This window comes from Archocentrus centrarchus, chromosome 13 (genome assembly GCF_007364275.1).
Source record: "Archocentrus centrarchus isolate MPI-CPG fArcCen1 chromosome 13, fArcCen1, whole genome shotgun sequence".
NCBI lineage: Eukaryota > Metazoa > Chordata > Actinopteri > Cichliformes > Cichlidae > Archocentrus > Archocentrus centrarchus.
Genome location: NC_044358.1, coordinates 39,555,165 through 39,695,349, shown reverse-complemented (window position 1 = coordinate 39,695,349; position 140,185 = coordinate 39,555,165). Strand labels below are relative to the sequence as shown.

At 42.5% G+C, this 140,185-nt stretch overlaps 12 protein-coding genes and 1 long non-coding RNA gene across 18 annotated transcripts in view; 6 read left to right on the top strand and 7 right to left on the bottom strand.

The window, feature by feature from the left end:
- The window catches only part of gjd1b (gap junction protein delta 1b), a 29,607-nt gene extending 21,495 nt beyond the window's left edge, over positions 1-8,112 (bottom strand). Inside the window, exon 1 of the mRNA XM_030744853.1 lies at positions 7,109-8,112. Coding sequence (XP_030600713.1) covers positions 7,109-7,179 — 71 coding nt within the window. The 5' untranslated portion in view covers positions 7,180-8,112. The remainder of the gene's footprint in view (positions 1-7,108) is intronic.
- A 4,463-nt stretch (positions 8,113-12,575) lies between these two features.
- On the bottom strand, positions 12,576-23,429 carry nop53 (NOP53 ribosome biogenesis factor). Its single transcript, XM_030743670.1, has 12 exons — positions 23,094-23,429; positions 22,701-22,777; positions 22,451-22,556; positions 19,749-19,951; positions 18,928-18,983; positions 18,097-18,192; positions 17,777-17,878; positions 17,489-17,662; positions 16,082-16,257; positions 14,009-14,075; positions 13,555-13,631; positions 12,576-13,445 (listed from the first exon to the last, which is right to left on the bottom strand). The coding sequence occupies exons 1-12, from the start codon at positions 23,297-23,299 to the stop codon at positions 13,385-13,387; spliced, it is 1,401 nt and encodes a 466-aa protein (XP_030599530.1). The 5' UTR covers positions 23,300-23,429; the 3' UTR covers positions 12,576-13,384.
- Positions 23,430-23,862: 433 nt separating this feature from the next.
- LOC115790026 (histone H3.3) lies at positions 23,863-26,500 on the top strand. The gene is made up of 4 exons (XM_030743673.1): positions 23,863-24,013; positions 25,028-25,171; positions 25,307-25,460; positions 25,554-26,500. The coding sequence occupies exons 2-4, from the start codon at positions 25,044-25,046 to the stop codon at positions 25,680-25,682; spliced, it is 411 nt and encodes a 136-aa protein (XP_030599533.1). The 5' UTR covers positions 23,863-24,013; positions 25,028-25,043; the 3' UTR covers positions 25,683-26,500.
- A 1,248-nt stretch (positions 26,501-27,748) lies between these two features.
- LOC115790025 (histone H3.3) lies at positions 27,749-31,634 on the top strand. Its single transcript, XM_030743671.1, has 4 exons — positions 27,749-27,901; positions 28,823-28,966; positions 29,300-29,453; positions 30,129-31,634. The coding sequence occupies exons 2-4, from the start codon at positions 28,839-28,841 to the stop codon at positions 30,255-30,257; spliced, it is 411 nt and encodes a 136-aa protein (XP_030599531.1). The 5' UTR covers positions 27,749-27,901; positions 28,823-28,838; the 3' UTR covers positions 30,258-31,634.
- A 27,996-nt stretch (positions 31,635-59,630) lies between these two features.
- On the bottom strand, positions 59,631-64,384 carry LOC115790034 (homeobox protein otx5-like). The gene is made up of 3 exons (XM_030743682.1): positions 63,545-64,384; positions 62,284-62,435; positions 59,631-62,032 (listed from the first exon to the last, which is right to left on the bottom strand). Exons 1-3 carry the CDS (start codon positions 63,642-63,644, stop codon positions 61,394-61,396), a joined length of 891 nt encoding a protein of 296 aa, XP_030599542.1. The 5' UTR covers positions 63,645-64,384; the 3' UTR covers positions 59,631-61,393.
- Positions 64,385-65,750: 1,366 nt separating this feature from the next.
- LOC115790768 (uncharacterized) lies at positions 65,751-77,708 on the top strand. 3 transcript variants are annotated; one of them, XR_004020811.1, is made up of 3 exons: positions 65,751-65,999; positions 74,726-76,969; positions 77,204-77,541. It is a non-coding gene; the product is annotated as an uncharacterized LOC115790768 (long non-coding RNA). The 3 variants fall into 3 exon arrangements; XR_004020810.1 differs by lacking the exons at positions 65,751-65,999; positions 77,204-77,541 and adding exons at positions 68,064-68,188; positions 77,548-77,708; XR_004020809.1 differs by lacking the exon at positions 65,751-65,999 and adding an exon at positions 68,064-68,188.
- On the bottom strand, positions 76,466-85,017 carry LOC115790766 (proteasome subunit alpha type-6-like). Its single transcript, XM_030744706.1, has 7 exons — positions 84,705-85,017; positions 84,113-84,207; positions 81,761-81,842; positions 81,449-81,604; positions 80,272-80,450; positions 77,286-77,380; positions 76,466-77,000 (listed from the first exon to the last, which is right to left on the bottom strand). Exons 1-7 carry the CDS (start codon positions 84,778-84,780, stop codon positions 76,943-76,945), a joined length of 741 nt encoding a protein of 246 aa, XP_030600566.1. The 5' UTR covers positions 84,781-85,017; the 3' UTR covers positions 76,466-76,942.
- A 40-nt stretch (positions 85,018-85,057) lies between these two features.
- On the top strand, positions 85,058-89,913 carry LOC115790765 (inositol-tetrakisphosphate 1-kinase-like). Its single transcript, XM_030744705.1, has 10 exons — positions 85,058-85,317; positions 85,658-85,682; positions 87,501-87,623; positions 87,784-87,901; positions 87,984-88,085; positions 88,266-88,306; positions 88,419-88,584; positions 88,822-88,889; positions 88,977-89,139; positions 89,214-89,913. Exons 1-10 carry the CDS (start codon positions 85,163-85,165, stop codon positions 89,300-89,302), a joined length of 1,050 nt encoding a protein of 349 aa, XP_030600565.1. The 5' UTR covers positions 85,058-85,162; the 3' UTR covers positions 89,303-89,913.
- On the bottom strand, positions 89,505-95,711 carry LOC115790764 (vicilin-like seed storage protein At2g18540). The gene is made up of 6 exons (XM_030744704.1): positions 95,543-95,711; positions 93,074-93,114; positions 92,906-92,975; positions 92,727-92,792; positions 91,600-92,627; positions 89,505-91,253 (listed from the first exon to the last, which is right to left on the bottom strand). The coding sequence occupies exons 1-6, from the start codon at positions 95,586-95,588 to the stop codon at positions 91,185-91,187; spliced, it is 1,320 nt and encodes a 439-aa protein (XP_030600564.1). The 5' UTR covers positions 95,589-95,711; the 3' UTR covers positions 89,505-91,184.
- Positions 95,712-96,191: 480 nt separating this feature from the next.
- sars2 (seryl-tRNA synthetase 2, mitochondrial) lies at positions 96,192-105,608 on the bottom strand. The gene is made up of 16 exons (XM_030744793.1): positions 105,333-105,608; positions 103,726-103,821; positions 103,502-103,531; positions 103,223-103,363; positions 103,080-103,134; positions 102,919-102,982; positions 102,698-102,803; positions 102,544-102,591; positions 101,797-101,905; positions 101,384-101,429; positions 101,205-101,292; positions 100,941-101,053; positions 99,564-99,657; positions 99,295-99,387; positions 99,131-99,196; positions 96,192-96,563 (listed from the first exon to the last, which is right to left on the bottom strand). The coding sequence occupies exons 1-16, from the start codon at positions 105,606-105,608 to the stop codon at positions 96,423-96,425; spliced, it is 1,566 nt and encodes a 521-aa protein (XP_030600653.1). The 3' UTR covers positions 96,192-96,422.
- Positions 105,609-105,900: 292 nt separating this feature from the next.
- On the top strand, positions 105,901-114,545 carry LOC115789938 (kelch-like protein 12). The gene is made up of 5 exons (XM_030743532.1): positions 105,901-106,510; positions 106,848-107,001; positions 107,104-107,182; positions 110,570-110,797; positions 111,043-114,545. The coding sequence occupies exons 2-5, from the start codon at positions 106,848-106,850 to the stop codon at positions 112,538-112,540; spliced, it is 1,959 nt and encodes a 652-aa protein (XP_030599392.1). The 5' UTR covers positions 105,901-106,510; the 3' UTR covers positions 112,541-114,545.
- A 3,895-nt stretch (positions 114,546-118,440) lies between these two features.
- On the top strand, positions 118,441-127,378 carry slc5a2 (solute carrier family 5 member 2). 3 transcript variants are annotated; one of them, XM_030744059.1, is made up of 15 exons: positions 118,441-118,527; positions 118,598-118,669; positions 120,672-120,776; positions 120,903-120,962; positions 121,048-121,152; positions 121,243-121,348; positions 123,332-123,412; positions 124,001-124,230; positions 125,157-125,292; positions 125,518-125,625; positions 125,721-125,871; positions 126,305-126,473; positions 126,561-126,776; positions 126,875-127,010; positions 127,093-127,378. In XM_030744059.1, the coding sequence occupies exons 1-15, from the start codon at positions 118,441-118,443 to the stop codon at positions 127,305-127,307; spliced, it is 1,977 nt and encodes a 658-aa protein (XP_030599919.1). In that variant the 3' UTR covers positions 127,308-127,378. The 3 variants fall into 3 exon arrangements, with proteins under 3 accessions (XP_030599919.1, XP_030599921.1, XP_030599920.1); XM_030744061.1 differs by having other exon boundaries at positions 118,448-118,527; positions 126,875-126,970; positions 127,101-127,378; XM_030744060.1 differs by having other exon boundaries at positions 118,448-118,527; positions 126,875-126,992; positions 127,111-127,378.
- A 663-nt stretch (positions 127,379-128,041) lies between these two features.
- fbxo46 (F-box protein 46) lies at positions 128,042-138,089 on the bottom strand. Of its 2 annotated transcripts, none has more exons than XM_030744850.1 (3): positions 137,602-138,089; positions 131,868-132,476; positions 128,042-131,766 (listed from the first exon to the last, which is right to left on the bottom strand). In XM_030744850.1, the coding sequence occupies exons 2-3, from the start codon at positions 132,336-132,338 to the stop codon at positions 129,928-129,930; spliced, it is 2,310 nt and encodes a 769-aa protein (XP_030600710.1). In that variant the 5' UTR covers positions 132,339-132,476; positions 137,602-138,089; the 3' UTR covers positions 128,042-129,927. The 2 variants fall into 2 exon arrangements, with proteins under 2 accessions (XP_030600710.1, XP_030600711.1); XM_030744851.1 differs by having other exon boundaries at positions 137,607-138,089.
- Positions 138,090-140,185: the final 2,096 nt, after the last annotated feature.

Below are 140,185 nucleotides of genomic sequence, written 5' to 3'. Positions count from 1 at the left end.
CAGGTGCAACCAATCGAAGGATACAAAACAAAGGAAGTAAAACTAAAAGCAAGACACAAGGGACAAAAGATTACCAAAATAAAACAGGAACACAATCACACAAAATAGAGACTTAACAAGAAACACAAGGGAGGCAGCAACAAACTGAAACTCAGGGAATGCAACATAAACAAAACCGTACTCAGGAACTAAGAGCTTGAGTCTAAATACACTGAGGAAAATACACAAGGAAACTAAAAATCAACAGATATTTAAGTAAAGAAAAATCTGAACATGTACAAATTCAAAAACTCTGGGTCTGAAACCCTGGACCATGACAGTAAATGCCACGTCAACCCTGACCTAAGCATATGTGGAGCGTGAGATTGAAGCAAGGAAGAATAAGCAGCTGGAGTACAGAGCGAGGATGGGGGAGGAAGTAGATATGAGGTGTAAGCAAAAAGAAATGAGAACACAAGCTGTGCAATTATATGCAGTTGCTCTCTGTTTCTCCCCCAGCTACAACTCTGCTTCTGTAGTAATCCCTATGGAGGCTGGTTGTAGCATTCCAGCCATGAAAGGCTGTGAGCTGCTCCGAGGGCTCATTTCCAGGATCTTTGTGTCTCTAGTAGCATAGCCGTAGTAGATCATCTTGAACAATGGTGCATACTTGTGAGGCACCTTCAATAATAAACTTATTTTTGACATTTCAATTCCAGACGCTGCACATAATTTATTTTTTAACAGTGGCTGTGTAGGAGTTCAGAAATGGCTAACGCAGCAGGAATGGCATGAATCTTCCTCCCATCAGTAATTCATAATCTGGCTATTTAACACGTGAGGTCATTTTAATACATGTTGTGTGGCAGCACTGTGAAGACACTGGCCTTACAGCCGGCAGCATCTCAGGGGTCATTACATATAAATGGAAGGAAGTGTAAAGGCAAGAGACAGGGAGGGATGGAGGGAATAGATCCTGGCGGTCTCACTTGGCTCTCTGTTAGTGTCTTTTTAACAGTCTCGCAGGGGAATCTGCCTCAAGCGACATGATATCACAGCGTCGCTCTCTCTTTTTTTTTTTTTTCCTGCAATATAGCACACATTTGTGAGCTAAATCTAATTATGTGCAAACAAAATCAAGCGTAGCCTCCATGGGGTTCCACAGGGATTTGCTAAATAAAAGCACAATGATCTAAAGGTCATGTGACGACAGAGATGTAACTTGCCACCAAACACAGATGCATCGAGTTGCATGTCAACACAGGTCACTAATAAATATTGGTTTTGGCTCAATGCGCGCACTGTGCTGTGCTGGAGAGTGGCATGCACACATGCGTGCACACATATATATGGATGAGATCTCTGAGTGAACACTCATGGGATTCACAAGAGCCGTGCTGAGGAGTCACGCTGCGAGAGCAAGCCTTTGTTGAGAATGAGGTGGAGAGCTTCTCTGGGAATGTACAGTCTTGATAACCACCTGCTGATGTGCACAGGCATGTTGCGATCAACGATCTTTTCTCCTTTAGAGTTTCAGCTATTTGCACCTAACGAACTAAAGCTGCAAGGCCTACTTTAAATGCACATCAGTGGCTGCTAAGCAGTTTGAAGGCTTCAAAATGCTTCAGATAAAGTGCCTGTCAGATCACGTAATGGTGTCTGAAAACCTTTGGATGCATTTGGACAGGCTTACAGTAAAGGCTTCAGATTTTTGTAAGTAGAAACTGTGAAAGCTAAACTAACTACCGTTAAACAGGCCAGGACGAAAGGAACATACAAAAGACTTATTACCCCGTCGTCAAGTGTGACCATTCACAGCCAGTGTAAATGCTGTTGCCTTAGATAGCAGTGTTGGCCACCCAAATATTCAAAAGACATTTGAGAATATGACATTTAAGCATTTACTTTGAGTATTTCTGCACACTAGCTTCTTCAGGGTGTTGTGTTATCCATTAATTTGCTACGCTAAAGAATCTACTGAACTCAAAGAAGTAAATTCCTCACGTCCAATGTATCTCATTAGGTCTTTACTCCATAAATACACTAAGGATCAGATCCTCTGACAGGCAGTTAAGCAGTGTCACCTAAAGAGGCTCAAAAAGAAGCCTGAAAATCAGCCAGAAGAACTTATCCTGATGGCTCGAGAGAGTGAGTGTATGTGATCGAAAGACATGCAACATAGGTGTGATTTAGGCTCTGCTTTTTCTTATTTTTTTTTAGAAAACTGAAAGATGAGGAGTATCATATCTTTGAACTAATAGTACAATAGAGAAGCTTCCTCATCTGGACTTATTCACAAGTGTTTTGTGTCCCCAAGAAGTCTTTTTGCTTTTATTCTGGATCTGTTGAGGTCCATGTTTCTCTCTTATAATGCCTGTAGTCAGACTTATTAGGACTGATAATGGACCAGTTTAACACTGCAGCTCATAAATGGTGATGCTGATTGTGAAGAGTCACTTGAGCTTTTATTTCACAGCACTATCCTTGGGGTGTTTAGCCTCTGGCTCATTGAGAAAGCCATTGTGAGAATAAATATTTGGCCTGTTAATTAATATCAAGGTTTAGGGTAATGGGCAAAAAGTCAATGAAGTACTTAGAGCTTTAATCGCTCACTTAACATTTCAGTTAGTGAAACCCATGAGTCCATTCATATTGGAAATGGACAGGCCTGAAAGACTGTTTCATTAAGTGGCCTGGCTTCTATCAAGCTCCACTTTCAATTCCATTATTGGAGATCAATATCAGGTGGTGGGAGGCTGGACTTGCATGTTTAGCAGTCCTGCACTGGCCAATGGCAGCTGACAAATGAGACTTTAGCATATGGAAGGAGGACCATTTAGACAGAATAAGTGATGTGTTGACAGTAGTTAAGCAGAGAGTGCTGTATCACAGTTTGTGTGTACCAAAAGGCGGTGCCACAGTCCATCAGATGGTCCCAGAGAAGTCGATTTACACCTAGGCCGCTGCTCGTAATGGGAAGAATAAATCACTGCTAGCAGGTGAATACACAAGATCACACACTCACGGGGGAGGAGTGAAGCAAACGCACATGATATGCTCACAAAGCACACCAGAGCTCACGTTTTACACACAACCTGAGTGTTTCTGCACATGCACACACACACACACACACACAAACCCCGACTGCAGAAGGGGCTCTCTAGAGTCATGTGTATCCTTACACGAATGAGTGTTGTATTACCGCTAATGTGTGTGTGACTCATGTATGACAAATCGACTCAGGCACACAGGCTGTCGTCATGGTGAGAGCACACGCTGGCATGGCCTTAGGGACAGCAACCTGTCCAGTGCTTCCTTTTGCGGGACGGCACCTTCAGTGACCAATGAGATGAGGGGAAATCGCAGGGGAGAGGCGAATGGGCTTAGGACTGAGGGAGTATTAGCGTGCTTTTATAAAAATTCATGTCAGCTGTGATGGCCCAGATTAGAGGGCTTGGAGCTGTAGAAAAGGCAGAAACGGGGAACGTGCAGAAGCTAAAGCTAAAAATGGTTGACAGGCTCTTTTAATAGTTCAAGTAATTATACAAACTGATGAAAACTGCATGAAAACACAAACATTTTATAAATAAATAAATGCTGTGAATAATATTCTCCCCTTGTTCATCCATTTTTTTTTTCATTGAACAAGTTGCTAGTTTCGGTATGACTGAAATAAACAGCGGTGTGCTTGAGATTTCCAGCAAACACTTTACAGATCTTTATTTTCTCAAATAAAGATCTGATTCATTCACATTGGAAAACACAAAAATAAGTGGTAGAGATGAAAAGACTGCCTGAGAAAGGCAAAGCTTTTACTCAGTCAACTGTTCATTACACAGTCAGTCAATGGGTCAAACTGTGAAAGTGGATGACAAAGCAGTTCCAAAAACAGTTCTGCATTAAACGTAAACTGGAAACACTGGGTGACATTAAACTTTAAATGGCCTCTTTATATTCACATTAATGCCATCATAGACAGTATAAAGTATGGAAATAGATTCCAAATTAAGCATGCAAGTGCCTGAAACCTGCCACCAGATGGCGATAGCTGTGGTTGCGGAAAGACTTCCAGTACTATAGAAGTCTATGGGCAAAACGCCTTTCTGCCTTGGCCTCTGTAAACACTTTGCTGCTGAGTATCTGAGGTCACTCACTCACACTGAGTCATACTGAATAAAGAATTAAGTCTGTTTTGTAAATCTTGGTCATCCTACACTTTAAAAATGAGGATTATCCATGGTACTACTAGTGATTGATAAGTTGTTAGCCAATGGGCGAGTGGTTTCACAGTCAGGCCCGCCCCTCTTCACCACATGTGTATTTTTTAAACCAAGGTGGTGACTGTGGAAATACTCAACTTGAAGTTTTAACATGAGACCCATTGGGTGGTGTCAAGTTTGCTATATCCACCTGTTATACTGTCTGTGAGTGCCATATAGGATCACTCAAGCTCTGTTAGCAGCTCCATGAACCAGAACTCAGTGCTTTAGCTAATACCATCAGGCTATCCTGGCAGACATGATAATGCTAGCGTGCTTAATGTTTAGCAGGATTTTCCATGTTCGGTTGCAGCTATGCAATAGTTGTTACTAACACATTTCCATCAAAACCCAAAATTTTAGCCTCATGGTGAAACTCAAGGAAAAGCCAAAGAATGAGCAAAGGCAGCAGGAGTGAGAGTATCAAGGTTTTTCCACTCAGTAGTTACACTATATATTTAACAGTTATTTCTGCTTAAAGTGGTCATCATCACCTCATTTGAAAATGTATCCCTTTGCTATTGTTGTTTTGACATTTGGTGACATTCAAATGCTAATATCAGAGCGACCTGTAGTCTATTCCTAACCTGTGCTCAATCAAAAGGCATCAAATACTGCTGTTCTGTCAAAGTCGCCGGGGTCGTGCACATATGCACAAGCTGTGCTTTGATGTCAGTGCCATTATGTAACAACCACTGCAATATTAGACACCAACAGCTAATGCTCCTGATTGAAAGAGCAGCAAAGTGTATTGAAGGAGATAGGTGGTAGTGACACTGGCGGTGACACTGGAGTTCATGTTGTGAGTGGGAGCTTTCTTTTCACTTGCTGTGCAGTTTTGCTTTTGTTAGGTTCAGGCACCAAAGCTATGCGGATTGGGTTTAGGTAAAGATCACGATTAGGTCCATTCCCAAATAGAGGTAAAGTAAACTTAGTGCATTAAAACATGACACTAAAGGGTCTTGCCCAAGCATCCATGTATGGATTCCTCTTGGCGTGCTGTGAGCGAGACCAGGCTCACCGCAATGGGAAGAAGGATCCTTCAGGAAACCAAATAGTTCGGTCATACTTAGAGCTACTGATGATATATTCATGTTAAAAACCTATTGATCGGTTTTAAAAAAAAACCCTGTTTTCTCAGAAAGATACTGTATGCGCTCTTGTTGCTTGCAGACATTTGGGAACATTTCAGATGCTATAATTTGCAGGCTTGCTGTAAATACTGCTGTGAGCGTTTCTAGAGAGAGGGCATTCAATGAGGCTAAGCAAATGCAACTTAAGTTAGAAAGGGCTGCTGGTAAGCTTATGTGCCTGTATTGCTATTTTTAAAAAAATGGGCTCCTCCTGTCTTCTGAACATTTCAGCTGCCTGTACAATAGATATAATCAGTGCAAAGATGATCTGAGCCCCTGGGTGTCCTGCTTGCCCTGCTTAGGTCATGACATGCAGCACCATCTCGTGACGAGACTCCTCTTGGCTTCTTACCAACGCCCTGCAGACTGAGGCCATGTGTCTGCTCGCTTGTCTGTGAATAAGCGCTTCCCGCTGCCTTCGCCTTCACTCAGTTTTTGTTTTTTTACTCTTTCTCCGTCATCTGCTTCGTGTCTCCCACATCTCGCACTCCAATTGTTGGTTCCGCTCGTCACCCTTTCTACTTTGTAACGTTTTTCCTTTTCCTCATTCTCGTTTTGTGAGTTTCTCCTTAGCTACCCTCTCTTTCTGTCTCTTCTCTTTCTCGCTCTTCGGTGAGACCCCGCAGCCAGTATGACTAGCCCAGTTGATGAGGGACAGTGTGCTCCCTGGGTCTCATGAATGAGGGAAAGCAAATGCTGACAAACCATGTATCATATCACCAAAGGAAACGACTCCAACCACTCTGACTCTCAAAATCAAGTTTCAGAAGTCCACACGACAAACTTCACACTCAGAGTTTTGTAAGCAGAAAAAGACTCATTCTCATCCAAAAGAAAAAAAAAAAAAAAAAGGTCCACGCATCATTTACTTTATAAACTGCACAACATTCATTCACTCAATAATTCAAGAGTACCACTAGCCAGAGTGAGTCAGTAGCTGGAGGGAATTGGTTTAAACTGTAAATTCAGACAGTTTCTGATGAACTCATGTTGAACTTGTGGTTTCACACACACACATCCTGAGAAAGCCTTCACACTCAGGAATATGTCCTTTACTAGATGTTAAACCATGCTTAATAATGTTTGCAGAGTCGACGTGCCCCTGTGGCTAAAATGCTCATGAATAATTGCTCATTGTGCAGCCGCTGAGAATGAGTTACTCAAACTAATATACAAGATATCTCGGCATATTGGAGAATACATAAATCATAACTGCCGTGATCTGCTGTGGCTCGGGGGGGTGGGGGGGGCTGTAAAAAAGATGACCTCATACTTGACAGAGAAAGACGAGAGGCGAAGGAAACTGTGGTAAATTGTGAACTGAGTCATGCTTGTGTAGCGTGCTGGCTTCTGAAGCCAACTGGATGTTGAAGTTTTTGGGGGGGGGGGGGGGGGGGGGGGCATGGAGAGGCACATGGCAAAACTGGGAATGAAGGAAGATGCTTCAGTTAATATGTCCTCACACTGCTCTGGATCCTCTCATGTCCAAAACCCCTGTGTGGACTAATAGTAGCCCCCATGGCTGCCTAACCCTCCCATCATGTCACTCAGATTAAAGAAGCTAAAGCTCCCCTCAACCTGCAGTCAGGCACACTCGACCAGGAACCCCTGAATGATAACACAGGAGGATTCATAATCAGCATGCACACACTTTTTAAATCATATGAAGATGCACTGTTAAGGACACGTGCAGAGAATTTCATTTCAAAGACAAGATTTACATCTTCAAAACCTCACCTTCCAATCATAGTAGAGTGCTGCTGCACGGCGGCCTCCAGGAGGCGCTCTAGGATGGTCCATTCTCCCATTGTTGGAGTCAGGATGCATCCACTGGGCACAGAAAGTCCGGACTGACCCCACTTCAGGCGGGCTTCCCTGACACCTGGGGTTCAAGTCCTTTTCTCTCAGTGTTCAAGTCCACTTGTTGGGTTGAGATGAGGTAGGGAGTAGCTTCAGGTGGCTGGGTTGGTGTAAAAGAGGAGTCAGGAACCCCAGAGAAGCTCAGTGACACCTCATTGTAAACTCCCTGCCTTCTATTAAAGGTGCTGTCCGCACACTTCCTCACACCGCTAACTGCACTTCTGAGCTGTCTGACTCCGTGTGCGATTCTCCTTCCATGCACTTCTTCACGTGAGCGTGTCTTCCCTCTTCCCTCCTCTGGGTGCCCCTGACTCTGTTTACCTCCTAAACAGCTGGTCTGTCATATGTTCTCACGCCGACACTCACACGCACCTGCTCACACAGAGACACAAGCTCTCATCTACTTCTGCTGAGTTTCGTGGAGCAACTGTAGTTTGTGCAAACAGACATCCATCACTCGCACACTAACACTCCGCCCTCGCACGCTCGTTCTTTGACAGCATCTTGTAGTAACTCCGGCCGGGCTCAGGTCCATACACTCATGTGAGCCTGAGCACCCAGGGATCTCTGCACGTTCTCCTCTCCTCCATCCTCTTTCGCCGTCCACTCTTCAGGATATTTTTCAGGGGACTCCTTCTCTTCCTCTTCCTCTCTGTTGCTCCTTCCTTCTCTCCTGCTTTGGTTCAGGCGGAGCAGCACTGTAGGATCGGACTCTTCCTCCTCCTTCCCTCTGCTAGAAACAGCGCCGGAGTCGCTGGATTACTGAGTCCTCCCTGCCCCTCGCTCTCCCTCTCTCTTTTGTTTCTCTCAGCGTGCTTTACGAGAGGCAGCTCCCCTTGCCTTTCTTCCCTTCATCTTGTTTTTTTTCCTTCCCACTTGGTTTCTCTGTTTGTGCCCTCCACCTGCCTCCGTCTCTCTCCCTCTCTCTCTCTCTCTCTGAGCCAGTAGGCAGCCAGACCGAGCGTGTGTCTAGAGGATTAGAGAGAGGAATCATCTCTCTGCTCCTCCCCCCTCTGGCTCCCTCTCACTCACTCTCCATCACCGCGTTTATCCCCCCCCCCCCCCCCCCCCCCCCATCTCCCCATCATACCACACAAACAGTTTTCCAATCTTCTATCACACATGATTTTCTCTAGCTGTATGTTTCTGTCATCCATTGTGTTCTTGTCTTTGTGCACTGATACCTACTGTAGACCACAGACATTTGAGGCAGTGTCACACGGAGGCTATGCAAGGATACTGAGCCAACACAGGGGAAGTGTGTGACAGAGCGAGGACACGATGGAAGCGGTGTGTGTGTGTGTGTGAGTTGCTTGCTCTCACTCAAACACACCATCAGTAATCATGCGAAAAATCATGCATGACCAAACATCTCGGTGTTTTCATTATCAATGATTCTATTTTTTAATGACTGTATTAATCATCCATTAAACCTAACATTGTTGGGAAAATCCCCCTCAGAGCAGATGTTGCAGATAGTCATTGGATTGGTGTGCTTCATGAGCTACAATGATGTTTAATTCAGAGATTATATTGCTTTTAAATACTACTTGGACAATTGTCTACAACAAATATATCCTTCCGGTCATTTTCTTTCACTTCTTACGGGAGGAGGGTATTGGCAAATATCTGCTGATATGGCTGATTATTTATTTCTTGTGTTACATACATTTTCCATTGGATTATTGTTAAAAATTGTGATTAAGTTGTTAAATAGGACAGAAAGGTAGGGCAACCCTACTCTACCTCTAGCACAAATTATAGGATTCCTCCAGTGGCCACTTGAGGCGATAAAAGGGATTCAATCCCCACAGATTCATGTGTTAAAATGTCAAACTTTGCAGGATTATAAAGTATTTTTTACAAAAAAGCAGTTTGGGCAGGTATGGCTAGTTCCCCCCTTCATAATAACTAGGGCTGCGTGAGCTTTTTTTGTATCTCATCCACCTAGATCCACCTGTGGCAACAGGACTGAAAACAGCTGGATTCAAAAATTAAGAGGTCTGCCCCAAGTGACTGACAAGCATCCTGACACACACATTTGTGTCAGGTGTAGCATTTTTGTGTAAGATGGTGGGGTCCAAAGCTAAAGCAAAAAAATCAGAATCTTCAAAATTATGATGATAATCGGTGGGTTTGTAATAATTATCTTTCATAATCTTTCCTTCATGATTTCAGCACTGCTTCTACGTCTGAATTGCGTTTTGTTTTGGGGTCATTCTGGGATCTTTGTGACCTCCCTTATTCTGCATCACAAAGCTCAGTGTGTCCACGTGCCTCTGCGTGTGCTGTGTGTGGGGTGGGGGGGGTGCAAGGTGAGACAGGCAGGAGGACAGTGGGCCACTAAAAAAAAAAAAAACAGGAGAGAGGAAAAAATGGCTGTCACTTTGCAGTAAACAAGCTTGGGATCACTTGACAACATCCACTCACAAACGCACTCACACACACACACACAGGCATCTCGATGCAGTGCTGCTGAGTATTTTAGAGGCTTCCACTGTTACTCGCTGGCTCCACGGAGCAGAGGAGTAGTAATCTATTCTGAAGGAGGTAATGACTGCACACACACGTAATCCCTCCTACCCCTCATGCCAACACAATCTGGCAGCACCATGTCTCACACGTGAAGAGAGGAGGGCAAATGGGGGGGGGGGGGCTCCTACAAACAACTTGGCTGCAATCTGTCTCTGGCAGGAGTGCAGAAGACACCAATGTCCTTGTATGGTGATGCACACTGTTGTTTGCCTACAATTTAAAGCTTGAAATAGTGTGGAGACAAATTAAAGGAATCGACGTTAAGCATCTTAGCGGGGATGTAGATATTCCCTCGTGGTGTTTTGATAATGATAATCAGTGACTGTAAAGGACATATCATGTGATTCACCTAATTTTAATACCTGTCAAACCATTCAGTGGCCTCGCAGGCACAGTCATCCTGGAAGAGTCCACTTTAATCGCAGGATAAAGGTGATCACTCAGATCAACTCTACACTGATTTGCAGGTACACTTCCTTCAAGGGGAAAATTTAACCCAAACCATCTCAGAAAATGGCCCCCACAGCACAACAGACCTCAGAGTATGCAGGCTCAGGTTTTTCCATTAATTTGTCACCTGTTAAAACTTCGGCTAAGGATGCTTCAGAATGAAAGACCTCTTCTAACCCCACCAGAAGGTCAAGTTTTGTGGTTTTGAGCTCAACATTGTAACTAGTCTCTGGAGCTTGAAAAAGGCGACTGGACTTCTTTTTGTTTCTTGAAGACGTTTCACCTCTCATCCGAAAGGCTTCTTCAGTTCTCAACCAAATGGTGGAGAGACCCAGGTATTTAAACCCCTGTGGGCGTAGTCCCCTGGAGGTGGTTATGACCCTCTATTGATCATGTGCTTGAACACATGTGCCCAGGTGTGAAGGGGGCGTGGGTCATATTTAATCAGTGGTTTCAGTTGAAACCAATTTAGGACTCCGCTCCATTGTTTCCTGTGGCCTATTGAGGTCACTGGAACAAAGGTGTGAATGGGGGTTGAGACGTCTGGGAAGGGAGCTCAGGACAGCACTGTAAGCGGGGGAAAGTTGGTGACGTAATCCACCTCCTCTGTTCAATGATGGTTGTTCACAGTGGACATAGATGGCTTCTTTCACTCCTCTTTCAAACCATCTGTTTTCCCTGTCCAAAATGTGAACATTGGCATCCTCAAAAGAGTGCCCTTTTTCCTTCAGATGCAGATGTACTGCTGAATCTTGTCCTGTCGAGGTGGCTCTTCTATGTTGTGCCATTCGTTTGTGAAGAGGCTGTTTGGTTTCACCAATGTAGAGGTCCGAGCACTCTTCACTGCACTGAACAGCATACACTACATCGCTGATCTTGTGTTTGGCGGGTTTGTCCTTGGGATGAACCAGTTTTTGTCTTAGGGTGTGACTTGGTTTGAAGTATACTGAGATGTCATGCTTGGAGAAAATTCTTCTGAGTTTCTCTGACAAGCCTGACACATATGGGATGACAATGTCGTTCCTCTTGTCCTTCCCATTCTCTGTAGTTTGTGTTTGGCCTTCATTCCTGTGCATCTTAGCTGATTTGATGAAGGCCCAGTTGGGGTAACCGCATGTTTTGAGGGCTTTCTCAACCCCCATTCACACCCCCGTCTCAACCCCCATTCACACCTTTGTTCCAGTGACCTCAATAGGCCACAGGAAACAATGGAGCGGAGTCCTAAATTGGTTTCAACTGAAACCACTGATTAAATATGACCCACGCCCCCTTCACACCTGGGCACATGTGTTCAAGCACATGATCAATAGAGGGTCATAACCACCTCCAGGGGACTACGCCCACAGGGGTTTAAATACCTGGGTCTCTCCACCATTTGGTTGAGAACTGAAGAAGCCTTTCGGATGAGAGGTGAAACGTCTTCAAGAAACAAAAAGAAGTCCAGTCGCCTTTTTCAAGCTCCAGAGACTACTATGACCTGGATAACTGAGAATCTACACAGACAACATTGTAACTACTACTCGACAGATTGTGATAAAAATTAGATAAATGGATAAATTACAGCCCTGGTTTAGAGGCAATTATTTGAAATCTGCTCATTTCACTGTGTTTAATGCCAATTAGTCTTTGTTTATAGCACTGTAACTGACAGTACGTTTACGTGCTGCTGTTAGTGCTACAGAGCTGCCGGCACGACCATCAGTCTATTTTATCCTATCTCAGCTCTCCAGACCAGTCATCCTCCATGCAGTCCCACAGATTTGGTGTTGCATGTTAAAGTGTCTCATAATTTTGCACTTTATAAAAAAAAAAAAAAAAAAAAAAAAAAAAGCAACATCCAGAAAAGTCTTTACACATAAAATGAAAAATGATTCAATGCGATTAATTCTATTGCTTCAGTGAAACAGCATTGTTGCTGTTATACGGTTCATGTTGGCATGTATCTTAGTGTGTTCTCTGGTAAATTCTTTAAATATAGAATGAGGTTCAGTGGGGACAGGCTGTGGCTTTATGAGTCAGCAGTTTAATTCATCAGCAGGTAATCTGGCATCACGATCATTAATAAAACCCTCAAATGAACGTAGTCCAGGGTCAAGTACACACTTTATCTTGAGAGATCAACTGACTGGCATCTATGTGGGTGGGGGCCCTTTTGTGGACTCTGAAGGTAAAGATTACAATTTCACACTGATTAACAGATAAGAAGCTTTGGAGCCGCTCCAGGGACCATAGAGCTCTGTGTGTGCGCACGCGCATGTCCTTGTTCACGCCAGCGGGACACCGAAGGCAATTATGGTTTTAAGCCAGCGGGGTGGAATCAATTATCACATGCCAACTTCCTCAAGCCCATCTGTTTGAGTTTTTTTTTTTTTTTTTTTTTTAAAACAAAAAAAACAATATTTCTATAAAAAACAAAAAAACATTAATCTCCTATTAAAAACTCAGCTTATTCAACTAATGTAACTGTTAAGATCTTAAAAAGGCATACTTTGTTTCTATTGTGCATTCTCTTAACTTTGTATGCTGCATGGTGCTTTATTAATGTGGGCATCCTAGCATCTAAAGCAGAGGGTGTAGAAACAGACTGGATGATGGGATCAGCTGCTGCAGCTTTGTTTGAGCAGCCTCTGTGAAAAAGGACTTGTGTATGCAACTGCAAGTTTAGCATATACTAAAACGTCTAGGTGTGTGAACATGCCATAATCTTGAGAAACTGAGCTGACACAAACCCTGCAGTGGTAATGGTAGGAACACTTTAACAGACTATCTGACTGCACTCATGTATGAGCAGCGTAGTGACACACTGATAGCTGGGCTCAGCTGTGTGCTATAAACTCTTTGATGATGTTGTTCTAATAGGGCTGATCTTATGTGATACACACAATAATACCACTATTGGTATTTAAATGAAATAAATTATAGAAAGACTGCATAGCAGATGCACTAGAGGAAATAATCAATACTCATAACCAGCATTCTTGGTCAGAGTTTATATATCAATATATCACTGCTGCAGGTGACAACGATTTGCAGTTGTGAATGTCTGAAAGGACCGAGCAGGCCCTCGGCAGTCATTATGTCGTATATACACAGTTCCATTATGTTGCACTTGTGGTTTTAAATGTCGCCCAGCTTCTTGTGTTCAGTCCTGTGGTCTGTGGGTCAGCATCAAGTGATCTCCCTGAAAGCCCTCTTCTCCACATATTTCACCTTCAGTCTTCTCTTGAACCTAAGCGTGGGGTGGGGGTGGAAAAACATTTTACTCAGTATACACCTTATGAATTTATACTGTGTGCCGTTGACGAGATGTTACGTAAGAGCGAAGCAGAGGTCCTTACTTGGCTCTTTCTCTGGGTTCAATAAGGTTCCTCTTCTGCAGACTCTTGAAGCGGTCTGTGAGCACGCTGCCCTCTGGCTGCAGAGTCGCAACATTGCAGGGGAAACAAGTCACAACAAAGCCATGTGAGACAAATGTCACGCTGCTCTCACTGGATATGCAATTCCCACTCGAATCATAAAATCCTATTTTCATCACAAAGACTGATTTAAGTATTATTGAAAGACATAATTGGGGGAGATAAGAGGGAAGAACTGGGAATTTTCCACCAGCAATTACATCAAATGAAACTATAATGATCCCTGTGGGGAAAGCCAGTCAGCACAGTATTAGAGAATAGGATAAAGCTTTGAATAATACAGAGTGCTGAAGATAATACAGAAGCCAAATGAACCAAAACTCATTACAGATAAACTGTGTCCTCACTGGCAGAAGTCAGGGTGCTATTAAAGTACCTTGAGTTGTCGCAGGGATCCAGCCAGCTCGTCACTCAGCTGAACCTCCATGTGCTGAGGCTGAAACCTGTGAAAAATTATTATAAGCAAACATTAAAAGTGTGGCTAGAAAGGGCTATTTATAGCCAAACTAACCCCCACTGAGACTGCACCAGGAGATATTACACAATGTTGGCCACTACCAACAGAAAACTGAACTGGGATGAGGTGGTTTGAAAATGTGTGGACAACTACCAGGAAGGGGGGGGGGGGGTTAGTCAGTCCTAGCAAAACAGCTAAAACATAGAAATGACTGACAGATCTGATGTTTTTACAGTTTAACACAAAGGCTACAACAACAACACTGAAATAAGTCAAAAGAATTGAGGTTTTGCAGACATGTGACTGCTAACCATGTGGCATCAATTTGTCAACTGAACATGTGACAATGAGGACGAATGAATGAATCCCCAGTCACACCTCTGACCTTTAGGTCAAGGTCACCAAGATTGAAACTCATCTGAGATTTTTAGTAGATGCATCTACGGTGCGAACTTGAACATCCTAGGTCACACGGTTCTCGCGTTATTGCGTTCACAATGTTGAAAATTGACCACCTGCCTGGCGGGATGACAACATGCAATCACTAGGAAGATTTTGGTGCAGCGTCTTCTTTGCAACCGATTTCAACCAGAAAGAGCAAGCAACCACTGGCAACCAGTTGGGGAATAAATATCTTTCCCTAGAGACTGGTGGCTGGACAACATCCAGTACAGCAGACAACTCTTCAGCAATGTGTGCGTTACATCACGCGAGAATCCTCAATACCTGTACTGAAAACACGAAAACCTCAAGCCTGTCTGTCCTGTTGCACCAAATATGTTTGTTAATAGCACAGCTGGGTAGAATACTTTGAGATCACAACGCGCTATGGGTTGAACATAGTTCTCCGTCAGCAGCCTGCTATGGACAGCCTAGAGGCAGTGTTTAAAGTATATGGTACAACCAGCTGGTCCATGCCAACCATGGAGGAGAACCAAGTCATAAAATACAAAGAGCTGAGCTGAGTGTTAAAAACACTGGAAAGCATCCACTGCATCTGCTGTTCGTACTTTTCATACTGTATTTTTGTTTATCTTTGATATTGTTTCGCACTTCTTGTTCCTGGTGAAAACCCTCCTCCTCAGGCAAACACTTACACAAACACAACTGCTGTAGTATAAAACAAACGCTGCTGTGCCATCTCCTCCCATTACCAACTTCCTCTCCAGTTACATTTACTCTTGAATTTACTCTGTTTTTAGTGTTAACTTTGCTGGTCATACAGTTACTGTTGAAAGATGAACCCAACTGTCAGATATGCTTGCATAACTTGGCATCATGCTAGTTTTGTTTAGTTTAAAAAACAAAAACTACAGAATTTGATTTCATAGCTAGCAGGAACACACCAATAGCAGCTATTATTGGACAGTGCACTGAAATTGTAACTGAACAACAACTTCAGTGCAGTCTCCAACAGGGACAGTCGCAGATAAGAAACTGAATGAGGTTCACACCAGTGGCATTTACAGCAGAGGATTGCAATTCTCTCCCCATCAGCAGCTGTGACTGTTTAGGGGGAACAGCCACACAATGATTCTTTATTGCTCATTTGAGGAAAAGTATTCCAACTTTCTGCTTCATCACTTGGTATTTTTCAATGTCTGCAGTTAATAAGAACAAACTCAGTCAGGCTGTAAATGTGTCAACAATACACTACGATACTTCTGGGAGTGGAGGGGAGAGATGTGCAGTCCTCAGTGATATATCACACCCTCTCTATGGTGAAAATGAGTTACTGCTTTCAGGACACCTCATTCATACCTTCTAGCAGGACTCTGTTAAACCAATCAGGATGAACTGTATGTGTACTGGTTATTTTTAGATGATAGTTGCCAACGAAACAAAGAGGAACAATAAACCTAAAAAAAAAACTACAAGTGTCATCACACTTAACTCATTTTGCACCTCCGACTATATGAGAGTTCCTAAATTACTGGATCATAAACAGGAGTGTTTGTTAAAAAAAAAAAAAAAGAAGGGTTAGGGCTGTACTTGAGCTTGCCGAGGCGCCTGGGCTGAGCCTTCTGGGCCTCCTCCTTGGCTTTGCGTCGTTTCTGTCTGATCTTGGTCTTCTCTTCCTGCTGTTTGATGGAGGTCTTTATGGAGCGAAGCTGGAAGAGCTGCTGCTGCTGTTCAGTCTGCCGCCTCTCTGCCAGACGCTGCTTCTCCTAAATTGGAGTTCAAAAAAAAAAAAAAAAAAAAGAAAACAATCAGTGGATTGGACTACGTGCACACATTTTTATTTCCTTCAGATTTGAGGTTAACATTTACAAGAGCTCTTATACAGTCTGAAGTTATCAGTTTGAGCCCGTTTGTTCTGACTCTTTCCTTCAGGAGTCACCACAGCAGATCATCTGCCTTCATCTCACCCTATCCCAGCATCCTCCTCTGTCACACCAACCCTCTGCATGTCCTCCTTCACTACATCCATAAACCTCCTCTGTGGGCTTTTCCTCCTGCCTAGCAGCTCCATCTTCAATATCCTTTGTCCAGTATATCCACTATCCCTCCTCTGCACATGTCCAAACCATCTCAGCGGTTCAACCTGAACTGTCCCGTCCCTCTGATGTACTCATTTCTGACCCATTTGTTGATGTTTACATCAAGTACTGTTGGGCCTTTAAACAAATGATTCATTTGGGGTCTTAGGCAGTGAGAAACTATTTTTTTTTTTATATTATGAGGTGAGTGTGAGTTTTTTTTCCTACTCTTGGTCCTATATGATTTTAATGGCACAGAGTTCCCACACACCTACTGTACAAACCTTCTGTTTACAAGGGGCAGCCAATCAGAAGAAAGATGGCTTGTTTCAGACAGTGGCTGAACTGGGCAGCTGAGAATCAAGTAACAATACTCTAACAGAGATCAAGAATAAAAATACAGAGCTAATACATAACCTTTGCTTAAAGATGCTTCAGTCATCATGAAACATGCAGAAAATCTTCTCATTTGAGATGCTAGAAATGTTGACTATTCAACAATATTTAAACCAGGGGTGGTTCTAATTCTAAAGTTCTCTCACATCACACAATTAGCACTGTGACATCCTCCATTTAATCCTGAGTAAATTCAAATGCAAATGATGAGTTCTCTGTGGATTTAATAGGTGGACCTTTTTAGCTTTTGACTCTAGGCACACATTCACCAGCCTAACAGTGGCTCGGTTCCATTAAGTGCTCCTAGTAAGCTTTGACAGTGAACCAGCAGGGGGGACCCCCACCCACCCAAGTGAAGGAGGTCATTAACACTCCTGTGCTTTCCCAACAGTGACAAGACAAAATGCACGCTGTGAAAACACTACTGCTCTCTGGGTTCAGTGCAAACTTTTTGAAAACTTAACTTGTCCAAATCACTGAAATAATTAATTTGGGATGTTTTTAAAGATTTTTGTAATTGTACCTTCATTTTTTCGGCCTTCTCTTTCTTTCTCTGTCTTTCAGTCTTCTTGTCTGCCACCGCGATGGCTCCCGCTGCCACTTCTTCCCCATCATCCTTAGGAGTTTCTTCCTTTTCTTCTTCTTCTTCACTCTCCTCCTCTACCAAGCCTTCTACCTGCTCACGGAGGATCGTCTCCTGAAAACCACGAAAAAAAAAAAAAAATTATAAAAAATCAAATCAAAGATACATTCATCAGCAGCACCAAAGACAAAGTGACAGATGAAGATGAGGTGGAATCATCAGCTGTACCTCTGTAGCTCTGTCGTCTTTGTTGTAAGCCAGCTGTTTCTCTATTTTGTCTTCTTCCTTTTTTTTTTTGACCTCCACCTCGTGGGCTTCCTGAAGCAGCGCCTGGGATCAGGAGAGATGAACATCAGTCACTTTGTCTGCAATTAGCATCTTCAACTTTATAATAGTCCACATCAGTGGTTGTTAAACAGTGGCCAGAGTTTCGAGGTTAACTTGCTTTTTTTTTTTTTTTTTTTTTTTTTTTTTTTTAAACATGTGTTTCAGACTTCTGAAGCTGTAGTTTTTTTTGTTTTTTTTGGGGGGGGGGGGTGTTTTTTTACCTGGTGGGAAAAGAAGTCTGGGTTGTAGGATCCTCCAGCAGCGATCACCTCTACAGCCGGGAGCACAGACGGTTTCTCGTTCAGCTTCTCTGGACGCTGAAATATTAAAACAACACACTGGTTTAACAAAAATCAAAACACAACATGTATCTCAATGTCTATAGTCTGATTTGAATCAATTAAAGCAACTCAATTGCAACATTTCGGCCTTCCCCTATTCTGTAATCTGCTATATAGCTTTTAGCGCATGGAACAGGTCTGAAAAGTTAAAGCCCATGCCAAACCGAGTTATTTTCGCTCAGAGAAGACACTGCTGCCAACCCACCTGACACCGCTGTAGTCAAGGCCTTTATTCTGTTATTTATCTACATCACTATGTAACACACTGGCATAATGCCCACCTAGCACCCTCAAAGAATGAGCACCTTCCTCTGCTACAACCTTAATGCAGCCAGCTACCTCCCAGTCTGCTTTATTTCTTTAAAATCGACACACTTCTGGTAACCCGAACTGTAAAATGTCTCCACTATGAGCAAAGCACACCATATGAATTGTTCAAGTTTGAAAGAGTGAAAACAAGAGTGCTCATGCACATCTATGTAAACTAACTGTGCTGATGGCAGTGTCCCCACGACAGTATGACTAAAGGTTACCAGCAGGTGCCTCAGGTTTCTGACAGAGCAAACTCTTTGTACATCCCATTTGAGAAAAATGTTTTATTTACATTAAAATAAGTAAACATATTCTAGTAAACCCCCCAAACCTAAATATCCTATAAATGAGCATGATAGGGACAATTCAGATACTATGATTAGTCTTAGCTTTTCTCACCTTGACAAGCTTCTTGCCCGTCTGCTGAAGGTACCAGGGATCACCTGATTCTTTGGCTATAATTGAAAGGAGGAAAAAAAGTGTTTTGGTCATGTCATTTCAATAAACCATGTCAAAAACAGGCAGCAGACATTACAAAATCAAACCAGATCCCTGTGGCAGTCTTTCAAGTTGTCAATACAGCTGCAGGGAAAACAGCTGTGAAAACGCAGACCAGCATGTCAAAGCATTCCTCCACCTCAGCTGGTACATTTGCTTTGGCAAAAGGGTGCAGTAAAACTTGCATATTGCAACCAGCTCTCTAAATAGGTCAGCACTCACCAGTTCATTAAATTAAATAGAAAACAGCTTCCTCTCTTGGATTCCTCTGATCACATCAGCTGGCATAGACACAATTCTTTAAATAAGCACTCTCACTGTGCCCGTATGTCAGGCACTGATGGCTGCCTGCTCTACAGATATGCAGCTGAACTTTAGTCAATACCTACACCCAAAGTTTAGAAATGCACATAAATACATTTTATGTTAATGTACAAATGGTATAAACAGGTGATCCTCCACATATTAATTGCCAGAGTGTAACAAGACACAAATATGCACAGTTCTGTATGAACCCAGGCTCCACTGCTGCGACTAAATCTGAGCATCAACAATATAAACACTTTCTGATGTGTAAGACATGTCCTCAGGACCCAAACGACACAGCAATCGTCTGAGCTCCACGTTAGTCTTCACATTCCCATGAATACTGGCACTGCAAGGATGGGATCATCACTGGATGTACATAAATGACCACACACACACACACACACACTACTCACGCTCTTGTTCCCAGATGTCGTAAAAGTCTCTCTCTGGGTTGTTGTTGGCCTGTGTTTCTGCCTTCTTGACCTTCCTGTCGACAGGCTGGCTGTTCAGCAGCCGTTTCTGGCTCCGTGGGACCACACCTTTGGCTGCCAGCTGCTCCACCCTCTGGGCAGCGCGACGAAGTTTCTTGGCATTCGGTTTCTGGTGAGCGAGCACACTGGTGGGGGGAGGAAGCAGAAGAGATGATTTGATTACGTGAGGAAGGAGGACGCAAAAGAAATGGAGCTGTGTTGAAGCAGAATCAGGACTACACTGTTGGTGTGTTTATATATCCTCAGATCCCAGGACACTGTTCACATAACAGTCTCCCGAGCTCCTGTGCTGTCTTCACATTCCCATGAAGGAAATACTGGGAGCGCAAGGATGAGATCATCACAGGACACACACAGTCCTCCTCCACATTAGGGTAAATAAGTATTATTCTGATTTTTATGTTTTACAAATCATCAGCTTTGACAGTCATCTCTTAAATTTCTCCTGATACACTACAAACGGAGAAACAAATTAACATATCCACATATACAGACCCATTCCAAAAAATTAGAATATCACGGAAAAGTTGATTGATTTCCATAATGCCATTCAAAAAGTTAAACTTCATAGATTATAGATTCAGGGACCACAATTTAAACAATTTCAAGTATTTGTTTATTTTTACAGAAATTGGGCTTCCAGCTCATAAAACCCACAAAAACAGGATTTCAAAAAAATTTGAATACAGTGGAGAAATCAGCCCAAAGTACTTCTCAGTTTTTGCAGAAAAAAAGAAATTAGGATCACATCAAATCAATCAAAATATGGTACGTTCAAAACGATATGACAATCTTCAATACTTGGTTGGGAATCCCTTTGCTTTAATCACTGCCTCGATGCAACGTGGCATTGAGGCAATCAGCCTGTGGCATTGCCTGGGAATTATGCAAGCCCAGATTTCCTTGATGCTTCCTGTCAGCTCTTCTTTGTTGTTGGGTCTGGTGGCCCTCATTTTCCTCTTGAGAATACCCCATAGATTCTCAATGGGGTTTAGGTCGAATTGGCTGGCCAGTCAAGCACTGTGATGGCATGGGCATCAAACCAGGCTTTGGTGCTTCTGGTGGCAAGGGCAGGGGCCAGGTCCTGCTGGAAGATGAAATCTGCATCTCCATACAGATCCTCAGCAGAAGGAATCATGAAGTCCTCTAAAACATTCTGGTAGACTGACTGACTGGACATTTCACACTGGACCTCAAGCAGTTTGGGCTCTGTTCCTCACCCGTCTTCCTCCAAACCCTTGCATCTTGATTCCCGAATGAAAGGCTCACTTTACTTTCATCGGAAAAGAGGACCCTGGACCACTGGCCAACGGTCCAGCCCTTCTTCTCCTTGGCCCAGTTGAGACACTTCCTACATTCGCTCAGGTTCAGAAGCGGCTTGACCCGAGGGACCCGACAGTTGTAGCCCATCTCCCGGATGCGTCTGAATGTGGTGGTTTTTGAAGCTGTGACTCCTGCCTCATTCCACTCTTTCTGGATCTCTGCCAGATTCTTGAATCTTCTCTTTTTGATAATCCACTCAAGCCCACGGTCATCTCTTTTGCTGGTGCATCTTCTCCTGCCACATTTTGTCCTTCCACTAGACTTTCCATTGATATGCTTGGACACAGCACTCTGAACAGCCAGCCTCCTTAGCTATGAAGTTTTGTGGCTTACCCATCCTATGGAGGGTATCAATGATGGTCTTCTGGCCAGTTGTTAGGTCTGCAGTCTTCCCCATATTGAACCGAACTGAGACATTTGAACCAAACTGAAGCAATTTAATGACACCTGGGGAAACCTGTGCAGGTGCTTTGAGTTTAGTAGATGATTAGTGCGTCACACTCAGTTTAAAACAGTCATGCCCTGCAAAATTTGGGCTGATTTCTCCACAGTATTCTAATTTTTTGAAATCCTGTTTTCGTGGGTTTTATGAGCTGGAAGCCTAAATTATGTAAAAATAAATAAATACTTGAAACTGTTTAAATTGTGGACCCTGAATCTATAATCTATGAAAGTTTAACTTTTTGAATGGAATTATGGGAATTAATCAACTTTTCCATGATATTCTAATTTTTTTGGAAAGGGTCTGTATTATTATATATTATTTGTCATTAATATTGACATTAATATTGACTTTTGACTGACATAATAGCTGAGTATATTTTTAGTAACTTGGACATAAAATTTCCATTTAATAATACACTAAATGTTGTCAAACCTATTCCCAGCATCATAATAAATATAACTGGAGACTTGAGAGTTTGCCACCATTCCCTCAAACTAAACTAACAGACTAGCAATTTGACACATAATGCATAACATACTGTACTGAATCCACCCAGGGAGACAAAAAACATTCATTGTGCATTAGCGTCTGCAACCCCCTTAGAGTTAACTCTGACCATAGAACAGATTCAAGCCAGATTCGAGCTAGTTTAGCTCACAGGTTAAGGCCAAATGCAGCAGCCTGGGTTCGCCTCAAACCCAAGGCCTCCCGCTGCATGTTTTCCCCCCACTCCTGTCTATTCTTCACTACTATGCTATCTAATAAAGGCAAAAAAGTCCAGAAAAATAATGGGGAGGAAAAAAAAAAAAAAAAAAAAGAACAGATTCAACGACCAGGAGTCATGATGAATACTGACTCTTTAGGCGGTGCAACGAGGGAGTCCTGCTGGAGGATCAGGTCTATCCTCAGAGGACGCGAGGACCTCCCTTTCCTCTTCTTTCTCTCGACTGGTTCTGCAGCTTCTTCACAGACGAAATGGATCAGTGTGATTAACCAACATGCTCAAACATACAGTTTTTACAAAAGCATACAAATAAAAAGGACAGGATAGAAGGGGACATATAGGCTATAAACGCTTTTAGATGGCAGGAAAAAAATTTATTTACCTTTCGGTTCAGGTTTCTTCGGCTGTCCAGCATCCAAAAAGAACAAACTGTCGTCTGATTTCTCAGACAGCAGTCCCCTGAAATCCAAAAAGATGCCATCATATCATAATTATCATTACAAAGGTAAGCCCATCACAGGTTGAAAGGCCAAATGTTTGCCTTTAGATTGCTGGGTTTTTTTACCCTCAAATTTAAGAGTTAATACTAATAGTTAGTTAATGCTCTCCCCACAACAGATTTGAATCGCTGCCCACAAGCAGTGAACTGAAGCGCGCGCGGTGGGGCTGGATGTCGGGTGAGCATAAATAGTATCACAGATAAAGACAGACAATTTCCATTTTTAACAGTAAACTACTTTTTTTTCCAAACACGTCCCACTGACTGCTAGCTCACCCCGTGGTCCTCTCCTGATGTCTGACGTCTTCTAAAAACTCCTCTACGTCCTGCACATCGCTGTATTTGTTCCAGTTCTTCTTCTTATTCTTATTGACGCGTTTTCTCCGCCTGCTGACCAAGTCTGCCGGAGCTACTTTGGGATTTAAAGTTAAAAACCCCGGCTGCGATACCGCCACGCGTTTCAACCTCCTGGGAGGCGCCATGTTGGAGGACTAGAAGCGTATTTCTTCTTCGTTTAAGTGCTGGAGCGATGGTAGTGGCGCCACCTACAGGACTGACAGAGTAAACGCTAATACATTTGTTTTATAAATAACTTAATAGAAAATAGTTTTGTTTTTCACTTCATGGTTTGCAAGATTACGATAAGATTTTTTACGCACCACAAACAGCATATTGTAGGACTGAATGTAAAGTAAAATTACATTTATATATATATATATAGAGAGAGAGAGAGAGAGAAAGAGACAGAATTATTATGTTGCTTTTATAGTTTTAATTTTCAAAAACATAAATTAAATTATAAATACTGTTCTAAACTGCTTAAAGACTGAATACCACTTCTTCTGTATTGCCTTGTGAATGCTGAGTTTTCAGCCTCCCTCTTTGCCCTGTAAGGGGTATTTGGTTTTAACTCTCCAATAATTACTTTTAACTTAGAAAAAGCTCAATAATCAGGTGTGAGGTAAACTTGTTGCCGGTGGTTGCAGTGAGGGTTGATGATACAGTTGTTTATCATGTTACAGCATGTGTGGAGCATGTTTGTCCCAGGTGCATCATGGGAAACGTGTCTCCTCTTGCTTTCATATGTTCTTTTTCCTTTTTTTCTCCTCCCTTCGTTTTATTGCGAGAACAACGCTTAAGAGACTCAACAACACATCCCCAGTTTTAGGCGGCAATCTGTGACCAAGTTTTCAAAGGTGAGTATCACTGCTTGAATAAAACTCCCTGCTATATTTTAATGTCAAGTTAGTTTGGAAATTATGTGTTTTTCCCGTTTATTTTCGACGAAAAAGAAACCGCAGGGCAGTCGAGCTATTATGTCCCTGCTCGGGGAGTGAGGGACCTAAAAAGCACTTGTGATCCGGTCGGATTTGACTCGGAAATGCGCCTAAAGTGAGGGGTCATCTGACTAAATATTGTTCATCAATCGATCCCCTGACTTGTCTAGTATCGTCCTCGAAACGTACATTCCATTTTCATGTCGCGGTTTTTATATTCTTCCGTCGTTTTTATCATCACCCTCTTCGTTTGCTACAGCAATTTTTTCCTTCCCGTTTACGTTCTTCGAGCTAAAGCAGCCAGCCATCATCTTAGGTGCGCTAGTTTGCCATCGCGGGGCCGCCGGGGTGGGCGGGGTCGTCTGGTTTTCCTTTAAAATAGCTCATTTTGAATGAAAAACGCGTGACGCGTGAGCAAGCGGAGAGCCCACTGTGAAGAAACGAACGAACCCACGTTCGGTGCGCAAGGGGCGAGGTTTGTCCGGGAAACCCCGCGTTGTGAATGGTTGGCAGATTGACTATGTCCCGCCCCGAGGCCCAAATCCAGAATGTGACTGGATTACCTGATAAAGAGCTCAGTTATGATTGGATACCCATGCTGTCTTTTTTTCCCTACAGCCATTGCATAAGCCACCTCGGGTATTAAAAAAAAAAAGCTCCCGTGGAAGAGTGGAAGCTGTCATGTTAATGTAAACTTTCATCATTGTAAATACAGCCAGATAATTAATTACTATTCGCAGCCTGTACACATATTCTGCATTCTGAGCCAAACGTTGCACATGTAAAATAAATCTTGTCTTTTAATTAATACCACATGCAATAGCTGTTTATAATACCTTTAGTATTGCTGTAACAAAAGAATATCCCAGATTCGGGCTAAATAAAGTACTAATTATTATTATTAATACACCCTTTTCCCTTACTCTTCTTTAGGTGATCTGTAGTAGCCATGGCCCGTACCAAGCAGACTGCCCGTAAGTCCACTGGAGGTAAAGCTCCACGTAAGCAGCTGGCCACCAAGGCTGCTCGCAAGAGCGCCCCTTCCACTGGTGGTGTCAAGAAGCCCCATCGCTACAGGTGAGAGTGTGCGGTTAAAGAAATAAGAGCAGGCATCTGTCATCAGCTAGGGGGCAGCTGTTGTGTTGTTGCAGGTGCTCACTGTGAGACAAAGCTGACTTGCGGTTCAGTTTAATTTATGCCTCTCCTCTCCAGGCCGGGCACTGTGGCTCTGCGTGAGATCCGTCGTTATCAGAAGTCCACTGAGCTGCTGATCCGCAAGCTGCCCTTCCAGCGCCTGGTGAGGGAAATCGCCCAGGACTTCAAGACTGACCTGCGTTTCCAGAGTGCAGCCATCGGAGCTCTGCAGGTCAGTGTTGCTCCCTTGTAGAACTTTTTTTTTTTTTTTTGTAATTTTTTTTATCAAAATGCTACTCATGTTTTATTTTTGTGCCACCTGCAGGAGGCCAGCGAGGCCTATCTGGTGGGTCTGTTTGAGGACACCAATCTGTGCGCCATCCACGCCAAGCGTGTCACCATCATGCCCAAAGACATCCAGCTGGCACGTCGCATCCGCGGAGAGCGCGCTTAAAATGCTTTGATTTATTACACGCTATCCTGTCCTGTCACCGCTCATTTCTCCTTTTCCTTCCTCCTATACTTAGTAGTTTGGTTTGAGGTTCTCTATATATATCATGATTGTGATAACCGTAAATGTGTGATCATGTCTTCTTTGGTGCTACCAGTAGCAGATTTTCCTTAGAGGTATCTTCATGTACTTTGAATCACACTCATCTGTTCTAATTAGTGAGCCGCAGGAATACCTTATGACCTCTATGAATAAGATGTTTTTGCAAACCAAGAATAGTGTATGATCAGAAATGGGAATAGGAATTAGCATTAAGATTGAGACATTTTCATCTTCAGGTGGACACATACATTGATATAATGGGTCTTCTGAGTTTTCTTTAAAAATAAAATTAGAAATTTGTTGTAAAAGTAGTAAGTTTTCTTTTGCTTTTTTTTTTTTTTTTTTTTTTTTTTTTTTTTTTACAATAATGGTGTATTTCTACTGTTGCTGTTTGATGTATCAAGATTAAAAAATCGATTCTGGTTGTCAATTGGAGACGTCATTGCGCTGTGATGACACTGCATGGTTGGACGGACTATGAGCGGCGTATATGTAGCAGACCTTTGTTGATCATATTTTACTTTTCAGCCACGTTTATCATGTCCAGGTAATGTTATGACTTTTTGTTCCTATCTCAGGTTGATATGGTAACCTTTTTTTTTTTTGTTTGTTTGTTTTTCTACTGTGTTCTTGATTTATGTTTCAGTCATTTTTAAGAGCAAAATATTTGTACTCCAGAATTCACATACAAACATAATAAACAGAATCTTGTGGTTAAATAAGCTGTTTAAGTGATTGTATTTGCAAGCAAGTAAAAGGCATCCAGTTATTTTGCATATATTTGTAAAGGTTCTACATACCTGAAGGAAAATGTTTGGTGAAATATACACAAACACACACACACATATATATATATATATATATATATATATATATATATATATATATATATATATATATATATATATATATATATATGTATATGTATATATATATGTATATGTATATATATATATATGTATATATATATATATATGTATATGTATATATATATATATGTATATATATATATATATGTATATATATATATATATATATATGTATATATATATATATATATATGTATATATATATATATATACACACACACACACAGTATGTATAAAATTCCAGTGTATGATCCAACATCCAGTGCATGTTTACATGCTTTTTTATTATAAATTCAAACAACTGCAGTGATTAGTATAAATTACCCTTAAAAAATGTCTCAGAATTCAATTCAAAAACCACTGTGTGGTTCAGAAGCTGCATAGCCTCTGAACAGAAAACCCTGCAGCATATAGTGAAGGTAGCTGAAAAGATCATCTGCTCCCCACTCCCCTTCCTCCAGGACATCCACAACACCTGCCTTGCCCTCAGAGCAGCCAGCATTGTGGGCGACCCCAGCCACCCATCCCTAGCACAGCCACTTCAGTCTCCTGAAATGAGGGAGGAGGTTTAGGAGGAGCCAGCAAGCCTCTTCCACCAGACTGAACAACAGCTTCATCCACCGGGCTGTCAGGAAGCTGAACTCTCCCTTCTGCAATCTTCTGCTGCACATATATATATATATATTGTGTGTATTGTGTATATTTTGCGTATATTGTGCGTATATTGTGTATATTGCATATATTTGCACGCCGTGGGTCATGGTTAACATAGTGTCAGTTCTCCATCTGTGACAATAAAAGTTGAGTTGAGTTGAAAAACGATAGAGGACACTTCTTTGTACTTTTTAAGTCACTCCTTTTAAAAATAAATAAATTATATTTCTAATATGGGACATTTTGGCCTGTCACAGGTAGGAAACCCCGATCCTGATAGCACAGCTCGGTTTCATTTGTTGCTCCTGCGTTTTTCCGACGGCACTCAAACGCAACGTGAGCACTTGCGTATTCTCCATTTAGTTTTAGTTTTAGTTTTAAATCCCCAACTTTGTTCAATAAAAACGGACGATCCGTGGTCGGTTTCGAGCAGCACCTGTCACACCGGCGGTAAGCGCAGGAGTGCTGTTAACGCCGTTGCATTGTGGGACACATGATTGACGCGGCGGCCATTTTCCCGCTGGACGCTGCTTCCCATTGTGGATACGAAGAAGAAAATACAGCCAAGCGACACATTTCTCTCCACTTCCCCTCTAGGTAAGCATTCTGAAATATAGCCCCTGGTTTGTACCTGAACATTGTAATTTTTTTTTGTTTTATAATTTAGAATTTACAGTTAGATTTAACAGAAGGAAAAAAGCTGTTTTCGTCGTGTGAGAAAATAACACACACGGCTGTCGGAGCGGCGGTGAGTGCAGGCTCCTCCGCCGCCGCTCACAGGAGGAGAAATCCTGTTTCAAATTATGCGCCGGTTCAGCTCGGTTCTACGCAGCCGTTAGGGGCCGTTCGGCATTCCTGTGTTCACCTATGAGTTCCTTAACATGTACTCTCTCTTGTTTTTTCGTTTTCCGATTCGCTGGAGCGGCGGTTAGATGTAAAATTCAAGTTGTTTATGTGCTACTCGTTTGCTCTTCTGCCCTGAGTCTTTATCCCGTTTGCGCATCAAACCGCCGCCATCATCAGAGCGAGGTGGGCGGACCTTAGCAACAGTGGAAGGTAGCTGAAGAGCCCGCCCACTTTTTAGCTTCTGTCTACTGGTTGGCTAATTGGTTGTATTTTTAGGTACGTCAGCCAATAGTATCGTCTATCAACTTTGATTGACGTTTGTCTGGCTGATCGCGAACGGGTACTGTTGTTTATTTACTGGAAAAGTTGACTTTAATCCAAGTTGCCTGTTCAAACTTAAATACTGTGAATGCTGTGATAAATAACTGCCTAATATTATTTTAAATTAGCATTATTGAGCAGACTTTCTCCACGGCAATAGGAGTACATCAACAAAATGCAGTAATAACAGTTTTCTGGTTACTGTATTTGCATTATTGGAGCCATTTAAGAATTTAGTGCATTTTTATATCTTAACAAGAAAAGGACAGCACAAGAAAAAATGAGATGCCATCAATGAAATGTCTTTTACTAATTCAACCAAAGTATTCACCCTTTTCCCTTACTCTTCAGGTGATCTGTAGTAGCCATGGCCCGTACCAAGCAGACTGCCCGTAAGTCCACTGGAGGTAAAGCTCCACGTAAGCAGCTGGCCACCAAGGCTGCTCGCAAGAGCGCCCCTTCCACTGGTGGTGTCAAGAAGCCCCATCGCTACAGGTGAGGCAGGCAAAAATGGCCAAGAAGACATTCTAAACCATAAGTTATCTATTTTATAATTATAGGGACACGTATATCCTTAATTTGTCCAGTTAAAAATCTAATTGAGATTAAAAACCTCATTTTAAAGTGAGACCTGGCCATGCATATGAAGAAAAGCTGAAACCAAATCATAAAATTTTTTCAAACTACTGTATGGGTCTTTGTGTCTTTGTGTTGTTTTTTTCCAGCCTATCCCTGAAGTCTGCAGTTGCCAAAATGTATTTACTGTTGCAAATGCTCACTGTAAGTCAAAGCTGGCTCCCCTGTTTAATTTGTACCTCTCCTCTCCAGGCCGGGTACTGTGGCTCTGCGTGAGATCCGTCGTTATCAGAAGTCCACTGAGCTGCTGATCCGCAAGCTGCCCTTCCAGCGCCTGGTGAGGGAAATCGCCCAGGACTTCAAGACTGACCTGCGTTTCCAGAGTGCAGCCATTGGAGCTCTGCAGGTCAGTATGAAGTGTGGCTTTCAGGAGGAGTATCCTTCTGAAAATTTTGTCAAGTAGCTTTAAAGATTTCTGCACACACACACAACATTGGATAAGGTGTTCCTACATATTTTCTTCTGTAAACCAAAGTATTACCAGGATTGTCTAACAAGACCAGGCCTCTGTCTAAATAAATGCATCCCCTACCGGACCATTGGTTATAGCATGCTAGCAGGGTTATCTTTTAAAGCTTGCCAGACACTCTGTCAGTTTGAATAAATGTGTGTAATGTGTTAACTCACACAATATTGACATTTAATCAGCTGTGCAGTCACAATCTGAACCTTTTCTGCCACCATGCGAAGTTCAGTTGAAGCTGTGTGATCAGTGTTGACAAAACAAGAGAGAGGCAGTGTTACTTTATGCAGTTTTTAAAGAAAGTACAGAAAGTACACTACTGTCTTATTGGGCTTTTTTTTTTTTTCTTTTCTGTGCTGAAAATGGGACTAAAACCAAAATTGCTAGAGTAAATTTTGCAGTTAGATGTGCACACACATAGTTGTCTAGTACCTAGTTTTATGTGTCAAAATTAATGATCTGTAATAAAAGTGTAATAAAAATACCAAAGCCAGAAGTGGTCAGTCAACTGATTGTTTCAGCTCTTCTGACAACTGTTGCATTTCCTCTTCTCTGCAGGAGGCCAGCGAGGCCTATCTGGTGGGTCTGTTTGAGGACACCAATCTGTGCGCCATCCATGCCAAGCGTGTCACCATCATGCCCAAAGACATCCAGCTGGCACGTCGCATCCGCGGAGAGCGCGCTTAAGTGCTCTCTCTCTCCCCCTCTCCCTCTTGATCTTTCTCCTTTCCACCACTTTCTGTCCTTCCTTCACCTTTCTGCCTCTCCGTCCCTCTGCCCCTCACCTGCCCTCCTTCCCCGTGTTAGTAGTGTGTAGAGGAAAACTGATTATATTATAATTAAAGTGTATAGTCGTGTTTTTCTTAGTGCTCTCAGCAGCAAACTTCTAGGGTACTCTCTTTTTGTGCATGTACCGACTCTTTGGTGATGAGATCTCCTCAAGCACACATTTCCTAGTTTGCACTGTTTCTAAAAGACTCTGTGAGGGAGTGGGTAACTTGTGGATAAAGTGAGGAGAAACACGGGTAGAGCAATGCAAATGTGGGAAGGACAAGCAGGAGGAAAGGATGGCTATTTTTTTCTGCTGGGGGGACTCTGGTCTCCTTTCTGCAGGGTGCTAGAAGAACTTGCCTCTTCCTTTTGTCCTGCTTCCTGTCCTGCCAGCCTCCGCTCAGATATGGTTCGATTCTGCTCCGGAGCGCCAAACCTGGATTTTCTGTCCTTGTATGTGTCTGCATGAGTGTTGGCTCTGATCACCACAGCAAATTGTATACAGTCTATCAGCATCTTGGGGAAGTAGTTTTATGATCACCATACAGATCATTGCTGTTATTCATCGTGTTGGGTTTTGTCTTTCCAAATAAGTCTCACACTTGGGATTTTTTTTGTTTTGTTTTATTTTATTTTTCAAACTATTTGACACAGAGTTGGGGGGGATGAAACAGATTAAAACAGAACAAAAATAAAAAGCAGATTAAAAAAAAAAATTTTCTACTGAAATGTGACGCTACTGACTGACACCAAAGTTTGATCATCTTGTAGACACTCTTGTAGAGTTTAACCTCACCTGTCTGTCTGTCGTGTTCAAATTGGGTTCTTCAAATTATTTAAAGCCAAAGCTTAAGAGCTCAAATGGTGTCAGATACTTTTTTTAGCAGTGGCAAGTTTTTTAATACTAAGACCTTTTTATAGCAAAGGCTCAACATGGTTTGTACTTTAAAACCAAGAGTTCTCAAAGTGTAAAAATTATTTTTCAAATAAAATGACTGATTAAAATGTGAAGGATATTCTAAATCAGCAATGAATGACTAATAATAGTCATGTTTCCTGTATACGTCCCCCCTGTGCTTATATTTTTTTCACTCTGGATCAATTGATCATCCTTACACCGTTTCTCAGGTTGACTTATCACCCCTATGAACTTAATTTTTGTTTTTTTTGTTTTTTTTTTTGTTTTGCTTTGAGCTTCTTTTTTTAAATGTTGAGGATAATGTTTCAATTAAACAATGTTTGTAATTTCCAGATTTGTCATATAAGGTGGTAATAAATGGATGTTACACACACTCCCCTGTGTCTGTGGTACATAAATACATACAATTTATTAATGTCGATTTTTTTTTTTTTTATACATGTTCATCGAAAGAGGGCCGCTGTTTACTTACCCATAACCTTCTACAACAGTTTAGCTGCATTGCAGAAAAGAGATCAATAATATATTAAGAGACTGCATTTGGGCTCACAGTCTACATGTAAACTGGTTGCTGGTCTTGTTTAAAAGAGCAGCCTGTCTGTGCTGTTGGCAAGTTTTAAATATTCAAAGAAATACTTGAAGACTATTCATTTTCACACAATGATAAACTGCCCCCAAGATGTGATCCCAACCTTAAAGGTATGTCTTTGAAATGAGCTGTATGAAGGTTCAGAGTATCTGGAATTCAAGTTCCTTATATTACTCTAATGGCAGTGGCACCACTAGATGGCACTACAACACAGTGTTTGTAAACTTACACCAAGTTTGTTCCGAAACTACAATGAGCATATATATGAAATTACATGTATATTTTTTGCATCTGTCTTATACTACTATGATTACCCAAACTTAGAATAACATTGACCTAAAGTTCAATTATATCATCAGGTTTCACTTTTTTGTCCACTAATCTTTGCCTTTGAATATTTTTATGGGCCTCTCCCTAACACACACACATAAAACACACATGCAGGGACGCACACACACACAAAGATGCGAGACTCCCTTCCTGGGTTGACATCACTCCCCTCATCAGTGTTTCATTTCATCCTTCTACTCCCTTGATTAAAAGGGATAAAGCCATGCCCTCAGCCATGTTCATCACAATAAAATAGGCACACATCGCCCATGTCGCTGCATGTCACTGTGACCTCAGCTATACTGATTACAAAGAGACGCGCACAGACAAACAAACATCTAATCAAACACCAGCTTTTAATCCTGTTGTTTTGACCAACTACTGTACATTGGTGCAGACTTACAAACATGTAACAATGCGCACCCACAAACCCACAGACGAGCGATCGCTTTTGGTCACCACGTCTGTCTGGTGTCACTTCTAATCAACAGTTCACATGTTTTTAATGAGCAAATACTGTTTCAATAACTTTCATACAAGACACAGTGATTTATTCCTTTTTTTCCATGAGATTTGCATTCTCACAAAAACTACTCCATCTGACAGGATTTAGTTTTTAGTTCAGTCCAGTGGAGTCAGACTAAATATAACAGGCTGTTTATTCATTAATATTAAAATTAACAAATTCATATTATTCTCCACCTTATGCTGTATTCACTATCTTTCAGTGTTAAAGCACATTCCAGTTGGAAAACCTGGAGTGGGATATCATGACTAGTTTTCACAGTTTTCTTTTATCCTTTATAATTTCTTCAGTGTCCATCCATCCATCCATCCATCCATCCATCCATCCATCCATCCATCCATCCATCCATCCATCCATCCATCTTCCTTCCACTTATCCAAGGCCAGGTTGCAGGGGTAGGAAACAAAGAAGCATTCCCTGGCCAGTTGAGTTAAATGATCTCTCCAGCATGTCCTGGGTCTACCGCGGAGCCTGCTTCTTGTAGGATATACCTGGAACACCTTGCCCAGGAAACACCCAGGAAGCTTCCCAGTCAAATGCCTAAACCATATCAACTTGCTCCTTTCAGTGTAGAGGCGTAGTGGACTAGTCACCCTTTGGAGGACTCTCATTTCCGCCACTTGTATCCATGATCTTATTCTTGCAGTCACTATCCGGAGCCTGTCAACATAAGTGAGATTTCCCTTTTCCGGCTAAAAATTGTGGCCTCTGACTTGGAGGTGCTAATTCTCATACCTGCTGCTTTACACTCAGCAGTGAACCACTCCAGTGTGAGCTGGAGGCCACCACCTGATGAAGCCAACAGAATCACATTATCTGCAAAAAGCAGAGACAAGATCCTGAGAGCACCAGATTTTAGGAACAGAATCAATGACAAGGGGCAGCCCTGGTGAAGTTCAGCACCCACCAGGAATTAATCCGACTGACTTTACGGACCAAGCTCTCATCGCAGTTGTACAGGGACTGATAGGCTGGTAGCAATGGGCCAGACACCGCATACTCCCAATGTACCATAACAGCATACTCCTAAAAAAACGGCCAAATGCCTTCTTCATGTCCATGAAAAACATGTAGACTGGTTGTGTAAACTTTCACATACTGTTGAATATGCTCAAGAGTATAAAGAGCCAGTCCAGTGTTCACCAACCAGGATGAAAACCACATTGTTCCTCCTAAATTTGAGGTTTGATTGACGGCATCTCTTCCCCAATAGTCTGGCACAGACCTTCCCAAGAAGGCTGAGTAGTGTGATCCTCCTGTAATTGGAGCACACCCTCTGGTCCCCCATCTTAAAGATGGGAACCACCAACCCAGTCTGCCAATCCAGAGTCACCATCTCCATGCAGCATTGCAGAGGCGTGTTAACCAAGACAGCCCCACAACATCTTCAGGAATTCAGGTAGAATCTCATCCACCCCAGGGGAGTTGTTTAACTACTTCAGTGATCTCACCACTAGTGATGGGCGAGTCGTCCCCTTTGTCCCCAGACTCTGCTTTTTCTGCAGAAGGTTTGTCAGTGGAATTGGCAATATCCTCAAAGTATTCCTTCCACTGTCCGACTATATCCACAGTTGAAGTTAGCAGAACCCTATATACACAGTTTGAGTAGCGCACTGCTTTCCCCTCCTGAGTCACCTGATGGTTTGCCAAAATCGCTTCAATATTGCTGTCTTGTTCCATGGCCTCACTAAACTCTTCCCTCACCCATATTTTTGCTTCAGCTTCTGCCAAAGCTGCACTCTACTTGGCCTGTTGGTACCTGTCAGCTGCCTCTGGAGTCCAGCTCATTAGGGCTCCTTCTTCAGCTTGACAGCTCCCTTCCATTCACCATCTGGTTCAGGGATTACTACCTAAAGAGGCACCAATCACCTGGTGACTGCAGCTCCTTGCAGTATGGTCTATTTGGACTCGATGTCCTCAACCTTCCTTGGAATGCTGTCGAAGTTCTACTAGAGGTGGGAGTTGAAGATCTCACAGACCAGGGCCTCTGCCAGGCACTCCCAGCACACCCTCACTGCACGTTTAGGTGCACCAGGACTGTCTAGCATCCTCCCATGTCACCTGATCCAACTCACCACCAAGTGATGATCGGTTAACAGCTCAGTTCCTCTCTGCATCTGACTGTCCAAGACATATGGCTGCAGATCCGATGAAACAACTTGCGACCTAGGATGTTCTGGTGCCACGTGCTCTTATATACAACCTTATGCTCAAACACAGTGTTCATTATGGAGAAAGTGTAATTAGCACAGAAGTTCAGTAACGGAACACCACTCGAGATCAGGCAGACTGTTCCTCCCAGTCACACCCCTCCAGGTGTCACTGTTGTTGCCCATGACAGTGTTGAAGTCTTGTGGCACCCTGAGTACCCTGCCCAATGGCTCCAAGGAGGCTGGGTTCTCTGAAACAGCAAACAGCAGTATGGTCCCATTCCCCGACCTGAACACACAGGAAGTGACCCTCTCGTTCACCGGGGAAAACCCCAACGTACAGGCAGTGAATGGGGTAAAGAATACCCTCCCCTGTCAACTGCCTCTCACTGAGGGCAACTCCATATTGGAAAAGAGTCCAACCACTCTCAAGGAGGCAGGTTCCAGAGTCCAAGCCATGCTTTGAGGTGAGGGCAGCTGTATCTGTCTGTTATCTCTCAACCTCACACAGTAGTTCAGGCTCCTTCCCCACCTCAGAGGCGACATTCCATTTCCCAGTGCTAGGTCCAACAGCCAGGGATTGGACCTCAGGGACTGGACCACCAGGGTCTCCATCTTGACTGCTGCCCAACACCCCTGCGTTCTTATTTAAATTCCACCCTCAATATAGCAACTGACATTAGGTGAGTGGTGATTGTTTTGATGTAAATATCAGCTGATCAATAGCTTTGACAAGCTTTCTGCTGGAAAGGTAACCACAAGTTAACTTTATATGTAGCTTTGTCTCTGTTTATGTATTTATATTGAAAAAATGACAATCACCGGATGCATTTGTATTGGATTATTTGAAGTATTCATACCAGTATCAGACTCAAACATCCCATGTTAGTGGCACAATATCCAAGTATGTCCCAAATTGCCGCACATTTTTCCCAGATTACACAGTTACCCAGCTAATTATACATGAAATAATTTATTCTGAATGAAAGGAGAAAAAAAAAAACAACAGCTAAAGCCTTGCTAATTGTTAGCTGTAGGATTTCATGGCGGCATATCAAAAGAATTGTTTCTTTCAGGATTTGGACCTGAATGTTGGCATGGTGGCAGCAGGAGAACCAGGACTTTATTGCTCTAAGCCACAATAATGATGAATTATTGTGTGGATTATTTGTATATGTTTTTTGCCACTGATTGCAATGTCAGCCTCTCTTGTTTTTCTTTGTTCATCAGAAACATTCAGCACTAAAAGTGAAGAAGCATCGTGTGAAACCACTACTGCCCTAATAGCTGAGCATGTAATGGACTCTGCACACATTTAAGAGGTATAGCCATAGTTATTCTTCTTCTCATTTTATGCTTTTGTCCATGTGTGTGCTTCAGCGTGTGTGCGTGTTTATGTGTGTGTATTTGTACACAACTGTGCATTCACCTTCCCCAAGGTCTGTGTAGTGGTGCTCCATCTGTGGCACTCAGGGGATTACAGCCAAGCTGTCTGTCTGCTGCTCAAAGTGCTGACCGTCAGACCAGCACCAGATTAACACAGTGCTGGGATTGGGAGGAGTGTGTGTGTGTGTGTGTGTGGGGGGGGGGGGGGGGGGGGGGGGGGGGCAGAGAGATGGGGAGTGGGCAAATGAGAGAAGTGGGTAGATGGTGAGGAAGAGAGGGAGATGTGTGTGTGTGTGTGTGTGTGTGTGTGTGTGTGTGTGTGTGTGTGTGTGTGTGTGTGTGTGTTTGTGTGTGTTGGGGGGTAGGGGAGGTAGGGGGCAAGTTGAGGGGTCGACCCCAGATTAGAACAGAACTGGTACAGTGCATGTGTGTGTTAGTGTGTCTTAGCTGGGGGGAGGAGGAAGTGTGTACATAGGACAGAAGGAGAATAAGGAAGAGGGACAGATGAATATGGTGGGTGAATGGGTGGGGGCCCAAACCTGACATAAAACTCAGTGCAATCAGGAATTTCTTCAGCAGTTTGCATGCTTTAAACAGACTGATTCTCTGCTGCTGAAAGCAAGAAAATTTGTCAGACACAAGGTTAGAGGTGAAAAGCATAATATTCTCCAGTATGATTTCTATTGGATTATGTTACTGCATGTCCAATTTACATATTTATGCTTCAGTTCTAAAATCGGGGTTACAAGTTTGGGTTCGTATTCATAACATATACATCCCGTCTCCATCAGTGATCTTCATTATGCAGAAATTTTTATTAGTTTTGCTCTTTAGTACCCTGATATAGAATATAAACTGGTAATGAGTTCCACCCTATCATAGCTCTGTAAATGACTGTTTTCTCTATTTATCACTTGTTAGAACTTTTGGCAATATAAACTTATTTTCTGTTGCAAATTGTGTTATGTAAAAGAGAATTTAAGTTCATAGCTTTAGTTGGCTTCTTTAAAAACATCAAAGGTGTCGCAGTCGAGTAGGGAAAAAAGAATTTGAGAAGAAATTTTAAATTCTGCCATCAGAAATGAGATTTTTAGACACTTTCAGGCAAAGTGCTTTAGATGGCATAGTTTTAAATTTGAACTATAAAAATGAACTAAGTTAAACTGCACCGGGCGGGCCATAAGAATCTAGGTGAACTGCTGTGAACCTACTCTGTGAACAAACAGGGAAAGTCGAGATAGTTAAGGTGCTGGTGGGAACCATGCCAACCTCTGGCTTGGGATTCAGCATTAGTGTTTGACCATATTTGGATGAGAGTGTAGTATGCTAAGTTAGGGGTGGGGTGGGCAATTAATTTTCCTAAGAGGCCACATGAAACTGGGACTGCTGTGGAGGGTTGCACCAGTAAGGTGAACTCAGTTCTGCTCATTATACTTTTATCTCTTTACAAGCTTATTAGTGCTGCCCCCCACAGCAGTCTCATGTGGCACCTTGGGAAAATTAATTGAGCACCCCTGAAAGGCCAGCCAGCTTAGTTAGCAAGCTGCATTTATAAATTGCAAAGATGCCAGGCACATACATGCGACTAACTGACAGACTAACAAAAAAAATTGAATTTCATTGACCAAAACTGGAGCATAAACATCTTGGATGTGCTGTGTCTCAAAGCAAGACATATTATTTTTCAGATGATTCCACTGAAAATGGTGTTCAGGGTCCAGCTGAGTGAAATTAACAGAGGTGAGGCCTAGCAGACAGCTGCCAGCTATAGCAGCCTGTACCGGCATCCACCCATTGGTAATGCCAGCCATACCCCTAACTTCAATCCATAAAATAGTGTAAACACCTGTACATTTGTTATGATGAAGGCAAACATCTGCCAGCTACCAGACAGTACTTTCCAAATGAACTGCCTCTTCATTCATTCAATAAATGCTTTTTTATTACAACTTCACAACAAGTAGATGACATCAAATTGAGGCTAGATTGGCTTTAACCTCACTTGTCCTTGTGAAGTCCAGCTGGGATGTCTGGGAGCGGACGGAAAAGACATTGGGATTTTGTGTGTGTGTGCCTTGGAGGTTAGTTATGGTGAGAGGACAGTGAGTAGATTAAGACTAAATGAGTGGACCGCTGAGATTACTGTAGTGTACTAGTGCACCACAAAGAGACTGATGAGTGGGGAGCTGAGGAATTGGAGGAGTGGGGGTTGTGGGGGTGGATGTGGTTGGGAAATGCTCCCAGGGATTAACTGTGGTCTCCCATTAACACAAGCTGGTAGTCAGCTAGCAACACAGCAGGGTTCAGTGCAGACACACACACACACACACACACACACACACACACACACACACACACACACACACACACACACACACACACACACACACACAGAGCTGACAGGAAACAAAGACTTTGACGTGACAAGGAACAGAGAAGAACTGAGGGTTTAAATACACACAATTAGGGGAGAGACAGCAGGGAAGAACAGGTGAACCAAATTAGACGAATGACACAAGGGAAGCAAAACTGGACACAAAGCACACGGGACAAGGGACAGTCAAAAAAAACAAAACAAAAAAAAAACAGTAGGAGACCAACCAAGACACACTCACACACTTGACAAAACATGGAGAAGCACACACACACAATGGGATACAAACAAACAGCCACTCAGACGGGACATGAAAGGGAGCACGAGGCAGGTAAGGAAAACTAAACTCCACATAATAAGAACAGAGGAACATAATACAGAAATACAAAGGTGAAAACAAAACGATAATGAGGAAAAAACTCAAAAGTCCAAAATACAAAATGATGGGTCAAACCCCAGAATTATGACAGTCACCAGCAAAGCACCCCCATACCATCACACTCCCTCCTCCATACTTCACAGTGGGAACTACACATGTAGGAACCATCTACTCAACTTTTCTGTGTCTTACAAAGACATGGCTTCTCTGCAGCAATTTGACCATAAAGTCCAGATTCACACAGTCTTCTCTGAATAGTTGATGTTGAGATGTGTGTGCTGCTTGAACTCTGTGAAGCATTTGGCTGGGCTCTTATCTGGGGTGCTGTTAACTTGCGGTTTCTCGCTGGTAACTCTGATGAACTCATCCTGTGGATCAGAGGGAACTCTTGGTCTTCCTTTCCTGGGGCGGTCCTGAGGAGAGACAGTTGTATCATAACGTTTGATGGTCTTTGTGACTGCACTCGAGGATACTTTCAAAGTTCTTGAAATTTTTCAGATTGACTGACCTTCAGTTTTTAAAGTAATGATGGACTGACATTTTTCTTTACTTAGTTCAGTAGTTCTTGTCATAATATGGATCAGAACATTACTCAAATAGGGCTGTTCACTGTACACTAACTCTACCACTTCACAACACAACCGATGGTCTCAAACACATTAAGAGGGCAAGAAATTAACTCTTGACAAGGCACAGCTGTTAACTGAAAGCCAGTCCAGGTGACTGCCTCATAAAGCTGACTGAGAAAATGCCAAGCTGTGTAAAGCAAACAGGGCTGATCCAGCCCCCCCCTCTACATCAACGGCGAGGGTCCACACCTTCAGGTTTCTTGGTGTCCTCATCTCTGCTGATCTCTCTTGGTCAGATAACATCACAGCTGTTATCAAGAAGGCTCAGCAGCGACTCCACTTCCTGAGGGTCCTCAGGAAGAACAACTTGGACTCAAACCTGCTGCTGACCTTCTAACACTCATCCATTGAGAGTCTGCTGATGTACTGTATCACAGTACGGTACAGCAGCTGCACTGAGGCAGACAGGGTGAGGCTTCAGAGGGTAGTCAAGACAGCACAAAGAATTGTTGGCTGCCCTCTCCCCTCCCTGATGGACATCTACACCTCCCGCTGCCCCAGCAGAGCCAGAAACATTATCAAGGACAGCTCACACCCTGGCTTTGAACTGTTTGACCTGCTGCCCTCTGGCAGGAACTACAGGTGCATCAAAGCCAGAACAAACAGACTCCATAACAGTTTCTTCACCAGAGCAATCACCACCCTGAACTCATACACTCACCCACTGTAACAAGACCCACATCTCTGTGCATTATTATATTATTCATACTGAACAATATCTATCACTCCTATATTGTGTAATATCCAGTATTCATTCACCAAGTGCAATACTCAGCATCTTCATTATTATATGTATACACTTATTTTATTTTTCACAATTATATATTTTCAAACATTTTATTTTTTGTATATTTTTAGAAGTTCTAATTTATATTTTAGAAAGTTTGACTTTCTATTGCATGGCACTGAAAAGGAGTGGCCCTCCAATCTCATTATACATCCTGTATAATGACAATAAAGGCATTCTATTCTATTCTATTCTATTCTATTCTATTCTATTCTATTCTATTCTAGCTGTCCTCTTAGAAAGAGGACAGTACTTTGAAGAATCTAAAATATAAAACATATTCTGGTTTGTTTAAATAATTTTTTGGATGACTTTAGTTTTAATCTACAATGCAGAAGGCAGCACCAAACCACCTTCATACAACAGAGCAAAGGTCACACATTTCAGTGAAATACAAAAAGCACTGGGCTTTAAAACACTTATCCATTTACATCCTTGTTCATAGCTCCCAGTTAAGTTGCTGTGCAACACCAGTGTGTCATTGTGTATGTGTGTTTGTGCTGGCTTGCATCGCTTAGGCCATGTGCTCCTCTAGTCACACTGCTACCAGCAGCAGGAGGGGAGGGAGAGGAGAGCATACAGCCTGCAGACACATGGGAATGCTTGGTAGCCTCTCTACAGCTCCCTCCAATGACCAGTTACGATCTGCAGTTTCCCCAGTGTGAATCTGACCAAAGACTCTCTCTCTCTCTCTCACTTTATATTTCCTGTCCATAGTTTCAGGTTGTTCACAAAGTGTTTGTTTTTCCAAATTAAATGCAACATCAGCTTTTAGTACATGGTCAGTTATCCCAGCAGAGAAGGCCATGAAACAGAAAAATTAAAGCAGCGTCAAAAGCAGCCAAGAAAAGTGAAAAATATTAGAACAAAGACAATAAATGTTACTCAAGGAGGGCGCTTGACTTTAATCTTAATGTCATGTCCTGGGCCGGTGGCCCAGTGTTTTATGTTTTCTTGGTATGGTTTCCGTTTTCTCAGGTTGTTTTGTTATCTGTTAGAGTTGCCCTCAGTTATTTCTAGTCCCTCGTGTCTCTCTGTATTCTGTGCCAGGTTTGCGTCTCTGTTCCCTTGTCATACTTCCTGTTTTATTTTGATATTCGTCCAGCCCCTGTCTGTTGTATTCAGTTTTGCTTCCCTCTGGTCTCGTCTTAGTTATCTGTGTCACCTGTGTTCCCACCTGTTTCCTCTTCCCTCATCAGCCCTTCTGTGTATTTAAGTCCTGCGTTTTCGATGCCTGTTGTCGCGTCGTTGATGATTTGTGCCCGCATGTTCCTGTGTTCCCTGTGCCTGCCCTCCGTCTCCCTTCCAAGGTTTTTGTATTTATTTTCCCACCTACCTAAATAAATACCGCTTTAAGTTATGATTAATTCTGGAGTCCTTCATGTTTGCCCTTCCTCGCGCGTTTCCTTCCCGGCCATGACACTTAATTTCCTTTATTTAAAAACAAAACAAAACATAAGCCAATTCCCCCAAGACTGTAGTAACTTCATCCATCTCTTTATTTGCTACTTAAGAACAAAATAAGTCATTATTGTGACAGAACAAAGATAAAAATGCATTGATTCTTTTAATGTAGAGAAAGTGGCTGTGGCATGTTTTACTTTTAATAGTGTCTATAAAGACAAACAGCCATGTAGTGTTAAAAGTGCTCTTTTAAGCCTCTGTGTCCTTGTACAGCATAGACTGTAGGCCCAATGCCCATGGTTTGGCACTGAATAGATGCCGTTTCTTCATGAATTCTTCATATCTTCACACTGACACACAGTAAATATTTGCATGAGTGTGAGGCTGCCCGCTGTTCACAAATAGACGAGCTGTTGATGTGTTTCTGGCAGACAAACTGGCAAGTAAATAACCACTGAGTCACAGAGATGGAACAAACATGTTGACTTGTTGTTTCCAGAAGGAGTGTGTGTGTGTGTGTGTGTGTGTGTGTGTGTGTGTGTGTGTGTGTGTGTGTGTGTGTGTGTGTGTGTGTGTGTGTGTGTGCGTGTGTGTGAGACTGATATTTTGTAACTTAATGGAGGCACCCCTGACCCCCACCCCTCCCGCTCCCACCACCCCGTCAGTTTGTGATTGGTCTGCAGCTCCAGCATTGGGGATTAGGCCATGTTTCCCCACTTTACGTCCCCTGTTCCTCTCTCGCTCTCCTCTTTTCTATTTCTCTCTCCCTTTCTCCTGGCGTCACATGATCCATTACATCACGGGATTGAGGTCAGAGCTGGATTAGGGCGAGCTACGTGAGCAAGTGAACGAGAAAGGCAACGCTGGAATTACTGAAAGTGAAGGAGGAGAAATGGGTAGGTGGTGGTGGTGGTGGTTGATGTTGGGGGGATTGATGAGATGGCCTACGGAGGAAGAGAGAAAGAGGGAGAGAAAGAAGAAACAGGTCTGGTGAGAGGATGAGACAAAGAGAGAGGAGGAAGCACGGGAAGGCAAAGGGGATAAAGATAAGGACTGGGGTTTTAGACTAAGAGCAGGACTGGACAATTCAAAGGTCCAGTGGTGTCATGTGAGATGCTCTAATGCAGCTCCATTCAATTCAATTCAATTCAGTTTTACTTATATCGCACCAAATCACAGCAGTCACTTAAAGGTGCTTTATATTGTAAGGTTAAGACCCTACAATAATACAAAGAAAACCCCAACAATGAAACAACCCCCTATGAGCAAGCATTTGGCGACAGTGGGAAGGAAAAACTCCCTTTGAACAGGAAGAAACCTCCAGCAGAACCAGGCTCAGGGAGGGGCAGTCATCTGCCACGACTTGGTTAGGGGTGAGGGGAGAGAGACAGGACAAATGACATGCTGTGGAAGAGAGCCAGAGATTAATAATAACTAATGATTAAATGCAGAGTGGTGTATAAACAGAGAGTGAAAAGAGGTGAGTGAATAAAAACACTACATAAGTGTATCATGGGAACCCCCCAGCAGCCTAGGCCCATTGCAGTGTAAGTAAGGGAGGGCCATGAGAATAAAACATTGGTAAAATATTCCAGGAGATGAAAGATGTGTTCACATTGCAGCAAGAATAACAGCAAGGAGCATAAATGTAAGAGCAAAGGTCAGTGGCTCACAGACTGCACTACTGATGAGGGAGTCTTAGTGTATCAAAGTAGAAGCAGTCTTGTGTAATTGCCACAAAAAAAAAGAGGCTTGGCTGTTCAGCTGGGAACAATTGTAAAACATTTATAATCTAGGTATTCAACCACGTGTAAAGGCCAGGCAGGTTGGTAAGTAAGTGAACACTGAGTATATATTTTATTATGAAGAGTTTGATTACAGTTTAGCTGTTTACGTACTGAGATTTAATGCAATTATTTTGTTATAACTTGCAAGAGGTAGATGCAGTTTTTAGAACGATTTTATAAAAACAGTAATAAAATTACAGTTACCAAAAAATACACCACTGACTTTACATTTTCCAGTATTCCTTTAATCTACATGTAATTACATTATTATATACACTGATCAAAAATAGCATTATGACCACCTGCCTAATATTGCAAGTGCTCAAAAAACAGCCCTGACCCATCGAGGCATGGACTCCACTAGACACCTGAAGGTATGCTGTGATATCTGCACCAAGATGTTAGCAACAGGTCCTTTAAGTCCTGTAAGCTGCAAGGTGGGGCCTCCATGAATCGGACTTGTTTGTCAGACGCTCAGTCAGATTGAGATCTGGGAAATTTAGAGGCCAACACCTGAAACTTGCTGTTGTGTTCCTCAAACCACTCCTGAACCATTTTTGCTTTTTTAGCAGGGTGCATTATCCTGCTGAAAGAGGCCACAGCCATCAGGGAATACCATTTCCATGAAAGGATATACATGGTCTGCAGCAATGCTTAGGTAGGTGGTATTTGTCAAAGTAACATCCACATGGAAGCCAGGACCCAAGGTTTCATAGTAAAACATTGCCCAAAGCATCACAGTGCCTACGCCGGCTTGGCTTCCTCTCGTAGTGCATCCTGGTGCCAGGTGGTCCCCAGGTAAGCAACACACACGCACCAGCATCGACTTTTTTGGTAATTTGAGCTACAGTAGCTCATCTGCTGGACTGCCCATTTTTCCTGCTTCCACCACATCAACTTTGAGGACAAAGTGTTCACTTGCTCCCTAATATATCCCACCTACTAACAGGTGCCACGATGAAGCGATAATCGTTGTTATCCACTTCACCAGTCAGTGGTCATAATGTTATGCCTGATCAGTGTGTAACCATAACCAAACTTTTAAATTAAAGCTAATTCGGAGAGCAAAAGAAACTTTTTTTTAACCAACAAAGTGGTTTAACAAAGTATTGTATTACATTTTAGGAAATACATTTTTATACACCTTCCCCATTAATACCCCCCCCCCCCCCCCCCCCCAATTTAATAGAACAAACTAATAGAATTTTTAAAAAGAGGATTGTTTTTACTACTTTGCAGTCAGTGACTCACTGAAGTCTAGAATCCATGGACATTGCCAAATGCTGTGTTTCCTGCCTTGAGATGCTGTGCTAGGCCTTCAGTTCCACTGCAGCCACCTTCATTTGCTGCTTGTTTGTGGGTCTCTGCCTTCACCTTTTTCTTCAGGGACTGAAAAGCATGCTCTGTTGGCTTGAGATCAGCTGACTGATCATCATTGTTCTGAATCTGAGCAGAAAGTATAGTCCTGTACACTTCAGAATCCATTCTGCTACTTTTATCAGCAGTCGCATTATCAATAATGGGAGCTTGTCTGCAAAATTTTTGTTAAACAACTCAAGTTAAAGTTAAAAGTCTGCATTTCAATCACATCTTAAATGTCTAATTTAAAACCCACTGTACAAAGGCAACGCTGCAATGAAAATTGTATCTTTGCCCAAAAACTTATGGCCCAAACTGTATGTACACAAACTTATCTAAGTACAAATCCATATATTGCAGTGGGCACAATACATAATTGTGCACTGCGTGAATTCCGACAGAGTCACACACAAATCAAACACTGCAACTTGTGAACAGAAATGATGATCATAACAGTCTTGTGCTAGCTGTGTCTTTATGTGAATATTTTCAGAGGTGCAACAGGGCCACGCCCCAAAATAACTCCCAAATCAATTTGTACTGTAACTCCATTAGATTAGTGTCTCTCTCTGGACAGGCTGTGATCAGCTGACCTGTGCTGCTGTGGGTCCGCTGTTTGTTTTCTTTGGATTTAGCTAATTTCCTTGTACAGTTTATCTGTGCGTGTTACATGAGCCATCACAGCTGCTTTCCAAACCTCTGCCAGCATAAAGCGAGTCTAAAAGGTGGAATTTGTTAAGTGAGACTAAGGAGCATCTACAGCTTGAACTGAAATAAATGACTTCTGCTTTTGAACTAATCTAACAGCGATCACATCACATCGACAGCACAACGTGCCTCACAGCACTCCAGCACTGTACACTGTTTTAAACAGTACCACAATACCGCAAACTAAGCAGTCCAGTATTCTCACAAAACCTTCGATTAATAGGAAATTATCAGTTTGTTTTCAAAGACAATTTAGGATCAAATAACTTAAAAACAGGCCCACTGTTAAAATAAGACTTCTATAAATGATAACATTTCATGTAAACTTTAAATTTAGATATGAATACATTTCAATGAGCTGAAATTTTGTGACTATTGAGTATCTTCCTCTCCTGCCCTCTCATTCGCACTTGTCTCTTACAGGTGCAACACATAGACACACATGCCTAATTAAGTAACAGACTAATAAAACTGTAGATTTTCACTCTGAACAACTGAACAACAGACTTCTTAAACAGTACATACCAGATAGCAAGGTATATGTACAGTTCAAATATTTTTATGGTAACTCTTTGTGACGTCTCACCCTCCATCAGAGGTTCTCAAACCAGAGCACATTTCTGGAGAAAGAATAAGGGTTCTGACCAAATTTAGTGCTATCACAGTGTTTGTCCTCATAAACAGGACCTGAGCTGACCCTGCAGTTACACGGCAGAGATCAGGGTGAACCTGTGAGAACCAGACTGCGGATTAGACTACTGGCACAAAACTGGATCTGGGGTTTCTCCAGCATCCTGTCCAACAGATTTCAGTCACTCAGGTAAGAAACATGGTTACACTAGTGCTGCTTGTAGTGGAATGTTTGTGAGCAGTAACTTGTGAGATCATTATTCACTGTGGGAGTAAAAAACAGAAAGAAACCCTGGTCAGCAGCAGCCATATTTATACTCTGCTTTCCTTGTAATATCTTCTACTTTGACATGATGTTTGATGGACTTCATCTGCGTTATGTCATGTTTATTTTTTTTTTTCTTTTTGCAAGAGGTCAAAGTTTAATTAACGATACTTAATGTTCCATGATGCACTGGGCCTGCAACAGCATCTGTCACCGGGGGGGAACATTGGAACCAATTTGTCATCTGGAGAGGGAGAAGGTTTTAATCCTGCCGATGAAAAGCAAAATGTCCACAGAAAGATGGACATAGAGATGATGAAGAGAGAGTGCTGGCGTGGATGGAGAGGAAGAGGCGGACGAGGAGGAGGAAGAGGAGGAGGAAGAGGGAGACGGTAATCCCATCTAATTCACTTAGTGTTGCGCTGAGGGAGCAGGACACTAAGAGGATTTGGGACATTCTCTAAATTAGATCAGCAAGAATAACAAACTGCAAGGAGAGGTAGAGTGTAGGGAATGAGGGGGCACACTGGGAGAGGTGGCGGGGAGGAAGGGTCAGACGAGGGGAGGTGGCGTGAAGGAGGGAACATGTGAGAAGAAGGGAGGAAGAGAAGGGTGCAGAGGGAGAAGAGGTAGGTTACATGCATCAGGAAAGAAGTCTAACGAAACCTCTGATGGGAGGTGAGACAGCAGAAAGATCGGCACAGGCACCAGAGAGGTACTGAAATGGGTCCAGAAGTGATGATGAGTAATGCACAGACCATAAACTACTGCTACCTGTCGCCTCAGGTTCAGGGATTTTGATACATACTTTCACCAGCTCCAAATGCCAATTGCTCCCATAATCCAGACAACTGTTTCAGTGAAGCATATCATTAATCTGCAGCTCTAAAGTCTGACTTTTACTATTAGTGATATTAACTAGGTGTTAAGTTGTAATCTGCAGTAAAGCCCTAAGCAGAAGTGTATGCTGAGGCTGACAGTAGCTGGTTGATCCATTCATAGTGTAATACTGATCCTGTTACCACTGTTAGCTGCAGATCACTCACTACTTACACTGCAGTACTATGTGATTTGGTAGCATTACTGCGCCTTTACAAATCTTATTAAATTATTAATTCAAAGTATTATTTTTTCATGTTTTATGTATGAGCAAATTTTAAAATGGGTCTGATATTGACTTAACTACTATGATGTGTTCATTGTTGAGGGATGATTAATAATATCTGATGCTAATAATAATGGGGCAACATGGTGGTGTGGTGGTTAGCACTGCTGCCTCACAGGAAGAAGGTCCAGAGTTTGAATCCACCGTGGCCTTTCTGTGTGGAGTTTGCATGTTCTCCCTGTTTCTGCTTGGGTTTTCTCCAAGTACTCCAGTTTTTTCCCATGGACTTAGTGGGGGTAGGTTAATTGGTGTTTCTTAATTGTCCATAGGTGTGAATGTGAGTGGGGGATTCAAATATGTTCTCATATTGTTCCCCTGCCACTGATAGTATACCTTGGATGGTTCAGTGGAGAACATCTGGTTTATTCTACTGGCTTCTATGTTTCTAGTTTACCTCCTCAAGTGGTTAACCAAGGCTGTGAGTCTTTGCTTGGCAGTTCCTAAGGCCTCAGGTATGGACACCCCTTTCCTCATCACACCTTTCTGCATATATGTGCCTTCAAAGTAAAAGTCATGCCTCAGCACTCCAGCCAGTGTGTTTCCAAAGGTGCAGTTTTTACTTTGAAGGAAAACATTTCCCTGTTTGTGTCTCACTTTCCAAAGTTTCAGTACAGCTCAGAAAGTTGCTTGACAGTGTTTGTAGATAAGTCCATCACTTCCATTCAAACTACAGCCACGTCAGTATGCTAGCAACCAAAGCAGTTTGGTCATTACAAGGAAGGTTTTTGCCAACCAGTTGGGGAATAAATGTTTTGGGGGTCTTAGGACTGCATAACTGGGTCCAGTTTTTTAAAATGGGTCTGATATTGGGTCCCAGGCACTGCCATCAAACTCCAGCAACCAGTCAGGGAATGTTCATTCTTCCCTCATGACCAGTGCTTGCCAGATGGTTGTGGACCAATAGATAAATAAAATGATTTTATTTTAATATTTCAAGATCACAATAATGTTCCAATTTAAAACTACAACAAAAACCAAACTGATAAAAAATAAAATGCACTTCAATTGGATACTTATAATTTACTTCCGCGAGCCGCACAGAGCCGCAGATTAAGCCTGGATGAGCCACATGTGGCTCTGGAGCCACGGGTTTGCCGAACCCTGCCCTATACGCTATGGGAATATTATAATGGTATATACCTGGAGATAGCTGTCTGCTAGGCCTTACCTCTGCTAACTATTACTGAGCTGGACTTATCTCTGCTACGTTTCTGCTGTTGGTACCTTTTGGACCATTTTAATGGAATTATCAAATGGCATGCTGCACAATATGCAGTGTTGGGTTGTAGTGTGTTCCAACATAGCGCAGTAACACATTACTGTACTAAATTCAATAATCACATTAGAGTTTATGCCATTATATACATTACAAAGTTTCAATTTCAATAATTTCAGTTATCTACTCAATGGGCAAATTGTACGAAAAGAAGACAACAAAAGTCATTCCTGAGCACTTGTGCGCTACAGCCAGCAGGTTTCAGTTCATGTACGGAGAGGAAAATGGTAGAGCATCTACAACTTCTGAAAAGTGGAAATATTATTATTTTATTATTATTATTATTATTATTATTTATTATTATTATGGAAATATTATTTTTAACGCATGAAAGGACAAGAGGGTGATGGTAAAGTGCAAACTGCATCCAAGACAGAAACAACTGCACAGACAACATGCTAACACAAAGCTAGCAAACCCAGAGTGAAGTTAAAGCTGAGTGCATGCTGACTCCAGCCCAGCAGTTGACCCTGAGGTTCAACAGTTAACATAAGCTGTGATGAGCAGTCAGGCTGGTACCACTGTAGCCTCCATTTTTAATGGTACACATTTATACAGTAGACTCACTGTAGTGATCACTTTGCAGTCTCTTTGGGCTGGATTTCAACTTTGCTTTGTGTTGTCAGTTTTGTGTTCATCCATAAACACTAAAACCCTATCATTAGGACAGGGTTATGTGTTGGCCTGTGGGACTGTAGCCTCAGGTTTATATTGTATATTGTAGACAATTATATTGGAAGGCTGCTCTCACAGAACTGCTCAACGGACAGATTCAAGAAATCTGAGCCACCAGACTCCTTAATGCTTCACTTGGGGGACGATAACATACAATCATCATTACCACTTTACTACTGTTTATTACTGCACTGCATTGTTTGCACATCTGCCTCTGCACTTATGTATATGTATATGTATATAGATAGATCTATCTATCTGTGACAATGCATTTCAGGTCACATTAAACCTACAATGTTGAATGTGTCATCGGGGACACAACGTACTTCAAATGTCCCGCTGTTCGCCGACTTCCAGCAATAATTACCGTAATAACACGATGAAGCGCAATTTCTCAGCTTTCAGACTCAGCTGGGATACCCTCGTGTTAACCAGCTGTTCATGACAGGTAAGGGCAGGTCACAGGTGTATTGGTGGTGATTGCCTGGTGTTAAAGGGTTAAGGAGTAAAATAACTAGTAAAATAATGAGTAGTGTAATGAATAACAAGTTACTTAACCCGCTGAGTTATTAAGTAACATACTGCATTATTTTAAGAAAAGTAATGAGTGATGTGTAATACAGTACATTACCCAATACTGGAGATATGTTTTTGTTTGAGTTTCAGTTTGGTTAACAAAATTCTTGTACTTTATTAGTCTGATACTACACACTAATTAGCTAATATGTATGTCTGTGCATGGTATCTGTTCAGTTTATCACTGCACATTGAGTAGTATGCTCACTAATTTTAGCTCATAGCATAGAACTTCACCCTCTTGTCCAAGTTTGGTCACTTCTGACACCAGAAAACCAGCGTGGCAGCAGCCAAAACACTAATGTTGAACTTTCAAGACACATAGTCCAAAACCAACGACTACATCTATCTTTTATTGTGCCTGTAGCTGTAGCCCAATAATGTAAATTTTGTAGCATAAAATTTTTCCTTCCGGCAATTTTTATATTTTTAATGCAGGGGTTTGAGACAGTAGGTTTCAATTGTAGTAAACTATCTTTGTGTGAGTCACAGGGATATCATAACACCATGCTCTACTTTACAGCATCTGTCATTTTGATTTCAGCAATGATGCGAGCAGCACCAGAGAATTTCTAGCAGCAGTTTCCTGATAGCTGCTTCCTCATCAGCTTTAACCACCTTCATAAGCTTCTGGTACCCTCGAGAGGCTGGTCCTCAACCATCTACGCCTCATGGTGTCGTCTTCGTTGGACCCGCTGCAGTTCGCCTACCGGCCTGGCATCGGGGTGGATGACGCCATCATCTACCTCCTGCACCGAGCTCTGACCCACCTGGAGAAGCCTGGAAGCACTGTGAGGATCATGTTCTTTGATTTCTCCAGTGCTTTTAACACCATCCAGCCAGGACTTCTGAGAGACAAGCTGGAACTGTCAGGAGTGGACCACCACATCTCCGAGTGGATACTGGACTACCTCACTGACCGCCCACAGTACGTGAGGACACAGGGCTGTGTCTCTGACAGGCTGGTCTGCAGTACGGGGGCCCCACAGGGAACTGTGCTGGCACCGTTCCTCTTCACCCTCTACACTGCAGACTTCTCCATCAACTCCCCACGCTGCCATCTGCAGAAGTTCTCTGACGACTCTGCCATAGTTGGCCTCATCACAGGTGAGGATGACTCAGAGTACAGACAGTGGACTCAGGACTTTGTGGACTGGTGCCAGCGGAACCACCTCCTGATCAACGCCGCTAAAACCAAGGAGCTGGTGGTGGATTTCCGCAGGCGCAGACCCACCACACGGACACCGGTGAACATCCAGGGAGTGGACATTGAGATAGTGGACTCTTATAAGTACCTGGGTGTTCACCTAAACAATAAACTGGACTGGACTCATAACACTGATGCGCTCTACAGGAAGGGTCAGAGCAGACTCTACCTGCTGAGAAGGCTGAGGTCTTTTGGAGTGCAGGGGACACTCCTGAAGACCTTCCATGACTCTGTGGTGGCATCAGCCATCTTCTATGCAGCAGTATGTTGGAGCAGCAGCTTGTCTACAGCTGAGAGGAAGAGGATAGACAAGCTCATCAGGAAAGCCAGCTCTGTCCTAGGATGTCCTCTCGACTCAGTGCAGGTGGTGGGAGACAGAAGGACTCTAACCAAAATAACATCACTGATGGACAAGGTCTCCCATCCCATGCATGAAACTGTTGCTGAGCTGGAGAGCTCCTTCAGTGACAGACTGCTGCATCCTAAATGCACAAAGGAGCGTTACCGCAGATCCTTCCTCCCAGCAGCTGTAAGACTTTATAACCATCACTGCTCCCAACAAAAACCACAATAACCTACACAATGTAGGATAATATATAATATACTGTATATAGTCCGGCCTGTTAAGGTTCAACACACAGGCACATCATGTACATTGTATATAGTGTTATTATTAGTAGTAGTATTAAGGTTAATATTGTTTGTTGATTTTATATATATTCTTTTCTTAATAGTGTGAATTATTATATCTTTATTTATATTTATAATAACTGCGGCTGCTGTTACACCCAAATTTCCCCTCTGTGGGACAATAAAGGCTGTTTCTTCTTCTTCTTCTTCTTCTTCTTCTTCTTCTTCTTCTTCTTATATATTAATGTAAGTCTCTGTTGTGGTTTAAATATGCTTCCAACATGTAGTTAGTGCCTGGAAATGAGTGCTATTAAAATGTGTGCCCTATTGTAAATTCTTAGTCCACAATAAGCATGAATTAGCAAAATGCTAGTGGTAGCATTTAGGAAAACTAAAAAAAAAAAATTATTTTAGCCATTTATGCCTACTCACTGGGGACTATCTTCTGCTGTGCCCCAAACTGGATTGCAGAAAATCTCTGTATAAAGTGCATCTCTTAGATTGTCTGGCCAATATGTCAACCATTAAAGTGTTCCACACTTGACTTTTAACTTGAACATTTTATCTGTTTTGAGTGGCTGCACTACATCTGGGGACACATAGAGCGCTTCATGAAGCAGTGAAGACACTTATGCAGTCCCTCCTCAAAAAAGCAAGAGTAAGCATGGAAATACATGATGTACCACTGCCTCTAAAAGTTTGTGTGTTTGCATCTCTGATTGGTAAAGATGTTCATTCATTTTCATGTGATGTATGTACACGTGCAAGAGTCTGCATTCACCAATGTATGTTTTGATGATGCAAATGTACCCGTGTCAGTACAAATTAATTGTTTGTATATATGCGTGTGTCCGGGCATGTGCTTGACGCATGTGTTATGGCGGCACTGGGATTAGGAATCGATTAAGAGGAAACCGGACTGCAGTTGGACAGGAGGGAGGGAGGAAGAAGGGAGGGAAGGAGGGATGGTGGGCAGGCCGCTCAACTCTGGCAGCAGCAGCCTGTGGCATGATTACAGTGTGCCTCCAGAGCAGGCCAGCCACCAGCTTGTTTGTAGGGGATTAGAGAGAGGAAAGAAATGAATCATATTTCTAAGTCCTGAGTGTATCCCTGTCTGTGTCTCTGTGCTTCAGTCCATATGCTGCCACTGGGGATTACAGGAGCACACTGCCTGCAAAGTACAGGACATCTATCTATCTATCTATCTATCTATCTATCTATCTATCTATCTATCTATCTATCTATCTATCTATCTATCTATCTATCTATCTATCTATCTATCTATCTATCTATCTATCTATCTATCTATCTATCTATCTATCTATCTATCTATCTATCTATCTATCTATCTATCTATCTGTTGAATTCACTGTAAAAAAATCAGTCACAGAATGAAGACTTTTGCACATCACAGCGTAGCATTTTAATTTCAAGTGTAACTGGGTAAATGAACATCCACTGAACTCTGTCAGTGACTGTAGTCTCATGCCTTTTGTTAATGAGCTTTTTGGGTTAGCCAGTGTTATGCTGTGTCACCATGGGGCTGAACCCAGCTCTGTGTTCTCAGGCTAAATCCCAGCCAGACGTCTTACTGTTACTGGGCAGCCTGAGGAATGAAGTCCAACCTCAACCACCCCCTATTGTGTGGTAGATATTATTTTTGCCATCACTATGTTCCAAGACATTATCTGGTACCTTCTCTGCTAACCTTGAGATACCATGTCAGACATGAAGTTGGTGTAGTTTGAAACACATGGTGAAATCTTCTCTTAAAGTTCAGTGCACCCTTTGCGGCAACATTTCCACCATCAAGTATGCATAATTCCCTTTCTTTTAAAGGTATTCCAATGCAGTAATGGCCACTGGCTAGTTTGGCACATTTTAAAACTAAATCTAAGAACCACTGCCTTTTTCTTGAAGGTTCTGGATCATCCCTCATGTTCTCGGGACAGTCAGTTCTTAATTACTGCTCAGTTTTAAAACTGATGCCCTGTTAATACGTCTTCCTGATCATGATAACTATTTACTCCTAAAGGTCCATTAAACAAGTATGGTTTTGTCCATTATCCACACTCCAGCAAACTCCAGCATCAATAGTAGACCAACTTTATTATTGGACCCTGATGTAGGTCACTACCTGAAACAGGCTGGTCAGGCAATAAAGTTGTCATATACTCCAAGTGTTGTGCCAGAAACCTCTACTCTACAGCCTTATCCTCAAAGCTTACACGCCTGGGAAATAACAAAAATGGCTGTTGCTCACTTTAGCAATCTAAGCCTAAAATTACTCCTGTTTCAGTGTCCTTTGACCCATAGATTTGAATAGAGCAGTTGATATTCTTCCCTAATGATAACGCTTATTCATTATACACCATGTGCAAAGTGATGCAAGTTTAACTTTAAGAAATACATAGGTATGCTCTGTTGGATCGCTCTTCCTGACCCTAACTGATACTACACTATTGTGAGTATGAAGTTATCCCCATCAGCTCTAGTAAGACCACTTGCCTGGAGCCCACAGCACTGTCTTCAGTGGCCTTCTTTGATGGATATGCACCATTCTAGGATGCTTACAATTACATATGTTACAGCTATTGCCATCTTTGCTGTGCCCTCTTTACAAATGTGAACACAGCCTAAACCTCCAGACAGCAACAACTCTTCACAGTGAGCAATTTTTTTCTTTAGTTCTTCTAATTTTTCTAATCCACAATTGTCAGAGTTGTGGCAGAGGAACTTTCTACAAATTTTGGACCTCTTTACCTCTGTGCTCACTGTAGGGTATCTTTGATCTATCCAAATACTTGATGTGCTTTGAGCTTCACTTGCCCTCCAAGAAAATTCAGAATATCCTTAAAGGTAGCATCCTTTGTGCAATAGGGGAACTTCTCTGACTAGCATGTTAACAGGCTTGTCAAGCTCACACATGTAGTTCGACAGCATTATAACATCCTTTTAGAAAGAGGGCATATGCTTACAGAGCTTGTCATGCTCAGTTTTACTGATGACCATTAAGGAGCCTTCCCCATATAAGCTGTGGAAATTTTATGCTCATTCCCAAAATGATCCTTTGGCAAAGACCAAGCCTTTCTGAATCCTCTGTCCAAGGCTCTTAAAGTTCCCATGGTCATCCTCTTGTGTACTGTCCAGAATAATAGAAACAACCTCCAGGGTTTCTCTTCTTGCTCTCACTACTATGTTCAATGGATTTAATGGCTGTTTGGTGCTGAAGTCAGTCACCATCAAAAAAAATGTAATCTCCTTTTTCTTCTGTGGGGAAGAGGGACAGTATTGTTGGAATAACACACTTATTTCATTTTACTTTTCCATGGATGAGAAGATAATGCTCTTTTCACCATTGCTTGAAGCAGGTAATGTAGCGAGGTCACAGATGGTGTCAAAGGGAGCTGTGGTGAGAGACTGGATTTAACTGTGGTTGGTATTATTGGTTTGGACTGGTAACACAATACTCTGGGAAGATTTGTCCTTTAGTATGCACAACCTGTAACTGTGGTACAAAAGGATCTGCATTAATCTCCTATCTCCTGCAATCCTATTATAAAATACAGTATGACTCCATATTTACAGGTTCTTTAGATAAGTTAACAAACTCAAAAAAAAGTCACTAAAATCTGGGTGCAGGACCAGAAGACAACAATAGAAGATTTTATTATAAGTCTGCACACCAGAAATAGCTCCTGAACAGCTTTTACGGAGATGCCCGAAATGTCGTGTGTGGTGATCTACATTAAAGCTGTTCATGAGTGGACTTATCTTAAATTTTCTTTGGATAGGTTACTCTAAACACACTTTTACTGAGGTTCCTGAACTCTCAGAAATAAAGGTACAGTAAAAGTCCATTTCTGTCCCTTCAGTCAGCGACGTGGTGACCATGGACCATAAAAAGTCAATAACTTTTGACTGTGGGTGATAGAAATGCTGGTGACATTAAGTGGGTGTGTCCCAACTTCAAGGCAAGCAACTGAAGTGACTGCCTATGAGAACGCAAGATACCAGTGATTGACATATGACAGTGTAGTAAACGCGTTATAGGGTTATTTAGGCAACTGGAACGTGGAATGTCTGCTGGCAACCAAACATCAGCTGCACACTGCTGACTCACTCCCTGTGTTAATGCCTTTTAAGGTTAATTACTGGCTTTTGTTTTTCCATGGCCCTGATGGATGTTCTCTGTGTACTTTGTTCTCTTCCTACATTACAAAGCCATGCATATTAGGTTAATCTGAATTGGCTGTTTAGTGCAAACTGAGAAAGATAAAGCTTTGAGTGGTCAGTAAGACTATAAAATTGCTACATAAATGCCAGTTCATTTCCAGGTATATGAATGAACAATAATCATAATAAAATAAATCAAATGATATCCCTGCACCTTATTTTTCACCTTTTCCCAAAAGTCAAGTTAAATTAAGGCACAGAATTGTTACTAGAGGGGAAAATTTTCTTTATAAGGTGCAAACCAAAAGGGACCAAATATTCTATTTGGATTAGATTCTAGTTATTGTGTGTTTTAAGCTGCTGGATGCCCTAATTTCCTTTGGGATCAATAAAGTCCATCCGTCCGTCCGTCCGTCCCTCCGTCCATCCATCCATCCATCCATCCATCCATCCATCCATCCATCCATCCATCTATCTATCTATCTATCTATCTATCTATCTATCTATCTATCTATCTATCTATCTATCCATTTATTGACCGCCTGTTAACGGTACAACAGTAGTACTTTAGAGGCCACTGCTCCACTGATAAGCTGCTGCATCACTAAAGATGAGAAATGAGGTACTTCATTTTCTGAGAATGCAGTACCCTACCTTAATTTTGGCCATACTAGCAGCAACACTGATTTCTAGCTTCATATTCTTCTTTGCACTCCTAAGTGTTTGTCATACCTCAGCCTCAGCGTTTGCAGATGTAGTTCTTGAAACTGGTGACCTTCTTCTCCTCTTCTGCTTCCAATGTTTCACACCCCTGTGGTATTTCCTGTGTGTTGCGGTATATGTTGTTGCCATATTGTTTGACTGGGAGGAAGGAACGTCATGTTGAACACTGGTGAGCAATTTTTTTGGTTTTACTTCAGCGGGTGCCTTATTAGTTGAAACTGGAGAAAAAGTCTAAATTTGCCGGCAGATGTAGTAGATGTTGATATGCTTTCAAGCTCCAAAAAGCCATAGAACCTAATAGAGCTTGGTAATGTGTTTAAAACCAGTCTCTCTGGGTTTCCTTTTCCTCTTTGGGACTTTGTACAATAACTGATTCATGTGCTTCTTTGTGTTTTAATACAGCTGAATCAATTTCCCCAGTTTGCTGCAATCTTCCCTTGCATTTTCATCTTTTTTCGTAAGCTCTTTAATTTCATGTGTGGGGCCCTTTTGATTTTTTCCACATTTGATTTATATTCTGTCTGAAGAGTTGCAATATTTCAAGTCAGTGCCCTTATTTCAAGCTTGATTGTCCTCTTTTCCTCTATTTCCTCATGCACTTCACTTGCCTCACTCATTTTGTTAGATAAACTGTATTCCCAGCAGCTCAAAGCTTAACTTTGTCAGCAACACAAATTTTCAACCCAAAGAAGCACATCAGCCACACTGTAACAGCCCCCCCCCCCCCCCCCCCCAAAAAAAATCCCACAACTTCAGCAAACCAAGAAGGCGGACAAAACATTTCCCAAATGAACAAACAGCAGCATTTAGAAACTGTGTTCAAACAAAGAAGGAATCAATACAAATGCCCACTTCTTTATATGGCTGTGATATGCTGTTGTCAACAAAGTGAGTTTCCTCTGTGGCTGCATCATAGACTGTATATTATCTTTCAGACAATCCAATGAAAAATGATCCAAAAAACACAAAAACAACAAAACACAGAGACGTGGTCCAGGTCAGTGAGTCAAATTAGCGGGCAGTCAAACAGCCACTAACCCAACATTCAGCCTTAACAGTATCCAAAGGGTGGTTTTAAAGCCAAAAATTGGAAAATAGTTCGACTATTTCACAAATTCTGACATCCAAGCAGGTGCATGCAGTCAGTCAGTGCAATGTCCTCTGTGTGAAGTTGTGCCATTAATGTGCCTGTTTTCACTGGGCTGGAACATAGTGACTGCAAATCCACGAAACAGGCAACTTAGACGCTAATTTGGCTTCAAATAGTAAAAAGGTCCAGATGAGATCCAGATGCATTTCAATCTGCTTAAATGAGAGACTGACAAGCAATATTTGTACTATTGAAGAAATAAGTCACATTGTTTGCCTGTTTTCATGCATAAACTGCTGACAGTGTCAGTGAAATCATTTTGAGACGCTCACTTCCCCACCTCTTTATGAAATGAATGCGGTGCACGTTGGTCCTGCAAGCATCAACACTGATGTTTAGTCAGACCCCCACAGAGAGGGGTTTTAACCACTACAAATGTGCTCCTGTGCAGTTCTCCAAAATCCCAACTGGCCTGGACCTGACCTGGAGGAGGCTGTGCGTCAGCCGAATGATGATTGGTTGACAAGTGTCCCAGACTAGGGAAGGAGGCAACAGCAGAGTTCACCAGAAATGACAGAAGCACAAAAAAAAAAAAAAAATACAGCATGAAAAGTACAGACAGTGGCTGCAGTGTACAGTTTTCATTGTTTTTAACACTTTGTCACTTCGGCTCTTTGTATGTCAGAATTTCACTCTTCTCTGTGGCTGGATGACGGACCAACAACAGCCCAAGGAAGAGGAGCCCACGGACCGGTTGTACTGCATATTTTTGACACTGCCCCCATCTGACAACAGACTCTTTCTGCAAGGTAGCCCAAAGCTGCCAGTGGACTGCCAATATGGCTACAACCGCTGAACTACAACTACTAATTTCCCCATTAGATAAGCAAGCTGCCTGGGTGAAGCCTACAGCAGGCAGGACGCAGGAAGACCACTGACTCACAGTGAATTTAATGGCTGTTACCTGCACTAGTTTCACATCAGCACAAACTGGCATCAAAACTCCACACTGTGGAAGCCAGATTGTTTAATGTCCTATCCAACTGCATGTGAAAATTCTCACATGCATCTTGAAAGTAAGTAAAAACAGGTAAAACAATATAATGTAAAACAACACCCTGTGCAACAATAAACCGCATAGGTTAAAGACACATTTTGGTTCCTGCAAACACGCCTAAAACCTTGCATCACTTCCCGCAACCCTCATAAAGCTGACCCTGTGGCCTATCGGTGGCAAGAACACACAAACATTCATCAATCCAAAATAATCTGCCTATCTCTCATATTTCAGTTTGGGCCTGGTGTGGTGGTGAGACTCTGTATTATGGTTAGTTCTAATCTGTTTTCTGTCCCCTCTGCCCTGCACCCTCTCAGTTCAGCCTTACACCCACTGAACCTCTTGTATGGATTAGTGGAAGACTCCCAGAAACTGGTTCCCAGTGTCCCCGCTGTAAAAGCCCCAACGTTCCCTTTTCTGTCTCTCGTAGCCCAGAATCTCAGAGAAATAGAAGGATTGCATCAACATTTACAGAACACAATGACCCCGGAGTTTTAATGAAGTCGTTTAATGTCTCAGAAACATCATAGCTATCTGGCATGGTAGTGGTGAGACCGGTCAAACACAGGAGACAAATGAAATATACAAAATAATTCATGTCAGAAAAATAAGCAGAGAAGATTATAAAGCAAAAAATATATATATAAGTACAATAAATGATTAAGAAGCATACTGCTACTCCTATTGGATAAACCCCTGAGTTTGAAAAAAAAAATAAGAAGAAGCAGAAACCAGAAGTATATAAACAGAAAAAAAAATTAAAAGTTGGCAGTTTTCTAGAAATTAAGAAAGAGAGTGAGACAGTCTGTTGGGTCTGCATAACAACACCAAGCTGATACCAGACATGATTACATGTTCAAGTTTTAATATTTACAAAACAACAACGAAAAAGTATGTTAGCAAAGTCCATGTCAGCAGAAGACATAATATTAATGATGACAGTTATAATACTGGTAGTAATATGAACTTAAAAACAAATTACCACAAATTTTACTCAAACAAATTCACAATTTTTAAAAGAAAATGAATGTTGTTTTAAATCTAATACAAAAAAAAAAAAATCAAACAAAACATCAAACACATAAAGTGGTAGCTATCACATCTTTACAGGTTGGAGCTGAGAGAGGCACCAAACTGTCTGTGCAAAGGAGGAGGAGGGGGGGGGGGGGCTCCATGCAGGCCCAGTCCCTTCCCTTTCTCCGGTGCAGTCTCCTCTCCCATCAGATACCTCACTGGAGCAGTTTAATGGCAGTCTGCTTTCATCGTGCCGCTGTGGGATGAAGAGGGGTTCCTCGGCCTCAGCTAACAACAATGTGACCATTGTTCCCCAAAATGTGTGGAAGTGATCCTATTACACTAACAATGCACTAGCCATTCTGCTAATGATTACAACCATGCTCAAAGGCAACAGGTTCGTACTGCAGTCACCGGAGCGGCCTACTCCGCCCCCTCGGCTCGTATCCCACACAGGCTGCGGGGGCGGGGGGGTCAGCGTCATGCAAGGCTACTAGGAACCATCAGCTTGTGTCTGCTGTACAGTTTTTCTTGATTTAGAGAACACCCTGTAGGACGCCTGCTTTAGGTGTCACATCAAGTTGGCTGAGTTGTTTTCATTTCTCAAGGGTTTTTTTTTTTTTAGTCAGCTCACTGATTTAAAAAAAACAAAAACAGCTTTAAAAAAAAAAAAACATCACAGAAAAGATGAGATTAGAAGTCTGGAAGGAAGAAATATGAATTCTCATCTGTGTGAAAGGTCCATTTTAGAAACAACGTAGGTTGCAAATGTTGTTGTGCCGTGGCAATTTCAGAAATAAGTCCTGCTTCAACTTTGGCCGAAGTCAAGGCCAGTTAAACGGTTTCTAAGCTCAGCTTCATCACTCAAATCAAAAGAAAAACTTGTGCTCTTTCTCACTAATCTGATCTTATTGTGCATTCATCTCTCTCTTTTTCCTTACATGTGGCCATTCCTTGATTTCAAGGCTGATTTCTATGTTTGCTTAAACACTACTGTCATCTCTTTGTTACAATCACCAAGCCAAGCATCAACAGACCACTTCCACTGATATTTTTTCTAAAACAACACAAACTCCTCAGCTGATGTGATTAGAGAGATTTCTGTGTCCCAAGTTTTCCTCCTCCTTCTAAAACAAATAAAAAGCAATCTTGGGCTTTACAACCTACTTTGATCGTTAATTTTTTGATTTCTTACCACTTCCCCCCACCTCCCTCCCTCCCCATGGCCCACCTCCTGTTATTTACAAGACCTGGAACTTCCAGGAGTTCTGGTCTTTGTAGTCCAGACAGTCAGCGGCATTGAAATTGAGCTTCCAGGCAGTTTGGTCTTTGTAGTCTAGACAGTCGACAGCTCCAAAGCCCAGTGAAGCAGCTGTGTAGCCCTGGGAGGACAGTGAGGCCGGAGACTGGCTGAGGGGCCCACCCATTGAGGAGGCTGTGATGGGGCTGAGGGCCCCTCCAGTACCTGACAGCTGCGGGTGCATTGGAGACAGGTAGGAGCTACAGTCCAGGCCAGTGAAGTAAGAGGAGGAGCCTGCGTAGCTCTGGCTATAGGCTGGGGCTTGGGTGTAGGTCATGGGGTAGGTGGTGGTGCGCTGCATGCAGGGGGTGGTGGAAGCAGACAGGGGGTCTGGCAGCGGAGAGATAGAGGCTGGGCTCCAGATGGACACTGTGGCACTAGCAGCGCTGGAGCTGGGGGTGATGGCTGTACCTGGGGGAGGGGGAGGAGGGCTGTAGGGTCCGTTGGTGGGGTTGGCACTGGCCTCGGTGTTGGCCTCACGAGCAGGCGATGCCTTCTTTTTAGGTGGCCGTGGCTTGGACTGGCCTGTGCTCTGTTGCTGCTGCTGGCGGCACTTGGCACGACGGTTTTTGAACCAGACCTTTGGGCAAAGGAGCATCAGAGAGGAAGAGGTTAAATATCACAATTTCACAATCAGAGCAGCGGATACAAACTGTTAAATATGCAAAAGCTGCTCTTATAATTGCCCCACAAACCCTCACTCTCTCTCTCTCTCTCTCTCTCACACACACACACACACACACACACAGAAAGACAGAGAGATGGAAAATTCTGTTTTGGCCTGCCAATATAGTAAGTATAATGAGTATAATTTTCACCATAATGTGTTACCTGGACTCTAGATTCGGGCAGGTTGATCTTGAGTGCCACTTCCTCCCTCATGAAGATGTCTGGGTACCGAGTTTTGGCAAAAAGAGCCTCCAGGATGTCCAGCTGCGCACGCGTAAAGGTCGTGCGCTCCCGACGCTGTTTACGCGGTGTGCCTAAAAAAAAAAAAAATATTATTATTATTATTATTATTATTATTATTGCCCTGTTAAAATCAGACTGGACTGAAGAATTCCGCAGCAAATTACCAAAACCGGGCTATCGGTATGAAGGTCATTTATCAGAGTGGGTAAAAGATTTAACACATAAAAAGACTGGTTTTTAAAATTTAACAGGTTGATAAATTGAAATTAGTATAAAATTCAAATCTATACGTAAACTACTTCAATAAAAATGCATAAAATAAATAAATAAATTTCGTATTTTCTCTTGAATTCGTAGCATACACATTGAATATGGGCGCACAGTTACGCCTTCATTTCATATTTTAGGTCGATTTTTGTAGACCTACGAAACGTATGTCAGCATCTTGTGATTTGGCGCTATATAAATAAAATATAACTGAATTGATTTGAAAAGCAATGTGCCCGCGATCGAGGCATTTTTATTGGATCGAATATATATATATATATATATATATATATCCGACTGCTACGAATCAAAAAAATAAAAAGAGTGAAACGAAATCACTTCACATCGGGAATTATGACGTTTCAAACTTTTGTTAACACGCTGTTTTGCTTCTTTTAAACTCTCCTCTCGACGGTGGCAAATGCTGATCACAACACAACGGCCTGTATAAACAATATAAATGTTCATTCACTGAGAAAAACACACATTATGCCACAATAAGAATTACAATGACTGTCCTTTTGTAAATAGGTTACATGTGAAAAGCAACAGATTGGAGTTAGTTCTAATTCTGTGTGAGAACAGGCGGCCTTTCTATTCTCACACATTTTCATTGTTTTTTTTTTTACTCTATAATCCGCTGAATTTATAGGTCAAGTGAACACATGTTCTGAAAGACGGAGCAACAGACAACTGAATAAAACCTTATGATAAAATTTAAAACGTGTAATTCAAGTGAAGTCTCTTTTTTTTACCGTATTTCCCGCGCATATAGGCGGTGTATAACGAATATTTCTGTGAAATCATTTTTCGTATTTCGTTTTTATTTATTTACTTAAAATAAGAGATTAAAGAATCGACAGGTTTAAACAGATTAAAAACGCACAGTTAGAAATCAAGGGCCAGTACTTACTGGGATATCCAACGGCGGCGGTGTGGAGCAGATCCATGCCCGGGCCGGACAGCGTTAACCCGTTCACGGCGTAATGGGGTTGCTTAATGTAGGACATCATGCCTCCTGCCGGCTTTAAAACACTCCCTCACTCCCTCACTCTCTCTCTCCTTCTCTCAGACCGGGGGCCGGGTCTCCTAACTAGTCTCCAGGGGGTGTATCTCTCCCTCTCTCTCTCTCTCTCTGTCTCTCTCTCTCTTCCTCTCCCCCTCGCTCTCTCTCTATTTTTTCCTCTAAATCGCTCACTATGTTTTTTCCTTTTCCTGGGATGTTTGACCCAAGGTTGTTTTGTAAAAAATTTCCAGTGGCTTCCTTTTCCTCAGCTATCTTCACAGGATACTCTGACTTAGTGCCTTCGAGCCTTTGGTTCTCGCCTAACTGCAGAAGTAACCGCCTTTGCACCTGTTTCCACCTGACGCGTAGCCACGGCACTTTAAAGGACTTGGTGTATATTAAATGCTTCTTCTATTCAAAAAAGAAAGACAACAGCAACTAAACTTGGCCCAATGCTATGAGTCAAGACACCACATTAAAAGCAGTACAGCTCACTAATCGAGACCGGTCTGAATCTCCATCAAAGTCATGCGTAATTGTGGTGCGCACCTGTAATGTGGTCAGGAGAAAGACGCCAAAAAAAAGTATATAGCAGCAGCGGTACCTCCACAGCAGTTTACTGCCTGCAATCTGACGGGTGGTAGAAAAAAAAAAAAAGAAATTGTAGAGGGGGGGCCTTTGTGGTCCCTGGTCGTCCCTGAGAAGAAGAGGATGCTGATCTGCAGGGTGGACAAGTGAGGCGAGCGAGAAGAGACTGGCTAATTAGAAGAAACTTCTTATCCAAGTAGACACCCAGAGCCCTCCCTCCTCTCTCTCTCTCTCTCTCTCTCTCTTTCTCTGTGTGTGTGTGTGTGTGTGCGTGTATGTGTGTATTTGTGTGTGAGTGTCGCCCACACGCATCTACATATTGTTCAGTTGGATGATGATAATTAAACAGCTCCATGTTTATTTTATCTAAACGTCGCAGCGTTTAAGCAATAATCCAGTGTCACTGCAGCAGAAATAGACACTTGTTGATATGAAGATAGATACTGAAAAATTACTGCAAATCACACACACACGCCAAGTGACTATAAAACCGAGAAAAGTTAAACTGTTCTCGGTTTTATAGTCACTTGGCAAGTTCAGCCTTGCGGAGCATTTTCAAGATATAATTTTTTTTAAGTTTTTTTTTTTTTTTTTTTTTTATTGTTCCAAACCATTTTGGAAATTGGCCTCCCTAAAATAATAGGGCGACTCTGCCTGAGTGTGGAGGCAGAGGTAAAGTGACTGAGGCGGAGAAGGGGGTACAGGCCGGATTAAAAGCAGCACAAAGACCGCGTTGTTCTACTATTAAATCCCCTTCTGATCCCCAACATGCTGCCTCCGGACCAATTATCCATTCATTCACTTCAGTCAATAATAATAATAATAATAATAATAATAATAATCGTTTGAACCTAGTTTTATTATTTGATTTACATATGGTCGATTCCTCCTGTAGTCCTACATTATAAATATTTCATATATAGCTGATAAAGTATTCTGAGGTGGTTAAATGCTAAATCAACAAATGCTTGTGAAATGCAGCAGGCAGCAGATGTGCCAGCAGAGCTCTGAAACAGAAGGAAAGGCCTGCAGTTTCAGGCTTTTCTGTTTCTCGCTCTGTGTTCATGTTTTCTTGCCAAGTCCAAAGTTATTTCGTTATCTTAAATTTCTACACAGGATTCTTGTAGCTTACTATTAACCCCACCCCCCCCCCCCCCCCCCCTTTGTCTTTGTTTATCTGTTTATTTTTGTCAGATCCGGTGTGTGTGTGTATTTTTTATCGCTGAGCTGTGTGTGTCATATTTTCATTCATGCATGGCTTTATATACACTACTTTATAAAAGACTGTGTGTGTGTGTGTGTGTGTGTGTGTGTGTGTGTGTGTGTGTGTGTGTGTGTGTGTGTGTGTGTGTGTGTGTGTGTGTGTGTCTCCTCCCGGGGCTAGTTTGGCCTGTGCCATCCTCTGCAGCGAGACAATTTCACAGTGTCCAAAGCCGATTCTCTGCGCTTGTTAATTGAATCGGATTTCTTATAGTTTAAAATCCACTCACTCACACACACATGCACACACAGACCCGTGTAGCTACAGCCCAAACTGTATAAGGGGTTTATCTAGCTCTGTAAAGCCAAAGCAGGAGATATAAAGACACACACAGAGCCACAGAGAGTATTTTACCGGCGTGTTTGAACGTTTCCAAATCTCAGAATAAAATGTCTTCACCTGCTCAGGTGTGTGTGGCTGCTTCAGTGTGGCAGGCCTTCCTGCGTGTGTGCGCTCTTCACAGTTTGGACGCGGTGTGTCTTCAGTGGACGCTTCAACTGCTCCCACATCCAGGTACGCCTTGTTTGTTTGTTTGTTTGTTTGTTTGCTGCTATGACAGTTTGAAGTGAGCTAACTGCTAGCAGGACAGCTGAGGAAGCTCACTGTGGGGAGTCTGGGGACCTCCAACTGACAGGAAAAAGAAACAAACGGCGGGAATGGCGAGACCTCAGATACGCGTCAGAGCGCGAGCGCAGCAGCGCCGTGCACGCGCAGACTCCTCGCACCTGCTTCTCTCAGACGTTTCAGTAGGTTTTTTTTTTTTTTTTTTTTTTTTTTTTTTTTACTGAAGCTTACATAAAATTCGATGTTTTCAAACTTCTATATGTAAAAAAAAATCTCTTTTAAGCAGCAGCAACATTTTTACATTTGATAAGATAATAATCGGAGGAATAAAGTGAATTGAATCTGTAGCTTATTGAGCGAAAATATTCGAGGACGTTAAAAAAAAAAGCGTAATTATAAATTACGCGTTTATATTTGGGACTGTATTTGGCCATTAAAGCATAGTTGTAAAGTCTTTTTCGTTACAATAAAAATTATTATATATTTTTTAAAATGGAAATGCTATTGTAAATGACACTATTAAGTTCCTAATAATCTAGAAATTACAATGAGCAGTCAGCAGTTTGCTTATTGGGTTATAAACGCAAAGAAAAAGATGCAAAGAAAAAAAATGAAAAAGGTTCCAACAATGCGCCATCCAGATTTTTTTAATAAGGAAAACATTAGCAAACTTTACCAATTTATTCAGATTTATTTTATCCAGTCATTATTTGTCTCCTCCAAGACATTTGGTTTTTGAATTTTAAAAATTGTGCTCTTGAATGTGCATAAATAGATAAGCCCTCCCTAAGATCCAGGCCTAGGTACTAGTCTGTATATTAATGCTCTTATACAAAGCAGTGTATTTTACTGTTGCATGACAAGTGGTGTTTTCGGTGTTGTTTGTTTTGGAAATTGTTCCGGGATGCTGGTGTTTTGGACGCGCTAGGACCCAGAGCTGAAGCAAATTAAGGGCAACTTCACATAAGAGGCTTAGTGCATCTAATCTATACTCACACACACACACACACACACACACACACACACACACACACACACACACACACACACACACACACACACACACACACACACACACAGCTGGGACAAGGCATTTCATAAACATCCCATTTTGAAACAAGCACGCATACATGTCCCACAGGCAAACACCGCCATTGTATTTTCATTTAGTTTTCATTTTCTCCAAACTCTTTTATTCCCCTTGTTGACCTTAACTTCCATCCCACTTTGTTAGAGAACATTTGCCCATATGCTCCACTATTTCTCTCATCCTTTTTCATTAGCAAACGTCCTTCACTAAACTGAGAAGCCGAGAGCAAACTCATTCATTCTACCCAGCTATAGTTTAAAAAAAAAAAAGAAAAATACTCAGACATGAAATCCTCCTCATCTGCTGGCTCAGTGCTCAGATGCAGTGCATGTCTGTGTGATGCTGAGTGCTTCAATAACTCCAAAGGGTCAAAAAGAAAAAAAAGATGGAACTGAAATGACGTTTCATTCAGTCATTGCTTTGAACAATCACACTGATGAAATTTTCCCGAGGCTTTTTACTGACAGAAAAGGACATTTCTTTTGCAGCTAGTCCTTTCCCTGAACCTTGCCCCGCTGACACCAACCCTTTGCTTGTTTGTTTTTGTGTGTGTGTGTCTGTATGTGTGTGTGAGAGAGAGATGCAGATGAAAAGCTGTTTTTGAGCCATTTGCAGCATTACACAGACCAAAAACCATCACATCCAAAAAGGCCTAAAACACACACACACACACACATGCAAAAGCATGATTTACATGCCCAAACCCTCCACACACACATTCCCCCAGCTGTTAAATACTCTGACATCATATTGTTTGATACACGGTGCATTTTTGTATGTCTGTGTGCACTCTGTGTGCTTATAGTGTGTGTGTGTGTGTATGTGTGTGACAGTCACACACATACACACGCACGCACAGAGTTCAGCCGATTTATCATAATATGCTTTATCTGAAAAGTAAGTATCTTACCTCGGGATAAAGGGAGGAAAGAGGGGTTTGTGGCCAGATTGACAGAGGAAGGGTGGATGGAGAGAACTGAGCGCTCACTACACTGGAACGCAGAGCTGGACCTTTAGTTCTGTGGCTGGATTGATCAGTATTGATAAGGTAACTGGACATTATTGGGTAGGAAGGAGTGGTGTTGAGAGAGAGCGGGCGTTTGTGTGTGCGCGAGTGTGTGAGAGCGAGAGCGGCCAGGCTGACTTAAAGGCAGCTACAAATGAGAAGGAAAGAATGCGGGCTTACTGTGAGGAACTGGTGGAGATCAACACTATAACTGGAGGAAACTGGGCGGAAGGTTAGGGCAGATGGGGTGGGGAAGAAGGAAGAGCAGACTAGAGTGATGATAAAACAGGGCAGAAAAAAGTGGAAGAAGAAAGAGAGAGAGAGAGAGAGAGAGAGAGGCAGATGGAGGGGGCACATGGGAGGGGCGTTGGGACAGTCCTGGTCTGAGCTTTCTCAGGGTCCTGCTGTCAGTGTTCTGGTGGCGCTCATGTTTTTAGATTTAAAAGTTGGGCTATTCATATAGAACCTTATTCACAGATGACGTGTTCATACTGCATCTGTTTTATGAGTTTGTATCTAGCTATGAATACTGCTGTTGGAGTGTATTGAGGTCAGTGTATGTGAGGATTACTCTGCGTGAGTCCAGGTCAGAGCATGTGTCTCTCTCTGACAGTGTGTACATTTCATACATGCACAGCTGTGTATAGGTTACACTGAATGGTCCTGCTGTTACAGTGCTTTCACACTATAGTGTATATGTATGCATATGCATGGGCTTGTTCGTGCGCGTCCTTTTGGAGGGATTTGGGTTGTCAGCAGTCTGTCATGGGTCTAGGCTAAAGATAAACTCTGTGAACGGTTATATAATGAACTGCATATTTACAAGAGTGTATAACACATACACTCAGCCAACACAGACCAGGGCTGTCTGTGTAGTTTACGTGCACCTACTGTATGTGACTAAGTATATATGGATACATATAAGCTGCTTTAAAGATTCTTAGCTGCAACTCTACCAAATTCGATGCAACAAAAACGAATCTTGCATCCATTTTAGACGTATTTATATTGGCAGCCTGCTCGGTGAGCGTGGCATGTTTGGCAACCTCTGAAAAATGGCTCCAGATGAAGTTTTTATGGGAAATACAGCCTGGAAGAAACTAATGCGTTATTATTGGTATATAAAAATACAAACATATTCCCCTGATTTTAAAATGCCTGATCAGCTGTGAATAAAGACACGAGGTCCATCAGGCTGTTCCAGAGTTCAAAGTTAAGTTTGTTTTATTACTGCACAATTAAGCTGGGCAGTCATTTTACAGATGAGATTAGTGTAATTATACATAAAATACAACATGCTTGAAGTCTGCAGTTATTTCTCAGGCTGAGCGATGCTGATGTATTGAAATTCATTTCAGCAGGATGCAGTTCTGTTTAGATTTATTTATTATTCATCTGTGTGCCGTGCTCCAGCCTCCTTAGAGTCCTGTGTAGAGGCGCAAAGTGTGTGTGACAGAAGCAGAGGATCAGTCTGGCCATGAGTTCATCTCTAAATAATGTCTGGCCAGCATCTTGATCAATTTCACAGACTGCAGACCCCCTGATGCGTGCATGTGTGTGTCCTGCTGTCTTCTCTGGTAGACAGATCTCTAATCAACTGCAGAAAGCAGCAGGTGGTGTGTGTGTGTGCATGTCTGTGTGTGTGTGTGTGTGTGTGTGTGTGTGTGTGTGTGTGTGTGTGTGTGTGTGTGTGTGTGTGTGTGTGTGTGAGATAACAGCCATCATTTAGCCGCCTCCTGACCACTGTCTGAGGTTTTAGCCCATTAACACCTGTTCACGCCGTCATACTCATACACTTGTAGTAGTAGAAGCGGAGAAAATGCAGATGCAGTTTCATATCAAAATGTTGTGTTTTATTTTAATACTTGAAGTGAATACAAATTTTGGTAAATGTGAAAAATGTTGCATCACGAATAAAAAGCAGCTCATGATCATTTAAATAGAATAGAATAGAATAGAATAGAATGCCTTTATTGTCATTATACAGGATGTACAATGAGATTGGAGTTGGATTACACTTTGTTGTATTAATATAAATCATATATGGAAGAAACATTGTACATATTATTTATTTTACTTATTTATTTACTTTACTTTTAATTTGCTAAAAGTTACTGATTGTAAGTCATAAAAAACTGTGAATATTGCCAAACTGTAAGAACAGTGAAAACACTGCTAGTTTAAAAACACATACAGTGTTTAATTAACATTTTACAGCAGCCTATGCACTTCAGTTCAGTTCAATTTATTTTTAATTACATAGCACCAATTCACAACATCAGCCCTGTCATAATGTTTATAATGTAAGGCAAAGACCTTACAAACATTTTGTGCAATTTGTGCGCAGGACTAAGATTTAAATCCCGCTGACTGTGCAGACAATTGATGCGAGAAAAAAAAAGGGTGGGGGGCTTTGTCTCACACATACAGTCATGTTGCCATTACCTTAGAGGACTGGAGGATATCGTGTCCCATAGCTCTTCCCACTCCTCGCCTATTCCTAACTTAGCCACAGCTTACACCAAGTCTTAACCCTGAAAGTTTAGGATTCACACTATATGGACATGCTTTTTGTCCCCAAAGGGAGGTTGTGTCCCCCAAATGTAACACACACACACACACAGACACAGCCTTCAACTAGCTAAAACAAAGCTCATATGTTCATTCATGCATGGCTTTATATGCACTGCTTTATAGAAGACTGTGGGTGTGTATGTGTATGTGTGTGTGTTTTTGGGAGAATGTGTGTGTTCTCCCCTAATGCAGAATGGGGGACATTATTACAGCGGGTGTACGAAGGTGGGGTGAGTTGAGTGCGTGTGCGTGTGTGTGTGTGTGGTACAGTAGCTTGAACCCCCCCCCCCCCCCCCCCCCCCCCACCTGCACCACCACCAGCCCATATGGCTGTAGACAGCAGTAGTAATCATGGAAGTGGAGCAACAGGCCCTGAGCCTCGTTAATCCTCAGCCACACTCCGACACGTGCCACACTGATGCATACACCCACCCTATGTGCACACGCGCACACACACACACACACACACACACACACACACACACACTTCATGCATCACACTAATGCATTGACTAATGAACAGAATAGAATAAAATGGAATATGTATCTATATTAAGGTAAGGTGGAGCTGCCACTGTTGCCTCAATAGGTCCTGGTTAAGAACACTGCCAAAACACACATGTTGTGACTTACAGAACATCTCTCTCTCTATCCACTGCACTGGTTTTAAGCTGCACACAGTTTTTGTTTAATCTCAGTTATGAAGCCATCGATTTCATGTTAATAGTGCAATACATCAATGCAGGAACACAAAGAGTCCTTTTTGATCAGCAGAAAAGCACCTCGGTTTTGTGCACGTCCAAAAATACATGCACTCGCGCACACAAACAGTCGCATGCACGCACTCCCTCGCCCACATACACACACACACACAGAACATTTTAGCTGTGACGCACAAGGAGACAGGGCCACAATGGCTCTCTTATTGTTAATTGGCCGTTTAATCCCAAGGAATGCGTGTGATTAGTACCCACCGGTGGGTCAGGATCTTGCTCAACACTCTTGTTCACAATGGACAGGCTGTAACAGAGATCTGGGAGTAAGGGCGTACACACACACACACACTCACACAGAAGGACAAAGGTGTGCACATAGTGATCCATGGGTATCACAAAAAAAAGACATGCACACACAATCGAGCATCGATACACATTGAGTGCAGATTGAGGGGGCCACGGTGGGACCGCATCCCCCACACATAGTGACCACACATACACATACACACACACATACATAGCAATTTGCTCAGCATGCAACTCAACTGCAAAGAAGAAGTGTAATTATAATTTCAAATGCCTAGTACCTTTCATGCAAGGGAGATACACTTTGCAGGAAACACAGTATGATGTTGGAAGGGTTTTTCAGTAGATTCAGTTCACCTTGAACACTGCGACATGTAGCTACACATTTGCATGTGCATGCTGCATGTTTTATCAGTCGCGTGTTTGATCAAGACCAGAAAGCCACTCCAGGAGAGCCAGAGGTTACAAGGGACTGCCTACGTGCTGTGGCATTTTCTCTTTTGCATCCCTTTGCCAGCAAAGTAAAGTGTCTTTTTAATGGCATAACATACAACAGAAGTGTAACTAAAAATTCACCTATTGGTGCAAATGTACTGGCAAGTCAGGCAAGCCACTGGTTGCACTGAAATTAACTGAATTCTGCATAAAAGATCTCTGTCACAGATCCTGGTGTGACTGAAGCTCACTGTTTTAGGGTCAAGATACAGAGGACGCTTAGTGCATGCTACAGTGGCCCGCACACATCATGGAGTCCACTGCTCTGCTGCCTAGCCTGGACTTAGAGATGCTGTTGTAGAAAGACATGCAAATTCACCAGTAAATTGTGGAGAGAAATGATGGACTGAGAGAAAGGGTTAATGGGACAGTCAGGACTGGTTACAGGTGGTTTGTTAGGTCCTGTGTGTGTGTGTGTTCTGTAGGAGGTCCAGGCAGACTGCATCACTGCTGACACACTGCTGCTGGTAAATCCAGCTTAGTGTGTCTAAAACAGGCCTATGAAATCTGCCACAGGGCACCTAATGCTAGGGCCGCTGTCACCCTCAATCACTCACACACACCTAATCCCCACGCTATGACCCAACACACACACACCCACAGCCAATGTTCTGGGCCCATTTAGCTTGGCAGGCACTCCCAGTACCAGGAGACACCAGCCACAGGGTCAACTTTTCATATGGTGGGGGGATGATGGGGGAAAGGAAGGAGAAATGCAATGCAGACGAGTATGAGCTGCAGGAGTTCAGGCAAGGAGGTGAGAAACAGGTGATGTTAGTAATTGTGATATGGCCATATCTCAATCATAGCAGAACGTCTGTGAGGTGAAGGTGGCTGAGGAAGGGGAGGCTTCGGGATTTGGGGAAGGATAACGTGGCTGGGAGAGGAGAAGTGCTCTGTATGTAGGGGTGAGAGGAAAGTGTAGGTGAGGAGGGAATTGAAGGGTGTACGATGGGAAAAGGAAATGGGCAAAAATACCTTGTATCTGAATATAAATCAATTCAAAAATACAAAAGGGAACACTTTGTTAAATACATCACTGTATAAGACATGTAAGTCTTATAGTACAGTACTGTACAGTATGGTAGCAGTGGGCAGGAGTAAAGGCTTTAAGGCTTTAAGAGAAAGAAAAACTGTTTATGAAAACACACACACACACACACACACACACACACACATATATATATATATACATATATATATATATATATATATATATATATATATATATATATATATATATATATATATATATATATATATATATATATATAGTCTTATATAGTCTTATAAAGTGTGCAGTGTTTAATAACTTTAAAACTGCTTAAAATAAGACCTCCCCCTTTCTCTGTCCTACTGTGTGGTAATCCTTAAGTATTTGTAGGTGTAGATTGGTCTTTTTCATTAAAGACATTTTGTCACTGCAGTTAGAAAATCAAAGTCTTATTATTAATAACGGCTATGTTTAATTGAGCTGGCCAGTATCAGGGATCAGGTCTCACTGTTGCATGCGCTGTCTCTCTGTCATACACTTTAACAGTAGAGGGAATTCATGTTGTTGTTATATAACACCTGTGGTTTTTCTGCTAGAGTTATAGACTGTATATAAAAGATGGGCAGTGCTTCTGAGACTGAAAAGTAAAGTTGTAAACCTGCATTCTTCTAATGTCCGGGGATGGGCTTGAGTTCAGTGGCATTTCCTAGGGGAAAACAACCCTTCAGTTCCCTTACTGTTTGACTTCAGTGTACACTTTTCTAATGAGTTTATTATCACAATTGCTAGTTACAAGTCTTATGTCATACAAGCGTGATGTTAAGTCTGCAAATTACAGTGCCTGGGTGGCTCAGTGGTGGAGCAAGCAACCACATATATCTGCCACCTTGCAGTGTGGGTGGCACGGGTCCGAGTCCTGGCCTGTCGCTGATTTTCCCGTGTATCTTTCCCCTGTTTCCTGTCTGTCTACACTGCAAATAAAGTTGCTGTGGCCCAAAAAAATATCTGCAAATTACAGACTCCATTAAAGTTAAAAAAGAGGATAAAGCAGGATATACTTTACTGTGTGATTTACAAGTTGTACACTAATGATCGCACAGTGTACTTTGGTTCCTCAGTCCACTTGAGGCTTCCCAACAGGAGTTCACTAACCAGTGGGTGGCTGTGTCCATCTTTTATATACAGTCTCTAACTATAATAGTCAATGGTTCTGCTGGCAGCTGGATTTTAACATCCAAAATCCAGCTGCTGAAACATGTAAAGCTTCTAGTACTCCAACTACTTTCCGGGGTGGATCCTTTCACTAAGTACAGCTAGTATATTGACAACTTCATGCAAATTTGATGTCCCTGACAACATGGTGGCAAAACACTGTGGCTGACATGATCAGAGATTTTGACATCTTTCTTCCTTTCTCATGCTTTTTTGCATCTATATAAACCAAAGACCTGCTGGTGTTGACAGAGTTCTCCCTTGTGTTCTGTGTTTTTCCAGGTTCCTGTGCATGCAGTGCCACTCATGAGGACGAAGACTTACCAGTTTAAATACTAAACTTCTCTTTTATGAAAACAATCTGTGTGTGTGTGTGTGTAGTCAAAAGTTTGGATTGATATGACTGGATAAGTGTGTGGCTTTATGCCACACTGTAGCACTGCCTCCAAGATACCTGTTGGTTTGGGGTCAAAACAGGCCAGAGGACTTTATGAGCCAACCCTTGTATCTTTATATGCAATCTTTTGTTATCTAAAAAGTCCATAAAGTATTTGGAGGCGAGACATTTAAAGCCTATCAATGCAACTTAGGACTGTGTTGCACGAGGAGCTTTAACAAGACTAGCAGGGCTTTTTGATGCGCTCAGTTTAAATCCTTAATGTGTCCGCAAACAAAATGAGAATTCACTCTTTAAATATTTCAGTCCAGGTCAGCTTTGAAATGAACTTAAATTATGAGTCTAGTATTTTAAAATTATTATTGGTTGATCATTGGTACCTGAAACCTTCCTTACAGATCGTTTTTTGGGGTTTTTTCTTTTTTTTTTTTTACAGTAGATAGCACCAGTTCACAACAACAGTTATCTCCAGAAGCTTTACATTGTAAGGACGCTGAAATATTAGAGGTAGATTCCAATGACTGAAACAACCCCGATGTGTAAGCACTTGGCAGCTGTGGGAAGGAAGAGCTGCTGTTTAACAGGAAGAGACCACAACAGGTTCCAGGCCAATTGGGGGGCAGTAGGGAAGGAAGACAGAACAGAGCAGCAAAGAGAGCCCATAAACAACAAACTGGATAAAACGCAAACTATGGGAGACTAGTGCAGAATAACAAAACAGATATAATGTGTATAATCACATGGCTACCACAGAGCTACTACAATGGTAAAATATTTGTTTAAGTTGGTTTCAAGTCAGTGAGTGCTGTGAAACTGCTTTGCAGGTAAGTAAAAGACATTTTTGAATGTATGATGTGGGATCATGTTTTAACTTCTGCTTCTGCAAACTAACAGTATATTAATGTAATCTGTTTTCCCTCTGCTTTTAATAAAGTCATAAATGCGCTACTCTTCTCTGTCACAGTAAGTGTCCATGTTCAGAGTGAATATGTGCGTGCATGGCTGAGCACGGAAACACTTAACCTTTCAGACTGACAGGTGACATCTTGTAATTGGTGGGTCACCGTGGGTGGTTCTGGTAGAGTGACAGACACACAAAGAGGTGCACATAACAAGGTGGAAATGCACAATTGGCTGTGTGACAAACATGCAATCGCCAAAGATTTGGAAGTGTAATCGTTTACAAGAGTGAAAATAGATTTCTGTAAATAGAAAAGTACAAAGAGAAACATCGAATTCTGTTATGAAATCCTGAGGCCGGAAGCAAGCACAGCACTGCCATCTAGTGGTCACACGAAGTAGTAGTAGTAGTAAATAACAGGCAGAAAAGCCACATACGTTTCAGCACAACAGCACGATGACCTGTGATTACTTTTTAAGATTAAATCTGCTATTGTTGCAGCTAACATAACTGAACACATGTCCAGTTGGGATGCCCTCATTACTCTGCTTACTGGCATTGGTCTAAATCCTGGAGTTAGTTCATGCTTACAGACAGGTCCAAATCCACAATGACATGATGGGTGCAATAAGGTGTGGATCTTTGATCTACAAGTATCTACCTATTTTAGAGATAGTCTCTTTAATCCATTCAATTTAAATCAACACACGACATTGCTCAGTCCTCTTTGCATTCAGTTTTATTTATGAGAGTTGCTTTAAAAGCATTAAGTATGACTCCTGGGGACAGTTTTATAATGATCTTTGATGGGTGGTGTTATAAACATACAGTCTTAAAAAAAAAAAAAAGCTGTATGATAAATATTATGCACACATTCAAACCAGCATCCAACAGGTTTAGCTAGTCACTTCAAGGTGCAAGATCAGAATTTAAAAATTGCATTACTACCCTACACAGAATTGTTTAGAAAAGCCCACTGGAGATGTGTGTTCAATAACTATAAATCAAACCTATATCGATCCTTTATAACACAGTTTCTTCATCAGGTGCGCATGATTTATCTGCCTGGACATGCAGGTGACAGACTGTGTACTTCCTGTCTTCAGACTGTTTGGAACAGTGTTGGTAAATTGGACTAAATCAAGCACACCGACTATAACATACTGTGATAAATCACAGACCGACGTTTGTGACGGTGTCTCTACTCCCGCTCTGCTATGGCAACCAGGTGGGTTTCGATCTCTTCTTCCAACATTGTCCTGCAGGAACAAAGTTAATCCAAGTCAGACATGTGGAGAGAATAAAGTCCTGTATAAATATAATTATCAGACAGACAAAAAATTTTACAAAGCATCTGACAAATAAAATATGAATAGAATGAACTTAAACAACAAGGTAAACTCAAATGTCAAATGTACAATAAAAACACATGAAATAATAAACACAGTTATGTTTCTGTCAGGCTAAAAATCCAAAGCAGAACCTCGGTCACGACCCATGTAGGAAATCTCTGTTTGAATGACCAACTGTGTGAATAAAGTTACCTGAACTTAGGCTTGTCTTTGGTAACTACGCCGATCTCCAGCTCACTAGCCTTGAAGTCCACTGACAGGACAGAGGACAGACAGGAAATGGCCAACTGTAAAGACGGAAGGGAAATACAAAGAAAATGCTCCCGTCAGAACATTAAAGGCAGACTGCGTGGCTAGGCGCTTGATTTTATAAACCTGTGGCAATGAGACTGAAAACATCTGAATTCAGAGATTAAGAGGTGTGGCTCAATGCTTTTGTCCATATCATGTCCAGCTAAATGTGTCCTAGACCACCTCAGCAGCTGGTTTAATGCCTACCACACACTAGAAGGCTTGAAAAAAAAACTCCTGAAACACCCAAGGACACTTCCTGACTTCCTGACGAACAGGAAGCAGCACGTGAGGCTGGGGAAGAATGTCTCGGACTCCCGGACCATCAGCACTGGCACTCCTCAGGGCTGTGTCCTCTCTCCTCTGCTCTTCTCCCTGTATACCAACTGCTGCACCTCTGACCACCAGTCTGTCAAGCTTATTAAGTTTGCAGACGACATGACTCTCATCGGACTTATCTCAGACGGGGACGAGTCGGCCTACAGGATGGAGGTCAAACGTCTGGCGTCCTGGTGCAGCCACAATAACCTGGTACTGAACGCCCAGAAGACAGTGGAGATTATAGTGGACTTTAGGAAGCACACAGCCCCTCTACCCTCCATCATCCTGACTGACACCCCCATCACCACAGTGGACTCTTCTCGCTTCCTGGGAACTACCATCACCCAGGACCTCAAGTGGGAGCCCACCATCACCTCTGTCATCAAAAAGGCCCAGCAGAGGATGTACTTCCTGCGGCAGTTGAAGAAATTCAACTTGCCAGCAAGGACCATGGTGCAGTTCTATACTGCCATCATTGAGTCCATCCTCACCTCCTCCATCACTGTGTGGTACGCTGGAGCCACCACTAGGGACAAACAGAGACTACAGCGCGTTGTGCACTCTGCTGAGAAGGTGATTGGCTGTAACCTCCCATCTCTCCAGGACCTGTACACCTCCAGGACACTGGGGCGTGCAGGTCGGATCACAGCCGACCACTCTCACCCTGGGCACAGACTTTTTGACCCTCTCCCCTCAGGCAGGAGGCTACGGTCCATACGGACCAGAACCTCCCGCCATAAGAACAGTTTCTTCCCCTCTGCTGTTGGACTCATGAACAATTACCCTAAGACTGTTACTACCACCCTCCACAAACGCTGATGACCCTATGTCTATGCACCTGTCTGATTGCACTGATGTACATATTAGTGGAATATAGTCTACATTCTTCTATCTTTTAATTAGTCTCTGCACTGTATATTTTGTAATTTTGTAATATTGTGCTATAGTTATAGCTGTAATATCTCTGTATATTTGCAATTTGTATACTTGTATATTGTCTTATAGTTTTTATACTTATTTGTTTCTTTCTGTAAGCACGAAGTACCGCAGCAATTTCCTAATGCTGTGAACCTGTTCACCCATATGGCAATAAAAACCTTCTGATTCTGATTCTGATTCTGATTTGGGTGAAAGTTTGTAGTTAAACTGTATATTCTGCACAGACTGGAGATTTCACAGAGTCATTATTTGCAACACTAGAACCAGATTCCCTTTGAGAACATGACCCACTATGCTCCTGGTATAAATTCAAAAAAAAAACAAAAAACTGTTGACCAATTGAGCATAAACAGGAGGAGCTTTTGCCTCTGTGTGTGTATGCAGTGGTTTGTTCTGAAAAACACAGCAGCCCATAATAAAAAAGGGAAGACAGGAAAACATGGACATGCTAGAGAAAGAGCACCTTTTGGTTGCTGGCCATGTTCATGCGACTAGTTTGGCTGAACCAAGACAAAAGAGTTAAACATGTCTGATTTTTTTGGAATATCAACAAGACCGACTTAAGACAGCTTTGACTGACTTTGATGACCACCTCACATCAAACGACTGAGATGACAGGAGCGCGCCACAACTTCAGCAAAACTGTCACGATTTTATTGTGACGCTGGACATTTGACACCAAAATGTCTTGAGGGTCATTTGGTGTAAGGCTGGGATCAGCGGTCCTTTACATTTGTATTTAGTGCTGTCCACATGTGATCTGATGGCCCAAGACATGTTTTAAGAACCAAGGTTAAAGGCTCACAAAACTGGAAAAGTCACATGAAGTAACGTCAGATTCACATGAAAGGCAATGTAAAACTGATCTTAGGACAGCATTAGCAGTAAGCTTGCTGTGGTTCATTATCACAAGACGATGACCAGAGAGCTAGCATGTTAAATACGTCATCTATATCTCCATCAGAGATGCTGAAATCATGTGACACCCTCTCCTTCAGTGACAGTGATATGATATAGTGACAGTGATGTTGATATTCTAACAAAAGATAAAAGGCTAAATACATGAGAGGCTGCTATTCTGGGGTGTGCCTATGATTTCTTAACAAAGAAAGAGTTGGTATAGAAAAAAAACCCCACAGTCAACACTTTATTATGATGATCCAATCCAAAGAGAAGTGGATTACTTCAGGGCAGTGACTATACCAGTGACAAAGACACAGATTTAACCCTAAAAAAAGAACCAAACCATTTTAGGAAAACCATTAACAGTTAAATAAAACAGGAGGAGAAAGATGTGGGTCTGAGTAACATCTACTGCACCCTGCAAACCCCACAGACCGACATGCTCGAACACCAGACATGTAGATCTGAGGCTCCACTGCTGCCTCTTAGGACAGCTATCTGTTTACTTTCCACAAGGTGCATTTGTTTTTACTTATACAGGATGTAAACACATACTGTTTAGTGACAGACAGGGATCCAGTGATTTAGGGACAATGTTGATACACTTTGGCTTTCAGATTCCACCCAGCAGCCTTTACAAGTACCGAATACCTCCTCCTTCGACTAAAAATGGATGTCTCGCATCAATAATTCACAGAATGTGTTTCATTAGGCTTCACTTTACCTGCACCGTCCTGTCGTGGGACAGATCTGGCTTTTTCTTCAGCTTCTTCTCCAGGTAACTGTTGGCCTCCGTCTGTTTGACTCCAACCGCTGTGGCCCTGAAGCCACAGTAATAGCCTGCTGGGTCGCACTTATACAGGACAGGACCGTGTTGGGGGTCAATGGCCACCATGATCATACCTGGGAGCACAAGCAGAGAAAGAGATGTTTCAAATATGTGATGAAAACATGGAGCTTTCAAAAAAATAAACAGTCCTTTAGACTGTGAACATTCAGTGCACGTGCAGTCATTCTGTAATGTTTGTGAACTCTTACACCTGAGAGCCTTTGAAAATCTGTACTGCCAAAAGTATTCGCTCATCTGCCTTCACCAGCATATGAACTTGGACCTGCTTTGCACACTGGTGTGCAGTCATGTTGGAGCAGAAGGGAGCCATCCCCAAACTGTTCCCACAAAGTTGGGAGCATGAAATTGTCCAAAATGTCTTGGAATGCTGAAGCATTAGGAGTTCCTTTTACTCGAAATAAGGGGCCAACTCCTGAAAAATAGCCCCATCCCATAATCCCCCCTCCACCATACTTCACAATTGGCACAATGCAGTCAGACAAGCACCGTTCTCCTGGCAACCGCCAAACCCAAACTCATCCATCAGATTGCCAGATAGAGAAGAGTGATCAGTCGCTCCAGAGAACACGTCTCCACTGCTCTAGAGTCCAGTCCAGTTTGGAGGTCTGCAGCGATTGACTCTGCAGAAAGTTGGTGACCTCTGAGCACTGTGCGCCTCAGCATCCGCTGACCCCACTCTGTGATTAAACGTGGCCTACCACTTCATGGCTGAGTTGCTGTTGTTCCCAGACACTTCAACTTTGTTATAATGCCACTAACAGCTGACTGTGGAATATTTAGTAGTGAGGAAATTTAATGTGACTGGACTTGCTGCACAGGTGGCATCCTATCACGCTGGAATTCACTGAGCTCCAGAAAGTGACCCATTCTCTCACAAATGTTTGTAGAAGCAGTCTGCATGCTTGATTTTATACACCTCTAACCATGGAAGTGATTGGAACACCTGGATTCAATGATTTGGATGGGCGAGAGAATACTTTTGGCAATATAGTGTATTTACCTAAACTGTCATAATGCAAATAAAGGAAAATCCATGCAAACACCCACTTACAGCAGCCTAGAGGTCTCATTTCAGCATTCTGCGTGTACACCTGGGAGATATCAGCCAACCTGCGACACAACACGTCTGCCGCGATGTCATAACCAAATTTATACTTCCATTCTCCAGCTTCCACTCGAGCCCGGTGAACCTGGGAACGACTGTCGGCTGCACAGGACAACATGATTTTGTGTAATTGTATACAAAAAGAACATCAACACATTTATGACACATACTCTCCATTCCATATTTGTTATGGTTATGACAGAACAACGTGCATATTATTATGACGATACGCATGTTGTGCAAGTGATGAATACATACCATTGTGCCCGGTCATCACACAGCCAATGCGAGGTGTGAGTTTGAACATGTTGGTCACAGTGGTAGAGTCCAGCAGCTTGTCCTGCAGGGAGGAAAGGGTGTCCAGCGTAATAAAATGCATACACTTTTCTGTCTCAAACTAGAGGCATCGTATTATTTTATCAAACTAACAATTTAGGCTTATAAGATGCATGTATCCTAGAAGGTTATATGCACTTCATTATACAGTTGTGGTCAGAAGTTTGCATCGTGGGCATGAATGTCACGAACTGTTCTTCTCCAGGGTGGAATGATTGTACAGCACACATCTTTAATAACAGAATTGGGGGCACAAGTTTGAATTTATTTTGGATTTTCTCTAATTCACACAGGGCCAAACTTATACACACAGGCTCAAATAATATACATACACTCCCACTAATATTTGGTTAAATGTTCCTTAGCAGGTAGCAGCACCTCAACTGGACACTTTTGGAAGCCATCAACATGCTCCTGGCATAATTCTGGCTGGAAATTTGATCACTCTTCTTGGCAGAATTGATAGAGGTCTTTTAATTTAGATGTTTTCCTGGCACAGACGTGGCTTTTAAGCATATTCCACAAATTTTCAATAGGGTTGAGCCCAGGGCTTTGGGAAGGCCATTCCAGAAGCTTAATGATGTCCATCCATCCATTCTCTTCCGCTTATGCTGTTCAGAGTCACGGAGGGCTGGAGCCTATCCCAGCTGACACAGGGCGAGAGGTGGGGTACACCCTGTACAGGTCCCCAGCCTGTTGCAGGGCCAACACAGAGAGACTGGCAACCATTCACATTCATACCTATGGGCAAATTAGAATCACCAATTAACTTAACCCCAGTAACCGCATGTCTTTGGACTGTGGGAGGAAACCTAATCATGTATTAAGTAATTAATGATCATTCCAGGCCCTGGCCTCAACCCTACTGAAAAATTTCCACCCTGGAAAAAGAACAGTTCAATTAACTAAAAGTGGAATGGGAGGCAGAACCTTCAGCTTTCAGGCCCCTCTTCTGTGGAACCAGCTCCCAGTTTGGATTCGGGAAACAGACACACTCTCAACTTTTAAGGTTAGGCTTAAAAATTTCCTTTTTTGATAAAGCTTGTAGTTAGGGCTGGAACAGGTGACCCTGAACCCTCCCTTGGTTACCCTGCAATGGGCCTTGGCTGCTGGGGGTTTCCCATGATGCACTGAGTGTTTCTTCTTCACTCACCTCTTTTCACTCTGTTTATACACCACTCTGCATTTAATCATTAGTTATTATTAATCTCTGACTCTCTTCGACAGCATGTCTTTTGTCCCGTCTACCTCCCCTCATCCCCAACCAGTCGTGGCTGCCCCTCCCTGAGCCTGGTTCTGACGGAGGTTTCTTCCTGTTCAAAGGGAGTTTTTCCTTCCCCACTGTTGCCAAGTGCTTGCTCAAATGGGGTAGTTTGATTGTTGGGGTTTTCTTTGTATTATTGTATGGTCTTTACCTTACAATATAAAGTGCCTTGAGGTGACTGTTTATTGTGATTTGGTGCTATATTAATAAAACTGAATTGAATTGACGGGTCACGGCAGGCAAGGGCCGATTTCTGTTGCTCAAAAACATCACATTTGGGGTGGCTGTAGCTCAGGAGCAGGTCATCTGTTAACCGGAAGGTTGGCGGTTCAATCCCTGGCTGCTCCAGTCTGTGTGCCACAGTATCCTTGGGCAAGACACTGAACCCCAGTGTGTTCACTGGAGTGTGAATATTAGATCAAAAGCACTTAGGCGTAGAAAAAAGTTTTTTTTTGTGGGAATGGGTGGATGAGGCATGTTCAGCACCTTGAGTGCTTGAGTAGAGTAGAAAAGCACTTTATAAGAACCATTTACCATTCAGAGAAATAATTAAAAGACATAAATTACATGACAATCATATCCATGATGAGTGTATGTAAACTTCTGACCACAACTGTATATAAGGCTTTGAATCATAATATTTTACTCAGTATTTGGCATGCATTTTAAAATTATATCCCCTGGATCACTGTGATAGACTAGCAACTCATCCAGGGTGTACCCTGCCTCTCGCCCTATGACAGCTGGGCCAGGCTCCAGCCCCCCTGTGACCCTGAATTGGATAAGTGGAAGAAGGATGAATGGATCTCTTGGTTCGTATCTGGATTCGTGCACACTCCCTTTCATCCATAACTACAGTGACTAGACGCTGAAACTGACACGGGAGATGAGGAAAAACGGCCAAACAGAGTAATGTTTGAGGCACTATCATGTTATATACAGAGTATCTTATTCAAGCTTTTTGCTGACATGCTCTGAGTCATGTGTAGCTTCAATGTTTGATATCTTACCGGAACTTTCTTTTGTGTGACCACCACCGAGGTGTCTGCACCCCGGACCCCAACGGAGGTCAACCCGCTCTGAGAGATGGCTTTGAAGGCATACTCTGCATCACAACACAAGACACATATGATAAAAAAAACAAACAAAAACAAAATAAAAACTTTTTAGCTGGGTTGTTATTATTTGTTTATGAGAGAAAAGCGTCATGTTTGGCCCTTCACAGCACAGCATCATAGTTATGAAAACAACTTAGAGGAACTATTTTCTGTCGGGCTACTTTAAACACTAATGGCCGATATAAAGTATAAAACCAACTAAAACTTCATCAGATAATGCCCAGCCTACTTAACTTAATAACTGTGCTCAGTTATTTATATTACGGTTTAAGTTAACTGTCTGATATATCATTTAATATTAGCAGGTAAAGTACGCGTTAAACTTATATACTAACGCACAGAAGCTAGTTATTTCTCGTTGTAGTAGTATTGTTTACGTTAGCAGCAGGTAACCTGCACCTCGTAATGGCTGTGTCCCTCTGCCGCGCACTAAGCACGCTCCACGGCTACTGTTAGCTAACACATCAGCGAAAATGTCTCTTACCAACTTGGTAGAGGCGGCCCTCTGGTGAAAAAATGGTGATGTGTCGGTCAAAACCTGCGTTGGAGCCGCGGGACATTTTCCTCCTCCTGACCTCAGGTGAACTTTACCTAATAAATCTATACAGGCGCGCAGATAATCGACAATTGTTGTGTTTTTTAAGAGTCAGATAATAGGAAATGACATGCCTGTGCTGCTGCTGTTAAAGCAGGCTAATGGAGTAACTTCCCTGAGAGGATTTTTACTTTCTCTTTCAGTTTTTCGCTCAGAGAGCTGCTCCATAACCGGCCCCGGCCGCTGTAATTGGATGGCGGCAGTAACGAGGAAGTCAAGTGACTGCGCCAGTTGGACTGGCCCTCTCGCTTTTCCCCCGGAGACTCAGACTACCATGATTCATTATTGTCTCGCTATGAGACCGACAGGACCTTGACGCTTGAGAGCAGAAGTTTTACAGGGGAGGGATGAATGGACCGGAGCTCTCCGTTTGTCTGTGCGCTCACTCGGCTACCGGGGTCCCCAACACGCACGGCCGAATGTCAGGACGCAGGGTCGGCTTCTGGTTCAGCGACAAGAAGCGCAGGAGGATGAACCTGGACGCTTTCGTGCAGTTCTGTGCGTAAGTTGACCTTTTAGCTCAGCCAGAAATATTTCTTAGTAGGATTTAGAAATAAACGGGGGCTTAAGGCTCTGTTACAGTGGGGTCCTTAATAGACAGAATAAGGAATATTTTTATTTCAGCACAATACTGATAATCGTAGTTAGAAAGCATGTGAGAATGACTGTTTTACTATTAGAGTATACAATTGTAAAATTCTCAATGAAAAACAATAATTTGTGAGTTTGGATTTATTTTTGGGTTTGTTTGTTTTTTTGTTACATTGAAAGCCTTGATCATTATCAGCCACTTTTAATTAGCCATTACAATAGACTATAAATATTTTAATACTTTCCCACAGGGACCGTGGAGTGGAAGTGGTCGAGGTGAGTGCTTTTCTTGCACTAAATCACTGTGTGTTAAATCTTTTGCATTTACAATGAGGAGCCTGATGAAATGTAATGTTGAAGACTGGCCAGTGTTTTTATCTGCTAAGCACTTGATTTGATAATTACAGTTTAATTAAGATGAGTGTAACAAGCCAGTGCTGTCAGAGTCCGAGGAGTAAGATTTTATAAAATGTTAAAAGCCCAAGAAGGGGGAAATGAAAATATCTAAGTGTATTTAAGAGGTTAAAGCTTTTTGTATGTGAAGGTGGGTGGATGTCTGTACACTCGCTGTGTCATGTACAGATGTCCACAACTTTAGTAGTCAGTGTCACAACCACCTGCAGCCACCTCCTATAATCTGCCTGTAGTGAACTTGTAATTCATTGTACCTGCTCAGATATTTAACTGCATCTACATATCTGTCTACTGCTGCACCCATGTGTAAAACTGCCTGGGTGTGTTTATGGTGATTTAGATTTCAGGGGCAGATATGAGGAAGTGACACTTTTTTTTTTTCTTTGTTGCCTTAAAGATTTCCTGGTGGCCTTAAACAAAAAATGCGAAACAACAATGACAAATTCATCATTCTTGTCAAAACAACTTTATGAACAAAGCCCATAAATATTTCACAGTGCCTCAAACTTTTTGCTTAAATTGTTTTATATACTGTGTGATGACATGCAGTTGACCTTGGTCCTAGAACTCATTGTGACTCACTGTGTTGCAATCTATTGACTGTAGGTGTGTTAGTGGCAAGGCCCAGCTAATGTATATCATTATTAATTAGCTCTATGGTTTAGCTTTAAAAAAACACCCCCATGAAGAAGCCAGCACAGCTGGAGGACTCTCCTCAGCCCTCCTGTTATATGGTGTTCCCCAGAGCTCAATTCTTGGTCCTAAATTTTTTCTTCTTATATGCTTTCATTGGGCCAGTTAAGTCTTAAAGACAATGTTAATTTTCTCTTTCTTTACAATGACACACAACTATATTTTCTGCCATCTGGTAGTGACATAAACATAGCCATGTGATAACTTGTTTTTCTGATATCAAATGCTGGACGTCACAAAACTTCTTGTGGCTTAATAATTCTAAATCTTACATCCCGCCTCAACATAGAAAAAAGTTTTGGAAAGCGATTTTATTACTATTATTATTATTATTATTAGGAACAGAATGGGGATATGATCAGTGCTAACAGTAACACCATTGTTTTTTCCTGCTCATCAGTTGAGAATTTGTCTCAAGAAACCAAGTGAAGATCAAAAGTTATGTCTCTTAATTGCTGCAATGACCAGCTAGACATGCTAAAACAAACTGCCATTTACAACTTTAAGTAAGTGTATTAAACTTTAGAGCCACACAGACGCAGATAGTCTGAGTGTAGAAGTTAACAATATAAGGTCCTGCAGTATAGATTGGATACATCTACATTATGGCATTATGGCTGATCTGGGAAGCTAAGCAGCGTCGGGCATGGTTACGTGGAAGAGAGCCTGGGAATACCAGCTGCAGTAAGCTTAGTGGGCAGGTCATCTGCTAATTGGAAGGTTGGTGGTTTGATACCCAGCTCCTCCAGTCTGCATGTTGTATCTTTGGGCAAGATACTGAACCTCGAGTTGCCCCTGGTGCATGCATTGGAGTGTGTGTGTGTGTGAGCATTATAAGGTATGAATGTGTGTGTGACTGGGTGAATGGGGCTGTAATGGAAAGTGCTTTGAGTGCTCAATTAGAGTAGAAGAGCACTATATAAATACCAGTCCACTGGCATACAGTGTGAAAGTAAATAATTATAGAAACATTTTTTCCTGTTGTAGATTGACCTCACTCAGCCGCTGGGGCCTCAGGGACCCTTCGACATCATCATCCACAAGTTGTCTGATGTCATTGTGGAGGCTGAGCACAATAGCCAATCGCAGCAGCTCCTTGATAACTTTCAGGTAATCCTGCATTGCAAAGGAAAACATCTTTTTTTTTTTGAGTACCCTTTGTATCTGTCTGTATAACCTAGTCTTTTAATCTTGGGTAATCTCAATGATGGTGCCACTGAACATTTTCATTAATGAGCAGTTAGTGACTCTTCTCTCTTTCTCACTGCAGAGTTATGTGTCAGCTCATCCCGACACAATCCTGCTGGACCCCCTGCCTGCCATGACTCAACTATTAGACCGCTTTGCTTCATGCCAGAAAATGAGCCAACTGAACAGTTCACTCCGAGGTGACCTGCAGCTTCATAGCCTAGCGCAGCTTACAGCTTGATTACAGACATTAACAGGTGCCCATTCTGTTTTGTTTGTCAGACTGGCATATCTGCACTCCTCCATACCTAGAGGTCCACAGTGGCAGTGAGCTGTCATCCATTCAGCAGGCTGTGATAACTCAGGGCCTCACCTTTCCTCTCAGTCAGTTCGCTTTTTCTGTCTTCCACTTTTTTACTCTTTACAGGTCTTGGAAGTCATCTAATGCAATTTAAAAAGTATAAAGATTATATTAAACGGATCATTTTAGCAGAACATTGTGCTGAGTGCTATAAAAAATCCAAATACTAACTCACAAACACGTCCTATTCTTCTCACCCCAAGTTTGTAAAACCAGAGTGGCACACGGCTCATATTCCCATGAGGTGAGCTGATTTGGTTTTTCCTTCCTCGCAAAATCTCATTTGGTAACTGTTCATAGCTGTAAAAAAAAAAAATCTTCTCATGCATTTCCATTTCTTAATGTGTGGTCTCCAGATGTGTCTGCTCTTCAGTGCAGCCAGTCTGGCTGATATCCATCCGCCCTGTGTGCTCCAGAGTTTTGTGAACCACGGAGCTGTTTTGTACAAAGTATATGTGGTAGGAGACAAACACTGCTGCGTAGAGAGGCCCTCCATCAAGAACTTTCCCTCTGGTCCTTGTGGTCAGTTTCCACCCCGCCAAGATTTCCTTTGTCTTTCCCTTCTTTTGTTAAACATTTGCTTTTTTTACTCCCCTAATTTGCCCTTACCTTTCTTGCTTTTCTTTTCCTTTCCTTTTGTGTCCCTTCCTTTTAAGCTTTAGCTTCCTGTTTTCTCCACTGCTTTCTCTTTTCTATCTTATGCTACTGTCAATATCCAGTTTTGCTTTGTTTGTAGTTCTGATTTCTCTCTGACTGCAGACAGGAAGACCATCTTCTTCAACAGCCATCAGGTGTCCAAACCGGAGTCGAACTCTGATCTCACATCTGTGAGTAGCATTTCACTGACTTAGATTAGAGCAACAGGTCAAATGCTGTTTAAGTCCACTGTAAAATGCCACCTCTCATATTCTAAGCTGGATGAGCAGATGGTGGCCCTGCCTCCTCCCAGCTCAGACGCCGTGGCCGCCCTGGTCAAGGAGCTCCGAGCTCAGCTCGGCCTTGCCCTGTTTGGTGTGGACGTCATTGTCAACATAAGCACACACACGCTCACCGTCATCGACATCAACATTTTCCCAGGTAGTGCTGGAGCACACAGTGACATACACACAGAAAGACGCTGTCATTTTCTGATGAGCTCTTTTCTCTGCTAGGCTACGAGGGCATGCCTCAGTTTTTCTCCTCTTTGCTCAGCCACATCCAGTCAGTGTTGGACCAACACGCCTCTGCTGGTTCTTCTTAGCCAGCACACACTACAGGTGGTTCCTCTGATGAAACAGCTGGTGTTTGTCACACTAGGAGCTGAGCACGGATTGTTTCATCGAAAGGATAAACAAAACTCGGTCCTGAACTTTATCCCCTGCAGATCACACTAATTATTTTGAAATGCTAATTGTTTTTGCCCTGTTAGGGTAAATACGCACAAAAAAAAAGGTAACCTAAAGTGCTTGAATACACTTTTCTGTTTATTGACAGGTAGCATAGAAGAAGATACAGCAGGCACAAAATACAGCACTCTGATTGGCCAGTAATATTACAAATGACTTTTTCTTATCACTTTTTTCCCTATTGTTTAAAATGTCCTCTATGCCGAGTGTGTCACCTCCCCACAGACATTTCTTTCTTGCTGGTTTGTAAGATACATTTTGTTGAAACATTTTCTATAGAAAAAGAAACTACAGTACATTCATGTTGATTAACCCTTAAGGGAACAAACATCTCCTCTTTGGAATAGACAGTAATGAGCTCTTCAGTGTTGATTAATAATGTGTATTATTACCGTGCTTGCACAAGTTGACTAGCTGCTCCACCAGTGTTCAAATACATAAATGTATTGTAAATCTCAGCTGTGTAGAAAAAAGAGAAATATTTGTGTACAAGTACTACATGATGCACTTTGATTACATATTAAAATACATTAAATAATTCAGTAATTATTGCATTCACATGTGCGCTAGTCTATACTGTGTTATTGCACTAAGTGGGCCTCCAGTAGTAACCCTGTTAATCCTGCACCAAGTGCATATCTGACCAGTGTCCTCTTGGGGGCGGTGTTGCCTCATATTTCCTATGACCTTGGCTTACAGACTACATATCTGATATTTACACAAACGACACGACAGCCATGAAAAACTGGGATGTAACACCACTGAGCGTTTGTCTACATTATCGTCAGTGTTACTGTTACCAAAAGACAACAAATGGCTTTAGTGTTTCCTTTCCTCCTTCCTTCAGCTCCTCCTTGGCTTGTTAAGATAAGAGTGCAAAGCTGGCTGAGAAACCTGAGGTGACACTTTTAGACCTTGTAAGCTGTAAGCACATCACCTCCTTCTGCCACACAATCAACCACGCAAAAGACAAACTTAACGTGTGATGTACGTGCAAGTGTGTGTTTTGCTCGTGTCACCCCGGTTCGTCGCAAACAGTCTGGCTGTAACAGTGCGTGAGCCAAATGAAACAACAATCCTCATTTCTACTGTCATCAAAGAAATGAAGAGGAGATAATGACTTACTCCTGGGTACAAATATCAGTAGTACATACTGTTAACAGTCGGAACAGCAGGGTACACAGAGTTATCAATTATTGCACAAAATATACTGTATATTAAAATACACTAACTACTTATAGTAGGGAAACTGTTTTTTTTTTCCCCCATCAAGAACACGCCATCAAAGATGAAATCTTGAGAGTAAACAAGCTCTGACTGCTAGGACCATTTGTGGCTGGCAATCTGCAATCAAAACTAACATTTGAATGAAAGTGTCGAATGCTTTGCATCTATCACCTGTCCACCGCACACACAGTATTTACAGATAGTCAAGACAGGGATGAACACAAGCTTTCAGATTGTCTGGAAAACTGCATCTCTTTTTGTTCAACACGAAAAACGCATCCAAATGAGGACCAAGAACAGCTTTTTCCAGGCAATCTAAAAGTGGAAATGAACCAACAGTATGTACAGTTTCTACTAATGTCCATTTACAGATTCCTCTGAGTGCTGGAAGGGATTTGAAGGCTGTTAAATGGAAAATGAGTGAGTTGAATGTGTGAATGCAACAAAGGGGCTTTGTCATTCCACTGCATGTGTGTGTGTGTGTTTGTGTATATGTGTGTTATGGGTGTCTTATCCTCTGCGAAGTTCCCTCAGCTCTGCAGCCACTTTGCGCAGCTCTGCTTCAATCTCGAGGAGCTCCTGCAGAAAAATGTGGGAATAAAATGTTGGACAAACGTGAAATTGGTGCATTTGTAAAGAGCAGACATCAAATTCCTCCAAGAGCTGAGAGAAAGCAAATTTTCCAACACTCGCAACCCTGTGTCGCTGTAATAAGGGATTTTCCCCTTAAATTTCCAGTGCTATGGTTAAAGAGATCTCCCTTAAAGCCATTAGCTCATGTCTGTACATGCTTTTAAATTTCAACACTAGATGGATGAGATGAATATAACGTTGCACTTATAGTTATTCTGGTGTAACTACAAAGTAATTACAGTATAATTACACTGTAATCTGCAGTCAAGCCTAAATTTGCCCACTAACTTACTTCTCCTTCATCTTCTTCATCCACTTCTTCACCCTCCTCATTGTCTTCCTCCTCCTCCTGCCCCTCCTCATCCTCTCTGACATATTCATCCTCATCTTCCTCATCCTGCCCATTTTCATCCTCCTCTTCCTCACCCTTGTACCTCTCCCGCTCAAACTGCCGCGTGGCTTCATCGCTCGCTTTCTCCATCATTCTCTTCTGCTGAGGCTCCTTCACCTCCACCACTTCTTCTGCCCTCTTAATGCCATTCTCTGCTTTCTCTTCAGGCTCTTTGCCTCCTTCTTCATCCTCCTTCTTTTCACTATTCTCGTTCTTCTCTTCCCCCACCTTTTCATCTACGCCATCCTCTTTCTTCCTGTCCTGCACCTCCTGCTGATCCTCCTCCTGCACCCGTTTCATCTTTCTGACGAGTTCATCCAGCTCCTCTTGCTTCTCCTTCCTCTCCCTCTCCTGCTCTGGCTTGCTCTTGCTGTCCTGCTCTTTGAGCAGCTCCTTCAACTCCTTCTCCACCTTCTCCTTCTCCACCATTAGCTCCACCTCATTCTTCCTCCTTTCCTCGAGCCTCTGCTGCTCCAAGTCTTCTGCCATTTCTTCCTTCCTTTCTTTGTCCTGCTGCTCCTTCTTCTTTTCCTCCACCTTGTCCTTCTGCTTTGTTCCAGAGCCTTTCTGGATCTCCCTCTCCTTCACGGCCTCATACCTCTTCTTTTTAAGCTCTTTCAGGAGCTCTTTGAGCTCTTCGTCATTTCTCTCTTCCTTGCCTTTCTTGGTGAGTTCTTCGGCAAGCAGCTCCTCAAGCTCCTTGGCTCTTTCCTCTTCATCATCCCTCTCTCTGTCTTCAATGCGTGGCTCCTCCATCTCCTTCTTCTTGGTGTCATCATCCTCTGTCTTGTCTTCTTTCTCTCCCTCTGTTTCTTTTGCAAGGTTGCTCAGATCCCTCTCATCCTCGCCGGTCTCCTCAAAATCGTTCTCATCGTTGGCCAGATTGTCCTCGTATCGGTCCCTCTCATCATCGCGCTCCCTTTCCCTCTCTGCAAAACAAACATACGTTTTTTATTTTGTTTTTGTTTTTTAGCAGTAATGTCTTGAAAAAAGAACATCAAATTGAGCCAGTGTGAATTCATGTGCACCATCGTCAGCCAGTTTCTGCAGCTCCCTGAGAAGACCCTGATGCCTGTGCACCTCATCAAGTTCCTCTGCAAAATATAATGAGACACAAACGAGCCTAATCACTGCTTAATCAAACCATAAACACTAAACACTGTGTGACACTATGTGAACCCTCAAGAACAGATAACTAGTCACCTACCTGCTAGCTGTGGGCCACAATCATGTGGTGACCCATCTTCATTCAGTGTCTCCTGAATAATACATTCAACCTAATGCAACAATACACACACACACACACACACACACACATTTTATGGCTGAATAATTAAAAAGCAGCAGAACAACAGGTGAAATAAAAGATTCTCACCTTTGCATCATTAAGGGGTGAGATTACCGGCCGACTTCCCACTGAAACAAAAAAACACAAACACACAGAGGAACAGGGTGAGACGTGGAGTGTGAGGGAGAACTGGACTAAAATGTATCAACGTAATTTGCAGTTTTCCGACCGTAAAAAGAACTAAAACCTTACATCACAGATGAAGTAATCTGTTTACTTTCCAACTGTTTGTTCTGTGCACGCGTAGGTGGAGCCGTTCCCTTGTTAATGCGAGCACAGTTACCTCTGTAAAGTGACACAGCAAAGAAGCTTAACCCCCCCACCCCCTCGCTGTAGGATGCAGTTGTTCCCAGTAGATTTAGCTCACAGGTAGTTTCCCACCTGGGCTAAATCAGTCACCAATCCCACGCAAGCCAGTATGTCATTAAAGGCACTCTAAGCAGCTCTGCCTTTTCCTCACAGTGATATTATGCATCTAACAAAGATCTGAATGTCAGCGTAGAAGACAATCCATGTTCATCCTGCAGCCTGCGACCTTTTCCTTTATTATTATGCACTGGCTGTGAGGGCTGGCTGAAGCGTGAGATGTGATGCTGTTCAGTTACAGCAGCTTTATTCACTAAATGCCACAGCAAATACAAGAGTTTTTTTTTTTTTTACATAAATAAATGTAAATACTGACAAGTGAGTCTTCTGATCAAATCTGTCACGCAGGGCCCCTTACATTTTTGTTGTTGTTGTTGTTGTTGTTGACTTATGATACCAATGAAGTGTATCTATTAGCATCAATTTTCACATTCCACTCTGTCACAACACCAAAATACTACACAAAATACAAAATGCTGTAATTAGAAAGACTCGTTTAAATGTTTGAGAAGTATTTTTTTTTTGTGCAGTATTAGCTTTAACCACAAAGATCATTTTGTCCATATTAATGCAGATTTTTCAGGTTGTCACAGGCGTTACTGTTATACCTACTGTCCCAATAGACTGCAACAAACCAACTTTGATGTGTGTATATAATAGTTAAAAAATAAAACTAAATTAAACCACGTTTTTTGCAGGTACGTCACATTTTTTGTTAAACAGCGTCTGTTCTTGGCTTTGATTAAAATTATTTTTTCTAAAACCAGTCTGCAGAGAATGACCCACATCTACACAAAACTAACCATAGCTATTACAAAGCAGAGTCACATAACGCTTAACTAGTTTTCATTGGCTTATTTATTCAAACCATCAGCAATTCACTTTGATTGTGTCTCAACTATCAACTAAACACAGAGGGCTTTGTTTGGAAAACACTGACTTAATCAAAAATGACTTCATGTATTTACAAACAAACATTACAAAAAAATAAAACTAATTTTTAAAAAATGAATAAAGACAATGAGTTATGGCTTTTATCTTGGCTCTGTGGGATGTCAGCTCACAGCCCGATCAGTGCAGGATCAATACAGGACCAGCTGATAGCGCTGAAGCCCCCCCTCAGACACGTGAGCTGCCCACTGTCTGCATGTCCATGTGATGTGTGTGTAAGCTGGGACACCCCAGCGCCATAATTAACACCGGGATCTGGCTTTATCCGCTCAGAAAAAAAAAAAAAAAAAAAATCACGTGTCCGAGTCAAATTACTGGAGCCAAAAAAGCCCCAAAATGTCTCTCAGAGTCAAGAATATGCGCATTTATTATGGGGCTTGAAGGATGCGCAATATGGAGTCTTGGCATTGACAGATGTCGAGCCGCAGTGGCATTCACGGGTATCTTATATACAGTTTAATGTAATAATACTAGATTTGGTTGTATTGTGTTAGGGTGGGGTTATTGCCCTCACACTGCGACACAACTTGCACCCAGTCTGTAGTATCCTCCATAGGTTACTGACAGTGCTGCGCACCCTGCAGCCTGGCATTACCGTGCGTGTGTTTGTGTGTGTGTGTGTGAGGCACACTCCCCCCTGGTTCTCACACTCAGCAGGCGGTCTGTTATAATTGATTACGCCGGCTTTCACAGCGGCTCGCACACGTGCGCTGTTCCGCTCCCCTGCGCCGAGTTTTGCGTTTACGTTTGGATTTCTAGCGGCCAAGCCGGGAGTCCCTGAATAGTAAAACACTCTTCTGTGTATAAAAATGTCTCCACCTGCCAGAAGCAGCACGGTCCGGCTGGCAGCCAGACAGAAAGGTGGGCGCACAGCAAATTATGTAACAAGGCTCCCGTTTAGCCTATTAGTCTTAAACCCCTGCGGATTTCGCCATTAGGTTTGCGCAAACCTTCAGTCTGCGCCATAAAGTAGCGTTATAACGCATCTATTGTGTATCTTTCTGCCATAAAGCCGGCTTCATGACGGTTAAAAAAATAAAAAAATTAAGCTGAGGTAGTAGTGTGTAAAGAACTGGGTCGTCTCCGGTATGTAGCCTGCCAATTTCTGCCGCCACTTCACAGTTAAAGCTCCCCGCATGCACACAATGTGTGTGTTTAATGAATGCGATGAAGGCTTACCTCCGACTGCAGCCCAGAGAAACACCGCGATTACCAGAATTCCCATAGGATCCGGAGAGTGAGGCTCCTGCTGGAGATAACCTTCAAATAACGGGCTGGATCTTCCTCACACACTCGCCGAGCCGCGGAGCGCAGTCCTGTGCCCGCCTGCGTGTGAGTGTGTGCGTGCGTGTGTGTGTGTGTGTGTGTGTGGTGTCAGGTGACCGATTAAAGCCCAGACCGGTGCCACGGAATCAAGTTGACGTACTGAACATTAAATCTGATAATAGTTCGGGTATACAGGCGTCCTTAGAGCCAAGTGAAATTAAATTTACTTAAACTGCGCTGCTTAAATTCCAGCCAATGAGCTCTTCAAGGATATTATTAGGATAATAATTTGATTGGAGGCTCCCCGTAGGCACCATCACCTCCTCTCGCGGCTTCTGCTGCTTAATTATTTTTGCAGATCACTTTGAAACAGTTGGTAATTTAACGCACATTAGCAGGTCTTTATGTCGCCTTTGGGAATAACATCCAAAAACATCCAATCATAAGCTTCCCCTACAAAGACATGTCTTTTTTGTTTGTTTTTTTTACTCAGCCATACATGAGACAGACATTTTTATTGTTTTTTTTTTTTTTTTATTGTTGCTCCTCTAATTACCCCGACAAAAGATACCCATGCTTCCATTCATTATTTCACTGCATTAGACAAAGAAATGAATCTATTTACAGTGGTCATCTTTCAAAAGCAGTGACACTCAATTCACAAAGTTGTTTTTAATTTCATTTGGGGACACCGTGGATCAACTAACCCACTTGTCTTTTGAACATAAACTACTTTGCACATTGGGTGTATGTAGACGATGGCTTCTGTTTAAGCACTCAACTTGGATTCTTGTCATCGAGTTTTAGGAACTGGCCTTGGCGGCGGATAGCGCTGGTTGGGTCCGATGTATTTCAGCGGAGAGTATTTTGGCTTCTCAATCACTTCCAGACCCAGGTAAGACTGTAGGGCTTGGGGGACACGCACCGTTCCCTCCTGGTGGGAGAAGACAATAATAATGGTTTCAAAACCTCTTGAACACATATAATGAGGAAAAAAAAGCAGACTTTATACAGTCCTGTGAAAAACTAAGTACACACTACTGCTTCCATAGGATTTAAGAGGCTAAGAAACAGCCAGGTGCTGCCAATGAAATGCACTTGATTAATTGATTGTTAGCAAGTGTGGGGACCTTTTAAAAAGCATGTTTTTGTCAGTTTACTAATCTGGAGCATTCAGGTGTGTATTTACACAAGGCCACACTTCCCAGGAGTGGACGTCCCAGCAAATTCCAAACACAGCAAATCAGCACAAATACCAACTGTCAGCACGACGGTGGAGGGGTGATGATTTGGGCACCTTGCAATCACTGAGCCAACCATGAACTCCACTGTACGCTCAAGTATTCTAGAGTCAGATGTGAGGCCATCTGTCCAACAGCTAAAGCTTGGCTGCAACTGGGTCATGCAGCAGAACAATGATTGCAAATACAGCAGCAAATCTACAACAGAATGGCTCGAAAAGAAAAGAATCAAGATGTCGCAGCGGCCCAGTCAAAGTCCAGACCTCAACATGCAAACTTGGACGAACTGAAAAAACTGCATATAGAAAGTGGAACAAGATTCATGCACAATAACGTGAGAGACTGACCAAGGGGTGTACTAATTGTGGCACAATGGAGCAGTGGTTAGCACTGTCGCCTCACAACAAGATGTTTCCTAGTTTGAACCTCCTGGTTAGCTGAAGTCTTTAAGTTTCTATGTCCTCTCTTTGCCTTTATGGGTTTCCTCCCAGTCTTGTTAGGATAACTGGATCTAAAAGTTTCCATAGGTGACAGCATGTGGTTGTCTGTCTCTCTGTGTTGGCCTTGTGTTGGACTAGCACCCTGTCAAGGCCTTCCACCATGAAGATGGTACTGGCTCCAGCCCCTCCAGCAGGCAAGAAAGTTGATGGATAGGATCAGTGGGCCATTACTGTGCAAAATAATAGTCAAAATGTCAAGGTAATCCATTAAATATTTATCCTTATGCCATCCTTGCATTTGCTACTGCTCTGTACAATGTAAACCAGTTTTGCAGTAGTCGGTAGGAAGTGCCGTGTTCACTTTCTATTATTATTTCAGCAGCTATAATGAAACCCATTATCACCCATATCATGTATCCCATAGCTGCATGAAGCCCTCAACCAGCCCACAAAAACTCAGCAAAAATGTTGCTCAGCTATCGAACCAGCCAGCAAGCAAAACAAAGTATTCTGATAACATAAAGCCAACTTAGAGCAAAGCCTGAATATGTCAGCTTCTAGCAGTATGACACATAAAAAAAAATTCCTGGTGTAAAACCAAAATAACTGACCTGGAATTTAATCCTTGCATAGAAACAGAGAGAGTATAAAAGATGGCCGTAGCCTCCAGGTCTGAGAAGTGAAGCCAGTGTGGAAGTGTTTCTTTTTAGTGGCCAGCAGGTGGCAACTGGTTGCAAAAAGACTTGTGGTTGTGTAAGAGTTGATGGGGAAACGGGCCTGAGCTTCTTTGCTTCGTTGCCATACATTTCACTCATGATGGGCTCAATCACAAGTTTTAATATACATGGTCAATTTTAGAGTCAGAAACCAGGATTTATCTGGGGATTGTTCAATGGCTAACAACTTGTGACAGACAGTTGTTAGCCAATGAATAGGCAGTGCCCTCAGGTTCACAGTCAGATCTGCCCCTTACTCATCACTTCTGTTTGAAAACACCAAGATGGGGAAGGTAACGATGGTGAAAATGCTCAACTCCAGCATCGCAATGGGAATTTGGAAATCAGTGGGTCATGTCAAAGATGTTATGTCCATCTTTTATATACAGTCTAGTGTCTGAACATGACAACTCAGCGGGTTTCAAAAAAAAATGAAAAGTTCACCTGTACCATTCAACCTCAACTCCTGGCATGAAACTGGCTACAATAAAAAGTCCAAAATTTGTAAAAAAAACAAAGTTTCTATGCAAATCCCATGACTCAGTCAGCTGTTTCCTCTGCTGCGTAGCTGAACGGGTCTTTCTAGTTCGGGAGCTTTCTGCTTCCATTCCTTGTCTGTGGCTCTGTACGCTGATTCAGAATTACAAAACAAATGATATATTCTCTGCAAACAGAAATTGTGGCAAATGGATTCACAGGCTTTTCTTTACACTCAGTAAAGAAGTTGTCTTTCTCCCAGCAGCCTCTATTGTGGGCTTTCAGCATCAACTTCCCTTTGTTGTACCACTGTGGCGTGTGCATGGGGCACGCGTCACTGCACACAGCAGCTATAACTAGGTCGACTAAAATTTATTTAGAACCTCACGTGACGTACGAAGGGCTGGAATAAACGATTGGGAGGGTGGGATTCGAGCCTGACAGAAGTGATTTTTAGAAGTATACTGTGAATGAAACCAGTCACAGTGTGAGTGTGTCTGTGTCTGTGTGTGTGTGTGGGGGGGCTATCTTTCATAATAATGTCTGACATTTTTCATATCTCAAACATGCATTTTTTTTTTTATATGTAGAAAAACACAACATGAGATTAGACTGCTGGTGTCTTACTTTGGTCTGGTGAGTCTCCAGGATGGCGATTACAGTTCGAGGGATAGCACAAGCTGTAGCGTTCACCTACGATGAAGAAGGAAAACATACATTATAGAGGTATTTATATATATATCTATAAGCAGCAGGAATACACAGCAGTGCTGCATCATCCGCAGTCTTACTGTGTGGGCGTACTGCAGGCTGCCGTCCTCTCTCTCATACAGGATGTTCAGGCGTCTGCTCTGGTAGTCTGTACAGTTGGACCCACTGGAAATCTGATATATAGATGATGTAAAATGAACAACAATTATATAAAGTAGTCGTGAATTTTATCTATACAGGGGCATGAGTCCTTAATAACTGTTCAAACTGAAAGCTTCTTGATTATAAATGAAACTGAGGTAACTGGAGGTAAGCAGGTAAATGGGTAATAGTTATATAACAGGCTGACCTCTCCGTAGCTGTTTCTCCCAGGCATCCAGGCTTCAATGTCATACTTTCTGTGTGCTGGAGGACCAAGTTCCTCTGTCGGCATGTCTAGCACTCTGAGGAAGAAAATACTCACACATAAGGGTTGGATCTCAAAACATAACTGGGGGCTGTGTAAAACTGAAAATGAGGTTTCAGACATTAGTCAGACATTAGGGTGATTCAAGCTTTAAATCTACTTTTTTTCTGTTTAAATTAAAATTCAAAACAAAACAGAGCTCAACTAAAACCACCACCTCATGGCTACATGACCTCGTCAGCCTGTCACGCAGCAATTTAGTAGCATTTCCCCTCCAGATTTGATCTCCTGGATATAAAGTGTCATCATCATTTTATCCTTGTTTATTAAAAGTACTGCATTAACTGTTTAGGAATTAGAACCACTTTTATTAATTAGACAAACTAACATAATTTTCAATATAAGGAATGTTTTTAATACTTGGATGAAGTACTAAAAACAATAACTGCCTGAAGTCTCGGACATTGACATCACCAAATCCTGTGTTTCCTCCTTGAGATGTTCTGCTAGGCCTTTAATAACTGAAATGCTGTCTTGGCTTGAGATCAGGTGACTGACTTGGCCATTGAAGAACATCCCATTTCTTTGCCTTGAGAAACTCCTGGGTTGCTCTTGCAGTATGCTTTGGGTCATTATTCATTTGCACTGTGAACCACTGTCCAGTCAGTTTTGCAGCATTTGTCTGAGCGGAGGCTACAGCCCTGCACACTTCACAATTCATCCTGTCACTTCTATCAGCAGTCACATCACCTGTAAACACTAGTGGCCTGGTTCCACTGGCACAACATTGCCTCCATCATGTGTGACAGATGATGTGGTATGCTTCTGATCTTGAGCTGCTGCTCTCCTTCTCCATACTTTTCCCTTCCCATCATTCTGGTACAAATTCATCTTGGTTTCATGTATCTACAGAGGCTTTTTTTTTTCCTTTTTTCAGAACTGTGCAGGCTCTTTTAGATGTTTTCTAACATTCCTTGTTTTTAAGAATGTGCCAGCTTCTGATGTTTTTTCAGCCAAACATCATGTCACAGGAGTAATATTTCCTCTCTTATTTTGTCATCATCAGCTGCAGCTGCTGTTATTTAAGTGTTTTTTTTTTCTGGCAACACCAACAGCTTCTGATACTTTCCTAAATACAAGAACCAGTATTATTATTTAAGGGAAAACAGAGGGAAGAACATCACAATTTCGCATTTCAGGCTTTTTTTCCGCACTGTGCAAAACTACAGCGCAGTCCGAGCTGACTGGATGTAAACAGAAAAGAAGGCAGCTGCAGAGATTGTGTGACTGTGTGGGATTTTTGTGTGTGTGTGTACTGACCTGTAGTGCAGTTCCAGTGCAGAAAACATCTCTTTTTGTAAATTGACAAACTCCTCCAGCAGCTGCGAGCTTTCTTCTCCTGTCTCATCTGCTGTCACTCCAAACATCTCCACCTGCACACACACAGACACATTAAATCAGAGGGAGGAATTATTTATATTATTCAAAACAAGCAGCCACACACAGAAATGACCATTTACACGATTCACTGTGTTGTCTGTGTGCAACAAATATACGTATTAAACCTCCTGTGTGTCTTTTGACCTTATTGAAGTGATGAACTCTGTAGAGCCCCCACGTCTCTCTGCCCGTGTCCGTCTCTGCTCTGTAGCAGGTGCTGCTGCACACTGTCCTGCACAAAGACATAACAGCTCATGTCAGCTGTAATTATGTCAACATAGCACTCCATATTTTGCAAACTAAGAAGCAGGGGTGCTCCTAACCTGATGGGCAGGTCCTTCCAGTTCACTGCATGATCCATAAAATAGCCTGAGGAAGAGAGTCACAAATGGATGCATCCAGTTTACATATCACGCCTCCTCAGATTAAAAGAGACACAACCAAGCTTGCTGAGATCCACTAGATGGGATTACAAACAACCATGAGAGCTTTTCTTTACTGAAGCAGGACTACTGATATGTTGGTAGACAGCAAGACCCATCACATCTCACTTCAGCAAGTGATTGAATGCAGGAGTGTTGTTGGGACTAAACAGACTATCACTTCTTTTAGTTACTACACTCAATAAAAAAAAAAAGAAAAGTAGTTTCAAAACAATACAATACACTGTTATCGTACTGATAAGCAACCACAGTGGTAATCTCAAACTGTGAGGAAAAGGACACAGGAGCTTTACCTGCCACCCCAACCTCTCCGGTTCCAGCCAGGTTGATGTCTGGGAAACGTGCAGGGTCCAGTGAGTAGACTTGAGAGCTATGGGCATTGGGCTGCATCCCGCAACCCTCCTTGAGGTGGCCAAAACAGAGAGGGGAGTAAGATTAACTGCGGCTGCATCCAATTACTTCAATTATAATAAATATATAATAGCAAAATGTTTACATTCAAGCAGCGACCTCAAAGACTAAAAAAAATGAGGCCAATGCAGATGCAGATGTGCAGTGCAGTTCCTCAAGTGGCCACTTGAGGCAGGCACCAAAAGTGAATCAATCCCCAATGACAAGTTAATAGTTAATTACAAATATTATGACAACTGTACAAGGTGATTTATTTGTTTTATCTATCTATCTATCTATCTATCTATCTATCTATCTATCTATCTATCTATCTATCTATCTATCTATCTATCTATCTATCTATCTATCTATCTATATATATATAAACTCAGTTGTTTACATTTTATTAAGGCTTAAAGTTAGAGGCATGTCCACTTTGAGTGACAGGCGAGTATTAACTCAGCAGCTAAACTGAACTCCTCAACCGTGTCTGTATCTGGCAGCAAACCACAAGGTAAAATTAAAGTTTTAAATTGAGGCTTCAAGACGGGTCTTCACAGTTTAGTGAGCGATGTCTTGATGGCTCAGTCCATCATTTATGTACAGTGTATGATAAAATTCTTTTATTGTGACAGAGTTTTGCAACTCACAAACACGGCGCCCTTCAGCATGTCAGGAACAACCATGGGAATGAAGCCCTGCAGGACACAAAAGGATAACCCATGTTTGGTATGTCTAGATATTAATAATACAAATTACACACACTAATTATCCATATTATCACATTTCCACACACGTGCATACCCGTCGCTGTAGTGTGTCAAGGGCAAAGTTCTGGAGTGCAGTTTGAAGTCTGGCCCCTGCGCCTCGAAGATAGTACGACCTGTGGCCTGAGACATGAGCTAGATGCCTGCAGCAGAGAACCGAGGATATGTAAATAACCCGATTCATGTCAATTAAAGTAGCCTATACTGTATATTAGACAGTGTTGTACAGTAAGAAACAACAACCAGAGTCATCCTCACCTTTGCCTGATGAGTCCTAACTCCTCCCCCAGCTCTACATGGCCTTTGGGTTTGAAGTCAAACACTACACCACAGACACACACTGCTGCATTAGCATCTTTAAAAATATTAGATAGACCATATAAAGTTTATTAATTGGCACTTTGTATCTCATTATTCACCTGGTTTCTTTCCCACAAGTTCCACCACCCTCGCCTGGCTCTCATCTCCTACTGGCTGAAAAAGGAAACTGACTTGAGCTTCACAGTAAATCTCTCCCAAGCACCTCAGGACAAAGAAGTGTGAGTGCACAGTGCATACTCACCACATCAGGGTGTGTAGTGTTGGGCAGCCTGAGTGCCCGGCCATAGTGTTCCTCATCCAGCTCGGTCTCTTTGTTGCAGAGATAACTGAGTCTGTTGCGGATCTCTCGGCCCTTCTGCAGAGCTTGGGTGTACTCTGGAAGCTAAAGGATAAACAACGAGGACTCAGAGGTGGCCCCCCACATGTGATTTGTTGCAGATCAAACACAGGCGAGTGAGCGGATTAATTGACTTTATAACAAAGTAACACAAAAGACATGAGGTTCTGAAGTTAAGCTTACATTGGCGAGGGCTTTCTTGTCCTCCTTCATCTGTGAGGAAAAGATCATTTAGGTCATAAAAACAGAGGCAGCTCTACACTCTGACAATTTGTAACAATGCAAAAAAAAATTAAATAAAATAAATCAATCAAAGCAAAGTATTTGATGAAGCAAACCTCGACAGAAAAGGCTGTTACTTCTGAGTGCAGTGTTAAGTACTTTGAGCAATAATAACCATTTCTCACCACTAGTGCTCTGACTATGTCACTGACACGCCTCTTCTCCTCCTCCAGCTCAGAGATTTCCATCCTTACTGCCTGGAGCTCCTGCCACACACATACCTACAACGCAGACACACACACACACACACACACACAATCAACATGATCAAACGAAAAACCCAGTACATTACACAACAGTGTATTAATCAGGTGTATATATGTAAAAACACTGGGAACTACAGAGTCATATTTAACACAGTGGATCTTAAAACAGCTGTTAATGGCTTGTTCTTGTTTTCCAGATGATTTCCATGATAAGATATTGCACTTATAGCCAGAAGTATTCAAACCAAATACATCACTTTTTATTATAGCAAGTAAAAAACTTTGAGTTTTAATGTAAGTCAGCATAACTAGACTTTTTTTTTCAACTTTTAGATCTGGGCTAGACTTGTTTCTCTGATTTTTACCTTCTGGTGTTACAGCTGAAGTTAAAAATGAATGCACCCCCCTCACATTCAAACATGTATTTTAGTTATTTACTTCATTTGGATGTTTGTTTTTAATACTTGGTGTGCTGAATGGTTTAGAGTACACCTACAGTTTGACACCAGAAGATTCATATGTAGAGAAAAAAAATACCTGTGTTCACCCTAAATCTTTACACACATACACTATATTGCCAAAATATTCACTCGTTTGCCTTCACACACACACATGAACTTGAGTGTCATCCTATTCTTAATCTATAGGGTTTAATATGATGTTGGCCCATCCTTTGCACCTATAAGAGCTTCAACTCTTCTGGGAAGGCTTTCCACAAGGTTTAGGAGTGTGTTCATGGGAATTTTTGACCATTCGTTAAGAAGCCCCTTTGTGAGGTCAGAAGAGAATGCCTGACTCACAGTTGCCGCTCTAATTAAAGGTGTTCCATCAGGTTGGTCAGGACTCTGTGCAGGCCAGTCAAGTTCTTCCATGCCCAACTTTCATCAATGTCTTTATGGACATTGCTTTGTGCACTGATGCGCAATCATGTTGGAACAGGAAGGGGCCAACAGTTTGGGGATGTATAGTGATGTATAGTCTAGAGTCCATTGGCGGCATGCTTTACACCACTCTGTCCAACACTTTGCTTTGCACCTTGTGATGTAAGGCTTGGATGCAGCTGCTCGGCCATGAAATTGTGAGACTATGGAATATTTAGTGGCCAGGAAATTTCATGACTGGACTTGTTGCACGGGTGGTATTCTATCACGGTACCACGCTGGAATTCACTGAGCTCCTGAGAGCGACCCATTCTTTCACAAATGTTTGAAGAAGCAGTCTGCATGCCTAGGTGCTTGATTTTATACATCTGTGGCCATGGAAGTGATTGGAACACCTGGATTCGATGATTTGGATGAGTGAGTGAATAATTTTGCCAATGGGATTGTGTGACATCACAAGTCTGGAGCCAATCAAGTTTCAGCTGCATTTTAAGCTACTGCATGGGATGACTTCTTGTAAAGACAGACTTTTCAGTCACGTGGTAGACACCCGGATAAACTCCAGTAAACTATTTCTGGCACAAGACAAAATGATCGTGGTTTAATGCCAATAACAGTACTTAATTAGTAACTAAAAAGCCTTACAATTTTCCTGACATCGTCCCCTCGCAGGTCACCTTTCCTGCTCTCTACATTAGCTATGACTTTGTCGGTCTCCTCACACACGGCTCTCATGTCCAGCTCAGGCTTGTCACTGTAGCCATCGCGGACATGCTCGTACAAACGGCTCCGAGCTCCATGCGAAAAGCGATGCGGGACGAAGATGCTTATCCTATCCCCTGAACACTGTCTGGCTACCGGCTTTAGCACAGTCGCTGCAAAACCCCCAACTCTAGCGACCATGCCGATGCAGGCCGCCATGTTTATCTAGTAGCTGAGGTTGCGTTCACAGGGTATAGGAAGAATTGTTACCATTCTCAGTTTAGGGTGGTGGTCATCTAAAATTTTCCTTGCTTATCAATGCGTCTGCACGTTTGAGTCAATGTTGGGGTATTATTATTATTTGTGATTTATGATGAATTAACATTATTTTTAGAGATTAGTGTAGCTGAATAGCACTATTTCTGTCTTCTAAAACGTCCGTATCTTCCATGAATGCAGCATGAATGCGGAAACCAGTTTTAACAGAACTGGAAACCAAATAAATCATTGCAAATACTTAGATTTATTTTAGATAATTATTTATTTAATACAGCGTGTGTCACATAGCGTGTGAATGGGAAATTTTAAAAAATCAGGAAAAAGGACTCTGTCCCAAACAATCGTCACGAGGCAAAGGTCAGCCAATCAAATGAGCGGAAGTTTACCGTTGCGGTAATCCGGTTCAGAGACAAGTGCGGCCGTTAGGAGCTCAGCTGAGTCCCAATTTTCAGCTCCGTGATCCCTAAAAGCTGCACTGTTTGCCGGCTAACCACCTAGCTGGATGTGTGTGCACACTGCCATGGTGGACTGATATGTGTAACGGCGAGACACGTTCGCACAGGAGGAGAATTTTTCTTCCTTTTTAAGCTAGTTTGTACCTTCAGTTGGTGATGGTGCACACAGGGCTGGATGAGCAGCGAGTAGCCTGACGCGTCTTCACCGCAGGCCGGGACAAGCCTTTCAGCTGAGTCCGGAGTACCAAGGCGACCAAATGCTTGCAAGTTTTTGACAATAAACGAGGTACTTGGATACAGTTGGGCTGCTCCAAACTGCCTCACCAGTTCCTGCTGAAAGTGAGACCCAACCAAGCTTTCACGGTGGAAACGAGAAGAAGAGCAAAGGTAAATGAAAGCTAAAGAAATTCAACACAGCACGGATGGTGCTGCTAAAAACAGTGAGCATTGGCATGTTTAAATTATCATAGTGGCAAAAATGAAAACAAATCAGTTCTTAACATGCACAGTATTGTAATACTCTTATAATCTTTTGCTCGGAACGCACCCATTTTTTTTGCCAGTGTTTTGGAGGTAGGTATTATCTGGGCCATGTGTGTTCTAAGCCTCTGGGTATAACGATAGGCCTTGCATGCATAAAGATCAGCCTGTTCTGTGTTTGCTAACATTAAGTGCATGATGCATAATGCATGTGTGTAATTCTCTGTTTGTGCCCACACTTCAGATGAATGCTGTGCGGGGGGGCACAGTCACCTGGCGTCCCCAGCCGTGGCAGGACGGAGACGGGGGAGGAGGGGAGCCTCTGTCAGACAGCGACTCAGAGGAGGAGGACTTCCCTGATGACAGCACCACCCCGCTGGGCGACTACATTACACATGGTGAGACCGGAAAATGATGAGGCTGGCCTTTCACTATTGCTGCCCTACACCAGGCTCATTTCACCTTCCACCTTTGTTCTTTCTCTTTCCTCTGTGTTCCAGGGCTGAAGCAACTCCTGGATGCTCAGCAGCTGTGTGACGTCACCCTGCTTGTTGAAGGAAAGAAGTTCATGTGTCACAGGTATGATTACCATATTTTACAGGACAGTTTGAGTGTCAAACTGCCCAATGCTTAATGCTACTTGGTGTGTGTTAATTAATGAAAGCTTTACACACACACACACTGAGAGAACACCATTTCAGACACTTGTGAAGTTTATTTTTTTTAATCTCCTGGAGAGGTTATGTGATTGGTTCAGTGTTTGTCTCTTTGTTAGCAAGATTGCCTAATAAATTAGGGACAGATACTCATGAGCGTCTACCAGAGGTGGGGCTTGGTCAAGCTTAGAAGTTGTTAACACTTCTAAGCTTTGAAGTGCTGGAAAATGTAGAAATATCTTCTGCAGGTGATAAGAATGGACATATAGGTGGATGACGGGAAATTCTGGACCAGTATTGATGTTCAAAATAAATTGTCTGGCAGCAGGTTTCAATATAGATATATTTATATTTGCATATTTTCTTTCATTTCTTTTGTATTATCCCCGTTTGCACCTGGGGGAAACAAATAAGTCTTATATGAAAAAGTATCTGACCTATTTAAAGTTACACTGTGTAAAATTTTCACCATAGATTGCAGATTATAGTCAGCTGAGTTCTGTTTTCTTACCCCTCCCAATTCAAGTGCGTTATGTTTTTATCATCCAAGTTACCTCAAAAACTCTGGCCGCCATTCGTCTGTCGTGAGTGTACCCAGATTGCAAAGTAACTCTGAACTCGATCCTCCCTTGGTTCTTTTGCTATCTGGGTAGGCTGTCAGTCCACTGTTTCCGTCACCTGTCGATATGCCGGGTGAGAAGCGTCCACCTCTGTTAACTCTGGAGGAGGCTGAAAAACTTTGTGAAAGGAGTCCGATACAAATCGATGAGCCGGTGAAACTCTTTTTCTTTTCTGGTGGGAAGCGCTGCTGTTTTTGCCGCTGTTAGCATCTGATAGCTGCTGTTAACTGGCGTTAGTGAAACTTTCTTTGAAGTGGATTTGTTTTTATTTAGGACACTTAAGCATAATGTTAGCTTATAGTCAGCTGTTGTTCTTTAGCCAGCTCTTGTCAACTTTCGGGGGCAGTTTCTAATCTGCTGGTAATAAGTAATTGCAACAATATTGGGCATAAATAAGCATGTTTATGCACATTTTCATGTGTTAGATCGCTGACTTCAGTTCAGGAGATGAGGTTTGAGGTGAGGAGGAAGAGGATGTTTTATTAAGATGCTGGTCACGTTGTCCCTTTCCTTCATGTTTACACTTCATCTGTGAAGGGGACCCCGACTCAGATGATAAAACATAGGTATGATCCTTCATATCTCAAAACTGAAGGTGCAGACATGAATTAAAATTAGCTTCCACAGCACTCAAACGCCTACGAGTTCTCTTCTCTTCCATCTTTGGCGTACTATGTATCTGTCCAGTCTCTAGCCACATACATAAAACACAATTAGGCGGAACAGCAATGTCCATGTCGGCCACAGTATTCAAGATGCTGGGACAACATGGCGGCTTCCACAAACAGGCACCCGGTCCTTTGTATTTTTAATGGATGAATTCTAAGTTTGAGTGCATCTGTTTGTTGGTAGATGTCATTACACACTAATCAATGTATATTTATGAGCCCAATATCCTTTTTTTTATTAAGTAAACTCAAAATAAATTACTGTCTGTACCTTGAAAGCCTTCAGCTCTTCATCAAGCTAACTTTACACACATGTAAAGAGTGCGGAATTGATGTTGTGCAACAAATATATATCTACCACTGACAATGGTAAATGCCATTTTATTTATATAGATAGGTCCTTAGGTTTTGTGACAGTGACACAGTTCTTGTAATTTTTACTTCTGTACACCACTGTTGTGGTGTACAGAAAAGCAATTGGAAAAACTAACACAATTTTAATTCTAAGGATTGTTTTTAATACTTGAGATAAAAATCCTTGAGAATCCCTGAAGGTTTGAACCCATGGACATCATGTTGTTTCCTCCAGTGAGGAGCTTGTTTGTGGGTCGCCCTCCATTCAGTGTTGTACTTAATAACTGAAACGCTGCTTTCTTGGGTTAAGATCAGGTGACTGACTTGGCCATTGAAGAATATCACATTTTTGAGAAACTCTTGTGGTGTTTTTTACAGTATGCTTTGGGCCATTATCCATTTGCACTGTGGAGCAGTGTTCTATCACTATTCCAGCATTTGTTTGAATCTGGGAAGGGACTATAAAACTCAATGATAACCTCCTTCACTTGCGTCGATTGTGATTTTCTGTTATGATGCAAAGAGAAAATGATCTAAGTGACTCTGAAAGATTGTTCATTGGTGGGACATGGACTCTACTGATGAGCTCGGCCAGGTGAGCTGTCTCAGTAGAGCTCAAATGTCAGTATTTCACTAGAAAAAGCAACAAAAATCACATCTGCGTAAAGACGAGGAAATAGGTTTGGAAATATTCATTATGGTGGAAATTCTACAATAAATTAAAAAAATCAAACAAGTATAATATTTTCCACTGTAAAGAGGTCAAGATTCACCGCAGTGTCATTTCCTAGTACTTTTGTGCATTCCAAAGCAGACACAAGCTAACACAAACACTATCTCAAGGCTAAAGGATAGTAGAACCCATTTTCAGCCATATGTTATCTTATGTAGTTCTGCATGTAAATTTCTCATCAGTCATGGGCACGCAGTTGTTGACTGTGATAGCTGTGGTTTCGTGTGATATCCAAGGAAAGACAGAGCAACTTGTCCTCAGGTAAATGCCAATGCAGGAAGTTATCGGTGTCATTAAGAATGGTCGGTACAGAAAAATAGTTATTACAGTAGGACTGAAGTGCAGAAACTCCTCATTTAAACGGCAATTGGCGGCATGGTGCGGAGATCCCACTTGTCCCCCTTAAGTTGGGAAACCAATACAGAGTTTTTCTGAGTAAGCCCACATGAAACTCCTCACTCACGGATGGTCTCTCTCAGTTCCAGCGACTTGAATGACACAACCTTATTTACCACTTTATGTTGGTTCTCCTTTAATTGTGACGGCTAAGAAATTTCTACAGCCTCGGACGCCCGGAGAGGGAGGAGAGTAGAGCCTAGAGGCGCAGCGAGCAGAGCGCACTCTTCTCTCTCTCTTCTCTCTCTCTCCTCTCTCTCTTCTCTCTCTCTCTCTCTCTCTCTCGCTCTCTCTCTTCTCTCTCTCTCTCTCTCTTCTCTCTCTCTCTCTCTCTTCCTAATCTTTCTCTCTCTCCTCTCTCTAACTCTTCTCTCTCTCTCTCTCTCTCTAACTCTTCTCTCTCTCTCTCTCTCTCTCTAACTTTCTCTCTCTCTCTCTCTCTCTTAACTCTTTCTCTCTCTCTCTAACTCTTTCTCTCTCTCTCTCTAACTCTCTCCCTCTCTCTAACTCTCTCTCTAACTCACCCTTTGTCCCCTCAGAGTCCTTTTAGCGGCTGTGAGTCCATATTTTCGGGCCATGTTCACCAGCCCTTTGGTGGAGTCTCGCCTCACTGAGATCCGACTAGAGGAAGTGACGCCGTCTGTCATGGAGACCATCATCCAGTTTGTGTACACAGGGGAGGCTGGACTCTCTCTGGACACAGCTGAGGATCTGTTTGTGGCTGCCAACCGGCTTCAGGTCATGCCCCTTCAGGATCTGTGCTCCAGGTAAAGTTAACATCCTCAGTAAATAGACTTTACACTCCAGGTGGCTACGTTTTTACTTTGACATTAGGTTGTAGATTAAAACAGCTTCTGTTTTCTAAGTGAAGGACAGAAATAAAATCATCTTGTGCTTTTTTTTTTCTTCTTCTGTTTTTCTTTCTTTATATATTATATAACTTTTTTTTTTATTTTAAATTTTCTTTTATTTTCCACTCTCTTCTCGTTTTTCTCCACTCTCATTGCTTCAGGTTTCTTTTTGAGCATCTCTCAGTGGACAACTGCCTGGGGATGTACTCTCTGGCGCGCTCTCACCATGACCAGCTCCTGCTGCGTGCCTCCCTGCGGCTGGTAGCCCAGCACTTTCCCCGGGTGGCCCGGCAGAAAGACTTCCTCCTGCTTGACCACGGCACCTTAGGCAGCCTCCTGAGCTCTGACCGTCTGGGCGTGGATTCTGAAGCGGAAGTATACGATGCGGCACGCCGCTGGGCAGAGCACCAGCCTTTGGATCGCTACGCTCACATGCCCGCGCTGCTTCACCACCTTCGCCCTGGGCTGTTGTCTCAGGAAGAGAGCCGAAGACTGAGCCAAGAACTGGGGCCAGCAGCAGCAGGGGAAGGCCTTGGGGGGCCTCTGAGACCACGGGAGGGAATGTTTGAGAAAAAGATTGTCTGTGTGGACCTGACACCTCGGGAAGATGAGTATTTAGCTGCGAGAGACTACACAGTGGACTGCTTTGATCCTCGGACAGGGAAGTGGGAGAAGCTAGCACCACTTGGCTCACTTGTCAGTCCTGGCTGCACGGCTGTGGGTGACAGGCTTTTTGTAGCTGGTGGGATCCTGCGGACTGGTTCTGTTTCTGCAGCTGTACATGAATACGATGCTGTGTTGGACCGCTGGATAGAGCGGCCTTCGATGGTCCAGCCCCGGGCTATGCTAGGCCTACTGGGATGTGGAGAGTCACTCTATGCTTTGGGGGGCAGCAACCGCTCAGCTCTGCTGGACTCCAGTGAGACCCTGGACCTGACCACACTTCAGTGGAGTCCTGGACCTCGGCTACCACTCCCCCTGCGTGCCTTTGCCTGTGCAGCACTACGTGGAAGACTTTACCTTCTGGGTGGAACCACACTTGAACAGAATCGAGCTGTGGTCCACTCAGGTGTGCTTATTTATCACACCCTGACAGACTGCTGGACACGTGTGGCGCTAGACTCCGGTGCCACTTGCCTCGCTGGAGGAGTAGCAGTGCGGGGGGGAGTTTGCGCCATCGGGGGATACATGAGGGACACCACCAAGTTCCTGGATGGAAACTACACCAACCTGGAGACTTTAGATGCTACAGGCCGTGTGCTGTTTTTTAGAGAAGGCAGGGGGTCAGGGGTGGAGAGGGAGGTAACCGGGGGAGGGGTGATGGTCAGCGCAGAGCAGCGAGGGGGAGCAGGTGGTGGAAGCGACCGAGCGCCAAGCCCTGTCGTTTTTCCAGGGTTGCCTCGGCGGATTGCGGCAGGGGGTGTGGCCAGGTGGAAAAGAAGGATTTATGTGTTGGGAGGAGAAAACGGCTCACGCTTTTACGACAGCGTGTACTGCTGGAAACCCGGCTGGCGCAGCTGGGTCCAGAGACGGGAAAAACTCCCGGGAGACACCGGAGGGGTGAGCCAGTTTGGGTGCACCACTCTAAAATTCCCTAAAAAACACATCCTGTCCAGACTCAGACTAGCCAAAGAAAACTGCAAGAAGCCCACTGACTAGCTCAGCAAGAATCAGTGTGACTGGAGTGAGGTTCATAGACATAGATTTGCTCCAAGGAGAATTAGCTCCTCCATGACCTCTTGAAATGTTGTTTTGAAATGAAGTCACATGGAAAATACCATTTTATACAATCTGTGTGCAGCCACCAAGCAGGCCTATAATAAACTGGATCCTCTGAAAAATATCACAGATGCATCAATAGTCAAGCAGGCAAACAGCAAGTGGAGTGAGAAACTGGGGAAAATCAGGCCACGTGCACCTGAATGTAACTGAATCCACTATTTGTCAGAACGGAGAAGTTCTTTTTAAGACAGAAAAGGGCCTTTCAGTTGATTTAAGTGTGATGCTGTTTTAAGGTTTTTGTTGCTGATGTAGTAATTATAAATTTTTCTTTTTTGGACACATCTAGTTTAGACACAAGGATACTGGCACATTCCGGCCCACTTTATTTCCCTTAACCTGTTTTTTTTTTTTGTTTTGTTTTGTTTTTCTCTCCTCCTGATGTTGGCCTGTGAAGCCCTTTGATACTGCAATTTACAGCATACAAAACTTGACTTGATAGGAAACATTGTAAAAAGTTTTAGAATAACTATTTATAGAGCACCTTTGACAAACAAGTTCAAGAAACAAAGGCTTAGCAAAGACATGCGCAAAAGAAAGAGAAGAAATAACTGCATAAATTATTGAGCTGATTGTAAAAATGCTATTGGGTGGATTGCTTTATTGGATTTAGATAGTGGACTTTCTTCAGCCTTAGATGGGTTACATTCCTGAAGACAGGAATACAGCATGTGATGTAATGTAAGGAGAGCATGGATAGGAGTTTCTAAGTTCTTTGTGGATTGAAAGTATTTTGTTGATGTGAGAAAGTGAAAAACAGACCCGATCTAGTAAACAAAGATGTTAATAGCTAACACACACACACACACAACACACACACACACACACACACACACACACACACACACACACACACACACACACACACACACACACACACACACACACACACACACACACACACACACACAAAGACACATGTAAAACTGATCTGGGAGTCATTTCAATAAAGTGTTTGTGGAGGATTTCAGAGCAACCATTGCCACCAGCCATGTCTGAAACTTTCTGAATTAAGATGCAAAACTAAGATCAAGTATTTCCTCTTATTGTTTTCACAGATTCTTTTTCATCTTCTACGTTACAAGACTACATTAAACAGCTTTCCTGAAGGCTCCATTTGCTCTCTTTCTTTGTCTATGAAGAGTCGTATGCTTTTTAGATCAAAAATAGGGAATTCTGTGCTAATAATGATTTGAATAACTGTTTGGCTGATATTTTTCTCTTTCTGTCTGACATTTTCATTATATATAAAAAATTACAATAGAAGGGGTTTGTAAAAAATTTTTTATTAATTTTTATCAGGCACTGATACCTGTAAACACCATTGTATTTGCCAATACAACAATATCAGGCAACAGGACCTATACTGGCCAATTTATCTTTTGTTTTTGTTTTATTTTTTTGGGGGGGTGGGGGGATTTCTGATAACTTGTTTCAGTGTAGATATCCTAATCACAATATTCAGTTTCAATTTAATACAAATGATCTCTCATGGCCCACTTGGATTATCTTTATGGTGACCAGGGGCTGTGACACACCCTTTGGTAATCAGTGATTTAGAGGTAACTATTCTTTATATAGTAAATGGTGAGTAGTAATGGGCCTGCACCCAAATTGGACATTTAGGAATATGCTGTCATGTGATTCAAAACAGCCCCTCAAGTGATCCACTATATAAAACAAACTGTTTTAGCTCCTCCCTCTTTAAGCCAACTTTCTACTGATTGGCTGTCCCTCAAAAATAAAAGTTCTGACATCTATAGCCATGTGCCTAAAATGACCATATTAGGGATTTCCCGCCTCAGTGACATCATACAGAAGCGAAAGTAGAAAAAAATGTCTGAAACTGAGCATTTAGAGCAGTCTGGAGCCTGAGTCTCATAATATTAGAATTAGAAGCTTTGTACTTATTTCTCATTATTGCTAATATCAATCAAATCCTTCATCCAGGTTCACAGCATGAGGGCAGTAAAACAGTGATATGACATCCATTGTGTTAAACATGGACCAGAGTTTGATTTTGTGCTTATGCCCAGTGCTTTAAAAAGAAACGGAAGCATTTGAGTGGGAGAAATGATGAAAAAAAAAAAAATGATAATCAGTATTCACACATACAATGACTTCATTTTTATATATATTTGTGTGCGTGTGTGTGTTCATGCATTGGAAAACTGTCGTGTAGGAAATCTGGCTTGCTGTTTTGTATTTTTGGTTAAGTTGCAATCACTGTACAATAAGAGATATCTAAAGGTGACGTGCAGCCCTCTTAGAATACGACTTGCAGTATCCTTGTGTCTAGACTATTATACATCTTTCCTCCACCTTGAAGCCAGTTGATGAGTTGTCTTTACTTGATTCAGCAGGCGCGTGGAGTTTCAGCCATAGGACTTTGAATGTACTTGGCATGCAGTTTATGGATTATACACACACACACACACAGAGTAACATTGCACATTATTTATTTGAAAAAAAAAAGTGCTTTACATTTTTTTGTTTTTAAAATTTGTGTTCTGACTGCAGTTCCTGTATATGCTGTAGGTCTGCTCAGAAATGACAAGTTTGTTGATCTATTGTAACTAAAACACACTAATAATTATTCAAGGTGCTTAGATCGCTCCAAGATTAGAGTGGTCAGGTTTTTCCTCCTAAATCTGCTTTCCTCTACTTTCCACTGATAATTCAGAATCCAAAGTGAAACCTCTTATCTTTCCAGTTGAACATGTTGCACTAATCATTTCTCCCTCAAGGATGGAAAAGTGGAATTTCCCCAAATTTCCTCCCATGTAACGCCACAGACAGTAAGCTATTTCTAGTGAGCATAGTGACTCCCTAGGCTATTGCATCCAGATTAAATACTGTGGCCTTTGCTGGTCTTTTAATATGTACTAAATTATCCTTTGCTTACTTTAATTTATACTTCTATGTGTTTAATACATGGAATCAAACTGTATTTCAGGATCCCCTTTTCCTCTTGACTTTGTCCTTTGGACAATGGCAGTTTGTTTATATATATATATATATATATATATATATATATATATAATTTTGCCTCTGTACACTACCACAGTGGATTTCAAATCAAACAAGATGTGATTGAGGTGCAGACCATCCATTTTCTTCCATTTATCAAAATCAGGGTCATGGTTGGCCTGGAGTCTGTCCCAGCTCTCATAGGGCAAGAGGCGAGGTACACCAAGGACAGGTTGCCAGTCTTTTGCAGGTCTGACACATAGAGACAGACAACCATTCACATCTACAGACAGTTTATAAACACCAATTAACCCAATCCCCTACATGTCTTTCGACTGTGGGAGGACACTGGAATACCTTGAAAGAACCCACCCAGACACTGGGAGAAGATTCAAACACAGAAATCCCCCAGCCTGGATTCAAACCCAGGACCTTCTTGCTGTGAGGCAACAGTGCTAACCACCACACTACCTGCCACTCTTGAATTGCATACTTTCTGCTTTAATTCAAGGTGTTTAATAAGTAATAAGTATTGTTTTATATGTTAATAAGCATATATTAATAAGTGTTTAATATATTAAGTATTGCATTAACTGTTTAGGAATTGCAGCCATTTGAATACACAGTCCCCCATTTTCAGAGGCTCAAAAGTAACTAATATAATTTTAAATAAAAGGATTGTTTTTAATACTTGGATGAAAATCTTTCGCTTTCAGTGACTGAAGGCTAGTACCCATGAACATCACCAAATGCTGTGTTTCCTCCCTTGAGATGATCTGCCAAGTCTTTACTGCAGCTGCCTTCAGTTGCTGCTTGTTTGTGGGTCTTTCTGCCTTCTGTTTTGCGTTCAGTAGCCAAAATGCATGCTTTATTGGGTTGAGATCAGGTGACTGACTTGGCCTTTCAAGAACTGTGAAGCGCTGTCTGATCAGATTTGCAGCATTTGGCACTTACACACATCATCAATAAACACTAGTGACCCAGTTCCACCGACAGCTATACATACCCACGCCATAATGCTTCCTTCACCGTGTTTGACAGATGATGTGGTATGCTTCAGATCATGAGCTGTTGCTCTCCTTCTCCAGGTACATTTTCTTTTTAAAGAATGCACCATATTGTAGATTTATTCACTCCTAACGCTTTTTCTTTCTCTCTCAACTGATTTTTTTAGTTTTTTGTTTGTTTTTTTTTTTTTATTTGCATCAACTTCTCTTTGGACCTCTTACTGAGAGTTTTTCAACTCCAAATCTTTTATGTGCTTAATTTGTCATGAAATAACAAGAGAACAAGCCTCAGCTCGCCATGAAACTACTTTTAAGTCAGTTGCCCGATTATTTTCAAGCCTCTGGAAATGGAGGACTGTGTATAAAAGTGGCTGTAATTACTGAACAGTTAATGCAATACTTTTGTAAAAAAGCCCTTTAATTAGAGCTGAAAGTCTGTACTTCAGTCACATAATGATGGCTTTAGCTTAAAATCCACTGTGGTGGTGTACAGAAGCAAAACTACAAAAAAAAAAAAAGTCATTCCCCAAAAACATATGCACCTAATGTTTCACTTTTGCATCTTCCTGCCTTTCACTGAGCCAGTGCTGAAATATCAGCAGGATCCGCCAGTAGATTGACAGCTTTCTCTTCTCCCTCAGGTGAGGAAAAAAAGGTCAGTCCAACCTGGCATTGACGTTTTATGGAGGAGCTGTTAATGTGTGTCTCTCATGCAGAGACGGCAATGGTCTCTGCTTACAGGTTACCCATTTTAGACATTTGAATTGGAAGAATTCATACCCAAGTGTGTGGCTGACCAGGATGCATTAAAGGATAGGTAGCAACTAAGTCTTTCTTTATTTCAGTAGTCAAACACACAGTAAGGGTTTCTTTGTTGCGAGCTTCATTTTGTGTTTCTAGAGAACTTCACACGACACTGCCTGTTAATTATTTCCCCAGACATGCTCTCTGCTGTCACCCGGAAATGTCAAACGGACTGATTTCCTTTCCCTCGGTGTGCTTGCAGCTCGTGTGACATGTGAAAAGTGATTGTGTACGCATGCATGTTTTCTATGCTGAGGCGTAAATGTGTTCTACACAAGCTTTTCGCACACATCCACGACTCACCTGCTGTGCGCCCATTCAAAGAAGCTGCCCTCATTTGTATAACCTAATGACATTTGTGAACTGGAAGGCAAATGGATGCTTCGCTGGAAGCAGTGCTATCAAACGATTAAAAGACTTTTTGCTTTTGTGTTTTGTGATTGTGACTTTTTTTTTGAAACAGCGGGAACTTTTAATGTTGGCTTAGTCATGATGATTGGCACTAATTATATTTTTATGATTGTTTAATGAAATGTTTACTAAAATAATGAAAAAATACTCACTTTTACTGGTAATATTTTCTACTTTAGGGCCACAGGGGATGCTATGGGAATAAAAGATGCAGGGAATCCATAAAAGGGGACATTTCTGCATGTAAAATATTAATAAAATCCAGTGGAGCTACTTAACTGAGAGGCTGTTTTTTTCATGGTTTAATGTTAATAATTACTCTAATAAATAAACTGCTGAATCTGCTCATTTTCAAAGGTGGCCAGAGTTCTCACTTGGACCAGCCACCTGAACTCTGCTGCCCAGCTATTGCTCATCTTTGTAGACAATTTGATCCACAGATGTAGGTGTTTTTTTGTTTTTGTTTATTTTCTGTAGATTAGAAAAAAGCTTTATTAGAAGAAAAGTTACAGGTAAATCAAAAGCAGGCTACCTCTGAGGAGTCTTATTAAACCAAGATTTAGAGGATTTTTAGGTATAAGTGCAGTGATGGCAGACACGGTGACCATCAGCAATCCAGCAGACATCTCCATCATTGTTGGATATTTCTTTGTAGTCATTGGTGTTGGTATTTGGGTAAGTGCAGCTTACAGAGTGTCTGATAATTATTTTTATTGATGCTTATATGCTATTATCAATCTTCCAGTCCATGTTTCGGACCAATCGTGGGACAGTTGGGGGATATTTCCTAGCTGGTCGTACCATGACCTGGTGGCCGGTGAGTCCAGTAGACCTACACCAATAAATATACACTATAAGCAGCTATTGACTTAATGCCTTCACTCTATTTGTCAGCTAGTAGTAAGTGCTGCACAGAAATGCCAGAAAGATGTGTTTGAGATAGTTGATTAACAGAGGTGGTGTATAAATAGCCAATGCTTTAAAAAGATACTGTTATTAGATATTGTATCTGCGTACAATATTTTTGTACTGCTCTTTTTAAAGTTTTCATATGATTATTGAGTGAGTTTGTACTTGTTGTGATCACTCCACCAAACAGTAATCCACTATAAATGGGAGTGATTGGGAATGAGCTCACGCTTCTCCTGCATTCTAAAGTGCTAAATTTTTACCTCAAATAAATAAGAAGCTTCCACCAAATCAGATCAATTCTGGAATTTATAGTGAGTTCAGGTTTCTCCTGGTTCACGACATGCAGATGAAAAGTTTCATTCTATTACAACACTCCATACAAGGAAAAATATTATGTCTATGTGCTATCTGTAAGTAGCTCAGCTATCCCTTTGGCTCATCTTAAAGTCAAAACACCCAGCACCATCAGTGGAAAGGGCTATTAGAACTCCTACAGGCTCCATTGAGATTAACTTTTGTTCAGGGCTCCCCATATAGTGTAGATAAAGTAGTTCTACAACAACAAGGTGATTCCCAAAGAGCTATTAGCTGAAAACTTGGCTAATCACAGCATGGTTTATCTGAAAGTCACGTCTTTAAGAAATAGGAAAAAATCCAGCAAAGACCACTGAAGCTTCATCAGAAATGGTCTCAGTGGAAGGGTGGCTGCCATGAAGCCATTCTTACAGAAGGGAAACAGGAAGAAAAGGCTGAGGTATGCCAAATTACACAAGAGCTGGACTGAAAATCACTGGCAGGTCTCTTGGAGTGATGAATCCAAATTTGACATTTTTGGTTCAAATCATCAGTATGTATGGAGGAGGTCAGGAGAGAGGTACACCAGTGAGTGTCTACAGCCATCTGTAAAACACGGTGGAGGCTCTGTCATGGTTTGGGGCCGCATTTCAGCCAGCGGTGTTGGAGATCTTGCCAAAACTGATGAAATTATGAACACAGAAAGATTTTAACAGATTTTAACCCACCACGCAATACCATCTAGACAGCTTTTGATTGGCAACAGCTTCATTTTTCTTCAAATCCCTTTTTTTACGCTGCTGGAATCACAGCTTACAGAGCACAGATTAGAAAACTGATCACTTACATTTGTAGGCTACTTATCACCTAGAATACCTATTCAGTCAATAAAATGAACTGCACTTTGATCTGGCAACAGAATAAAGTGATTTCCTCGTCAACTTTACTAGGCTGTGGGAGAGTGCCAGAAGTGAACACACTGAAGAACCTGTAATGTTTAAACATATGCAGTTTAAAGTTTAACAGCACTGATGAGCTGTTAGAAATAAACAGTAGCGAAGCAAAAAAATAAACCTATAAATTTATTTATTTTTTCTGCTCTTATGCCTGCTCATGAATTCACAAGTTTAAAGAGTTTCCTGTCTTATTTGCTGCACCAGGGTTGCATTTTACTGTTCTGTTTTCTATGTTCTTTATAGATCTCTATCACCCATTCCTCTGATAATCCCTCTGACTGGAGTAATTGATCCATTTTGTGCAGAGGAAAAGTCAAGTGACTCATCAAATGCCCCTTTTTTACATGAGTGTGCACAGATCCTGGAGCAGGAAGCCGGGTTTAACAAAGAAAGCTGATAAGCATCATTGTGATACCCGTTATTTCTGAGTGAAGTTTTGTTGAGCCAGCAAACACAAAGAGAGCCTGGCTATGACAGTGTGCATGCAAGTGTAATTTTGGCACCCCTTATGTAGCATGAAAGCCTGAACGTGCCATTTAAGATGAAAGAAAGAATGTTTTCTGCAATCTGTAATAGCTTTGTAATTCTTCTGCATCCAATAAGGATTTGAGTAGCTCTGGATCAGTACCTCAGTGTATGTCCATGTTGTTTTTGCAGGTTGGTGCATCGCTGTTTGCCAGCAACATCGGCAGTGGTCACTTTGTGGGCTTGGCAGGCACCGGAGCAGCTGGTGGCATCGCTGTGGGAGGGTTTGAGTGGAGTGTAAAAGTCACATTGCTTGCTTACGCTATACACACTTACTGTGTCTATACTGTAAATGATGAAGAATGACAAGGAGAAGGTCTAAATATGCCACATTATTTGTGTGTTGTTCATGTAATGTGTCAGGCTCTGTTCATCGTGCTGCTTCTCGGCTGGCTGTTTGTACCCGTCTACCTCACAGCCGGGGTAAGAAAAAGTTCAGCCTGTGCTACATTTCAGGCATCATAAAGTGTACCATTCACTGATGTGATGAGATGATGTGCTGTGCCAGGTGATCACAATGCCTCAGTACCTGAAGAAGAGGTTTGGTGGGACCAGAATCAGCCTCTACCTGTCAGTTATCTCACTGTTACTGTACATTTTGACTAAGATCTCAGTGAGTCATCCCATTAGTGCACACATGTTTAAAAAGAACTGTCCGTGTTGTGTGCATTTCTTTCTTCATCCCATCTCTGTCTCTGTCCAGGTGGATATGTTTTCAGGAGCTGTGTTTATCCAGCAGGCGTTAGGATGGAACATCTACGTGGCCGTCATCGCCCTTCTGTTAATAACAGCTTTGTACACTGTCACAGGTATGGTAGGACCTATACAGTGGGGGAAATGATTATTTGCTCCCCTGCTGAATTTGTAAGCTTGCTCACTTCCAAAGAAATAAACAGTTTCTAATTTTCTGGTAGTTTCATCTGAATGGAGAGAGAAAGAATATTAATCAAAAATCCAGAAAAAAATTACATAAAAGTTATAAATTGGTTTGCATGTTACATGAATAAAATAAATATTTGATCCCCAAGCAAAACATGACTAAGTATTTGGTGGAGAAACCCTTTTTGGCAAACGCAACACTGAGATGTTTCTCGTAGTTGGTCACCAGGTTTGCACACAATCTCAGGAGGGATTTTGGCCCACTCCTCTTTACAGAAACTCTCTAAATCCAACTCAAAGCTTCAGCTCCCTCCACAGAGTTTCTATAGGATTGAGGTCTGGAGAGTGGCTAGGCCACTCCATGATCCAAGATGCGTCTTCTTTAGCCACTCCTTTGGTGCCTTGGAGATGTGTTTCAGGTCATCGTCATAAAGAAAGACCCATCCATTACCCATCTTCAATGTTCTGACTGAGGGAAGGAGGTTCTAATCAAAGACTTTACACTACATGGCCACGTCCATTGGCCCCTCAATGTGGTGAAGTCATCTTGTACCCTTAGCTGAAAAACAGCCCTAAAGCATCATATTTCCACCTCCATGCTTGACTATGTGTATAGCGTTCTTACTCAGCATTTCTCTTCCTCCAAACACAGTGGGTCATGTTGATGCCAAAGAGCTAAATTTTTGTTTCATCTGACCACAGCACTTTCTGCCAAGCCTTCTCTGAATCATTTAGATGTTTGCTGGCAAACTTAAGACAGGCCTGTACATGTGCCTTCTTGTGCAGGGGGACCTTACTGTGGTCCCAACTGCCGTCACATCATTAACAAACTCCTCCTGTGTACTTTTAGGCTGATCTGCCACCTTTCTCATGATCATCCTCACCCCATGAGGCAAGATCTTGCATGGAGCTCCAGATCGAGAGCCCCAGTACAGCACTTTGGTCTCAGACTGCTGGCCTACTTGTGGTATCTCAAAGTAAAATGGGAGGCAGCGTCTTCAGCTTTCAGGCCCCTCTTCTGTGTAACCAGCTCCCAATTTGGATTTGGAAGAAAGACACCCTCTCTATTTTTAAGATTAAGCTTAAAATTTTCCTTTTTGATCAAGCTTATAGTTAGGGCTGGATCAGGTGACCCTGAACCCTCCCTTAGCTACACTGTAACAGGCCTAGGCTGCTGGGGGGTTCCCATGATGCTATGAGTGTTTCTTTTTCACTCACCTCTTTTCACTGGATTTATACACCACTCTCCCTGGCTCTGTTCCACAGTGTGTCCTTTGTCCTGCCCCCCCCCATCGCCCCCAACCAGTCAAGGCAGATGGCTGCCACTTCCATTTCCAAATAATCTCACCAACAGCTGTCACCTTGTCACCAAGTTTCTTGCTGATGGTCTTGTAGCTCAATCCAGCCTTAGGCAGGTCTACAGTCTTGGAGAGGCTAGAATGGAAGAAACAGGTTTGCTTTTTACACGTAATGAGTTGCGATCAGGAGTATCTGTAATTGAGTGATTGATTGTAATCAGGCACACAGCCAATCTGTGGGAGCCAGAATTCTGGCTGGTTTGTAGGGGATCAAATACGTATTTCACTCATTGACAAGCAAATCAATTTATAACTTTTATGTGTGTTTTTTCTGGATTTTGTTTTGTTTGATATTCTGTCTCTTTCCATTCAAATGAAGCTACCATTAAAAAATAGAGACTGTTCATTTCTTTGTAAGTGAGCAAACATAAAAATTAAGCAGGAGTGCAAAAAGAAAAAAGGTCCATTCCAGTAATATAAGATATGTGAAATCACATTATTAACCATGATGATGTCATAGTAATGTTGCCAGGGATACCTTGGATGTGAGAACTACAACGATGAAGCACCTTTTTCCATCTCAGTGTGTGTATTTGAACATGTGTGTGTTACCAGGTGGCCTGGCTGCTCTGATGTACACCGACACAGTTCAGACTTTTGTCATCATTGCTGGGGCCTTTGTCCTCACCGGCTTCTGTAAGTCCAGTCTTTGCAGCACAGTACACACCTGTGTCCCCACCCAGCAGTTTCACAACAGGAAAGATGTTAAGCAGTGTCTGTAATCACTAACTTCACTACAGCAGAGGTGTACGCAGTGTATGCTGACAGACCCCCCACTCCCAAAACCACCACCTTTTGCTGACTCTACAACAACTAGGTCCTTGTTGCTCTTTAAAAACACAGCTCAAAAACAGTCAACACTGGTGTAGATTATTAACAAATTCCAAGAAGGAAGTGGAGAGCTAAAAGCAGGAGAGAAACCAGCCTTCTGAGGCGCCTCCATGTGTGAATTGGTGATGCATTGAGCAGTTAGCGCTGCTTCAGCAGCTGACTCATGCCTTCATTTTGAATACCAATTCACAACAAAAGAGTTCTGGACTATTGAGCAGTAAAAACACAATACACTTAATATGCACACACAAGAGTCCTGTTTGATATGTTGGGAAATCAAGTGTGTTTTAAGCAGCATCAAACCATGGGAGGGGTCCCAGCACAAAATACACCCCTGTTTGCTCTGAGTCTGTAAACAATAAGGAGCTCACCCTTTCTCCTTCTCACCTCCAGCCTTTGCTGAAGTCGGAGGCTACAGCGCTCTGCTTCAGAAATATAGCTCTGCCACACCATCTAATTTCACCTCCCTGGAACCGCAGCGCTACAACATCTCCCGCCATTGCTACGTCCCCAGACAGGATGCTTTCAACCTGCTGAGGGACCCAACTTCAGGGGACCTGCCCTGGCCTGGGGTGCTGATTGGAATTCCAATAGGAGGAATCTGGTACTGGTGTACAGATCAGGTGACTTTCAGACTCAGTCTAAGCTTATCGGTTGAAGTACTGTGGTTTAGGGAGCTGGTGTTAGTGAGGGAGGTATACACAGTTCAGCCAGCTTATACAACCCGAAAAAGGTCAAGTGTCAGGATTTGTGTCTCCTCGCAGAATCTTTTGCTTATTAGGTGAATGTGTAAATCACTACACTGTGGAGCCGCTTGTAGCTCACATACAGCTGTCACTGTACAGCTGACAACCTGGTACAAGTCTGCCTCTCCTTAACGAGGAGGAAGAAGACTTAAGTGCATCTAGGCAGAGAAAATAGTCTAGTTCATGAAGAAACATAAAAGGAAAAACACACTAACACACCAGTATTTCGGCAGCACGGTGGCGCAGTGGTTAGCACTGCTGCCTCACAGTTAGAATACCATCTGGAAGGCCTGGGTTCGATTCCACCTTGGCCCAGGCCTCTCCCTCTCTCTGTGTGGAGTTTGCATGTTCTCCCCGTGCTTGCGTGGGTTTCCTCCGGGTACTCCGGTTTCCTCCCACATTCCAAAGACATGCACTTACTGGGGTTAGGTTAATTGGCTAATCTAAATTGCCCATAGGTGTGAATGAGAGCATGAATGTGAGTGTGAAAGGTCGTCTGTCCCTCTGTGTTGGCCCTGTTCAGGGTATACCCTGCCTCTCGCCCTATGACAGCTGGGATAGGCTCCAGCCCCCCCGTGACCCTTAACAGGATGTGCGGAAGCGAATGGATAAATGGATGGGCACCAGTATTTCATTTGTCATCCAGTAAATCATCCTCATATGCAGTGTTATACTAATGAAGGCTACATAAGATACAGAATTACCACATTAACGGTTCCTAATTTTAAAAAAAATGTCTGAACCATCTTTCCTGAGCACACAATAGCTAAATGAAATTTGTCCGTGCCTGTGTCTTTCTCCAGGTGATTGTCCAGCGGTGCCTCGCAGCTCGTAGCATCACTGACGTGAAGGCCGGCTGCATCATGTGCGGCTACTTGAAAGTGCTTCCCATGTTCCTCATGGTGTTCCCTGGCATGATCAGCAGGATTCTCTACCCAGGTCTGTGGGTTATAGTTGGCTTCAGAGAGTATGAAACAAACTGCTGCAGATAGCATTCTTCTGAAACCGCCGGACCAAATGATCGGAAGTGACTTGATTCTCTTATGTTTCTAATCCAAGACCATAATTCCATTAAACAGCTCTCTAAGCTATTTGAACTCTTGATTGTAAGCATGACTTGACGTAGACGTTTACATAGTGTGTGTTTTATTCATCCACCCATAGATGAGATTGGCTGTGTGGTCCCTGAACTTTGTAAGAATGTTTGTGGGACTGAGGTGGGCTGCTCCAACATAGCTTACCCTAAACTGGTGATATCAATCATGCCCAATGGTAAGAACACATAACAACTCTTGGCTACATTAGGGGAAAAATGTTGTCTTGGCTTACAGGCCTCCTACTCTTCTTCCTGCCATGTCTTTGTCCAGGTCTGCGCGGTCTGATGCTGGCTGTGATGCTGGCTGCTCTCATGTCCTCTTTGGCCTCCATCTTTAACAGTAGCAGCACTTTGTTCACCATGGACATCTGGACCCGTATCAGACCACAGGCCACTGAGCGCGAGCTCATCATCGTAGGCAGGTATACTGTAACACTTTCTGTAACATACAATGTTACAGAATCCAGAAGTAACCAAAAAGGGGCCCAATGCCAACTCCTTATTAAGGATATCTGCTCTCACTGACATCAAAGTGAACCAAGAGTAGAAAAAGAACTAAATGGAACTTGTCGCACACACAGTACCAGTCAAAAGTTTAGACACACTCAAGGGTGAGTGTGTCCAAAAGTGTGTGATCACACATTAATCACAAAAGTGTGATTAATGTGATTTTAAAACAGGCATTTATATTTAAAACAGTACAGCTTTAAAGAATTACACACTGCTGAAGACACTACAAGAAGTTCTTTTTTTTCCCCAGGAAGCTAATGGAAAGAGCAGGCGTTTATAAAACTGTGAACTGTATGGACTGGTTTACCAGACTTTCATATTTTCTCATTTCCCTCTCGTCTCTAGAGTCTGGGTTCTGTGCATTGTAGCCGTCAGCATCTGCTGGATCCCCGTGGTGCAGGCGGCACAGAGCGGTCAGCTGTTTGATTACATCCAGTCCGTCTCCAGCTATCTGGCTCCCCCTATCGCCGCCGTCTTCCTCCTGGCTGTATTTGTTAAAAGGGTCAATGAAACGGTGAGACATCATCTGCCAACATGGACATTGTGATGTAAAATTACAGTGATGAAACACCAGGTGAAACCACATCTATGTGACTTGAAGGGTGCCTTCTGGGGCCTGATTGGTGGTCTGGTGATGGGTTTGTGTCGGATGTTGCCCGAGTTCTGGTTTGGTACTGGCAGCTGTATTTTCCCCTCCAACTGCCCTTACCTGGTGTGTGGGATCCATTACCTCCACTTTGCCATTATCCTCTTCTTCTGCACATCAGTGCTGGTGCTGCTGGTCAGCTACTGCAATGAGCCCATAGACGATCAACATGTAAGTGGTTTACAGAACGTAATACAGGAACATTGATTTACTAAAGGCCAGAATTAGACCATATTTATCAACGGCTCACAACAAAAAATTCCTTCTAGCTTCATCGTCTGGTGTTTAGCCTTCGTCATTCCAAAGAGGAGAGGAAAGATCTGGACTGGGAGCAAGAGGAAAAAGGGAGGGAGGCCAGGAGAGAGGCTAAAAGGAGGATGAGGGAGAGTAACAATAGTGATACAGGTAAGAAATAAAGGGAAGGCACAGATACAAAGAAAATCAGAACATTCACTAAGGCAGTGTACAAACTCTTTCTCCATTCCAGTGGCTAAGGAGGAAGAAGAGTCCGGGATCTGCTACCTTATCAGACGATTCTGTGGACAGAGTAGCAGCTCGTCCCAGACCAATGAGGAAGAAGAACCTGAGGGACCAGTGCAGATGCCTGACATCACCGAAGACCCCGTGTGGAAACATGCTGTGAATGCCAACGCTCTCATCATGATGGCTGTAGCAGTTTTTATGTGGGGATACTATGCTTGACAGAGTCCTTGTGTTCCTAAATGAAAGTGGATTTTCAAATGTCAAGAAATAAAACTGTTGCCATCTGTTGGCAAAAACTGTTCACTGCACGACACTTAACACATTTTCTTAATTTTAAAGTAGTTCAGAGTAGGCACATGTACAAATATACTACCATGCTGCATCAGAATACAGCACAGTCCTTCAATGCTTTTGTGCACTTTTTTAAAAAAAGCATGAATGATGCAGAGACTGAAAAGTGTTTCATCAGGTTAGAATACCATTACTGTATATTGTTACATCATGATTCAATTACAAGTCGATCTTAAAAAGGTGTGAAGATTCAATTTTACCAGCAGTTAACCCAATAAAGCTTAAAGATTTTTCTAACCTTTAAAACTCTGTCTCAAAAGAATTCAGTGAAAAGTCTGGAACTGCTTTATACCCAGCTGCCATCAATACGTGCTCATACCGCACCGGTCTGTGCTTCCAGTTTTCCCTCATTCAGAGCACTTTCTGGGAACAAAACAGGAGGTTTGTATTGTGTCCAGTCATTAAGTCAGCTTTAATATTATTCCAGGCTGTCATGTTTAAATCATAAATAACCAGTGACTTACTGATAGCCACTATTACCACTATGCCACTATAACCACTTTTGTCAGTTATTTACAACTTTTTTTTTTTTTTTTTTTACACCTTTGAAGTCAATCTTAGTCAGCTTATCAGACACCACACAAACAAGGTAGAGATTCATATTTCCAGTTTTAATCATCACTTCTGTATTTATTTAAGCAGATATTTCCCATGAGCATTGTACACATCTGGAACCTACAGAGGTCTCCCGTAACTACCCAACCACCTTCCCATCTCCATGCAGAGTTTCAACATCATTCATCACATCAGTTCTTTAATGTCCAGTCTGTCAGCTTGCAGGGGGGTCTGGGAGTGTAAAAGCAAGGTAGAAGGGGGAGGGAGAGGAGGTGGGTTTTTTTGTTCCCTCCCTAAAAATGGAGAGTCAGAGCCGTCACCAGGCACTGTTCATCTTACACTCCCACACGAAGAGTTTTGGGTGGATCCAGAAGAGCTGAATGGAGTCTGTCAAGCATCTGAAATCTAGCCACTTACAGGGTCCTGTGCAACTCCCAATACTCTATCATCTGTGAGGTATCTGACGCCTCAGTCTCCTGCAGGGTGCGTAAGAGGTAGGGGGGCTTTTAAGGCTGGAAGCTGGTGTAGAGAGTTTCTGCGGTGTGTGGTAGTTGGTTTCATCCACTTCGAAGCATGAATGACAGCTTTGGCAAACACTGCCCTCTGCCAGATTGGAGGACGGAAAAGGGGGGTGAAGGAAATGAGGAGAGCTAGGGGTTAAAACAAATATGGAATACTTAAAAAAAAAAAATCTTTGCAGGTTGAGTAGGGTGACAGACTGGTACAGGGAGAACTCAGTCCTCAAGAATAAAAGCAAAAAACAACAGCATACAATCTCTGACACACACACCCCAATAAAACAGCCAAACAAAAAAAAAAAAAAAAGGCAAACAAGCACATCAACCAAACCATACAAAGTGACATCAGGCCTTTCCAAAGTGACATCAAGTTTCTCTTTTTGAATCCCATTCAATCCCCCTGAACTTAATTCATCTCCCATGATTCTCTGTAAACCAGAAAGTTCTCAGTGGCTCCTCCTTATGGCTGGTCAGCAAGGTTAGGGTCCAATCTGAAACAATGACATGGCCCTCGAATCTCAGTCTCAGCTAGTGTGCAGAGACTGCGCCTGTCATTAACCAATGGTATGGCTATTTCAGAATTAACATCAGTGACACAGGCAATGATTTCAGCAGCATTATCAGGGGACTGATCAATGTGTACAACATTACAGCACATTCAGAAAAATAGAAATGCATGGTGCAGGACAGGTACAGATGGCAATCTTGTACAACGGAGAGGACGAAAAAAAAAAAAAATCAAGTTTGCTTTATACAATCACATTTCTATAATAACGCTGAACATTCCACCACTGAAAAGTTTTACATCTGTTGGACTCGGTACAGCTCATTCCTTGAAGCACCATTGTACAGCAAACATGGAAGTTTGTGATACGACACAGAACATAGAACAAGTACTGGGAATAATAAGCAGGCTCTAGGGCATTACATTTTTATGCGTCACTTTATGAATGCTAATCTCAATCAAATACACTGCAAAGTTTTCACATGTATTACCTAACAACGTTGTGCAGAGTTAGACAAAAACCCAAATGACCAAGAGGCAGGAAAAGGGTTGAACAGCAGCAGCAGGAGGGGACCCCAACCCTGGTACAGAAACTTTTCAGTGACCACTCTGGAGCACAGTGGGGAGAGGAATTCTGGAGGCCTTTATAAAAAAGAAAACAAAGAAAGAAAAAAAAAGGCAAGGAGAGTGACACACCTCTCTTCCTTCTTTACCACTCAACCTCCCCATACTGAGGGCAGGTATTAGGAAGGAGTGCTGCAGCAAAGGAAAAACAAAAAAGTCCTGGAGTGCTGATCCTCTTTTTTCCCCGCTTGTCCCCTGATCAGATGAGAGGTGATGAGAGGGGGAAAGAAGGGAGGTACACAGAATGAGATGAAAGTTGGAATATGTGAGGTGTGCCCTTTCCTCTCTACCTAGCCTCCTCCCTTCTGTCCTCCCGCTTGGTGCGGATGGGTTGAGAACCATCAGCAGGCTGCTGGACCCAGTTGTTATCATGGAGTCCAACACGACAGCCTGGCGTGTCCTTATCTGTACGCCGGCAGCACATCCAATAGGAACGTCCATAAGGCAGGTCATGGTGGTAAGGTTTGGGGTGCCAACGGCACAAAGACACATCCCCACGCTCATATTGCCGTTTACACTGCTTGCAGGGGTCATCTCTATAGAGAGGGTCTTGATTCCACCGTGAATCCACAGCCCGCACGCCATATGTCTCAATCAACACCTTGAAGTAGTGGCAGGTGCACTTGAGGGCTGCCAGGGAGCGTGTTGGCAGGTAGCTGAAGATGTTAACCATGATGTGGTCAGGGAGCAGTAACATGTACTGTCGGGGTTCAAGGAGTCGCTGAATCTGAAAGCGGATCTCCAGGAAGTCATGGGAAACGTGGCGGTAAAGGCGACACAGTGAAGGGTCTGAACAGTCTTCCCCAATGCTAGGAGAGTCTGGTCGGGTCGCCCGCTCCCCTGAGCCCACTGCCACTCCTGCTCCGGGACTGTTGTTGTTGGCACAGTCCAAAGAGCACATTCCTGACCCATTGCCAGTGCCTGTTCCTTTTACATCCTCCTCCTCACCCCGAGGGGGCTGAAGGAAAAAGAGTTGTCCAGGAGGTGGATCATCACATGAAGGGTCAGTAGAGTTTCCTACACCGACACCACCCCCTCCCCCACTAGGCATAGCAAAACACACAGTCTCCTCCTGCACATTCTCTGTACTGTCCTTGCCATAAAACACACACTGGTCCACAGCACCTGTCACCACCACCTCCACATGGAAACCAGTCACTCGCTCCCTTCCTACACCCACAGCCTTCTTCTCCCCAGAAGAGAGCTCCTGGGTTGGGTCTGGGCTGCCACAGGCCGGCCTGTCTGGGTGATGGAGGTCTCCATCTGGTTTTGGAGTAGCAGTTGTGGCAGCGAGCAGCAGACTACTAGGGTCTCTTGATGAAGGACTGACGAGCTGGTACAGGTCACAGGTAATTTTCTCTTTGGCCCTGGCCGCTGCCTGATTGCTCCCACCACCACAGCTCATAAACATACAGCGGGACCTGCCAGCTGGCTCCAGTTGAGACCGAGGGTCCAGATTTGACACTCTGAAAGCTATCCTAACCTCACCGTGACTGTGGCTGGGGGGTGGAGGAGGTGTTACAGTGCCAGGCTCACCTCCTCTCCTACTCTCTCTTCCCCTGTCTCGATTACAAGACTCTATTCCAGAACCCGGGCCCAGATGGAGCTGATTCTCCGGGTTCTGGGACTCAAAGTGCGCAATGGCTTGGGCAACTCTGAATGACTCGTGCTGCTGCTGATCCTCAAGCTCCTGGTCTGTCTGTATAGGAGATGATGATGACTCCTGGACCTCTTTGGAGGGCTTACCACTGGAACTGTCTGACACAAAAACAATAGGAGAGGGGTCTGACACTGTGCTCCGTAGAAGAGTGTGCTGGTGGGGGGTAAGGCCCGGACTCTGAGTGCTAATAGAGGGCTGGTGGTGATGTTGGTTACTATGAACGCCCACAATCCCCTGCAGGGCCAGGGCAGTCCTCTGCTCAACCAAGGCAACCATCTCTGCAACAGAAAGCAGATCCGTCTCATTCACCCCTCCCAGCTGGGGTTCATCAGGACTGAGAGGTGCAAGGGAGGGGTCATTGTTGAGATGTGACTCTGAGGTTTGGGAGCGTGTTGGAGGGTCATAGGATGAACATCGCCTCCGTCTTTTGGCTTTACTGCAGTCAGTTGCCCAGTTACCTTTAACCTGTGTAGAAAAATAGTTTTTTTAATTAAGAAAAGTCACTACAAGCAACTAAAATCTTTTTAAAAAACCAAAACCACTGCATCACTGTTTTATCTCCTTACCTTCATAGCGCTGGGTCTGGGCTGTCCAGCTCCACTGAACTGGTGCGCAACAAAGAAGGCAATCTTCTCCTTGGTGTTACCTGGCTTAATAACATACCAGGTGTCCAACAGCACCCGGCCATCTTCCATCTGTGACCCAGAGGAGGGTGGTGTAGGAGAGGCTAAAGGGGGTTGAGGGGCCTGGTTCTGTGTCAGGCAGCTGGAGTCAAGCTCAGGTTCAGGTGGCGTGTTCTCCGACCCCACATCCTCCTCTTCTCCATTCTCCTCACGCACCCCCACTATCATCCCTACATCTTCATTTCTGGCACCTGATGAGGGCTCAGACTTGCAGAGGGAGGGGGACCCTGCCCCACCACTGCCGTTACCTCCACCACTGCCCCCTGAGCCTGGATTCCTAGCTTTGTTCTGGGAGTAGGTTCCAAAGGGGCGTGGGCACCACAGCCGGATGTGGGAGAAGGTGTCTCGGTCCATCAGGATGTGGACCACCGTGGCATATCAGCATCTACGCTGGCCAGCAAACATCCAGAGCTCTCATTGTCGGCTCCGTGTCCCAGAGCCAACCTGACGTGTGCTTATCACCAAACTCACCAGCAACACTGGACATACAACCTGCAACAATAGGATAGAGAGAAGAGGAAAAGGGAGGAGTACAGGAGAGAAGGCGAGGGGATGACAGAAGAGGCAAAAACACCACTGTGAAAATGCAGCTTGATGAATGAAAACAGAGCTTAAATCTCTAGAGCCACACTGCTCAGTGTTAGGATTAAGTCACATAATCAATGGCCAATTGGGGCTATAATCAACAGCTGCTATGAAGAAGTCACACAGTGTTCGCATTTCTGCACCACTAGACTGGTGAGAACAGAACAATCATTGCGCTGCTGTTGGACTAATCACAACTGGTCTGCCTCCTACTTTGGCCAAACCTGCTTAGCTGTTACATTTGCTACTGTGCACCAAGATCATCTGCCCAGCTTTGGAGCCGCTAAAATCAAATTAAAGGGATTCCATTTCAGGTTTTGGGTCTGCGGCTTGCAGATGAAAGGGATGAAAGCTAGAACACAAAAGAGCCAAATGGACTCTCCTCCCTCTCTCTCTGCATCTCAGGGCTTCAAAGAGGACTTAATAGAAGGCAACACAGGGAGGAGCATGCAGGCATATGATGGATCTATTTTTAGCAAACAGTCCAGAGGAGGCGGGGTAGTAGTGAAACTGTTGTAGCCCTTTTCCCTGTCCTCACCCTTCTCTCCCTGCCAAGGAGCATATGCTACAGGCTAAGAGGGAAAGCCTTTAGTCCACCCAGCATGCTTTGCTTCTGCAGCTATGCCAGCTGTATGGACTGCCAGGAACGTGCCGGCACACTTAAGGAACAAGTGGCGATACAGCAACACGTTTGGTTTGCCGCTGACCTGATAGCGTCCTTGAATTTGGAGAACAGCTTGAAGCCACAATTACACCTCATCTGTCAGTCATAAGCAATATGCTTCAACATAAAGAAAACCAGACCGTTCTTTTGCATATCATCATATACAACATCCTGATTTTAACTGACCAGGCACCCCAGCTTAAATGTAGTTCACACATTATGAATCATGTTTGATTCTTCCATGAGCACTGCACAAATTGCAATATTTTGTTAACATGACTGTCAGAACATGCTGACATATAAATGATGTGAAGACTCTAAAGCTTTGTGTAAGTGAATTTAACTCTAATATGTATTTTTATAGCCATGGTGAGATGTGACAACAGCAGCAACAACTGCTCCCTGTGTTGAACAATGTGTTGACATGTCCAGTTGTCATACTATAAATGACATCACCAACAACTGAGCCTGCTCCCACTTTGGGTGTGGTGTGTCTGTTCATATCTCTGGGCCTAGATATGCAGCCACCTCAGGAAGAGTTTCATAAAAAGCAGCTTCATGTATCTGTAATTAACTTAAGTTTAACTTTTTGTCAAGTGTGAGAGTGTCTGTCAGTCGGTTTGGCCCAGCACGGCTCTCCTGAGGTTGCACTCACCCTTTTTCATCTGGTTATAATTCATGTTTCTGGTGTGAATTGATTTATTCCACCATCTTTAAAAAGGGAGACAGGAGAGATTATTCCAGTTTATTCCCAGGTACAATAAGAAGTTGGCACTGTGCAAAAAGAAATCGTAACCGTGTATGTATTGTTATGCAGACGGGGGGGGGGTTCAATTTAAGTCCACACAGAGTGTGCTTTAGAGGACCATACAAACTAGTATTGCGACACTTGAAATCCCACAGTGCTTCACGTGAGCTCCGCATTGCCTGAAAACACAGCTGATCAAAGACTTTGTTTAGCTTAGTTTAAGATGGTTTTTGACAGCCTGCTTTCCATTTTCGTTGGTTGTGCTTCTCTGTGTGACACACTGGATGGGTGGTGCTTTGTACACTTGGACTAATGGAATGGCTCAGAGAGGTGCAAAAACCAAACACCGCCCACACAGTGTGGTGAACCAATTCAAATGCTTCCTCTATAATCACACAGCAACAACCCGGCTAAGAGCTGAGATTATACTGCTGTGAGGAGGGGGAAAAAAAAGCCATTTTCCTGCCTCTCTATACGACTACTTATGAATCTATATTGAACGCTTTTATTCTTGGCCTCCTTTTCATCCATTTCTCTCTCTCCCCTATTCTCACTGCATCATGCAATGCCATAATAAGAGGGGTCAGAAGCAAGACCGTCTGCCCACAGCACCAATTTATTATGAAGTCTAACACACAACACATCAGCCACTTTAAAATGCAGACCAGAGTTTTTAGCACCAACATTCCTGCAAATTTCAAATGGTAGATTAAAAACACAGCTTAAATGTAAAAAAAAAAAAAAAAAAAAAAATAGACAAAAAAAAGAAACCTAAACAACAACAACACAAATACTCACATTAGTGGATTTGGATTTACTTCTACCTAAACAAACAAAACAAAAAATAAAACTGGAGAAAAATCTCTTCCTCCATTTTTGCATGTGTTGGCATTGGGAACTAAATTTAATAAATTAAATAAACTGCCATGAAAATCTGACAATTAGTCGGATTCACAGCCAAGTTGCTACTGTTGGTTTCAACAGCTTTAAGAGTATTCCCACTTCCTGCTCTCATATTCACTTAATGTATTCTGTATTTCAATAAAGATTAACAGGTAGTCCCACTGATATCAGATAACTTCTTGCATCTGTGGTCAGCTGACTGACTGAGTACTACAGAGCATCAATGCCACCAGATAACCTAAGTGAACAGCAGTTTCTGGGCTGTTCTGCTGTGATTTTTTTTTCATGATTTCAGGGCAGAAATGTGTATAAAATTAAACACATTAACTGTGTGACTGGCTTTACACCATTTTTTTTTTTTTGAGGGGGGGGGGGGGGGGGGGGGGTTTACAAGTGACTGCACTTTAAAAACTCTGCAAGGTTTTACAGACAATGCCACCAGCCCAAACATAACACTGAATAAAATCTGAGAAATTTAGATGTCTTTCATACATTATAGTATGTCACATCTTGGGAACAGATGCAGAAGACTTATAAAAATAGATTCACAATTCAACGGTAAGTATGCACAGTTGGATGTACCAACACATGTGCATGCATGCATGCAAAAATATAAATCTAAAATTTTATTGGCTGAAAGGTTGTATGGACTCCTTAATTTCATAATTTACTTTTTAAAAAATTACTGCTTTCACCTCATGTTATTTAGACCACATTAAAGGAGGAACTTACTTCTGACAGGAAAAGTGGAGAAACAGAGTGTGGATTTGCTGTTTTATGTTCTCAGAAAATGATAAAATATCTACTTAAAAAAGGGGGAAAACAAAATCAAGTTTGAAGAGGAAGCCAGTGATACCACAGATTGTGTGGTTAGGTACCCAGCTGTCTGACAAATAAATAATAAAAAAAATAATAATTATAATAATGATTTACTGCATGTAGAAAGAAATGCCACACACACACACAGCCTTAAATGCAGGCACCAGTAAAGCTGTGGATGATGAACTACTGCCCTGACTCAGCACTGATGGTGCTACTAAAGCTCTTAAAGAACACATACAAAAAATGTCAACTACATTATTTTTCTAACATTGCAAAATAGGTCTACATAAATGCTTTACTCAGCTGTTCCATCAAAAGCCTGTTGATTACTGTGAAAATCCACACAATATAGCTGCACACAACACATTTATTGGTTCACAAGTTAATGTCCTGCTGTTTTGCATAGAAAAAAATTTGCAGGTTTGACCTTTCACATAAAAAGTCAATTTCTGCTGAAAGGAGTCATTTCCCTATACAAATGAAGGGCAGTTTCACTCTCACCAGGTGAATGCAGTTCTGAACGCAGTACACCACATCCCTGTAAACTCTAATTTAAGGCGGTGCAGCATCTGCTAATCCAAAGCTTTTAACTTAAGACAGTGCTGTTGTGTTTCCTTTAAGACTGTCAGCTCCTGGGTCTGAGGCTATCATTGCAAAGAAGTCAGCCTGATGAACACCAGAGCATAAACCAAACTCCTTCCAACTATCCTCCAGCTCTCTTTTTCACAGCATTTCAGCCAGACTGCCAAAAGCTGATGAACTGCAGGACCTAAGCATGCCAAAAAGCCTTAGCTCAATCTCCCTCGCTGCATGAAGACAATGCAACAGACGTGCAGCCAGCAGGCCAGCTTTGCTGCAGACTGTCAACACAACAATAGAGCATAGCCCACTGCTCCAGCAGCCTGCCCAGGAACATTACGTGAGAGCAGCCTTTCTGTCAGGACACCTGGGGAGTGCGACTGACTGGTCTGCTGTGTGTGACTGTGTGTGTGTGTCTGTGTGAGCGTCTGCACGTTTGTGCTGAAACATCACCACAAGTTAGACTCTGATGTTAGTTTTGATTCAATCACAAAGCCCATTGTGTCAACACAGTGTTATCTGAAAGGTTGAGGGCAAATCAAGCATTCGCTAACAAAATCACAAACAGTGTAAGAGGACTACAGTGCTAACAAAACCGACTTTTTAAATGGAGAGATCTTAAGCTACAGTCCCAAATCATCCTTCCTTTACACTTATTCATAGGGCCTTACACACGTCTGAACAAAAACTGAGTTACAACAACATATAACACACCAGGTAGGTTTATTTGTTCACTCGTCAACGATGTGCGTAACTCCAGATATTATAACTTCCACAGTAATTAGTTTCCGCTGTCGACGGCCTGCAGGTGATCGCTTACCTTTCCTAGTTGTGTTTTGGGTAATCTAACAACTCTGCACACTAACTGAAATAATGCCAACCTCTCCACACTCACAACCAACAAGTGCAAGATCACAAAACACCACCAAACACTCATTTTTTTTCATTATTTTGTAATCATTTTATGGTCGCTATCTTCTGAACGCCTCGAAGACCAATAACGGTTAGCTCACACAGCGGCGTAGTAACGTAAAATTCACAGCGCCTTATTGGCCAAGTTTCCAATACATTAATAATTAACATAACCGAACATCGAGGGTCACCTAAAAAAGAAAAAAAAAAAAAAGCTTCTACACACTTGAATACTTCATCTAGATTATTAATGAGTAGTTACACAAAGCAAACAGGTCCGTCAGTAGCTATCAAGGTTGCTAACTGGATAGCACAACTTACCTGCATAATAACATGACAGCGCTCGCTAGCAGGCTAGGATTTTAAAAAGACGCTCAGCGCTGTTATTTTAGTAGCTGGCTTACCTTACCGGTGTTAATTCAAGCAGACAACCTTCTTGCCCAGCAGGATGTCGATGACAAGTGTCTCCTCGCTGAATTTCACTCCAAACAGAAGAGTCTGTCTGGTTAAACGCAGGTGACACGAGTTAACTACCCGTGTCCACGTAGCTAAGCTAGCTCACTCACTCGCAGGCTAACGTCGTCATTAGCCAGCAGCTACTTTCTATTATCAGCCTCGTCCAGTGGCCAACGAGGCTGGCGTGCCTGTCAGCTCTCCGGACACAGTCTAGCTGACCGTACGCCTTGTTAGGACTATCAACAGCCGCTCCACCGTTATCTATTTAGAAGTGACACAAGCTTTTACGGTATGTTCTCGGGGATACCAAAATAATCAGTGTCAAAACGGCAAGAGGAGGAAGGCCATCTTGTTGACAAGCAGCTGCATAAGGCCCGCAGCCAATAGCGGCGCAGAGTCGGTGGTGTGCCCATATAAGGCGTACGCACAGCGCCCTCCCTCTGCCCTGCGTCCCCCTCCTCCGCGCTCACTCCGCCGGCCGGACCACACTGTAAAAAGCGCAGCATCGAAAGGTCACTGTGTCAAAGACAGGTGGGAAAATCCATATGAGCACATTTCCATTCATCCCGCACCAGCTTCAACTGTGTATGAACCTCCACCTATTTTGTACTTCTTAACATGTTCAAATCTACAGCATTTTTCATATTTTTGGGCAGATAATCATTTACATGTTGTCATATTTTCTCATTATGCACAGTTCTGTTCTGCAAGCTGAAGTTAACACTGTTGTGCTAAATTGCCTGACTTGTTTCAATTTTACACTCTGTTTTCTTGCTGCAGTGACCCACTTTGCCATCAGGGATCATTAAAGTTTCATCTTATCGTCCAAAAGCTGTAGGTGTGTCTAAGTAAATAACACGCACACCTCACTAGTATATTTAAAATACTCACAACTGTAATGTACACATAATTAAATGGTATCTTCAGATAGGAAGTGGCAGATAAATATAGATTGTGTATTATAGTGGTCAGTATCTTTTGCACATTTGCATTTCAGAGAAGCTGAGTAAAAGCCTCCAGCAGAGGGCTACATGTCCCTGCTTTGTGTGTGCGTTGTCAGTATCTTTCACCATCAATATCTGCTTTTCCTAAAACTATGGTTTGACTTAATGTTTAATGATTTTACTTTAAATTCTAACCTGTCTTTATATGCTACTGAATTACTGCCCAACCTTTAACAGCAATGTTGTATAGAACAGATTAAGTGTATTTGTAGGGCGTTGGGCTTCTACATGTTACCAAAACCACCTTAGCTGAGATTTTCAGAGTCTCTGGAAATTTACTTGGAAATATTGGAAGAGAGATATTCTGATATGCTGGGGAACACTTTTTACCCTCCTCAGCATCAAAATCTTTCCTAAATGTTCATTTGAGTTAAGATCTGGTGACTGTGTCATATGATCTGCATCAATTTCACACTCATCAAACCATTCAAAGACCCCTCATGCCCTATGGATTGGGGCACTGTTGTTCTGTCAGGCCAGAAATGTCTCATCACAGGACTACTCAGAGCAACTTTGTTTTGATTTGCAGTGACCCTTCCTTCATAGTGGACTAGTGGAACCATATCATGTCAGTGTGATATGATATTTGGCGGGATCTGGTGGCTCTGTTAGATCCTCAGTGTAAGTTTAAGTTTAATTTGTCACATGTCTGTATATTATAATCAAGCATCAAATAAGTAACTGAAAATGTAACTCCTCAAATATGAGGAACATCCATAAAATATCCATAAAAAGAAACAAAGTTCAAAGTTCAGCAATGATAACAGCTTTTGTGACATTATGGTGGAGTGATTGGGAATGTTCTTCTCTTTGTTTAACACTGATCTATGAATCATTCCAGTGTACAAAAGGCACCCAACTCAAGGGATGGACCAGTGTTGTGTGTCTACACATAACCGACAACTTAGCAAAGAAACAATTTAAAATTGTATCTAAAGGCACTTTATTATTAGCAGTCTGCCACAAAAACACATTAATTTGTTCCCATTGCTTTTGTTGAATCTGTGAAAAATGAAAGGTAACACAGTTTGACAGGCATAAAATAGTATTTTATGCCAACAGGGTGCTTCCCAAAGAGCTATTACCTGTAAATGTGGCATATCTCAGCGTGATGTGCAGTGTGTCCTTAAAAAAGCTGAAGAAACTGGACCAGTGGAGGAAAAAAGGAGAAGTAGTAGGCCTAAAACAAAACATCTACAGCAGATGAATAGCATAAAGAATAGAGGTGGTCATCCCAAATATTGACTTTCAAGCCTGTTAGAATTGTACAAACTCTGTTTTTACCTCATATAATGTATTTTCATTTATATTTGCACATGTTTCAATAAATCACTGCACCTGTTTTCCATTTTCCTAGCAAAATATTTTAAAAAAATGAAGGGTGGCTCAAGACTGTTGCACAGTACTCCATATGAAACTGTTGAGTTGGGTCTTTACTAACAGCACAAAAATTGTGAAGCTTTTATTTTATTTATTTATTTTTATTTTTTAAATTGAATACCAAACTGAAAACTGACTGAAAATTCAA

Excerpts from the sequence above, each read along its gene's own strand:
- LOC115790026 (XM_030743673.1), top strand. The coding sequence starts at position 25,044 with ATGGCCCGTACCAAGCAGACTGCCCGTAAGTCCACTGGAGGTAAAGCT. Across the intron at positions 25,172-25,306 it reads AAGAAGCCCCATCGCTACAG|GCCGGGCACTGTGGCTCTGC; the intron begins GTGAGAGTGTGC and ends TCTCCTCTCCAG. Across the intron at positions 25,461-25,553 it reads CAGCCATCGGAGCTCTGCAG|GAGGCCAGCGAGGCCTATCT; the intron begins GTCAGTGTTGCT and ends TGCCACCTGCAG.
- fbxo46 (XM_030744850.1), bottom strand. The coding sequence starts at position 132,338 with ATGGACCGAGACACCTTCTCCCACATCCGGCTGTGGTGCCCACGCCCC. Across the intron at positions 131,767-131,867 it reads CCAGACCCAGCGCTATGAAG|GTTAAAGGTAACTGGGCAAC; the intron begins GTAAGGAGATAA and ends TTTTCTACACAG.
- LOC115790766 (XM_030744706.1), bottom strand. The coding sequence starts at position 84,780 with ATGTCCCGCGGCTCCAACGCAGGTTTTGACCGACACATCACCATTTTT. Across the intron at positions 81,605-81,760 it reads TGTGATGACCGGGCACAATG|CCGACAGTCGTTCCCAGGTT; the intron begins GTATGTATTCAT and ends TGTCCTGTGCAG. Across the intron at positions 77,001-77,285 it reads AAAGACAAGCCTAAGTTCAG|GACAATGTTGGAAGAAGAGA; the intron begins GTAACTTTATTC and ends TTGTTCCTGCAG.
- slc5a2 (XM_030744059.1), top strand. The coding sequence starts at position 118,441 with ATGGCAGACACGGTGACCATCAGCAATCCAGCAGACATCTCCATCATT. Across the intron at positions 124,231-125,156 it reads GGTACTGGTGTACAGATCAG|GTGATTGTCCAGCGGTGCCT; the intron begins GTGACTTTCAGA and ends GTCTTTCTCCAG. Across the intron at positions 125,626-125,720 it reads GATATCAATCATGCCCAATG|GTCTGCGCGGTCTGATGCTG; the intron begins GTAAGAACACAT and ends GTCTTTGTCCAG.
- LOC115790764 (XM_030744704.1), bottom strand. The coding sequence starts at position 95,588 with ATGGGAATTCTGGTAATCGCGGTGTTTCTCTGGGCTGCAGTCGGAG. Across the intron at positions 93,115-95,542 it reads TCTCTGGGCTGCAGTCGGAG|TGGGAAGTCGGCCGGTAATC; the intron begins GTAAGCCTTCAT and ends TTTTTGTTTCAG. Across the intron at positions 92,628-92,726 it reads GCAGAAACTGGCTGACGATG|AGAGGGAAAGGGAGCGCGAT; the intron begins GTGCACATGAAT and ends TTTGTTTTGCAG.
- LOC115789938 (XM_030743532.1), top strand. The coding sequence starts at position 106,848 with ATGAATGCTGTGCGGGGGGGCACAGTCACCTGGCGTCCCCAGCCGTGG. Across the intron at positions 107,183-110,569 it reads AAGAAGTTCATGTGTCACAG|AGTCCTTTTAGCGGCTGTGA; the intron begins GTATGATTACCA and ends TTGTCCCCTCAG. Across the intron at positions 110,798-111,042 it reads CTTCAGGATCTGTGCTCCAG|GTTTCTTTTTGAGCATCTCT; the intron begins GTAAAGTTAACA and ends TCATTGCTTCAG.
- LOC115790025 (XM_030743671.1), top strand. The coding sequence starts at position 28,839 with ATGGCCCGTACCAAGCAGACTGCCCGTAAGTCCACTGGAGGTAAAGCT. Across the intron at positions 28,967-29,299 it reads AAGAAGCCCCATCGCTACAG|GCCGGGTACTGTGGCTCTGC; the intron begins GTGAGGCAGGCA and ends TCTCCTCTCCAG. Across the intron at positions 29,454-30,128 it reads CAGCCATTGGAGCTCTGCAG|GAGGCCAGCGAGGCCTATCT; the intron begins GTCAGTATGAAG and ends TCTTCTCTGCAG.
- LOC115790765 (XM_030744705.1), top strand. The coding sequence starts at position 85,163 with ATGAATGGACCGGAGCTCTCCGTTTGTCTGTGCGCTCACTCGGCTACC. Across the intron at positions 88,307-88,418 it reads ACGGCTCATATTCCCATGAG|ATGTGTCTGCTCTTCAGTGC; the intron begins GTGAGCTGATTT and ends TGTGGTCTCCAG. Across the intron at positions 88,890-88,976 it reads CGAACTCTGATCTCACATCT|CTGGATGAGCAGATGGTGGC; the intron begins GTGAGTAGCATT and ends TCATATTCTAAG.
- sars2 (XM_030744793.1), bottom strand. The coding sequence starts at position 105,608 with ATGGCGGCCTGCATCGGCATGGTCGCTAGAGTTGGGGGTTTTGCAGCG. Across the intron at positions 103,135-103,222 it reads ACACTACACACCCTGATGTG|CCAGTAGGAGATGAGAGCCA; the intron begins GTGAGTATGCAC and ends TTCCTTTTTCAG. Across the intron at positions 96,564-99,130 it reads TGGAGACTCACCAGACCAAA|GAGGGAACGGTGCGTGTCCC; the intron begins GTAAGACACCAG and ends TTCTCCCACCAG.
- LOC115790034 (XM_030743682.1), bottom strand. The coding sequence starts at position 63,644 with ATGATGTCCTACATTAAGCAACCCCATTACGCCGTGAACGGGTTAACG. Across the intron at positions 62,436-63,544 it reads CGCCGCCGTTGGATATCCCA|GCACACCGCGTAAACAGCGT; the intron begins GTAAGTACTGGC and ends TTTTTTTTTTAG. Across the intron at positions 62,033-62,283 it reads TGCCCGAATCTAGAGTCCAG|GTCTGGTTCAAAAACCGTCG; the intron begins GTAACACATTAT and ends CTTTGCCCAAAG.
- nop53 (XM_030743670.1), bottom strand. The coding sequence starts at position 23,299 with ATGGCGCCTCCCAGGAGGTTGAAACGCGTGGCGGTATCGCAGCCGGGG. Across the intron at positions 16,258-17,488 it reads AGAAGGCCGAAAAAATGAAG|GAGAAGCAGCGTCTGGCAGA; the intron begins GTACAATTACAA and ends ACTCCAATTTAG. Across the intron at positions 13,446-13,554 it reads GAACCCAGAGAAAGAGCCAA|GTTCAAGAGAAGACTGAAGG; the intron begins GTAAGGACCTCT and ends CCCCACGCTTAG.